Consider the following 144,179-nt stretch of genomic DNA (forward strand, 5'->3'; position numbering starts at 1 on the left):
TTACTAAAAACGTGTCTTTTCAGTGATTTACGAAGAAAAACGCTAAAACTGATGCAAACCAACCAATATGAAGAAATAGAATAACTTTACCAAAAAGATATATTTTGAGTGTTTTTCAACTTGTTACCTAGAAAAAATGCGAAAATGGATAGAAAGTACTCAATATTGGGAAACAAAAGAACATTACGAGAAACGTGTACAATGAGTGTTTTATAGTTTCATACGAACCACAAGGCAAAAAACGCAAAAAACTAGATATTACCAAAAAGTGTCTTTTCAGTGTTTTTGAGCGTGATATGGAACAAAGCACTAAAAAGCAGAACAATCATATTACATGGGAATAAAACCAACTTTTACGAAGAACTTGCCTTTAAGGGTTTTTTTTTTTAACTCCTTACATACCAAAACGCTAAAACGCATGGAAAAACACCTTTTTATGGAGAAACAGAGTAATATTACCAAAAAACATGTATTTTGAGTGTTTTTGATCATGTTATTTATAAAAACGCTTAATTACATGCAAAGAACCTTATGTTTGGGAATCGAAAGGACATCACGAGAAACTTGTATTATGAGTGTTTTTAAGTTCCTTAAGTGCTAAAAAAGTGAAAACCCACAAATAAAGCTCTTTATAGAAAAAAAAATAAATAAAATATTTTTTTTTTGTTATTCATCTTCATAGGTACTAGGATGCAAAAATTCTGGCAATATTCTTTGGGAATCGAAAACAAAATTACTGAAAACGTGTTTTTTCGGTGTTTTACGTAGAAAAACGTTAAAACGGATGCAAACCAACCAATATGAAGAAATAGAATAACATTACCAAAAAGGTATATTTTGAGTGTTTTTGAGCTTGTTACCTAGAAAAAACGCGAAAATGAATGCAAAGCACTCCCTGTTGGGAAAGAAAAGGACATTACGAGAAACGTCTATAATAAGTGTCTTTTTATATTCGGGCAAAAGAACTTGTGGTTCACAAGAACCACAAGGCAAAAAGCGCATAAAGTCGTGTATATAAAGAAGTTTCTTAGATACCAAAATACTGAAACTTATGAATAACAATCTTAATTCAGAACCAGAATAACATTACCAAATGCGTGTATTTTGGTGTTTTTTTTTTCACATTCTTAGCAAAACCTCAAATAGCATGCGAAACTAGCTTTCTGAGGAAAAAAAATGACATTACCAGAAGTGTCTTTTGAGTGTTTTTGAGCGTGTTAGGCAATAAAGCACTAAAAGCAGGGCAATCATATTACATTGGAATAAAACCAACTTTTACAAAGAACTTGCCTTGAAGTGTTTTTCAGCTTCTTACATACCAAATCGCTAAAACGGATGCAAAAAACTCCTGTACCTAGAGAAGTTTCATAGATACAAAAATGATGAAACTCATGAATAACACTTTTAATTGAGAAACAGAATTACCCTAAAAAATGTGTGTATTTTGAGTGTTTTTCACATTCTTAGTTACGAAAATCACAAATTACATGCGAAACTAGCTAGTTTCCTAGATATCAAAATGCCGAAACTCATGAATAACACTCTTAATTGAGAAACAGAAAAACCGTGTATTTTGAGTGCTTTTCACATTCTTATTTACCCAAAAATCCAAATTGATTGCGAAACCAGCTTTATGTGGTAAAAAAAAAAACGAAATTTTCAGAAAAGTGTCTATTGAGTGTTTTTGAGCGTGATAGGCAGTAAAGCACTAAAAAGAAGGGCAATCACATTACATGGGAATAAAACCAATGTTTACCAAGAACTTGCCTTTAAGTGTTTTTGAGCTCCTTATATACCAAAACGCTAAAACGCATGCAAACCACACTTTATGGAGAAACAGAATAATAACATTACAAAAAACATGTATTTTGAGTGTTTTTGATCATGTTACCAATAAAAACGCTTAAATACATGCTAAGAACCCTATTTATGGGAAACGAAAGGACATTACGAGAAACGTGTATTATGAGTATTTTTAAATTCATTAAGTACCAAAAAGCTAAAAGCCACAAATAACTCTCTATTGAGAAAAAAAAAATAAATAAATAAATAAAAAAATACTATATTTTTTTTTTCTTTCTTCACAGGTACCGAGGTGCCAAAATTCAAGCAATATTCATGAAATTTTCTGAAATAAAAACATTATCAAAAAATTTAATTTTAGATTTTTTTTTTTCTCGACTTATGTAACAAAACCATAAAGTGCATGCAAAGCCACCTATATGGGGAAATCAAACGTCTTTGCCAGAAAACTGTCTTATGAGTGTTTTTCAGCTTGTTAGGCACCAAAACGATAAATAACATGGAAGTCACTCTATATGGGAATCCAAAACAAAATTACTGAAAACGTGTCTTTTCGGTGTTTTCCGTAGAAAAACGCTAAAACGGATGCAAACCAACCAATATGAAAAAAAAAAATAGAATAACATTACAAAAAAAAACTATATTTTCAGTATTTTTGAGCTGGGTACCAACAAAAAAGGTGAAAATGGAGGCAAAGCACTCCCTATTGGGAAAAAAAAAAAGGACATTACGAGAAACGTGTATAATGAGTGTCTTATTATTTTCGAACAAAAGAACTTGTGGTTCACAAGAACCACAAGTCAAAAAGCGCAAAAAACTTGTGTATATAAAGAAGTTTCTTAGATACCAAAATGCTGAAACTCATGAATAACAATCTTAATTGAGAAAGAAAAATCTTACCAAAAGCGTGTATTTTCATTGTTTTTCACATTGTTAGCAAAATCCCAAAAAGCATGCGAAACTAGCTTTATGTGAGAAAAAAATGACATTACCAGAAGTGTCTTTTGAGTGTTATTGAGCGTGTTTGGTAATAAAGCACTAGAAAGCAGGGCAATCACATTACATGGGAATAAAACCAACTTTGACCAAGAACTTGCCATTATGTGTTTTTGAGCTCCTTACATACCAAAACGCTAAAACGCATGCAAAACACTCCTTTATGGAGAAGCAGAAAAAAACATTACAAAAAACATGTGTTTTAAGTGTTTTTGATCATGTTACCTATAAAAACGCTTAAATACATGCAAATAACCCTATCTTTGGGAAACGAAAGGACATTACGAAAAACGTGTATTATGACTGTTTTGAAGTTCTTTAAGTACAAAAACGTTAAAACCCACAAATAACACTCTTTAAAGAGAGAAAAAAAAAAAAAATTCTGCCAAAATTCAGGGAATTTATGTGGAAAAAAGAACATTATCAAAAAAGTTAATTATAGCTTTTTTTTCGGATTGTTATTTACCAAACCTTAAAGTGCATGCAAAGCCACCTATATGAGGAAATTAAACGACTTTACCAGAAACCTGTCTTTTCAGTGTTTTTCAGTATGTTAGGCACCAAACCGATAAATAATATGGAAGTCAGTTAATATGTGAATCCAAGACAAAATTACTGAAAACGTGTCTTTTCAGCGTTTTACGTAGAAAAAAACGCTAAAACGGATGCAAAGTAACGAACATGAAGAAATAGAATAACATTACCAAAACGTGTTTTGGGGCTTTTTACCTACACAAAAACGCGAAAATGGATGTAAAAGCACTCTATATTGGGAAGAAAAAAGGACATTTAGAGAAACGTGTATAATGATTGTTTTATAGTTTCACAAGATCCACAAGACAAAAAACGCAAAAACTCGTGTATATAGAGAAGTTTCTTACATACCAAAATGCTAAAACTCATGAATAACACTTTTAATTGAGAAACAGAACTACCTTACCAAATGTGTGTATTTTGAGTGTTTTTCACATTCTTAGTTAAGAAAATCCCAAATTACATTTATACATTATTTTGTTACATTATTTTGAGTGTTTTTGATCATGTTACCTATAAAAACGCTTAAATACATGCAAAGAACCCTATGTCTGTGAAACGAAAGGACATTACGAAAATCATGTATTATGATTGTTTTTAAGTTCCTTAAGTACCAAAAAACTAAAACCCACAAATAGAGAAAAAACAAATAACTAAAAAATTAGATTTTTTTTTTGTTATTCATCTAAATAGGTATGAAGATGCCAAAATTCAGGGAAATTATGTAAAAAACACATTATAAAAAATTTTTTTAGCTTTTTTCCGGAATTATGTACCAAACCCAGAAGTGCATGCAAAGCCACCTATATGATGAAATTACACGACTTTACCAGAAATCTGTCTTTTGAGTGTTTTTTCCAGCAATTACAACAATATTACTGAAAACGTGTCTTTTCAGTGATTTACGAAGAAAAACGGATGCAAGCCAACCAATATGAAGAAATACAATAACATTACCAAAAAGATATATTTCGAGTGTTTTTCAGCTTGTTACCTACAAAAAATGCGAAAATGGATGGAAAGCACTCTATATTGGGAAACAAAAGAACATTACGAAAAACGTGTATAATTAGTGTTTTATAGTTTCACACGAACCACAAGGCAAAAAACGCAAAAATTCGTGTATATAGAGAAGTTTCTTACATACCAAAATGCTGAAATGCATGAATAACACTTTTAATTGAGAAACAGAACTACCTTACCAAATATGTGTATTTTGAGTGTTTTTCACAATCTTAGTTACGAAAATCCCAAATTACATCCGAAACTACCTTTATGTGGAAAAAAAAATGACATTACCAAAAAAGTGTCTTTTTAGTGTTTTTGAGCATGATATGCAACAAAGCACTAAAAAGCAGAACAATCACATTACATGGGAATAAAACCACCTTTTACTAAGAACTTGCCTTTAAGTGTTTTTTAACTCCTTACATACCAAATCGCTAAAACGCATGCAAAACACCCTTTATGGAGAAACAGAATAACATTACCAAAAACATGTATTTTGAGTTTTTTTTATCATGTAACCTATAAAAACGCTTAAATGCATGTAAAGGACCCTATGTTTGTATAACAAAGGGACATTACGAAAATCGTGTATTATGAGTGTTTTTAAGTTCCTTAAGTACCAAAAAGCTAAAACCCACAAATAACACTCTTTGTAGAGAGAAAAAAAAACTTTATTATTTTTTTGTTATTCATCTTCATAGGTACCGAGATGGAAAAAATTCTGGCAAAATTCATGGAAATTTTGTAAAAAAATATTTATAAAAAAAATAATTTTAGCCTTTTCCCGGAGTTATGTACAAACCCTGAAGTGCACGCAAATCCACCTATATGGGGAAATTACACGACTTTACCAGAAACCTGTCTTTTGAGTGTTTTTCAGCAATTTCAACAATATTACTGAAAACGTGTCTTTTCAGTGATTTACTTAAAAAAACGCTAAAACGGATGTAAACCAACCAATAAGAAGAAATAAATTAACATTACCAAAAAGATATATTTTGATGTGTTTTTGAGCTTGTTACCTACAAAAAAAAAGCAAAAAATGGATGGAAAGCACTTTATATTGGCAAAAAAAAGGACATTACGAGAAACGAGTATGAGTGTTTTATAGTTTGACAAGAACCACAAGGTAAAAAACTAAAAAACTCGTGTACATAAAGAAGTTTCTTACATACCAAAAAGATGAAACTCATGAATAACACTTTTAATTTTCAAACAGAAATACCTTACCAAATGTGTGTATTAGAAAAGCTTCTTACCTACCAAAATGCTGAAACTCATGAATAACACTTTTAAATAAGAAATAGAAAAACCTTATTAATCCCTGTGTTTTGAGTTTTTTTCACATTCTTAGTTACCAAATTCCCAAATTCCATGCAAAACTAGCTTTATGTGGGAAATAAATGATATTACCAGAAAAGTGTCTTTTGAGTGTTTTGAGCGTGTTAGGCAATAAAGCACTAAAAAGCAGGGTAATAACATTATATGGGAATAAAAACAACTTTTACCAAGAACTTGCCTTTAAGTGTTTTTGAGCTCATTACATACCAAAACGCTAAAACGCATGCAAAACACCTTTTATGGAGAAACAGAATAAAATTACCAAAAACATATATTTTTGGGGTTTTGATCATGTTATCTATAAAAACGATTAAATACATATAAAGAACCTTATGTTTGCGAAACGAAAGGACATTACAAGAAATGTGTATTATAAGTGTTTTTAAGTTCCTTGAGTACCAAAAAGATAAAACCCACAAATAACACTCTTTATTTAGAAAAAAAGTAAGAAAATGAAAAAATAGAATTTTTTTTTTGTTATTCATCTTTATAGCTACTGAGATTCCAAAATTCTGGGAAAATTCAGGGCTATTATATGATAAAAGAAAATTATCAAAAAAGTTAATTTTAGCTTTTTTTTCGGATTGTTATATACCAAACCCTAAAGTGCATCCAAAGACTCCTATATGAGGAAATTAAACGACCTTACCAGAAATCTTTTTTTTTTTTTGTTTTTCAGCATGTTAGGCACCAAAACGGTAAATAATAAGGAACTCACCCTATATGAGAATCCAAAACAAAATTGCTGAAAACGTGTTTTTTCAGTGTTTTACGTAGAAAAACGCTGAAACGGATGCAAACCAACCAATATCATCAAATAGAAAAACATTACCAAAAAGGTATATTTTGAATGTTTTTGAGCTTGTTACCTAGAAAAAAACGGGAAAATTGATGCAAAGCACTCTACATAAGAAAACAAAAGGACTTTGCAAGAAAAGTGTATAATGACTTTTTTTATAGTTCAAACGAACCAAAAGGCAAAAAACACAAAAACTCGTGTATATGGAGAATGTTCCTAGATACCAAAATGCTGAAACTCATGAATAACACTCTTAACTGAGAAACAGAACAACCTTACTAAATGCGTATATTTTGCGTGCTTTTCACATTCTTAGTTATCAAAACCCGAAATTACATGCGAAACCACCTTTATGTGAGAAAAAATAACATTACCAGAAAAGTGTCTTTTAAGTGTTTTTGAGCGTGATAGGCAATAAAGCACTAAAAAGCACGGCAATGAAATTACATTAGAATAACACCAATTTATACCAAAAACTTGCCTTTAAGTGTTTTTGAGCCTCTTATATAACAAACCGCTAAAACATGCAAAACAAACTTTATGGAGAAACAGAATAACATTACCAAAAACATATATTTTGAGCGTTTTTTGATCATGTTATCTATAAAAACGCTAAAATACATGCAAAGAACATTATGTTTGGGAAACAAAAGGACATTACGAGAAGCGTGTATTATGAGTGTTTTTTTTAAGTTCTTTAAGTACCAAAAAGCTAAAACCCACAAATAACACTCTTTATTTAGAAAATGAAAAAAAAAAAAAAATGGGATTTTTTTTTTTTTTTGTTATTCATCTTCATAGTACCGAGATGCCAAAATACTGGGAAAATTCAGGGCAATCGTATGATAAAAGAATATTATAAAATAGTTAATTTCAGCTTTTTTTTTTTTTTGGACTGTTATGTACCAAACCCTAAAGTGCATGCATAGCCTCCTATATGAAGAAATTTAACGACCTTACCAGAAATCTGTGTTTTGAGTGATTTTTAGCATGTTAAGCACCAAAACGATAAATAATAAGGAACTCACCTCTATATGGGGATCCAAAACAAAGTTACTGAAAACGTGTCTTCTCAGTGTTTTACTTAGAAAAACGCTAAAACGGATGCAAAGCAACCAATATAAAGAAATAGAAAAACGTTACTAAAAAGTTATATTTTGAGTGTTTTTGAGCTTTTTACCTACAAAAAACACGAAAATTGATGCAAAGCACTCTATATTGAAAAACTAAAGGATATTGCAAGAAAAGTGTATAATGAGTGTTTTATAGTTTAAAAGAACCACAAGGCAAAAAACGCAAAATCTCGTGTATATGGAGAGGTTTCCTAGATACAAAAATGCTGAAACTCATGTATAACATTCATAATTTAGAAACAGAATAACCTTAATAAATGCGTGTATTTTGAGTGCTTTTCACATTCTTAGTTACCAAAACCCCAAATTGCATGCGAAAATAGATTTGTGGGAAAAAAAAAATGACTTTACCAGAAAAGTGTCTTTTGAGTGTTTTTGAGCGTGATAGGCAATAAAGCACTAAAAAGTAAAGCAATCACATTATATTGAAGGAAAACGAATTTTTACAAAGAACTTGCCTTTAAGTGTTTTTTGAGCTCCTTATATACCAAAACACTAAAACGCATGCAAAACACTCTTTATGGTGAACAAGAATAATATTACCAAAAAACAAATATTTTGGGTGTTTTTGATCATGTTACCAATGAAAACACTAAAATGCATGCAAAGAACTCTATTTTTAGGAAACGAAAGGAGATTACGAGAAACGTGTATTATGAGTGTTTTTAAGTTCATTAATTACCAAAAAAGCTAAAATCCACAAATAACACTCTTTATTGAGAAACAATAAATAAATAAAAAAATACGATATTTTTTTTCTTTCTTTTTCATTTTCACAGGTACCGAGATGCCAAAATTCGGGCAAAATTTAGAAAATTATGTGAAATAAGAACATTATCAAAAAAGTTAAGTTTAGTTTTTTTTCGGACTATTATGTACCAAACCATGTGCATGCAAAGCCACCTATATGGGGAAATTAAACGTCTTTGCCAGAAAACGGTCTTATGAGAGTTTTTCAGCATCTTAGGAACGAACACGATAAATAACATGGAAGTCAATCTATACGTAGAAAAATGCTAAAAAGGATGCAAACCAACCAATATGAAGGAATAGAATAACATTACCAAAAAGGTATATTTTGAGTGTTTTTGAAATTGTTACCTACAAAAAACGCGAAAATAGATGGAAAGCTCTCTATATTGGGAAGCAAAAGGATATTACGAGAAACGTGTATAATGAGTGTTTTATAATTTCACAAGAACTACAAGGCAAAAAACGCAAAAACTCGTGTATATAGAGAAGTTTCTTACATTCCAAAATGCTGAAACTCTGGAACAACACTTTTAATTGAGAAACAGAACAATCTTACTAAATGTGTGTATTTTGAGTGCTTTTCACATCCTTAGTTACCAAAACCCCAAATTGCATGCGAAACCAGCTTTATGTGGGAAAAAAATGACATTACCAGAAAAATGTCTTTTGAGTGTTTTTGAGCACGTTAGGCAATAAAGCACTAAGAAGCAGGGCAATCACATTACATTGAAATAAAACCAATTTTTAACAAGAACTTGCCTTTAAGTGTATTTGAACTCCTTATATACCAAAACACTAAAATGCATGCAAAATACACTTTAGGGTGAAACAGAATAACATTACCAAAAACATGTATTTTGAGTGTTTTTGATCATGTTACCAATAAAAACGCTTAAATACATGCAAAGAACCCTATTTTTGGGAAACGAAAGGACATTACGAGAAACGTGTATTATGTGTGTTTTTAAATTCATTAAGTACGAAAAAGCTAAAAGCCACAAATTACACTCTTTATTGAGAAAAAAAAAATAAATAAAAAATTCGATATTTTTTTTTCATTCTTATTTATCTTCACAGGTAAGGAGGTGCCAAAATTCGGGCAAAGTTCAGGAAATTATATAAAATAAGAACATTATCAAAAAAGTTACATTTAGCTTTTTTTTCGGACTGTTATGTTCCAAACCCCTAAATTGCATGCAAAGCCACCTATATGGGGAAATTGAACGTCTTTGCCAGAAAACTGACTTATGAGGGTTTTTCAGCATGTTAGGAACCAACACGATAAAATACAAGGAAGTCAATCTATAAGGGAATCCAAAAATAAATTACTGAAAACGCGTCTTTTCGGTGTTTTACGTTGAAAACGCTAGAACGGATGCAAACTAACCAAAATGAAGAAATACAATAACATTACCAAAAAGGTATATTTTGAGTGTTTTTGATATTGTTACCTACAAAAAACTCGAAAATGGATGGAAAGCACTCTATATTGGGAGGGAAAAGGCACCAAAAAGCATTTTAGGAACCAAAACGATAAATTATATGAAAGTCACTCTATATGGAAATCCAAAGCAATATTACTGGAAACGTGTCTTTTAAAAGATTTACGTAGAAAAATGCTAAAACAAATGGAAACCAACCAATATCAGAAAATAGAATAACATTACCAAAACATATATTTTGTGTGTTCTTAAGCTTGTTACATAAAAAAAAATGCGAAAATATATGCAAAGCACTCTATATAAGTAAAAAAAAAAGGGACATAACGAAAAACGTGTATAATGAGTGTTTTATAGTTTCACCAGAATCACAAGGCAAAAAACGCAAAAACTCGACTATATGGAGAAGTTTCTAAGATACCAAAATACTGAAACTCATGAATAACACTCTTAATCAAGAAACAGAACAACCTTACTAAATGCGTGTATTTTGAGTGTTATTTTACATTCTTAGTTACCAAAACCCCAAATTCCATGCGAAACTAGCTTTATGTGGGAAAAAAATGACATTACTAGAAAAGTGTCTTTCAGTGTTTTTGAGTGTGTTAGGCAATAACGCACTAAAAAGCAGGGCAATCACATTACATCTGAATAAAACCAACTTTTACGAATAATTTGCCTTTTAATTTTTTTGACACGCATTTAGTAAGTTTGCTCTGTTTCTCAATTAAGAGTGTTATTCATGAGTTTCAGCATTTACACGAGTTTTTACGTTTTTTGCCTTGTGGATTTTTTGAATTATAAAACATTCATTTTACATTTTTCTCGCAATGTTTTCTACGTAAAACACTGAGAAGACACGTTTTCAGTAATTTTCTTTTGGATTCCCACATAGAGTGAGTTCCTTATTATTTATCATTTTGGTGACTAACATGGTGAAAAACACAAAAAAGACAGATTTCTGGTAACGTCTTTAATTTCCTCATATGGGAGGCTTTGCATGTCTTTTCAGTGTTTTTGAGCGTGTTACGCAATAAAGCACTAAAAGCCAGGGCAATCACATTACATGGGAATAAAACCAAATTTTACCAAGAACTGGCCTTAAATGTTTTTGTGCTCCTTACATAACAAAACGCTAAAACGCATGCAAAATACATTTTATGGAGAAACAGAATAACATTACCAAATACATGTATTTTTAGTGTTTTTGATCATGTTATCTAAAAAAACGCTTAAATACATGCAAAGAACCTTATGTTTGGGAAACAAAAGAACATTACGAGAAACGTGTATTATGAGTGATTTTTAAGTTCCTTCAGTACCAAAAAAGGTAAAACCCACAAATAACACTCTTTAGGAAAAAATAAATAAATAAATAAAAAAAAAAATGAAATTTTGTTTTTTGTTTTTCATCTTCATAGGTACCGAATTGCCAAAATTCTGCCAAAATTCAGGGAATTTATGTGAAAAAAAGAACATTATCATGAAAGTTAATTATAGCTTTTTTTTCTGATTGTTATGTACCAAAACTTAAAGTGCATGCAAAGCCACCTATATAGAGAAGTTAAACAACTTTACCAGAAACCTGTCTTTTCAATGTGTTTCAGCATGTTAGGCACCAATACGATAAATAATATGAAAATCATTCAATATGTGAATCCAAAACAAAATTACTAAAAACGTGTCTTTTCAGTGTTTTACGTAGAAAAGCGCTAAAGCGGATCCAAACCATCCGATAAGAAGAAATAGAATAACATTACCAAATAGATATTTTTTGAGTGTTTTTGAACTTGTTACCTACAACAAATGCAAAAATGGATGTAAAGCACTCTATATTAGGAAACAAAAGGACATTACGAGAAACGTGTATAATGAGTGTTTTATAGTTTTAAAAGAACCACAAGGCAATAAACGTAAAAACTCATGTATATAGAGAAATTTTTACATACCAAAATGATGAAATGCATGAATAACACTTTTAAACAGAACAGAACTACCTTAGTACCTTAAACAGAACTACCTTACCAAATTGTGTATTTTAATTGTTTTTTCACATTCTTAGTTACAAAAATGCCAAATTACATGCGAAACTAGCTTCATTTGGGGAAAAAAATGACATTACCAGAAAAGTGTCTTTTGAGTGTTTTTGAGCGTGATATGCAACAAAGCACTGAAAAGCAGAACGATCACATTACATGAGAATAAAACCAATTTCTACGAAGAATTTGTCTTTAAGTGTTTTTTAACCCCTTATATACCAAACCGCTAAAATGCATGAAAAACAAACTTTATGGAGAAACAGAATAACATTACCAAAAACATGTATTTTGAGTGTTTTTGATCATGTTATCTATAAAAACGCTTAAGTACATGCAAAGAACATTATGTTTAGGAAACAAAAGGACATTACGAGAAACGTGTATTATGAATGTTTTTATAAGTTCCTTAAGTACCAAAAAGCTAAAACTCACAAATAACACTCTTTATTTAGAAAATAAAAAATAAAAAAATAAAATAAATAGGATTTTTTTTTTTTTTTGTTATTCATCTTCATAAGTACCGAGATGCCAAAATTATGGCAATTATGTGATTAAAGAATATTATCAAAAAAGTTAATTTCAGCTTTTTTTTTTCGGATTGTTATGTACCAAACCCTAAAGTGCATGCAAAGCCTCCAATATGAGAAAATTAAACGACCTTACAGAAATCTTTGTTTTGTGTGTTTTTCTTAGCATGTTAGGCACCAAAACGATAAAAAAATAAGGATCTCACTCTATATGGGAATCCAAAACAAAGTTACTAAAAACGTTTCTTCTCAATGTTTTACGTAGAAAAACGTTAAAACGGATGCAAACTAACCAATATCAAGAAATAAAAAAACGTTACCAAAAATGTATATTTTGAGTGTTTTTGAGCTTTTTACCTAGAAAAACGCGAAAATTGATGCAAAGTACTCTATATTGGGAAACAAAAGGACATTGCAAGAAAAGTGTATAATGAGACTTTTATAGTTCAAAAGAACCACAAAGCAAACAACGCAAAAACTCGTGTATATGGAGAGATTTCTTAGATACCAAAATGCTAAAACTCATGAATAACACTCTTAATTGAGAAACAGAACAACCTTACTAAATGCGTGTATTTTGAGTGCTTTTCACACTCTTAGTTACCAAAAACACCAAATTACATGCGAAAATGATTTTCTGGGGAAAAAAATGACTTTACCAGAAAAGTATATTTTGAATGTTTTTCAACGTGATAGATAATAAAGTACTCAAAAGCAGGACAATCACATTATATTGGAATAAAACCATTTTTTACCAAGCACTTGCCTTTAAGTGTTTTTGAGCTCCTTTTATACAAAACTGCTAAAACGCTTGCAAAACACACTTTATGGAGAAACAGAATAACATTACCAAAACCTTGTATTTTGAGTGTTTTTGATCACGTTATCTATAAAAACGCCTAAATACATTCAAAGAACCTTATGTTTGGGAAACGAAAGGACATTACGAGAAACGTGTATTATGAGAGTTTTTAATAACCTTAAGTACCAAAAAGGTAAATCCTTAAGTACCAAAAAGGTAAATCCCACTCTTTATTGAGAAAAATAAGTAAATAAATAAAAAATTAAAAAATAGGATTTTTTAATTTTTTTTATTTATCTTCATAGGTACCAAAATGCCAAAATTCTGGGAAAATTCAGTTCAGTATGATAAAAGAATATTACCAAAAAAGTTAATTTTAGCTTTTTTATATACTAAATCTTAAAGTTCATGCAAAGCCTTTTATATAAGGAAATTAAACCACCTTATCAGAAATCTCTCTTTTGAATATTGTTCAGCATGTTAGGCAGAAAAACAATAAATAATAAGGATCTAACTGTATATGGGAATTCAAAACAAAATTACTGGAAACGTGTTTTCTCAGTGTTTTACGTAGAAAAACGCTAACACGGATGCAAACAAACCAATATAAAGAAATAGAAAAACATTACCAAAAAGGTATATTTTGAGTGTTTTTGAGCTTTTTACCTATAAAAAACACGAAAATTGATGCAAAGCACTCTATAATGGGAAAGAAAAGGACATTGCATGAAAAGTGTATAATGAGTGTTTTATAGTTCAAAAGAACCATAAGGCAAAAAATGCAAAAGTTAGTGTATATGAAGAAGTTTCGTAGATACCAAAATGCTGAAACTCATGAACAACACTCTTAATTGAGAAACAGAACAATCTTACTAAATGTGTGTATTTTGAGTGCTTTTTTACATTCTTAGTTACCAAAACCCCAAATTGCATGCGAAACCAGCTTTATGTGGGAAAAAAATGACATTACCAGAAAAATGTCTTTTGAGTGTTTTTGAGCGTGTTAGGCAAAGAAGCACTGAAAAGCAGGGCAATCACATTACATTGGAATAAAATCAATTTTTAAAAAGAACTTGCCTTTAAGTGTTTTTGAGCTCCTTATAAACCAAAACACTAAAACGCATGCATTTATGGTGAAACAAAATAACATTACCAAAAACATGTATTTTCAGTGTTTTTGATCATGTAACCAATAAAAACGCTTAAATACATGCAAAGAACCCTATTTTTGATAAATGAAAGGATATTACGAGAAACGTGTATTATGAGTGTTTTTAAGTTCATTAAGTACGAAAAGCTGATAGCCACAAATTACACTCCTTATTGAGAAAAAAACAAATAAATAAATAAAAAAATACAATATTTTTTTTTCATTCTTATTCATCTTCACAGGTAAAGGGATGCCAAAATTCGGGCAAAGTTCAGAAATTATATGAAATAAGAACATTATCAAAAAAGTTAAATTTAGCTTCTTTTTTTTTCGGACTGTTATGTACCAAACCCATAAAGTGCATGCAAAGCCACCTATATGGGGGAATTAAACGTCTTTGCCAGAAAACTGTCTTATGAGTGTTTTTCAGCATGTTAGGAACCAACACGATAAAACCCAAGAAAGACAATCTATATGGGAATTCAAAACAAAATTACTGAAAACGTGTCTTTTCGGTGGTTTACGTAGAAAACGCTAAAACGGATGCAAACCAACCAAAATGAAGAAATAGAATAACATTACCAAAAAGGTATATTTTGAGTTTTTGAAATTGTTACCTACAAAAAACGGTAAAATGGATGGAAAGCACTCTATATTGGGAAGCAAGTGGACATTACGAGAAACGAGTATCATGAGTGTTTTATAGTTTCACAAGAACCACAAGGCAAAAACCGCAAAAACTCGTGTATACTCGTATAAAGAAGTTTCTTACATTCCAACATGCTGAAACTCATGAATAAGAATTTTAATTGAGAAACAGAACTATTTTACCAAATGTGAGTATTTTGAGTGTTTTTCACATTCTTAGTTACCAAAACCCCAAATTACATGCGAAACCAGCTTAATGTGGGAAAAAAAATGACATTACCAGAAAAATGTCTTTTGAGTGTTTTTGAGCGTGTTAGGCAATAAAGAACTTAAAAGCAGGGCAATCACATTACATTGGAATAAAACCAATTTTTAACAAGAACTTGCCTTTAAGTGTATTTGAGCTCCTTATATACCAAAACACTAAAATGCATGGAAAATACACTTTATGGTGAAACAGAATAACATTACCAAAAACATGTATTTTGAGTTTTTCTGATTATGTTACCAATAAAAACGCTTAAATACATGCAAAGAACCCTATTTTTGGGAAATGAAAGGACATTACGAGAAACGTGTATTATGAGTGTTTTTAAATTCATTAAGTACGAAAAAGCTAATAGCCACAAATTACACTGTTTATTGAGAAAAAAATAAATAAAAAAATACGATATTTTTTTTCATTCTTATTCATCTTCACAGGTAACGAGGTGCCAAAATTCGGGCAAAGTTCAGGAAATTATATGTATCAAAAAAGTTAAATTTAGCTGTCTTTTCGGACTGTTATGTACCAAACCCCTTAAGTGCATGCAAAGCCACCTATATGGGGAAATTAAACGTGTTTGCCAGAAAACTGTCTTATGACTGTTTTTTAGCATGTTAGGATCCAACACGATAAAACCCAAGAAAGTCAATCTATATGAGAATCCAAAAGAAAATTACTGAAAACGTGTCTTTTCGGTGTTTTACGTAAAAAATGCTAAAACGGATGGAAAACAACCAAAATGAAGAAATAGAATAACATTACCAAAAAGGTATATTTTGAGTGTTTTTTTAATTGTGTATTTTGAGTGTTTTTCACATTCTTAGTTACGAAATTGGCAAATTACATGCGAAACTACCTTTATATGGGAAAAAAAATGACATTACCAGAAAAATGTCTTTTCAGTGTTTTTGAGCGTGATATGCAACAAAGCACTAAAAAGCAGAACAATCACATCACTTGGGAATAAAACCATCTTTTACGAAGAACATGCCTTTAAGTGTTTCTTTTAACTCTTTACCTACCAAAACGCTAAAACGCATCCAAACACCCTTTATGGAGAAACAAAATAACATTACCAAAAATATGTATTTTGAGTGTTTTTGATCCTGTTACCTATAAAAACGCTTAAATACATGTAAAGAACCCTATGTTTGTATAAGAAAAGGACATTACGAAAATCGTGTATTATGAGTGTTTTTAAGTTCCTTAAGTACCAAAAAGCTAAAACTCACAAATAACACATTATAGAGAGAAAAAAAAATGTTATTTATCTTCATAGGTACCGAGATACCAAAATTCTGGAAAAATTCAGGGAAATTTTGTAAAAAAGATCATTATAAAAAAATAATTTCAGCATTTTTCCGGAGTTATGTACCAAACCCTGAAGTGCATGCAAAGCCACCTATATGGAGAATTTACTCAACTTTACCAGAAACCTGTCTTATGAGTGTTTTTTTTCAGCAATTTCAACAATATTACTGAAAACGTGTCTCTTCAGTGATTTACGAAGAAAAACGCTAAAACGGATGCAAACCATCCAATATGAAGGAATAGAATAACATTACCAAAAAGATATATTTTGAGTGTTTTTCAGCTTGTTACCTACAAAAAATGCGAAAATGGATGGAAAGCACTCTATATTGGGAAACAAAAAAACATTACGAGAAACGTGTATAATGAGTGTTTTATAGTTTCACACGAACCACAAGGCAAAAAACGCAAAAAACTCGTGTATATACTCGTAGAGTTTTTTACATACCAAAATGCTGAAATGCATGAATAACACTTTTAATTGAGAAACAGAACTACCTTACCAAATGTGTGTTTTTTGAGTGTTTTTCACATTCTTAGTTACGAAAATCCTAAATTACATGCAAAACTAGCTTTATGTGGGGAAAAAAAATGATATTACCAGAAAAGTGTCTTTTGAGTGTTTTTGAGCGTGATATGCAACAAAGCACTAAACAGCAGAACAATCACATTACATGGGAATAAAACCAACTTTTACGAAGAACTTGCCTTTAAGTGTTTTTTAACTCCTTACATACCAAAACGCTAGAACGCATGCAAAACACCCTTTATGGAGAAACAGAATAACATTACCAAAAACATGTATTTTGAGTGTTTTTGATCATGTTATTGATAAAAACGCTTAAATACATGCAAAGAACCTTAGGTATGGGAAACGAAAGGACATTAAGAGAAACGTTTATTATGAGTGTTTTTATGTTCCTTAAGTACCAAAAAAGCTAAAACCCACAAATAACACTCTTTATAGAGAAAAAAAAAAAATAATATAAATTATATATTTTTTTTTTTTGTTATTCATCTTCATAGGTACTAAGTTGCCAAAATTCTGGCAATATTCTTTGGGAATCGAAAACAAAATTACTGAAAACGTGTCTTTTCGGTGTTTTACGTAGAAAAACGCTAAAACGGATGCAAACCAACCAATATGAAGAAATAGAATAACATTGCCAAAAAGGTATATATTAAGTGTTTTTGAGCTTGTTACCTACAAAAAACGCGAAAATGGATGCAAACCACTCCTTATTGGGAGAGAAAAGGACATAACAAGAAACGAGTATAATGAGTGTCTTATTATTTTTGGGCAAAAGAACTTTTGGTTCATAAGAACCACAACGCAAAAAACGCAAAAATTCGTGTATATAAAGAAGTTTCTTAGATACCAAAATGCTGAAACTCATGAATAACAATCTTAATTTGGAAACAGAACAACATTACCAAATGCGTGTATTTTGAGTGTTTTTTTTCACATTCTTAGTTAGCAAAACCCCAAATAGCATGCGAAAGTAGCTTTATGTGGGAAAAAAATGACATTACCAGAAGTGTCTTTTGAGTGTTTTTTGATCGTGTTAGGCAATAAAGCACTAAAAAGCAAGGCAATCATATTACATTGGAATAAAACCAACTTTTATCAAGAACTTGCCTTGAAGTGTTTTTCAGCTCCTTACATACCAAATCGCTAAAACGCATGCAAAACACTCCTTTATGCAGAAGCAGAATAACATTACCAAAAACAAGTGTTTTTGAGTGTTTTTTTTTTATCATATTACCTATAAAAACGCTTAAATACATGCAAAGATCCCCATATTTGGGAAACGAAAGGACATTACGAGAAATGCGTATTATGAATGTTTTGAAGTTCTTTAAGTACCAAAACGTTAAAACCTACAAATAACACTCTTTATAGAGAAAAAAAATAAATAAAATAATAGCATTTTTATTTTTTTTGTTATTGATGTTCATAGGTACCAAGACGCCAAAATTTTTCCAAAATTCAGGGAAATTATGTGGAAAAATTATGTGGAAAAAGTTACTTTTACCTTTTTTTCGGAGTTATGTACCAAACCATAAAGTGTATCCAAAGCCGCTTATTTGGGAAAATTTAACGACTTTACAAGAAAAGAAAACTATCATTTTTGAGTGTTTTTCCGCATGTTAGGCTCCAAAACGATAGATAATATGAAAGTCACTCTCTATGGAAATCCAAAACAAAATTACTGAAAACGTGTCTTTTAAAAGATTTACGTACAAAAAATGCTAAAACGGATGCAAACCAACCAATATGAAAAAAAATAGAATAACATTACCAGAAAAGTATATTTTGTGTGTTTTTGAGCTTGTTACATAAAAAAAAGAACTTGCCTTTTAGTGTTTTTGACACGCATTTAGTAAGGTTGTTCTGTTTCTTAATTAAGAGTGTTATTCATGAGTTTCAGCATTTTGGTGTCTAGGAAAATTCTTCATATACACGAGTTTTTGCGTTTTTTGCCTTGTGTTTTTTTTGAACTATAAAACATTCATTATACACTTTTCTTGCAATGTCCCTTTGTTTCCCAATATAGGGTGCTTTGTATCAATTTTTGCGTTTTTTGTAGGTAACAAGCTCAAAAACACTCAAAATATACATTTCTGGTAATGTTTTTCTGCTTCTTGATATTGGTTGGTTTGCATCAGTTTTAGCGTTTTTCTACGTAAAACACTGGAAAGACATGTTTTCAGTAATTTTCTTTTGGATTCCCACATATATTGAGTTCCTTATTATTTATCGTTTTGATGCCTAACATGCTGAAAAACACTCAAAAGACAGATTTCTTGTAAGGTCTTTAATTTCCTCATATGCGAGGCCTTGCATGTCTTTTGAGTGTTTTTGAACGTGTTGTGCAATAAAGCACTACATGAGAAAAAAGCCAAATTTTACCAAGAACTTGCCATTAAGTGTTTTTTGAGCTCCTTACATACCAAAACGCTAAAACGCATGCAAAATACATTTGATGGAGAAACAGAATAATATTACCAAATCCATGTATTTTGAGTGTTTTTGATCATGTTATCTATAAAAACGCTTAAATACATGCAAAGAACCTTATGTTTGTGAAACAAAAGGACATTACGAGAAACGTGTATTATGAGTGTTTTTTAAGTTCCTTCAGTACCTAAAAGCTAAAAAGCACAAATAACACTCTTTATTTAGAAAAAAAATAATAATAAACAAAAAATAAAAAAATAGGATTTTTTTTTGTTATTTATCTTTATAGGTACCGAGATGCCAAAATTCTGCCAAAATTCAGGGAATTTATTTGGAAAAAAGAACATTAACAAAAAAGTTAATTATAGCTTTTTTTTCGTATTCTTTTGTACCAAACCCTAAAGTGCTTGCAAAGCCACCTATACTCGTATAAAGAAGTTAAACGACTTTACCAGAAACCTGTCTTTTCAGTGTTTTTTAGCATGTTAGGCACCAAAACGATAAATGATATGGAAGTCAGTCAATATGTGAATCCAAAAGAAAATTACTGAAAACGTGTCTTTTCAGTGTTTTACGTAGAAAAACGTTAAAGCGGATGCAAACCAACCTATATGAAGAAATAGAATAACATTACCAAAAAGATATATTTGAGTGTTTTTGAGCTTGTTACCTACAAAAAAATGCAAAAATGGATGTAAAGCACTCTATATTAGGAAGCAAAAAGACATTACGAGAAACGTGTATAATAAGTGTTTTATAGTTTTAAAAGAACCACAAGGCAATAAACGCAAAAACTCGTGTATATAGAGAAATTTCTTACATAGAAAAAAAAGATGAAATGCTTGAATAACACTTTTAATCGATAAACATAACTACCTTACCAAATTGTGTATTTTGAGTGTTTTTCACATTTTTAGTTACGAAAATGCCAAATTACATACAAAACTACCTTCATGTGGGAAAAAAAATGACTACCAAAAAAGTGTCTTTTTAGTGTTTTTGAGCGTGATATGCAACAAAGCACTAAAAAGCACAACAATCACATTACATGGGAATAAAACCAACTTTTACGAAGTACTTGCCTTTAAGTGTTTTTTAACTCCTTACATACCAAATCGCTAAAACGCATGCAAAACACCCTTAATAGAGAAACAATAACATTACGAAAAACATGTATTTTGAGTGTTTTTGATCATGTAACCTATAAAAACGCTTAAATACATGTAAAGAACCCTATGTTTGTATAACAAAAGGACATTACGAAAATCGTGTATTATGAGTGTGTTTTTATGTTCCTTAAGTACCAAAAAGCTAAAACCCACAAATAACACTCTCTATGGAGAGATTTTTTTTTTTGTTATTTATCTTCATAGGTACCGAGATGCCAAAATTCTGGCAAAATTCATGGAAATTTTATAAAAAAAAAAAATCATCATAAAAAAATAATTTTAGATTTTTTCGGAGTTATGTACAAACCTTAAAGTGCAGGAAAATTCTCCTATATGGGGAAATTATACGACTTTACCAGAAACCTGTCTTTTGAGTGTTTTTCAGTAATTTCAAAAATATTACTGAAAACGTGTCTTTCAGTGATTTACGAAGAAAAACGCTAAAACGGATGTAAACCAAATAATATGAAGAAATAGAATAACATTACCAAAAAGATATATTTTGATGTGTTTTTGAGCTTGTTACCTACAAAAAATGCAAAAATGGATGGAAAGCACTTTATATTGGCAAAGAAAAGGACATTACGAGAAACGTGTATGAGTGTTTTATAGTTTGAGAAGAACCACAAGGTAAAAAACTAAAAAACTCGTGTATATAAAGAAGTTTCTGACATACCAAAAAGTTGGAACTCATGAATAACACTTTTAATTTTGAAACAGAAATACCTTACCAAATGTGTGGATTAGAAAAGTTTTTACATACCAAAATGCTGAAAATCATGAATAACACTTTTAATTAAGAAATAGAACAACCTTACCAAATGCCCAAATTCCATGCAAAACTAGCGTTATGTGGGAAAACAAATGATATTACCAGAAAAATGTCTTTTGAGGGTTTTTGAGCGTGTTAGGCAATAAATCACTAAAAAGCAAGGCAATCACATTACATTGGAATAAAAACAACTTTTACTAAAAACTTGCCTTTAAGTGTTTTTGAGCTCATTACATACCAAAACGCTAAAATGCATGCAAAACACCTTTTATGGAGAAACAAAATAAGATTACCAAAAACATATATTTTGAGTGTTTTTGATCATGTTATCTATAAAAACGATCAAATACATGCAAAGAACCTTATGTTTGCGAAACGAAAGGACACTACGAGAAATGTGTATTATAGGTGTTTTTAATTTCCTTAAGTACCAAAAAGCTAAAACCCACAAATAAGACTCTTTATTTAGAAGAAAAAAAAAAGTAAAAAAATGAAAAAATAGGATTTTTTTTTTTTTTTGTTATTCATCTTCATATGTACCGAGATGCCAAAATTCTGGGAAAATTCAGGACTATTATATGATAAAAGAAAATTATCAAAAAAGTTAGTTTTAGCTTTTTTCGGACAATTATGTACTAAACCCTAAAGTGCATCCAAAGACTCCTATATGAGGAAATTAAACGATCTTAACAGAAATCTGTTTTTTGAGTGTTTTTCAGCATGTTAGACACGAAAACGATAAATAATAAGGAACTCACTCTATATGAGAATCCAAAACAAAATTGCTGAAAACATGTTTTTTATGTGTTTTACGTAGAAAAAACGCTAAAACGGATGCAAACCAACCAATATCAAGAAATAGAAACTCATTACCAAAAAGGTATATTTTGAGTGTTTTTGAGCTTGTTACCTACAATAAACACGAAAATTGATGCAAAGCATCAATCTATATTAGAAAACAAAAGGACTTTGCAAGAAAAGTATATAATAAGTTTTTTTTTATAGTTCAAAAGAACCAAAAGGCAAAAAACACAAAAACTCGTGTATATGGAGAAGGTTCCTAGATACCAAAATGCTGAAACTCATGAATAACACTCTTAATTGAGAAACAGAACAACCTTACTAAATGTGTGTATTTTGAGTGCTTTTCACATTCTTAGTTACGAAAACCCCAAATTGCATGCTAAACAACCTTTATGTGAGAAAAAAATGACATTACCAGAAAAGTGTCTTAAGTGTTTCTGAGCGTGATAGGCAATAAAGCACTAAAAAGCAGGGCAATCATATTACATTGGAATAACACCAATTTATAGCAAGTGTTTTTGAGCTCCTTATATACCAAACCCCTAAAACGCATGCAAAACAAACTTTATGGAGAAACAGAGCAACATTACCAAAAAAATTGTATTTTGAATGTTTTTGATCATGTTATCTATAAAAACGCTTAAATACATGCAAAGAACATTATGTTTGGGAAACAAAAGGACATTACGAGAAACTTCTATTATGAGTGTTTTTTTTATTTCCTTAAGTACCAAAAAGCTAAAATCCACAAATAAAACTCTTTATTTAGAAAATAAAAAATAAAAAAATAAAAAATTGGAATATTTAATTTTTTTTTTTTTGTTATTCATATTCATAGGTACCGAGATGCCAAAATTCTGGCAATAAAAGAATATTATCAAAAAAGTTAATTTCAGCTTTTTTTTTTCGGACTGTTATGTACAAAACCCTAAAGTGCATGCAGAGCCTCCTATAATAGGAAATTAAACGACCTTACCAGATATCTGTGTTTTGAGTGTTTTATTATACCTTTATATACCAAAACACTAAAACGCATGCAAAACACTCTTTATGGTTAAACAGAATAACATTACCAAAAAACATGTATTTTGAGTGTTTTTGATCATGTTACCAATAAAAACGCTTAAATACATGCAAAGAACACTTTTTTTGGGAAATGAAAGGAGATTACGAGAAACGTGTATTATGAGTGTTTTTAAGTTCATTAATTACCAAAAAGGTAAAAGCCCCAAATAACACTCTTTATTGAGAAACAATAAATAAATAAAAAATACAATATTTTTTTTTCTTTCGAATTCATATTCACAGGTACCGAAATGCCAAATTTTGGGCAAAATTCAGGAAATTATGTGAAATAAGATCATTACCAAAAAAGTTATATTTAGTTTTTTTTCGGACTGTTATGTACCAAACCCCTAAAGTGCACGCAAAGCCACCTGCATGGGGAAATTAAACGTCTTTGCCAGAAAACGGTCTTATGAGTGTTTTTCAGCATGTTAGGAACCAACACGATAAATAACATGGAAGTCAATCTATATGGGAATCCAAAACAAAATTACTAAAAACGTGTCTTTTCGGTGTTTTACGTAGAAAAAACGCTAAAACGGATGCAAACCAACCAATATGACGAAATAAAATGACATTACCAAAAAGGTATATTTTGAGTGTTTTTGAAATTGTTACCTACAAAAAACGCGAAAATGGATGGAAAGCACTCTATATTGGGAAGCAAAAGTACATTACGAGAAACGTGTATAATGAGTGTTTTATAGTTTCACAAGAACTACAAGGCAAAAAACGCAAAAACTCTTGTATATAGAGAAGTTTCTTACATTCCAAAATGCTGAAAATCTGGAAAAAAACTCTTAATTGAGAAACGGAACAATCTTACTAAATGTGTGTAATTTGCGTGCTTTTCACATTCTTGGTTACCGAAACCCCAAATTGCATGCGAAACCAGCTTTATGTGAGAAAAAAATGACATTACCAGAAAAATGTCTTTTGAGTGTTTTTCAGCGTGTTAGGCAATAAAGCACTAAAAAGCAGGGGAATAACATTACATTGGAATAAAACCAATTTTTAACAAGAACTTGCCTTTAAGTGTATTTGAGCTCCTTATATACCAAAACACTAAAATGCATGGAAAATACACTTTATGGTGAAACAGAATAACATTACCAAAAACATGTATTTTGAGTGTTTTTGATCATGTTACCAATAAGAACGCTTAAATACATGCAAAAAACGCAATTTTTGGGAAATGAAAGGAGATTACGAGAAACGTGTATTATGAGTGTTTTTAAGTTCATTAAGTACAAAAAAGCTAATAGCCACAAATTACACTCTTTATTGAGAAAAAAAAAATATATTTTTTTTTTCATTCTTATTCATCTTCACAGGTGAAGAGGTGCCAAAATTCGGGCAAAGTTCAGGAAATTATATGAAATAAGAACATTATCAAAAAAGTGAAATTTAGGTTTTTTTTCAGACTCTTATATACCAAACCCTTAAAGTGCATGCAAAGCCACCTATATGGGAAAATTAAACGTCTTTGCCAAAAAATTGTCTTATGAGTGTTTTTCAGCATGTTAGGAACCAACACGATAAAACCCAAGAAAGTCAATCTATATCGTAATCCAAAATAAAATTACTGAAAACGTGTCTTTTCGGTGTTTTACGTAGAAAACGCTAAAACGGATGCAAACCAATCAAAATGAAGAAATAGAATAACATTACCAAAAAGGTATAGTTTGAGTTTTTGAAATTGTTACCTACAAAAAACGCGAAAATGGATGGAAAGCACTCTATATTGGGAAGCAAATGGTCATTACGAGAAACGAGTATAATGAGTGTTTTATAGTTTCATAAGAACCACAAGGCAAAAACCGCAAAAACTTGTGTATATAAAGAAGTTTCTTACAAAATGCTAAAACTCATGAATTAGACTTTTAATTGAGAAACAGAAGTATCTTACCAAATGTGAGTATTTTCAGTGTTTTTCACATTCTTAGTTACGAAAATCCAAAATTACAAGCGAAACTAGTTTTATGTGGGAAAAAATGACATTACCAGGAAAGTGTCTTTTGAGTGTTTTAGAGCGTGATATGCAACAAAGCACTAAAAAGCAGAACAATCACATTACATGGGAATAAAACCAACTTTTACCAAAAACATGCCTTTAAGTGTTTTTAACTCCTTACATAAGAAAACGATAAAACGCATGCAAAACACCCTTTATGGAGAAACAAAATAACATTACTAAAAATATGAATTTAAGTGTTTTTGATGATGTTACCTATAAAAACGCTTAAATACATGTAAAGAACCCTATGTTTGTGAAATGAATGGATATTACGAAAATTATGTATTATGAGAGTTTTTAGGTTCCTTAAGTACCAAAAAGCTAAAACACTCAAATAACACTCTTTATAGAGAAAAAAAAAAAAAAAAAAAAAAAAATAATATATATATATATATATATATATATATATATATATATATATATATATATATATATATATATATATATATATATATATATATATATATATATATATATATATATATATATATATATATATATATATATATATATATATATATATATATATATATATATATATATATATATATATATATATATATATAAAAAAACAAGTAATTTTTTTTTTTTTGTTATTCATCTTCATAGGTACCAAGATGCTAGAATTCTGGCAAAATTTAGGGAAATTTCGTAAAGAAAAAAATTAACAAAAAAAAATGATTTTAGCTTTTTTCCGCAGTTATGTAACAAACCCTGAAGTGCATGCAAAGCCACCTGTATGGGAAAATTACACGACTTTACCATAAACCTGTACAGAAGCATTTTCAACAGTATTACTGAAAACGAGTCTTTTCGGAGATTTACAAAGAAAAACGCTAAAACGGATGCAAACCAACCAATATGAAGAAGTAGAATAACATTACCAAAAATATATATTTTGAGTGTTTTTAAGCGTGTTACCTACAAAGAATGCAAAAATGGATGGAAAGTACTCTATATTAGGAAACAAAAGAACATTACGAGAAATGAGAAAAAATGAGTGTTTAATAGTTTCACAAGATCCACAAGGCAATAAACGCAAAAACTCGTTTATATAGAGAAGTTTCTTACATACCAAAATGATGAAATGCATGAATAACACTTTTAATCGAGAAACAGAACTACCTTACCAAATTGTGTATTTTGAGTATTTTTCACATTCTTAGTTACGAAATTGCCAAATTACATGCGAAACTACCTTTATGTGGGGAAAAAAATGACATTACCAGAAAAATGTCTTTTGAGTGTTTTTGAACGTGATATACAAAAAAAGCACTAAAAAGCAAAAACAATCACGTCACTTGGGAATAAAACCAACTTTTACGAAGAACTTGCCTTTAAGTGTTTTTTAGCTCCTTACATACCAAAACGCTAAAACGCATGTAAAACACCCTTTATGGACAAACAGAATAACATTACCAAAAATATGTATTTTGAGTGTTTTTATCATGTTACCTATAAAAACGCTTAAATACATGTAAAGAACCCTATGTTTGTATAAGAAAAGGACATTACGAAAATCGTTTAATATGAATGTTTTTAAGTTCCTTAAGTACCAAAAAGCTAAAAGTCACAAATAACACTTTATAAAGAGAAAAAAAATTTTGTTATTCATCTTCATAGGTACTGAGATACAAAAATTCTGGAAAAATTCAGGGAAATTTTGTAAAAAAAATCATTATAAAAAAAATAATTTTACCTTTATGCTTTAGCTTTATGTACCAAACCCTGAAGTGCATGCAAAGCCACCTATATGGAGAAATTACTCGACTTTACCAGATACCTGTCTTATGAGTGTTTTTTTTAGCAATTTCAACAATATTACTGAAAACGTGTCTTTTCAGTGATTTACGTAGAAAACGCTAAAACGGATGTAAACCAACCAATATGAAGAAATAGAATAACATTACCAAAAAGATATATTTTGATGTGTTTTTCAGCTTGTTACCTACAAAAAATGTAAAAATGGATGGAAAGCACTTTATATTGGCAAAGAAAAGGACATTACGAGAAATGTGTATGAGTGTTTTGTATTTTGAGAAGAACCACAAGGTAAAAAACTCAAAACTCGTGTACATAAAGAAGTTTCTGACACACCAAAAAGTTGAAACTCATGAATAACACTTTTAAATTTGAAACAGAAATACTTTAGCAAATGTGTGTATTAGAAAAGTTTCTTACATATCAAAATACTGAAAATCATGAATAACACTTTTAATTAAGAAATAGAACAACCTTACTGAATGCCTGTGTTTTGAGTTTTTTTCACATTCTTAGTTACCAAAACCCCAAATTCCATGCAAAACTAGCTTTATGTGGGAAAACAAAATGATATTACCAGAAAAGTGTCTTTTGAGTGTTTTTGAGCGTGTTAGGCAATAAAGCACTAAAAAGCAAGACATTACACATTATCACATTACATGGGAATAAAAACAACTTTTACCAAGAACTTGCCTTTAAGTGTTTTTGAGCTCATTACATACCAATACGCTAAAACGCATGCAAAACACCTTTTATGGAGAAACAAAATAAGATTACAAAAAATATATATTTTGAGTGTTTTTGATCATGTTATCTATAAAAACGCTCAAATACATGCAAAGAACCTTATGTTTGCAAAACGAAAGGACACTACGAGAAATGTGTATTATAAGTGTTTTTAAGTTCCTTAAGTACCAAAAAGCTAAAACCCACAAATAAGACTATTTAGAAAAAAAAGTAGGAAAATGAAAAAAATAGGATTTTTTTTTTTTTTTTTTTGTTATTCATCTTCATATGTACCGAGATGCCAAAATTCTGGGAAAATTCAGGACTATTATATGATAAAAGAAAATGATCAAAAAAGTTAATTTTAGTTTTTTTTTTCGGACTGTTATATACCAAACCCTAAATTGCATGCAAAGCCTCCCATATGAGGAAATTAAACGACCTTAAAAGAAATCTGTGTTTTGAGTGTTTTTTTCAGAATGTTAGGCACCATAACGATAAATAAATAAGGCACTCACTCTATATGGGAATTCAAAACAAAATTACTAAAAAACGTGTCTTCTCAGTGTTTTACGTAGAAAAACGGTAAAACGGATGCAAACCAACCAATATATAAAAAAATAGAAAAACATTATCAAAAAGGTATATTTTGAGTTTTTCTGAGATTGTTACCTACAAATAACATGAAAATTAATGCAAAGCACTCTATATTAGGAAATAAAAGGACATTGCAAGAAAAGTGTATAATGAGTGTTTTATAGTTCAAAAGAACCAAAAGGCAAAAAACGCAAAAACATGTGGATATGGAAAAGTTTCCTAGATACCAAAATGCTGAAACTCATGAATAACATTCCTAATTGAGAAACAGAACAACCTTACTAAATGCGTGTATTTTGAGAGCTTTTCACATTCTTAGTTACCAAAACCCCAAATTGCATGCGAAACCAGCTTTATGTGAGAAAAAAATGTCATTACCAGAATAATGTATTTTGAGTGTTTTTGAGCCTGATAGGCAATAAAGCACTAAAAAGCAGGGCAATCATATTACATTTGAATAAAACCAATTTTTATGAAGATCATGCCTTTAAGTGTTTTTGAGCTCCTTATATACTAAACCGCTAAAATGCATGTAAAAAAAACTTTATGGAGAAACAGAATAAAATTACCAAAAACATGTATTTTGAGTGTTTTTGATCGTGTTATCTATAAAAACGCTTAAATACATGCAAAGAACCTTATGTTTGGGAAAGAAAAGGACATTACGAGAAACGTATGTTATGAGTGTTTTTAAGTTTGTTAAGTACCAAAAACCTAAAATCCACTCTTTATTTAGAAAAATGAATAAATAAAAAAAATATAAAAAAAGGATTTTTTTTTTTTATTCATCTTCATAGGTACCGAAATGCCAAAAATTCTGGGAAAATTCAAGGCAATTATATGATAAGAGAATATTATCAAAAAAGTTGATTTTAGCTTTTTTTTTGGATTGTTATGTACCAAACCCTAAACTGCCTCTTATATAAGGAAATTAAACGACCTTACCAGAAATCTGTCTTTTTGAGTGTTTTTCAGCATGTTAGTCACCAAAATTATAAATAATAAGGAACTCACTTTATATGGGACTGCAAAACAAAATTACTGAAAACGTGTCTTCCCAGTGTTTTACGTAGAAAAACGCTAAAATAAATGCAAACCAACCAATATCAAGAAATATAAAAAACATTACCAAAAAGGTATATTTTGATTGTTTTTGAGCTAAAATTGATGCAATGCACTCTATATTGGGAAACAAAGGGACATTGCAAGAAAAGTGTATTATAGTTCAAAAGAACAACAAGGCAAAAAACGGAAAAAACTCGTGTATATGGAGAAGTTTCTTAGATACCAAAATGCTGAAACTCATGAATAACACATGAGAAACAGAACAACCTTACCAAATTCGTGTATTTTGAGTGTTTTTCATATTCTTAGTTACCAAAAACCCAAATTTCTTGCGAAACCAGATTTATGTGCGAAAACATGACATTTCCAGAAAAATGTCTTTTGAGTGTTTTTGAGCGTGATAGCCAATAAAGCACTAAAAAGTAGGGCAATCACTTTTCATTGGAATAAAACCAATTTTTTACCAAGAACTTGCCTTTAAATGTTTTTGAGCTCCTTATATACCAAACCGCTAAAATGTATGCAAAACAAACTTCATGGAGAAACAGAATAACATTACCAAAAACATGTAATTTGGGTGTTTTTTATCATGTTATCTATAAAAACGATTAAATACATGCAAAGAACATTATGTTTGGGAAACAAAAGGACATTACGAGAAACGTGTATTATGAGTGTTTTTTTTTAAAGTTCCTTAAGTACCAAAAAGCTAAAACCCACAAATAACACTCTTTATTTACAAAAAAAAAAGAAAATAGGAATTTTTTTTCATCTTCATAGGTACCGAGATGCCAAATTTCTGGGAAAATTCAGGAAAGTTATATGAACAAAAGAATATTATCAAAAAAAGTTAATTTTAGCTTTTTTTTCGGACTGTTATGTACCAAATCCTAAAGTGCATGCAAAGTCTCCTATATGAGGAAATTGAACGACCTTACCAGAAATCTGACTTTTGGGTGTTTTTCAGCATGTTAGGCACTAAAACGATAAATAATAAGGAACTCACTCTATATGGGAATCCAAAACAAAATTACTGAAAATGTATCTTCTCAGTGTTTTACATAGAAAATCGCAAAAACTCGTGTATATGAAGAAGTTTCTACCAAAATGCTAAAACTCATGAATAACAATCTTAATTGAGAAACAGAACAACCTTAGTAAATGCGTGTAGTTTGAGTGTTTTCATATTCCTAGTTAGCAATACCCAAAATAGCATGCAAAATTAGCTTTATGAGGGAAAAAATAAAATGACCAGAAGAATCTTTTAATTGTTTTTGAGCGTGTTAGGCAATGAAGTACTAAAAAGCAGGGCAATCACATTACATGGGAATAAAACCAACTCTTACCAAGAACTTGCCAATATGTGTTTTTGAGCTCCTTACATACCAAACTGCTAAAACGCATGGAAAACAAACTTTATGGAAAAAAATAAAATAACATTACCAAAAACATGTTTTTTGAGTGTTTTTGATAATGTTATCTATAAAAACGCTTAAATACATGCAAAGAAACTTATGTTTGGGAAACGTAAGGATATTACGAGAAACGTGTATTACGAGTGTTTTTAAGTTCCTTAACTACCAAAAAGCTAAAATACACAAATAACATAATAATATATATATATATATATATATATATATATATATATATATATATATATATATATATATATATATATATATATATATATATATATATATATATATATATATATATATATATATATATATATATATTAAAAAAATGTGTTGAGTGTTTTTCAGCTTACGTACTAAAACGGTAAAACGCATGGAAAACACTGTTTGTGGAGAAAAAAAATACCAACAATGTGTATTTTGAGTTATCAGCGTAATAAGTAGTAAAACACCAAAATGCATGCAGAGCGCCTATATGAAGTAACGAAACGACATTTCCAAAAACGTGTCATTTAGGTGTTTTTATTTTTTTTTTTAGGGTATTAGGCTCCAAAACGTTAAAAAAAAAACATGGAAAATACCCTATATAGGAAAATGAAACAACATCAACAAAATCGTGTACTTTGTGTGCTTTTGAGCTTCTTACGTAACAAAACGATAACTAAACTAAACAAAAACTTGTGTTTGAGTGTTTTTGAGCTTGTTAGATAAGTAATCGCCAAAATGCATGCAAAGTTTCAGATATGGAGAAAAGAAAAGATATTAACGCTCTTTTTCAGCTTCTTATGTAACGAAACGCTAAAACACGTAAATACAATTCTATATGAAGAAACAGAACATCATTACGAAAAACGTGTATTATGGGTGCTTTTCTCCATGTTAGGGACCAAAACGCCAAAATACATATAAAGCATCCTATATGAAGAAACAGAACGACATGATCACAAACATGTATCATGAATATTTTTGAGTTTGTGAGTTATCAAAACGCCAAAGTACATGCAAAGCACCCTATAGAAAAAGAAAAAAAAATATTACCAAAAACATATCTTTTGAGTGTTTTTCAGCTTCGTACGTACCGAAACTCTAAAAGGGATTGAAAACGCACTTTACTGAGAAAAAGAACATTAAAAAAAAAACGTGTGTTTTAAGTGTTTTTAAGTTAGGTACCAAAACGACAGAATGCATGTAGAATACCTTGTCTGGAGTAAGTAAAAGATAGTACCTGCAACGTGCCATTTAGAAATTTTCAAGCAAATTAGGCAACAAAAAGCTAAAAAGCATGGAAATAGCTCTATATGAGAAAAGAAAACAACATTGTCAAAAACTTTTCTTTTTAGTGTTTTTGAAAGTACAAAATACTAAAATGTGAGCAAAGAAACATTTATGGGAAATTTTAGCAAAAAATTCTTATCCCAGTCTTTTAACTTGTTAGGTACCCTTATTGCCCCATAAACCCCATATTGCATGCAAAGGACCCTATTTGAGGAAACGAAACGATATTAATAGAAACGTGTATTATGAGTGTTTTTATTTATTTTTTTTGTATGTAATAAAACACTAAAACACGTGAATATTACTCTATATGAGGGAAAAAAAAAACTAACAAAAACATTAGGAAAACATCACCAGAAACTTGTCATTTAGGTGTTTTGAGCATATTAGGCAGCAAAACGCTTAAAAAGCAAGGAAACATCCTATATAAGAAAACGAGATATCCTTGACAAAATCGAGTGTTTTTGAGCTTCTTACGTAACAAAACGATAAAAGATGTCCGAAACAATATTAGCAAAAACGTATGTTCTGAAATTTTTTTAGCTTGTCAGGTAACAAAACGCCAAAATGTATGCAAATTACCCTATATAGGTAAATGAAACGATATTAACATAAAGGTGTATTATGTCTTTTTCAGCTTCATAGATACCAAAAGTCTAAAACACGTAAATAATACTATATTTGCAGAAACAAAACAACATTACCAAAAGCGTACTTTATGAGTTTTTTCCCCATGATAGGTACCAAAACGCCTAAAAGCATAGTGAACACCATACATAAAGAAACAGACCAACATTACGAAAAACTTGTATGCTGAGTATTTTTGAGCTTGTTAGATACAAAAACACCAAAGTGCATGCAAGACAACCTATATAGGAAAAGCAATCAATATTAACAAAAACTTGTCTTTTGAGTGTTTTTCAGTTTCTTACGTACTAAAACTCTAAAACGCATGAAAAACACCCTTTATTACTATAAACGTGTTTTTTGAGAGTTTTCACGATCATTAGCTACCAAAACGCCAAAATGCAGACAGCACACTATTTGATGTAAAGAAATTATATTACCGGAAACGTGTCATTTCAGTGTTTTGAGCATAATAGAAACCAATCCCAACAAAAAAATATAAACATATATAATATCGAAAACGTGTCTTTTGAATGTTTTTGAGCTTCTTACGCACTAAATTTCTAAAAAGCGTGCAAAACATCCTTTATGGTGAAATAGAACATTACCAAAAATGTGTGTTTTGAATCTTTTTGAACTTGTTGGGTACGAAAACGCCAAAATGCACACAAATTAACGGACATTGACAAACTAAAAGTTATTAAGAAAAAATATTATTATAAGTGTTTTTTGACTTCTTATGTACGAAAACACTAAAACACGTGAATATCACTCTATATGGAGAAAAAAGCATTAACCAAAAAAATGGGTGTTTTCCTCATGTTAGGTACGACAATCTACACAGAATACCATATATGAAAAACAGAAAAAACATTACCAAAAACGTATATTATAAGTGTTTTTGAGCTTCTTAGGTAATAAAATACTGAAACACGTGATTAGTACATATATTAAGGCGTTTTGGTTTCTAAAAAGCTGGAAAACGCTTAAATCATACGTTTTTGGTAATGTCTCCCGATAAAGGCTAGTTATCGTTTTAGCATTTTGGAACGTAAGAAACTGAAAAACACTCAAAAGACACCATTTTGATAATGTTGTTTTGATTTCTATATAGAGTGTCTTCCATGCTCTTTAGAGTTTTGGTGCTAACGTTGAAAAGCACCGAAATAATATGAAATGGATGAATTTTTGCGTGTTGGTACGTAATAAGCTTAAAAACATTCAAAATACACGTTTTTGGCAATAATATTTTGTTTCTCCATGAAGTTTCTTTTCCCTGCATTTTAGTGTTTTGGTACGTAAACAGCTGAAAACATTCAAAAGACACGTTTTGTTTTTCCCGTATAGCTTACTTTGCATACACTTTGGCGTTTTCGAAAACACTACTAATACATGTTTTTGTACCCTATATATATATATATATATATATATATATATATATATATATATATATATATATATATATATATATATATATATATATATATATATATATATATATATATATATATATATATGTATATATATATATAAAGGAAACGCGATTTCTAGAAAAGTGCCTTTTGAATGTTTATTGGCGTGCTAGGCACCAAAACGCTAAAAAGCATGGAAAGCACCCTATAAAGGAAAACAAAACAACTTTACCATAAACGTGTGTTTTCATTATTTTTGACTTTCTTACATACCGAAACGCTAAATCGTATAAAAAAAAAAAAAACATGGAGAAATAATATAAAAAAACAAATATTTCGAGTGTTTCTGAGTTAAGTAAACGTTAAGTTAAGAAAACGCCAAAATGCATATATAATATCTTAAATCGGAAAATGAAAAGACGTTATTAAAATGTGTACTATTTTTTATTTATTTATTTTTTTTACTTATTAGATACGAAGTCGCTAAAATGCATGAATAACACTCTATATGAAATAACATTACCAAAAACGTAAATTTTCAGTGTTTTCACATTGTTATGAATCAAAACGCCATAATGCATGTAAAGCCCCCTATTTGGGGAAAGGAAACGAGATTTCAGAAACGTATCTAAAATGTGTTCTTCAGCGTGTTAGGCACAAAAATGCTAAAAAGCATACAAATCACCTGATATGGGAATACAAAACAACATTAAGAAAACGTTTCTTTTGAGTGTCCTACGTACCAAAACGATAAAAAAAAAAAAAATAAAAAAAACAGAAAACATCCTTTATGGAGAAACAGAATAACATTACCAAAACCAAATATTTTGAGTGTTTTGTAAGATTGTTACGTAAAAAACGCCTAAATGAATTGAAAATACCCTATATGGGAAAATTGAAGTCATTACGAGAAACGTGTATTATGAGTGTTTTTGACCATCTTAGTATCAAAAGGGTAAAACGCATGAATAACACCCTATATGGAGAAATAAATATATGAAACGACATTAAAAACGCATGAAAATACCCTATATAGAGAAACAGAATACATTTACCAAAAACGTGTATTTTGAGTGTCTTTGAGCGTATTATGTACAAAATCGCCTATCATCAAACAAAACACCCCGCATATGGAAATGAAAGGACATTACGAGAAACGTTTGTTATGTTATTTTTTTTTTATTACTTTCTTAAGTACCAAATCAGTAAAAAGCTTCAATAGTCCTCTGAAGAAATAAAACAGCCTTACCAAAAACGTGTATTTTTTTACATTGATAATTACGAAAACGCCAACATGCATGTAAAGCAACCTATATGAAGAAACGAAACGAAATAACTAGAAACTTGTCTTTTCTTATTTTTTTGTGCGTGTTAGGCACCAAATCAGTAAGAAGCAACGAAATCACCCTATAGGGGAATACAAAACAACTTTACTAAAACGTGTCTTTTGAGTGTTTTTTTTTTAGGTTCTTACGAACTAAAATGTCAAAATACATGCAAACACCCTGTTAGGTACCAAAGCACCAAAAAGACCCTATATGAGGAAATGAAAGGACATAACAAAAAACGTGTATTATGAATTTTTTTTTTCTAGCTTCTTAGGTACCAAAACGCTAAAATAAATGAGTAGCACACTGTATGGAGAAAGAGAAACAAATTACCAAAATCGTGTAATTTGAATGTTTTTCACATTGTCAGGTAGCAAAACACCATAATGCTTGCTCGCTATACGAGAAAATTTAACAATAATGTAAGAAATGTGTTTTTATGTGTTTTTTACATAAATGCTAAATAGCATAGAAAGCACCTTATATAGAAATGCAAAATAATAAGCATGTCTTTTAAGTGTTTTAAACTTTTTACGTACCAAAACGCTAAAACACGTGCAACAAACACGAATAATCTTACCAAATAGAAAAACCTTATCTAAAACGTGTATTTTGAGTCTTTTTGAGTCTGTTACGTACATCATATTAAAAATGCATGTAAAGCACCCTGTATGGGGAAACGATGGAACATTACGAGAAACGTGCATTGTCAGTGTTTTGAGTCTCTTAGGTACCAAACACTAAACCGCTTGAATGAAAATTAAATATATCCTATATTTCTTAATAGAGAAACAGAACATCACGAAAAACGTGTTTTTATTTATTTATTTATTTTTTTTTACCTTGTTATGTACCAAAACGTCAAAATACATACAAAGCATCCTATATGGGGAAATGGAAAGACATTAGGAGAAAAAAGTTTTATGAGTGTTTTTGAGCTTCCTAAGTACCAAAACGCTAAAACGCATGAATAGCACCTTATATAGAGAAAAAGAACAACATTACCTGAAACCTTTATTTTGAGCGTTTCTCATATTATGTAGCAAAACATCATAATGCATGCAGATCTCTATATGAAGAAGCAAAACTATATTACAGGAAACTTGAGTGTTAGGAATCAAAATGCTAAAAAGCATTGAAAGCACCCTATTTGGCAATATAAAATAACATTACCAAGAAAGTATCTTTAGAGTGTTTTTGACCTTCTTACGTGCGAAATCGCTGAAACGCATGCAAAACAACCTTTATGGAGAAACAGAATAACATTAACAAAAACTTGTATTTTGATTGTTTTTGTGCTTGTTAAGTACAAAAATGCCAAATTACACGCAAAGCATCCTACATGGAGAAAACAAAGGACATTACGAGAAAGATGAATTATGAGAGATTTTGAGCTTTTTAGGTACCAAGACTCAAAAACACATGATTAGCACTTTATATGGAAAAACAACTCTACCGAAAACTTTTACTTAAACTCTTTTTTATATTGTTAAGTACCAAAAGACAAAATGCATTGGAAGTCCCCTTTATCGGGAAACGAAACTACATTATCATCAACGTGCCTTTTGAGTGTTTTTCAACGTGATAGACACCAGAACGCTAAAAAACATGGAAAGCACTCTATAAAGGAATACAAAACAACATTACTAAAAACGTATTTTATAGGTTCTTATGTACAGAAACCCATGCAAAACAACCTTTATGGAGAAGCGAAATAAATATTTCGTTGATAAATTACATTCAAGAAAGTTAGGGAACATCCCTTACAGAAGAAAAAGATCGCAGAAGAATCATCCTAAATGGATGACTGAGGTTAAAACACTACATTGGGCGAAGGAGAAGTATATATGAGATTAAAGACATGGGAAGTGGTTTTAAGGCCATAATATAATTAATTAGAGATTAGTAAAATTGTGAGCGAGTATTTTTTAATTGTCTTTGCCCAGGAAAACATGCAGGATTTGCCGAATATTGAGAAGATATTTAGAGTAGAAGAGGATGAGAAGCTGACAGATATTACCATAACTAAAAGAGATAGTGGAACAGGAGATAGATAAGTTGAAAAGTTCAAGTCACCAGGACCAGATGAAATATATTCCACAGTGTTTAAGGAAAGGAAAAAGGTTATAAGTAATCTGTTAGTTTCTGTCCTTAGGAAATCACTTTAGTCATGTGAGGTATCGGTAATTCGGAGGCAGGCGAATATAGTACCTACCTTTAAGAAAGGAGATAAAACTTTAACGTCTAACCTGTCAACTTAACTTCTGTTGAATGTAAAATAATGGAGTCAATAATAGCAGATTCTTCTTGCAGATTTACTTATTTCTTATGTTCTTATGTTCTTATTACCAAAAGCGTGTATTTTCAGTGTTTTTCGGCTATTACGTGAAAAAAATGCCAAAATGCATGCAAAGCACCCTATATGAAGAAAAAGAGCGACATTACGAGAAACGTGCATTATGAGTGTATTTGAGATTCTTAGGTACCAAAACGCTGAAAGTCATGAATAACACTCTTAATTGAGATACAGAACAACCTTACCAAATGCGTGTATTTTGAGTGTTTTTTACATTCTTAGTTACCAAAACCCCAAATTGCATGCGAAACTAGCTTTATGTGGAAAAAAAAAAAAGACATTACCAGAAGAGTGTCTTTTCAGTGTTTTTGAGCGTCTTAGGCAATAAAGCACTATAAAGCAGGGCAATCACATTACATGGAAATAAAACCAAATTTTACCAAGAACTTGCCTTTAAGTGTTTTTCAGCTCCTTACATATTGAAACGCTAAAACGCATGCAAAACACCCTTTATGGAGAAACAGAAAAGCATTACAAAAAACATGTATTTTGAGTGTTTTTGATCATGTTACCTATAAAAACGCTTAGATACATGGAAAGAACTCTGTATTTGGGAAACGAAAGGACATTATGAGATCCGTGCATTATGAGTGTTTTTAAGTTCCTTAAGTACCAAAAAGCTAAAACCCACAAATAACACTCTTTATAGAGAAAAAAATAAATAAATAAAAAAATAGCAATTTTTTTTTTTTTTTGTTATTCATCTTCATAGGTGCCAAGATGCCAAAATTCAGGCAAAATTCAGGGAAATTATTTGGAAAAAAGAACATTATCAAAAAAGTTAATTCTAGATTTTTTTCGGACTGTTATGTACCAAACACTAAAGTGCATGCAAGGCCACATATATATGGAAATTAAACAACTTTACAAGAAACCTGTCTTTTGAGTGTTTTTTTAGCATGTTAGGCACCAAAACGATAAATACCATTAAAGTAACTCAATCCAAAACAAAATTACTGAAAACATGTCTTCTCAGTGTTTTACGTAGAAAAAAACTAAAACGGATGCAAACCAACCATTACGAAGAAATAGAAAAACATCCCCAAAAACGTATATTTTGAGTGTTTTTGAACTTGTTACCTAACAAAAAACGCGAAAATGCATGCAAAGCACTCTATATTCGGAAACAAAAGGACATTACGAGAAACGTGTATAATGAGTGTTTTATAGTTTCACAAGATCCACAAGGCAAAAAACACAAAAACTCGTATATATGGAGAAGTTTCTTAGATACCAAAATGCTGAAACTCATGAATAAAACTCTTAATAGAAAAACAAAACAACCTTACTAAATGCGTGTATTTTGAGTGTTATTTCACATTCTTAGTTCCATGTGAATATAGCTTTATGTGGGAAAAAAACGACATTACCAGAAAAGTGTCTTTTGAGTGTTTATGAGAGTGTTAGGCAATAAAGCACTAAAAAGTAGGGCAATCACATTACATGGAATAAAACCAACGTTTACCAAGAACTTGCCTTTAAGTGTTTTTCAGCTCCTTATATGCGCTAAAACTAATGCAAAACACACTTTATATAGAAACAAAATAACATAACCAACAACAGGTATTTTCAATGTTTTTTAATCATGTGATGTATAAAAAACCCTTAAATACATGCAAAGAACCTTATGTTTGGGAAAGGAAAGGATATTACAAGAAACGTGTATTATGAGTGTTTTCCAGTTCCTTAAGAAACAAAAAGCTAAAACCCACAAGTAACACTCTTTATTCAGAAAAAAAAAAAAAATAAATAAATAGAAAAACAGGAATTTTTTATTTTTTTATTCATCTTCATAGGTACCGAGATGCCAAATTCTGGCAAAATTCAGGGCAGTTATGTGATAAAAGATCATTATCAAAAAAGTTACTTTTAGCTTTTTTACGGACTGTTATTTACCAAACCCTAAAGTGCATGCAAAGCCACCTATATGAGGAAATTAAACGACTTGACCAGAAATCTGTCTTTTGAGTGATTTTCAGCTTGTTAGGTATCAAAACGATAAATAATATGGAAGTCACTCTATATGAGAATCCAAAACAAAATACTGAAAACGTGTCTTTTCTGTGTTTTAGGTAGAAAAACGCTAAAACGGATGCAAACCAACAAATATGAAGAAATAGAATATTACCGAAATGGTATATTTTGAGTGTTTTTAATCTTGTTACCTACAAAAAAACGCTAAAAAGGATGCAAAGCACTATATATTGGGAAACAAAAGGACATTACGAGAAACGTGAATAATAAGTGTTTTATAGTTTCACAAGAACCACAAGGCAAAAAACGCAAAAACTCGTGTATATGAAGAAGTTTCTTAGTTACCAAAATGCTGGTACTCATGAATAACACTCTTAAATGAGAAACATAACAACCTTACGAAATGCGTGTATTTTGAGTGTTTTTCACTTTCTTTTTTACCAAAACCCCAAATTGCATGTAAAACTAGCTTTATGTTGGTAAGAAATGACATTATAAGAAAAGTGACTTTGAGTGTTTTTGAGCGTGTTAGGCAATAAAGCACTAAAAGCAGGGCAATAACATTACATGTGAATGAAACCAACTTTTACCAAGAACTTGCCTTTATGTTTTTTTTTGAGCTCCTTACATACCAAAACGCTAAAACGAATGCAAAACACCCTTTATGGAAAATTAGAATAAAATTACCAAAAACATGTATTTTGAGTTTTTTTGATCATGCTACCTATAAAAACGCGAAAATACATGCAAAAAACCCTATGTTTGGGAAACGAAAGGACATTACGAGAAACGTTCCTTAAGAACCAAAAAACTAAAACCCACAAATAACACTCTTTATAAAGAAAAAATAAATAAATATATAAAAAAAACGGCAATTTTTTTTTTTTTTTGCTATTCATCTTCATAGGTACCGAGATGCCAAAATTCTGGGAAAATTCTGTGCAATTATGGGATAAAAAATATTATCAAAAAAGTTAATTTTAGCTTTTTTTTCGGAATGTTATGTACCAAACTCTTAAGTGAATGCAAAGCCACCTACATGAGGAAATTAAACGACTTTACGAGAAACCTTACTTTTGAGTGTTTTTCAGTATTTTAGGCACCAAAACGATAATAACATGAAAGTCACTCAATATGGGAATCCAAAACAAAATTAGTGAAAACGTGTCTTTTCAGTGTTTTACGTAGAAAAACGCTAAAAAAGATGCAAACCAATCAATATGAAGAAATAGAATAACATGGGAATAAAACCAATGTTTACCAAGAACTTGCCTTTAAGTGTTTTTGAGCTCCTTATATACCAAAACGCTCAAACGCGTGCAAAACACACTTTATGGAGAAACAGAATAACATTACCAAAAACATGTATTATGAGTGTTTTTGATCATGTTACCAATAAAAACGCTTAAATACATGCTAAGAACCCTATTTGTGGGAAACGAAAGGACATTACGAGAAACGTGTATTATGAGTATTTTTAAATTCATTAAGTACCAAAAAGCTAAAAAAAAAAAAAGCCATAAATAACTCTCTATTGAGAAAAAAAAAATAAATAAATAAAAAAAATACGATATTTTTTTTTCTTTCTTATTCATCTTCACAGGTATCGAGGTGCCAAAATTTAAGCAAAATTAATGAAATTTTCTGAAATAAGAACAATATCAAAAAAATTAATTTTAACTTTTTTTTTTCTCGACTGTTATGTAGCAAACCCTAAAGTGCATGCAAAACCACCTATATGGGGAAATCAAACGTCTTTGCCAGAAAACTGTCTTATGAGTGTTTTTCAGCATGTTAGGCACCAAAACGATAAAACAAAGGAAGTCAGTCTATATGGGAATCAAAAAGAAAATTGCTGAAAACGTGTCATTTCGGTGTTTTACGTAGAAAAACGCTAAAAGGGATGCAAACCAACCAATATGAAAAAAAAATAGAATAACATTACCAAAAAGCTATATTTTGAGTGTTTTTGAGCTTGTTACCTACAAGAAAGGTGAAAATGGATGCAAAGCACTCCCTATTGGTAAACAAAAGGACATTACGAGAAACGTGTATAATGAGTGTCTTATTATTTTCGTGCAAAAGAACTTGTGGTTCACAAGAACCACAAGGCAAAAAGCGCAAAAACTCGTGTATATAAAGAAGTTTCTTAGATACCAAAATGCTGAAACTCATGAATAACAAGCTTAATTAAGAACAGAACAATCTTACCGTGTATTTTCAGTGTTTTTCACATTCTTAGCAAAATCCCAAATAGCATGCGAAACTAGCTTTATGTGGGAAAAAAATGACGTTACCAGAAGTGTCTTTTGAGTGTTTTTGAGCGTGTTTGGCACTAGAAAGCACTAGAAAGCAGGGCAATCACATTACATGGGAATAAAACCAACTTTGACCAAGAACTTGCCATTATGTTTTTGAGCTCCTTACATACCAAAACGCTAAAACGCATGCAAAACACTCCTTTATGGAGAAGCAGAAAAAAACATTACAAAAAACATGTGTTTTAAGTGTTTTTGATCATGTTACCTATAAAATCGATTAAATACATGCAAAGAACCCTATCTTTGGGAAACGAAAGGACATTACGAAAAACGTGTATTATGACTGTTTTGAAGTTCTTTAAGTACCAAAACGTTAAAACCCACAAATAACACTCTTTAAAGAAAAAAAAAAATAAAAAATAAAAAAAAATTCTGCCAAAATTCAGGGAATTTATGTGGAAAAAAGAACATTATCAAAAAAATTAATTATAGGTTTTTTTTCGGATTGTTATTTACTAAATCCTAAAGTGCATCCAAAGCCACCTATATGAGGAAAATAAACGAATTTACCAGAAACCTGTCTTTTCAGTGTTTTTCAGCATGTTAGGCACCAAACTGATAAATAATATGGAAGTCAGTCAATATGTGAATCCAAAACAAAATTACTGAAAACGTGTCTTTTCAGCGTTTTACTTAGAAAAAACGCTAAAACGGATGCAAAGCAACGAATATGAAGAAATAGAATAACATTACCAAAACGTGTTTTTGAGATTTTTACCTACAAAAAAACGCAAAAATGGATGTAAAAGCACTCTATATTGGGAAGAAAAAAGGACATTTAGAGAAACGTGTATAATGATTGTTTTATAGTTTCACAAGAACCACAAGACAAAAAACGCAAAAAGTGTCTTACATACCAAAATGCTAAAACTCATGAATAACACTTTTAATTGAGAAACAGAACTACCTTACCAAATGTGTGTATTTTGAGTGTTTTTCACATTCTTAGCTACGAAAATCCCAAATTACATTTATACATTACTTTGCTACAATATTTTGAGTGTTTTTGATTATGTTACCTACAAGAAAAACGCTTAAATACATGCAAAGAACCCTATGTCTGTGAAACGAAAGGACATTACGAAAATCGTGTATTATGATTGTTTTAAAGTTCCTTAAGTACCAAAAAACTAAAACCCACAAATAGAGAAAAAATAAATAACTAAAAAAATATAATTTTTTTTTTTTTGTTATTCATCTACATAGGTATGAAGAAGCCAAAATTCAGGCAAAATTCAGGGAAATTATGTAAAAAACACATTATAAAAATTTTTTTTTAGCTTTTTTCCGGAATTATGTACCAAACCCAGAAGTGCATGCAAAGCCACCTATATGGGGAAATTACACGACTTTACCAGAAATCTGTCTTTTGAGTGTTTTTTTCACCAATTTCAACAGTATTACTGAAAACGTGTCCTTTCAGTGATTTACGAAGAAAAAACGCTAAAACAGATGCAAGCCAACCAATATGAAGAAATAGAATAACATTACCAAAAAGATGTATTTTGAGTGTTTTTCAGCTTGTTACCTACAAAAAATGCGAAAATGGATGGAAAGCACTCTATATTAGGAAACAAAAGAACATTACGAGAAACGTGTATAATGAGTGTTTTATAGTTTTAAAAGAACCACGAGGCAATAAACGCAAAAACTCGTGTATATAGAGAAATTTCTTACATACCAAAATGAATAAATGCATGAATAACACTTTTAATCGATAAACAGAACTACCTTACTAATTTGTGTATTTTGAGTGTTTTTCACATTCTTAGTTACGAAAATGCCAAATTACATGAAAAACTAGCATCATTTGGGAAAAAAAATGACATTAGCAGAAAAGTGTCTTTTGAGTGTTTTTCAGCGTGATATCCAACAAAGCACTAAAAAGCAGAACTATCATATTACATGGGAATAAAACCAACTTTTACGAAGAATTTGCCTTTAAGTGTTTTTTAACCCCTTATATACCAAACCTTTAAAACGCATGGAAAACAAACTTTATGGAAAAACTGAATAACATTAACAAAAACATGTATTTTGAGTGTTTTTGATCATGTTATCTATAAAAACGCTTAAGTATATGCAAAGAACATTATGTTTGGGAAACAAAAGGACATTACTAGAAACATGTATTATGAGTGTTTTTTTTTTATTTCATTAAGTACCAAAAAGCTAAAACCCACAAATAACACTCTTCATTTAGAAAATAAAAAAAAATAAAAAAATAAAATAAATATGATTTTTTTTTTTTTTGTTATTCATCTTCATAGGTACCGAGATGGCAAAATTCTGGGAAAATTCAGGGCAATTATGTAATAAAAGAATATTATCAAAAAAGTTAATTTTAGCTCTTTATTCGGACTGTTATGTACCAAACCCTAAAGTGCATGCAAAGCCTCCAATATGAGGAAATGAAACGACCTTACCAGAAATCTGTGTTTTGAGTGTTTTTTAGCATGTTAGTCACCAAAACGATCAATAATAAGCAACTCACTCTATATGGGAATCCAAAACAAAGTTACTGAAAACGTGTCTTCTCAGTGTTTTACGTAGAAAAACGTTAAAACGGATGGAAACCAACCAATATCAAGAAATAGAAAAACGTTACCAAAAAGGTATATTTTGAGTGTTTTTGGGCTTTTTACCTATAAAAAACCCGAAAATACATGCAAAGCACTCTATATTGGGAAACAAAAGGACCTTGCAAGAAAAGTGTATAATGATTGTTTTATAGTTCAAAGCAAAAAACGCAAAAACTCGTGTATATGGAGAGATTTCCTAGATACCAAAATGCTGAAACTCATGAATAACACTCTTAATTGAGAAACAAAACAACCTTGCGTGTATTTTGAGTGCTTTTCACATTCTTAGTTACAAAAACCCCAAATTGCATTTGAAACCACCTTTATCTGAGAGAAAAAATGACATTACCAGAAAAGTGTCTTTTAAGTGTTTTTGAACGTGATAGGCAATAAAGCACTAAAAAGCAGCGCAATCATATTACATTGGAATAACACCAATTTATACCAAAAACTTGCCTTTAAGTGTTTTTGAGCTCCTTATATACAAAACTGCTAAAACGCATGGAAAACACACTTTATGGAAAAACAGAATAACATTACCAAAACATGTATTTTCAGTGTTTTTGGTCATGTTATCTATAAAAACGCTTAAATACATGCAAACAACATTATGTTTGGGAAACAAAAGTATATTACGAGAAACGTGTATTATGAGTGTTTTTTTAAAGTTCCTTAAGTACCAAAAAGCTAAAACCCACAAATAACACTATTTATTTAGAATTTTTTTTTTTTTTTTTTTTTTGTTATTCATCTTCATAGGTACCGAGATACCAAAATTCTGGGAAAATTCAGGGCAATCATATGATAAAACAATATTATCAAAAAAGTTAATTTCAGCTTTTTTATTTCGGACCCAACCCTAAAGTGCATGCAAAACCTCCTATATGAGGAAATTAACCAGAAATCTGTGTTTTGAGTGTTTTTTAGCATGTTAGTCACCAAAACGATAAATAATAAGGAAATCACTCTATATGGGAATCCAAAACAAAGTTATTGAAAAATTGTCTTCTCAGTGTTTTACGTAGAAAAACGTTAAAACGGATGCAAGGCAACGAATATCAAGAAATAGAAAGACGTTACTAAAAACGTATATTATGAATGTTTTTGAGCTTGGTACCTATAAAAAACACGAAAATTGATGCAAAGCACTCTATATTGGGAAACAAAAGAACATTGCAAGAAAAAGTGTATAATGAGTGTTTTACAGTTCAAAAGAACCACAAGGCAAAAAACGCAAAATCTTGTGTACGAGTATATGGAGAGGTTTCCTAGATACCAAAATGCTAAAACACATGTATAACACTATTAATTGAGAAACAGAACAACCTTACTAAATGCGTGTATTTTGAGTGCTTTTAACATTCTTAGTTACCAAAACCCCAAATTGCATGCAAAAATATATTTGTTGGGAGAAAAAAATTACTTTACCAGAAAAGTGTCTTTTGAGTGTTTTTGAGCGTGATAGGCAATAAAACACTAAAAAGGAGGGCAATCACATTATATCGGAGTAAAACGAATTTTTACCAAGAACTTGCCTTTAAGTGTTTTTGAGCTCCTTATATACCAAAACACTAACACGCATGCAAAATACACTTAATGGTGAAACAGAAGAACATTACCAGAAACATGTATTTTGAGTGTTTTTGATCATGTTACCAATAAAACCGCTTAAATACATGCAAAGAACCCTATTTTTTGGGAAAAGAAAGGACATTACGAAAAACGTGTATTATGAGTGTTTTTAAGTTCCTTAATTACCAAAAAAAGCTAAAACCCACAAATATCACTTTATAGAGAAAAAAAAATAAAATTTTCTTTTTTTTGTTTTGTTATTCATCTTCATAGGTACTAAGATGCAAAAATTCTGGGAATATTCTTTGGGAATCGAAAACAAAATTACAGAAAACGTGTCTTTTCGGTGTTTTACGTAGAAAAACGCTAAAACAGATGAAAACCAACCAATATGAAGAAATAGAATAACATTACCAAAAAGGTATATATTTTGAGTGTTATTAAGTTTGTTACCTACAAAAAACGCGAAAATGGATGCAAAGCACTCCCTACTGGGAAAGATAATGACATTACGAGAAACATGTATAATGAGTGTCTTATTATTTTCGGGCAAAAGAACTTGTGGTTCACAGGAACCACAAGGCAAAAAACGCAAAAACTAGTGTATATAAAGAAATTTCTTAGATACCAATATGCTGAAACTCATGAATAACAATCTTAATTGAGAAACAGAACAACATTACCAAATGCGTGTATTTTGAGTGTTTTTTTTTCACATTATTCGCAAAACCCTAAAAAGCATGCGAAACTAGTTTTATGTGGGAAAAAAATGGCATTACCAGAAGTATCTTTTCAGTGTTTTTTAGCGTGTTAGGCAATAAAGCACTAAAAGCAGGGCAATCATATTACATTGGAATAAAACCAACTTTCACCAAGAACTTGCCTTGAAGTGTTTTTCAGCTCCTTACATACTAAATCGCTAAAACGCATGCAAAACACTCCTTTATGGAGAAGCAGAATAACATTACCAAAAACAAGTGTTTTGAGTGTTTTTTTATCATGTTACCTATAAAAACGAATGTTTTTTAAGTTCCTTAAATACCAAAACGTTAAAACCTACAAATAACACTCTTAATAGAGAAAAATAAATAAATAAAAAAATAGCTTTTTTATTTTTTTTGTTATTGATGTTCATAGGTACCAAGATGCCAAAATTCTGGCAAAATTCAAGGAAATTATGTGGAAAAAACATTATCAAAAAAGTTAATTTTACCTTTTTTTCGGAGTTATGTTCCAAACCATAAAGTGTATGCAAAAGCCACCTATCTGATAAAATTTAACGACTTTACAAGAAACCTGTCTTTTGAGTCTTTTTCTTCATGTTAGGCACCAAAACGATAAATGGAAATCCAAAACAAAATTACTGAAAACGTGTCTTTTGAAACATTTACGTAGAAAAACGCTAAAACCGACCAATATGAAGAAATAGAATAACTTTAGCAAAAAAGTATATTTTGTGTGTTTTTGAGCTTGTTACATAAAAAAAACGCGAAAATGGATGCAAAGCACTCTATATAAGGAAAAAAAAAAAAAAAAAGGACATAACGAGAAACGTGTATAATGAGTGTTTTGTAGTTTCACCAGAATCACAAGGCAAAAAACGCAAAAACTCGACTATGGAGAAGTTTCTAAGATACCAAAATACTGAAACTCATGAATAACACTCTTAATCAAGAAACAGAAGAACCTTACTAAATGCGTGTATTTTAAGTATTTTTTTTTTACATTTTTAGTTACGAAAATCCCAAATTACATGCGAAACTACCTTTTTGTGTAAAAAAAAAAAATGACATTACCAAAAAAGTGTCTTTTTAGTGTTTTTGAGCGTGATATGCAACAAACCACTAAAAAGCAGAACAATCACATTACATGGGAATAAAACCAACTTTTACGAAGAATTTGCCTTTAAGTGTTTTTTAAATCCTTACATACTAAATCGCTTTATGGAGAAACAGAATAACATTACCAAAAACATGTATTTTGAGTTTTTTTTATCATGTAACTTATAAAAACGATTAAATACATGTAAAGGACCCTATGTTTGTATAACAAAAGGACATTACGAAAATCGTGTATTATGAGTGTTTTTAAGTTCCTTAAGTACCAAAAAGCTAAAACCCACAAATAACACTCTTTATAGAGAGAAAAAAAAAACTTTTATTTTTTGTTATTCATCTTCATAGGTACCGAGATGCCAAAATTCTGGCAAAATTTAGGGAAATTTTGTAAAAAAAATCTTTATAAAAAAAATAATTTTAGCCTTTTTCCGGAGTTATGTACAAACCCTGAAGTGCATGCAAATCCACCTATATGGGGAAATTACACGACTTTACCAGAAACCTATCTTTTGAGTGTTTTTCAGCAATTTGAACAATATTACTGAAAACGTGTCTTTTCAGTGATTTACTTAAAAAAACGCTAAAACGGATGTAAACCAACCAATAAGAAGAAATAGAATAACATTACCAAAAAGATATATTTTGATGCGTTTTTGAGCTTGTTACCTACAAAAAAAGCAAAAAATGGATGGATAGCACTTTATATTGGCAAAGAAAAGGACATTACGAGAAACGTGTATGAGTGTTTTATAGTTTGACAAGAACCACAAGGTAAAAAACTAAAAAACTCGTGTATATAAAGAAGTTTCTTACATACCAAAAAGATGAAACTCATGAATAACACTTTTAATTTTGAAACAGAAATACCTTACCAAATGTGTGTATTAGAAAAGCTTCCTACCTACCAAAATGCTGAAACTCATGAATTAATTAAGAAATAGAAAAACCTTATTAATGCCTGTGTTTTGAGTTTTTTTCACATTCTTAGTTACCAAATTCCCAAATTCCATGCAAAACTAGCTTTATGTGGGAAGTAAATGATATTACCAGAAATGTGTCTTTTGAGTGTTTTGAGCGTGTTAGGCAATAAAGCACTAAAAAGCAGGGTAATAACATTACATGGGAAAAAAAAAAAAACTTTTACCAAGAACTTGCCTTTAAGTGTTTTTTAGCTCATTACATACCAAAACGCTAAAACGCATGCAAAACACCTTTTATGGAGAAACAGAATAAAATTACCAAAAACATATTTTTTGGGTTTTGATCATGTTATCTATAAAAACGCTTAAATACATATAAAGAAGCTTATGTTTGCGAAACGAAAGGACATTACGAGAAATGTGTATTATAAGTGTTTTTAAGTTCCTTAAGTACCAAAAAGATAAAACCCACAAATAACACTCTTTATTTAGAAAAAAAAGTAAGAAAGTAAAAAAATAGGATTTTTTTTTTTTGTTATTCATCTTCATAGGTTCCGAAATTCTAAAAATTCTGGGAAAATTCAGGGCTATTATATGATAAAAGAAAATTATCAAAAAAAGTTAATTTTAGCTTTTTTTTCGGATTGTTATATACCAAACCCTAAAGTGCATCCAAAGACTCCTATATGAGGAAATTAAACGACCTTACCAGAAATCTGTTTTTTGAGTGTTTTTCAGCATGTTAGGCACCAAAACGATAAATAATAAGGAACTCACCCTATATGAGAATCCAAAACAAAATTGCTGAAAACGTGTCTTTTCAGTGTTTTACGTAGAAAAACGCTGAAACGGATGCAAACCAACCAATATCAACAAATAGAAAAACATTACCAAAAAGGTATATTTTGAGTGTTTTTGTGCTTGTTTTCTACAAAAAAACGGGAAAATTGATACAAAGCACTTTACATAAGAAAACAAAAGGACTTTGCAAGAAAAGTGTATAATGAGTTTTTTATAGTTCAAACGAACAAAAAGGCAAAAAACACAAAAACTCGTGTATATGGAGAATGTTCCTAGATACCAAAATGCTGAAACTTATGAATAACACTCTTAACTGAGAAACAAAACAACCTTACTAAATGCGTGTGTTTTGCGTGCTTTTCACATTCTTAGTTATCAAAACCCCAAATTACATGCAAAACCACCTTTATATGAGAAAAAAATGACATTATCAGAAAAGTGTCTTTTAAGTGTTTTTGAGCGTGATAGGCAATAAAGCACTAAAAAGCACGGCAATGAAATTACATTAGAATAACACCAATTTATATAAAAAACTTGCCTTTAAGTGTTTTTGAGCTCCTTATATAACAAACTGCTAAAACGCATGCAAAACAAACTTTATGGAGAAACAATAACATTACCAAAAACATATATTTTGAGCGTTTTTTTATCATGTCATCTATAAAAACGCTTAAATACATGCAAAGAACATTATATTTGGGAAACAAAAGGACATTACGAGAAACGTGTATTATGAGTGTTTTTTTAAGTTTATTTAGAAAAAAAAAAAAAATAATATATATATATATATATATATATATATATATATATATATATATATATATATATATATATATATATATATATATATATATATATATATATATATATATATATATATATATATATATATATATATATATATATATATATATATATATATATATATATATATATATATATATATATATATATATATATATATATATATATATATATATATATATATATATATATATATATATATATATATATATATATATAAAAAATTGGATTTTTTTTTTTTGTTATTCATATTCATAGTACCGAGATGATAAAAGAATATTATAAAAAAAGTTAACTTCAGCTTTTTTTTTTCGAACTGTTATGTACCAAACCCTAAAGTGCATGCAAAGCCTCTTATATGAAGAAATTTAACAACCTTACCTGTGTTTTGAGTGTTTTTTAGCATGTTAAGCACCAAAACGATAAATGATAAGGAACTAACCTCTATATGGGGATCCAAAACAAAGTTACTGAAAACGTCTTCTCAGTATTTTACGTAGAAAAACGCTAAAACGGATGCAAGGCAACCAATATAAAGAAATAGAAAAACTTTACTAAAAAGGTATATTTTGAGTGTTTTTGAGCTTATTACCTACAAAAAAACGCGAAAATTGATGCAAAGCACTCTATATTGAAAAACAAAAGGACATTGCAAGAAAAGTGTATAATGAGTGTTTTATAGTTTAAAAGGCAAAAAACGCAAATCTCGTGTATATGGAGAGGTTTCCTGATACAAAAATGCTGAAACTCATGTATACCATTTCTAATTTAGAAACAGAACAACCTTAATAAATGCGTGTATTTTGAGTGCTTTTCACATTCTTAGTTACCAAAACCCCAAATTGCATGCGAAAATGAATTTGTGGAAATAAAAAAGACTTTACCAGAAAAGTGTCTTTTGAGTGTTTTTGAGCGTGATAGGCAATAAAACACTAAAAAGGAAGGCAATCACATTACATTGGAGGAAAACGAATTTTTACCAAGAACTTGCCTTTACGTGTTTTTTGAGCTCCTTATATACCAAAACACAAAAACGCAAGCAAAACACTCTTTATGGTGAAACACAATAACATTACCAAAAACATATATTTTGAGTGATTTTGATCATGTTACCAATGAAAACGCTAAAATGAATGCAAAGAACTCTATTTTTAGGAAACGAAAGGAAATTACGAGAAACATGTATTATGAGTGTTTTTAAGTTCATTAATTACAAAAGGCAAATTAATTTCAAGGCAAAAAATGCAAATCTCGTGTATATGGAGAGGTTTCCTAGATACAAAAATGCTGAAACTCATGTATAACATTCCTAATTTAGAAACAGAACAACCTTAATAAATGCGTGTATTTTGAGTGCTTTTCACATTCTTAGTTACCAAAACCCCAAATTGCATGCGAAAATAGATTTGTGGGAAAAAAAAAAAGACTACCAGAAAATTGTCTTTTGAGTGTTTTTGAGCGTGATAGGCAATAAAGCACTAAAAAGGAAGGCAATCACATTACATTGGAGGAAAACGAATTTTTACCAAGAACTTGCCTTTAAGAGTTTTTTGAGCTCCTTATATACCAAATTACTAAAACGCATGCAAAACACTCTTTATGGTGAAACAGAATAATATTACCAAAAACATATATTTTGAGTGTTTTTGATCATGTTACCAATGAAAACGCTAAAATACATGCAAAGAACTCTATTTTTAGGAAACGAAAGGAGATTACGAGAAACGTGTATTATGAGTGTTTTTAAGTTCATTAATTACAAAAAAGCTAAAAGCCACAAATAACACTCTTTATTGAGAAACAATAAATAAATAAAAAAAATACAATATTTTTTTTCTTTCTTATTTATCTTCACAGGTACCGAGATGCTAAAATTCGGGCAAAATTCAGGAAATTATGTGAAATAAGAACATTATCAAAAAAGTTAAATTTACTTTTTTTTTTCGGACTATTATGTACCAAACCCCTAAAGTGCATGCAAAGCCACCTATATGGGGAAATTAAACGTCTTTGCCAGAAAACGGTCTTATGAGAGTTTTTCAGCATCTTAGGAACCAACACGATAAATAACATGGAAGTCAATCTATATGGGAATCCAAAACAATATTACTAAAAACGTGTTTTTTCGGTGTTTTACGTAGAAAAATGCTAAAACGGATGCAAACCAACCAATATGAAGGAATAGAATAACATTACCAATTACCATTTGACAATAACAATTACCATTTGTATTTTGAGTGTTTTTGAAATTGTTACCTACAAAAAACGCGAAAATAGATGGAGAGCTCTCTATATTGGGAAGCAAAAGGACATTACGAGAAACGTGTATAATGAGTGTTTTATAGTTTCACAAGAACTACAAGGCAAAAAAACGCAAAAACTCTTGTATATAGAGAAGTTTCTTACATTCCAAAATGCTGAAACTCTGGAACAACACTTTTAATTGAGAAACAGAACAATCTTACTAAATGCGTGTATTTTGAGTGCTTTTCACATCCTTAGTTACCAGAACCCCAAATTGCATGCGAAACCAGCTTTATGTGGGAAAAAAATGACATTACCAGAAAAATGTCTTTTGAGTGTTTTTGAGCGTATTAGGCAATAAAGCACTAAAAAGGAGAGCAATCACATTACATTGAAATAAAACCAATTTTTAACAAGAACATGCCTTTAAGTGTATTTGAGCTCCTTATATACCAAAACACTAAAATGCATGCAAAATACACTTAAGGGTAAACAGAATAACATTACCAAAAACATGTATTTTGAGTGTTTTTGATCATGTTACCAATAAAAACGCTTAAATACATGCAAAGAACCCTATTTTTTGGAAACGAAAGGACATTACGAGAAACGTGTATTATGAGTGTTTTTAAGTTCATTAAGTACGAAAAAGCTAAAAGCCACAAATTACACTCTTTATTGAGTAAAAAAAAAAAATAAATAAATAAAAAATACGATATTTTTTTCATTCTTATTTATCTTTACAGGTAAGGAGGTGCCAAAATTCGGGCAAAGTTCAGGAAATTATATAAAATAAGAACATTATAAAAAAAGTTACATTTAGCTTTTATTTCGGACTGTTATATACCAAACCACTAAATTGCATGCAAAGCCACCTATATGGGGAAATTGAACGTCTTTGCCAGAAAACTGACTTATGAGAGTTTTTCAGCATGTTAGGAACCAACACGATAAAACACAAGGAAGTCAATCTATATGGGAATCCAAAAATAAATTACTGAAAACGCGTCTTTTCGGTGTTTACATAGAAAACGCAAAAAAAACGGATGCAAACCAACCAAAATGAAGAAATAGAAAAACATTACCAAAAAGGTATATTTTGAATGTTTTTGATATTGTTACCTACAAAAAACGCGAAAATGGATGGAAAGCACTCTATATTGGGAGGCAAAAGGCACCAAAAAGCATTTTAGGCACCAAAATGATAAATAATATGAAAGTCACTCTATATGGAAATCCAAAGCAATATTACTGGAAACGTGTCTTTTAAAAGATTTACGTAGAAAAACGCTAAAACAGATGCAAACCAACCAATATGATGAAATAGAATAACATCACCAAAACATATATTTTGTGTGTTCTTAAGCTTGTTACATAAAAAAAATGCGAAAATATATGCAAAGCACTCTATATAAGTAAAAAAAAAAAAAAAGGACATAACGAGAAACGTTTATAGTGAGTGTTTTATAGTTTCACCAGAATCACAAGGAAAAAACGCAAAAACTCGACTATATGGAGAAGTTTCTAAGATACCAAAATACTGAAACTCATGAATAACACTCTTAATCAAGAAACAGAACAACCTTACTAAATGCGTGTATTTTCAGTGTTATTTTACATTCTTAGTTACCAAAACCCCAAATTCCATGCGAAACTAGCTTTATGTAGGAAAAAAATGATATTATCAGAAAAGTGTCTTTGAGTGTTTTTGAGCGTGTTAGGCAATAAAGCACTTAAAAGCACGGCAATCACATTACATGGGAATAAAACCAACTTTTACGAAGAACTTGCCTTTTAGTGTTTTTGACACGCATTTAGTAAGGTTGCTTTGTTTCTCAATTAAGAGTATTATTCAAGACTTTAAGCATATACACGAGTTTTTGCGTTTTTTGCCTTGTGGTTTTTTTTTTTTAACTATAAAACATTCATTATACACTTTTCTCGCAATGTCCCTTTTTTTCCTAATATAGAGTGCTTTGTATCAATTTTCGAGTTTTTTTTTTGTAGGAAACAAGCACAAAAACACTCAAAATATACATTTTTGGTAATGTTATTCTGCTTCTTGATATTGGTTGGTTTGTATCAGTTTTAGCGTTTTTCTACGTAAAACACTGAGAAGACACGTTTTCAGTAATTTTCTTTTGGATTCCCACATAGAGTGAGTTCCTTATTTTTTATCGTTTTGGTGCCTAATATGCTTTAAAACACTGAAAAGACATATTTCTTGTTAGGTCTTTAATTTCCTCATATGGGAGGCTTTGCATGTCTTTTAAGTGTTTGTGAGCGTGTTACGCAATAAAGCCCTAAATGCCAGGGCAATCACATTACATGGGAATAAAACCAAATTTTACCAAGAACTTACCTTTAAGTGTTTTTGAGCTCCTTATGTACCAAAACGCTAAAACGCATGCAAAATACATTTTATGGAGAAAAAGAATAACATTACAAAATACATGTATTTTGAGTGTTTTTGATCATGTTATGTATAAAAACGCTTAAATAAATGTAAAGAACCTTATTTTTGGGAAACAAAAGAACATTACGAGAAACGTGTATTATGAGTGATTTTTAATTTCCTTCAGTACCAAAAAGCTAAAACCCACAAATAACACTCTTTAGAAAAATAAATAAATAAAAAAAATGGGATTTTTTTTTTTATTCATTTTCATAGGTACCGAGATGCTAAATTTCTCCCAAAATTCACGGAATTTATGTGGAAAAAAGAATATTATCATAGAAGTTAATTATAGCTTTTATTTCGGATTATTATGTACCAAACCCTAAAATGCATGCAAAGACACCTATATAAAGAAGTTAAAGGACTTTACATGAAACCTATCTTTTCAGTGTTTTTCAGCATGTTAGGCAAAAAAAGGATAAATAATATGGAAGTCAGTCAATATGTGAATCCAAAAGAAAATTACTGAAAACGTGTCTTTTCAGTGTTTTACGTAGAAAAACGCTAAAGCAGATACAAACCATCCTATATGAAGAAATAGAATAACATTACCAAAAATATATATTATGAATGTTTTTGAGCTTGTTACCTACAAAAAATGCAAAAAATCGATGTAAAGCACTCTATATTAGGAAACAAAAGGACATTACGAGAAACGTGAATAATGAGTGTTTTATAGTTTTAAAAAGAATCACAAGGCAATAAACGCAAAAACTCGCGTATAGAGAGAAATTTTTTACATACCAAAATGAATAAATGCATGAATAACACTTTTAATCGATTAACAGAACTACCTTACCAAATTGAGTATTTTGAGTGTTTTTCACATTCTTAGTTACGAAAATGCCAAATTGCATGCGAAACTACCATCATTTGGGAAAAAAAAATGACATTACCAGAAAAGTGTCTTTTGAGTGTTTTTTCAGCGTGATATGCAACAAAGCACTAAAAAGCAGAATGATCACATTACATGGGAATAAAAACAACTTTTACGAAGAATTTGCCTTTAAGTGTTTTTTAACCCCTTATATACCAAACCGCTAAAACGCATGCAAAACAAACTTTATGGAGAAACAGAATAACATTACCAAAAACATGTATTTTCAGTGTTTTTTAATAATGTTATCTATAAAAACGCTAAAGTACATGCAAAGAACATTATGTTTGGGAAGCAAAAGGACATTACAAGAAACATGTATTATGAGTGTTTTTTTAAGTTCCTTAAGTACCAAAAAGCTAAAACCCACAAAAAACACTCTTTTTTTAGAAAATAAAAAAAAATAAAAATAAATAAAATTAGGATTTTATTTATTTTATTTTTTGTAATTCATATTCATAGGTACGGAGATGCCAAAATTCTGGGAAAATTCAGGGCAATTATGTGATGAAAGAATATTATCAAAAAAGTTAATTTCAGCTTTTTTTTTCGAACTGTTATGTACCAAACTCTAAAGTGCATCCAAAGCCTCCTATATGAGGAAATTAAACGACTTTAAAAGAAATCTGTCTTTTGAGTGTTTTTCAGAATTTTAGGCACCAAAACGATAAATAAATAACTCACTTTATATAGGAATCACTTTTATATGGGAAAAAAATCTACTAAAAACGTGTCTTCTCAGTGTTTTACGTAGAAAAACGCTAAAACGGATGCAAACTAACCAATATAAAAAAATAAAAAAACATTACCAAAAAGGTATATTTTGAGTGTTTTTGAGCTTATTACCTACAAAAAAACGCAAAAAATTGATGCAAAGCACTCTATATTAGGAAATAAATGGACATTGCAAGAAAAGTATATAATGAATGTTTTATAGTTCAAAACAACCAAAACGCAAAAAACGCAAAAACTTCCGGATATGGAGAAGTTTCTTAGATACCAAAATGCTTAAACTCATGAATAACATTCCTAATTGAGAAACAGAACAACCTTACTAAATGCGTGTATTTTGAGAGCTTTTCACATTCTTAGTTACCAAAACCCCAAATTGCATGCGAAACCAGCTTTATATGAGAAAAAAATGAAATTACGAGAAAAATGTCTTTTGAGTGTTTTTGAGCCTGATAGGCAATAAAGCACTAAAAATCAGGGCAATCACATTACATTTTAATAAAACCAATTTTTATCAAGAATTTGCCTTTAAGTGTTTTTGAGCTCCTTATATACTAAACCGCTAAAACGCATGCAAAACAAACTTTATGGAGAACCAGAATAACATTACCAAAAAGATGTATTTTGAGTGTTTTTGATAATGTTATCTATAAAAACGCTTAAATACATGCAAAGAACCTTATGTTTGGGAAACGTAAGGACATTACGAGAAACGTGTATTATGAGTGTTTTTAAGTTCCTTAACTACCAAAAAGCTAAAACCCACAAATAACATTCGTTATTTAGAAAAAAAAAAAATAAATAAATAAATGAAAGGTTTTTCTTTTCTTTTTTTGTTATTCACCTTCATAGGTACCGAGATGCCAAAATTCCGGGAAAAATTAGGGCAAAAAAAAGTTGATATTAGCTTTTTTTCGGACTGTTATGTACCAAACACTAAAGTGCACTCAAAGCCTCCCATATGAGGAAATTAAACGACGTTACCAGAAATCTGTGTTTTGAGTGTTTTTCAGCATGTTAGGCACCAAAACGATAAATAATATGGAACTCACTCTGTATGGCAAACCAAAAAAAAAATACTGGAAACGAGTCTTCTCAGTGTTTTACGTAGAAAAAAACTAAAACGGATGGAAACCAACAAATATCAAGAAGTAGAAAAACATTACCAAAAAACGTATATTCTGAGTGTTTTCGAGGTTGTTACCTAAAAAAAAAAACGCGAAAATTGATACAAAGCACTCTATATTGGAAAACAAAGGGACATTGCGAGAAAAGTGTATAATGAATGTTTTATAGTTTAAAAGAACCACAAGGCAAAAAACGCAAAAACTAGTGTATATGGAGAACTTTCCTAGATACCAAAATTCTGAAACTCCTGAGTAACACTCTTAATTCAGAAACAAAACAACTTTACTAAATGCGTGTATTTTGAGTGCTTTTCACATTCTTAGTTACCAAAATCCCAAATTGCATGCGAAACCAGCTTTATGTGGGAAAAAAAATGACATTACCAGAAAAGTGTCTTTTGAGTGTTTTTGAGCTTGATAGGCAATAAAGCACTAAAAAGCATGGGAATCACTTTACATGGCAATAAAATCAATTTTTACCAAGAACTTGCCTTTAAGTGTTTTGAGCTCCTTATATACCAAAACGCTAAAACGCATGCAAAACACACTTTATGGAGAAAGAGAATAGCATTACCAAAAACATATATTTTGAGTGTTTTTGATCATGTTACCAATAAAACGCTTAAATACATGCAAAGAACCCTATTTTTAGGAAATTAAAGGACATTGCGAGAAACGTGTATTACGTGTCTTTTTAAGATCATTATTTATTAAAAAGCTAAAAGTCACAAATAACACTCTTTATTGACAAAACAAAAAATAAAAAAATAAAAAAATACGATATTTTTTTCTTTCTTTTTCATCTTCACAGGTACCGAGATGCCAAAATTTGGGCAAAATTCAGGAAATTATGTGAAATAAGAACATTATCAAAAAAGCTAAATTTAGCTTCTTTTTTTTTCGTACTGTTATGTACCAATCCCTAAAGTGCATGCAAAGCCACCTATATGGGGAAATTAAACGTCTTTGCCAGAAAACTGTGCTATGAGTGTTTTTGAACTTGTTAGGCACCATAACGGTAAATAACATGCAAGTCACTCTATATGGGAATCTAAAACAAAATTACTGAAAACGTGTCTTTTCGGTGTTTTACGTAGAAAAACGCTAAAACGGATGCAAACCAACCAATAGGAAGAAATAAAATAACATTACCAAAAAGGTACATTTTGAGTGTTTTTGACCTTGTTACCTAGAAAAAATGGATGCAAAGCATTCCCTATTGAGAAACAAAAGGACATTACGAGAAACGTGTATAATGAGTGTTTTATTATTTTTGAGCAAAAGAACTTGTGGTTCACAAGAACCACAAGGCAAAAAACGCAAAAACTCGTGTATATAAAGAAGTTTCTTGGATACCAAAATGCTTAAACTCTTGAATAACAATATTAATTGAGAAACAGAACAACCTTTTTGAGTGTTTTTAACATTCATAGTTAGAAAAACCCGAAAGAGCACGCGAAACTAAGTTGGAAAAAAAATGACATTAGTAGAAGTGTCTTTTGAGTGTTTTTGAGCGTGTTAGACAATAAATCACAAAAAAAAAAAAAACAGGGCAATCACATTTACCAAGAACTTGCCTTGAAGTGTTTTTGACCTCCTTACAAACCAAAACGCTAAAACGCATGCAAAAAAACTCCTTTATGGAGATGCAGAATAACATTACTAAAAACATGTGTTTTAAGTGTTTTTCATCATGTTACTTACAAAAACGCTTAAATACATGCAAAGAACCCTATGTTTGGGAAACGAAAGGACATTACGAGAAACGTGTATTAGAACCGTTTTTATGTTCCTTAAGTACCAAAACTTTAAAACCCACGAATAACACTCTTTATAGAGAAAAAAAATAAATAAATAAAAATAGCTTTTTTTTATATTGATTTTCATTGGTACCAAGATGCCAATATTCTGCCAAAATTCAGGGAATTTATCTGGAAAAAAGAACATTATCAAAAAAAGTAAATTATAGCTCTTTTTCGGATTTTTTATGTACCAAACTCTAAAGTGCATGCCACCTATATAAGGAAGCTAAACGACTTTACCAGAAACCTGTCTTTTCAGTGTGTTTCAGCATGTTAGGCACCAAAACGAAAACTAATATGGAAGTCAGTCAATATGTGAATCCAAAACAAAATTACTGAAGACGTGTCTTTTCAGTGTTTTACGTAGAAAAACGCTAAAACGGATGCAAACCAACAAATATGAAGAAATAGAATAACATTACCAAAAAGTGTTTTTGAGCTTTTTACCTACAAAAAACGCGCAAATATTTGGAAACACTCTATATTGGGAAGCAATAGGACATTTAGAGAAACGTATATAATGATTGTTTTATAGTTTCACAAGAACCACAAGACAAAAAACGCAAAAACTCGTGTATATAGAGAAGTTTCTTATATACCAAAACGCTAAAACTCATGAATAACACTTTTAATTGAGAAACAGAACTACCTTACCAAATGTGTGTATTTTGAGTGTTTTTCACATTCTTAGTTACGAAAATCCCAAATAACATGTGAAACTAGCTTTATGTGGGAAAAAAATGACATTATCTGAAAAGTTTCTTTTGAGTGTTTTTCAGCGTGATATGTAACAAAGCACTAAAAAGCAGAATAATCATATTAAATAGGAATAAAACCAACTTTTACGAAGAACTTGCCTTTAAGTGTTTTTAACTCCTTACATACCAAAACGCTAAAACGCATGCAAAACACCCTTTTATGGAGAAACAGAATAACATTACCAAAACATGTATTTTTTGTTTTTGATCATGTTTCCTATAAAAACGCTTAAATACATGCAAAGAACCCTATGTCTGTGAAACGAAAGGACATTACGAAAATCGTGTATTATGATTATTTTTAAGTTCCTTAAGTACCAAAAAACTAAAACCCACAAATAGAGAAAAAAATAAATAACAAAAAAAAATAGATTTTTTTTTATTCATCTACATAGGTATGAAGATGCCAAAATTCAGGCAAAAATTCAGCGAAATTATGTAAAAAAAAACATTATAAAAAAAAATTTAACTTTTTTCCGGAATTATGTACCAAACCCAGAAGTGCATGCAAAGCCACTTATATGGGGAAATTACACGACTCTACCAGAAATCTGTCTTTTGAGTGTTTTTCAGCAATTTCAACAATATTACTGAAAACGTGTCTTTTCAGTGATTTACGAAGAAAAACGCTAAAACGGATGCAAACAAACCAATATGAAGAAATAGAATAACATTACCAAAAAGATATATTTTGAGAGTTTTTCAGCTTGTTACCTACAAAAAATGCGAAAATGGATGGAAAGCACTCTATATTGGGAAACAAAAGAACATTAAGAGAAACTTCTATAATGAGTGTTTTATAATTTCACAGGAATCACAAGGCAAAAAACGCAAAAACTCGTGTATATAGAGAAGTTTCTTACATACCAAAATGCTGAAATGCATGAATAACACTTTTAATTGAAAGACAGGACTACCTTACCAAATGTGTGTATTTTGAGTGTTTTTCACATTCTTAGTTACGAAAATCCCAAATTACATGCGAAACTTGCTTTATGTATGAAAAAAAAAAATGAACAATCACATTACATGGGAATAAAACCAAATTTTACGAAGAAGTTGGCTTTAAGTGTTTTTTTTTAACTCCTTACATACCAAAACGCTAAAACGCATGCAAAACAACCTTTATGGAGAAACATTACCAAAAACATGTATTTTGAGTGTTTTTGATCATGTTATTTATAAAAACGATTAAATACATGCAAAGAACCTTATGTTTGGGAAACGAAAGGACATTACAAGAAACGTGTATTATGAGTGTTTTTAAGTTCCTTAAGTACCAAAAAAGCTAAAACTCACAATTAACACTCTTTATAGAGAAAAAATCAAATTTTTTTTTTTTTTTTATTCATCTTCATAGGTAGTAAGATGCCAAAATTCTGGCAATATTCTTTGGGAATCGAAAACAAAATGACTGAAAACGTGTCTTTTCGTTGTTTTACGTAGAAAAACGCTAAAACGGATGCAAACCAACCAATATGAAGAAATAGAATAACATTACCAAATAGGTATATTTTGAATGTTTTTGAGCTTGTTACCTACAAAAAACGCGAAAATGGATGCAAAGCACTCCCTATTGGGAAAGAAAAGGGCATTACGAAAAACGTGTATAATGAGTGTCTTATTATTTTCCGGGAAAAGAACTTGTGGTTCACAAGAACCACAAGGCAAAAAACGCAAAAACTCGTGTATATAAAGAAGTTTCTTAGATACCAAAATGCTGAAACTCATGAATAACAATCTTAATTGAGAAACAGAACAACATTACCAAATGCGTGTATTTTGAGTGTTTTTTTCACATTCTTAGTTAGCAAAACCCTAAATAGCATGCGAAACTAGCTTTATGTGTGAAAAAAAAACTGACATTACCAGAAGTGTCTTTTGAGTGTTTTTGAACGTGTTAGGCAATAAAGCACTAAAAAGCAGGGCAATCTTATTACATTGGAATAAAACCAACTTTTACCAAGAACTTGCCTTGAAGTGTTTTTCAGCTCCTTACATAACAAATCGCTAAAACGCATGCTTTTGCTCCTTTATGCTTTATGCTCCTTTATGGAGAAGCAGAATAACATTACCATAAAACAAGTGTTTTTGAGTGTTTTTTATCATGTTACCTATAAAAACACTTAAATACATGCAAAGATCCCTATATTTGGGAAACGAAAGGACATTACGAGAAATGTGTATTATGAATGTTTTTAAGTTCCTTAAGTACCAAAACGTTAAAACCTACAAATAACACTCTTTTTAGAGAAAAAAAAATAGCATTTTTATTTTTTTGTTATTGATGTTCATAGGTACCAAGATGCCAAAATTCTGCCAAAATTCAGGGAAATTATGTGGAAAAAAGAACATTATCGAAAAAGATAATTTTACCTTTTTTCGTTATGTACCAAACCATAAAGTGTATGGAAAGCCACCTATTTGGGAAAATTTAACGACTTTACAAGAAACCTGTCTTTTGAGTGTTAGGTACCAAAACGATAGATAATATGATAGTCACTCTATATGAAAATCCAATACAAAATTACTGAAAACTTGTATTTTAAAAGATTTACGTACAAACACGCTAAAACGGATGCAAACCAACCAATATGAAAAAAAAAATAGAATAATATTACCAGAAAAGTGTATTTTGTGTTTTTGATCTTGTTACATAAAAAAAAAAAAGTATGGTAAGCATCGCATATTAGGAAAAAAAAAGGACATAACGAAAAACGTGTATAATGATTGTTTTATAGTTTCACCAGAATCACAAGGCAAAAAACGCAAAAACTCGTATGTGTGGAGAAGTTTCCAAGATACCGAAATGCTGAAACTCATGAATAACTTTCTTAATCAAGAAACAGAGCAACCTTACTGAATGCATGTATTTTGAGTGTTTTTTTACATTCTTAGTTACCAGAATCCCAAATTCCATGCGAAACTAGCTTTATATGGGAAAATGACATTACCAGAAAAGTGCCTTTGATTGTTTTTGAGACTGTTAGGCAATAAAGCACTAAAAAGCAGAGCAATCATATTACATGGGAATAAAACCAACTTTTACGAAGAACTTGCCTTTTAGTGTTTTTGACACGCATTTAGTAAGGTTGTTCTGTTTCTCAATTAAGAGTGTTATTCATGAGTTTCAGCATTTTGGTATGTAGGAAACTTCTCCATATACACGAGTTTTTTCGTTTTTTGCCTTGTGTTTTTTTGAACTATAAAACATTTATTATACACTTTTCTCGCAATGTCCCTTTGTTTCCCAATATAGAGTTGTTTGTATCAATTTTTTGCATTTTTTTTTTTTTTGTAGGTAACAAGCTCAAAAACACTCAAAATATACATTTTTGGTAATGTTTTTCTGCTTCTTGATATTGGTTGGTCTGCATCAATTTTAACGTTTTTCCACGTAAAACACTGAGAAGACACATGTTCAGTAATTTTTTTTTGGATTCCCACATAGAGTGAGTTCCTTATTATTTATCTTTTTGGTGCCTAACAAGCTCAAAAAACACTCAAAAGACAGATTTCTGGTAAGGTCTTTAATTTCCTCACATGGGAGGCTTTGCATGTTTTTTTAGTGTTTTTTTGAGCGTGTTATGAAAATAAAGCACTAAAAGCCAGGGCAATCACATTACATGAGAATAAAACCAAATTTTACCAAGAACATGCCTTTAAGTGTTTTTAAGCTCCTTATATACCAAAACGCTAAAACGCATGCAAAATACATTTTATGGAGAAACAGAAAAACATTACCAAATACATGTATTTTCAGTGTTTTGATCATGTTATTTATAAAAACGCTTAAATACATGCAAAGAACCTTATATTTGGGAAACGAAAGGACATTACGAGAAACATGTATTATGAGTGTTTTTTTAAGTTCCTTTAGTACCAAAAAGCTAAAACCCACAAATAACACTCTTTATTTAAAAAATGAATAATAAAAAAATAAAATAAATATGATTTTTTTTTTTTTTTGTTATTCATTTTCATAGGTACCGAGATGCCAAAATTCTGGGAAAATTTAGGGCAATTATGTGATAAAAGAATATTATCAAAAAAGTTAATTTCAGCTTTTTTTGTTCGGACATGTACCAAACCCTAAAGTGCATGCAAAGCCTTCATTATGAGGAAATTAAACGATCTTACCAGAAATCTGTGTTTTGTGTGTTTTTTAGCATGTTAGGCACCGAGACGATAAATAATAAGGAACTCACTCTAAATGGGAATCCAAAACAAAGTTACAGAAAACGTTTCTTCTCAGTGTTTTACGAAGAAAAACGTTAAAACGGATGCAAACCAACCAATATCAAGAAATAGTAAAACGTTTCCAAAATGATATATTTTGAGTGTTTTTTATCTTTTTACCAACAAAAACGCGAAAATTGATGCAAAGCACTCTATATTGGGAAACAAGAGGACATTGCAAGAAAAGTGTATAATGAGTGTTTTATAGTTCAAAAGAACCACAAAGTTAAGTGTGTTAAGTGCTTTTCACATTCTTAGTTACCAAAAACCCCAAATTACATGCAAAAATAGCTTTGTGGGGAAAAAAAAAAAAGAATTTACCAGAAAAGTGTCTTTTGAGTGTTTTTCAGCGTGATAGGTAATAAACCACTCAAAAGCAGGGCAATCACATTACATTTGAAAAAAATCATTTTTTACCAAGAACTTGCCGTAAGTGTTTTTGAGCTTCTTATATACAAAACTGCTAAAACGCATGCAAAACACACTTTATGGAGAAACAGAATAACATTACCAAAACCTAGTATTTTGAGTGTTTTTGATCATGTTATCTATAAAAACGCTTAAATACATGCAAAGAACCTTTTGTTTAGGAAACGAAAGGACATTACAAGAAACGCGTATTATGAGTGTTTTTAAGTACCAAAAAGGTAAATCCCATAAATAACACTATTTATTGAGAAAAAATAAATAAGTAAATAAAAAAAAAAAAAATAGGATTTTTTTTTATATTTATCTTGATAGGTACCGAGATGCCAAAATTCTGGTAAAAATTCAGCGCAATTATATGATAAAAGAATATTATCAAAAAAGTTAATTTTAGCTTTTTTTGGGGGACTGTAATGTACCAAACACTAAAGTGCATACAAAGAAAGAAATTAAACGATCTTATCAGAAATCTCTCTTTTGAGCGTTCTTCAGCATGTTAGGCACCAAAACAATAAATAATAAGGAACTCACTCTACATGGGAATTCAAAAAAAAATTACTGAAAACGTGTCTTCTCAGTGTTTTACGTAGAAAAACGCTAAAACGGATGCAAACAAACTAATATAAAGAAATAGAAAAACATTACCAAAAAGATATATTTTTAGTGTTTTTGAGCATGTTACCTATAAAAAAAACACGAAAATTGATGCAAAGCACTCTATAATGGTAAATAAAAAGACATTCCAAGAAAACTGTATAATGAGTGTTTAATAGTTCAAAAGTACCACAAGGCAAAAAATGCAAAAACTAGTGTATATGAAGAAGTTTCCTAGATACCAAAATGCTGAAACTCATGAACAACACTCTTAATTGAGAAAGAGAACAATCTTAGTTACCAAAACCCCAAATTCCATGCGAAACCAGCTTTATGTGGGAAAAAAAATAACATTACCAGAAAAATGTCTGTTGAGTGTTTTTGAGCGTGTTAGGTAATAAAGCACTAAAAAGCAGGGCAGTGACATTACATTGGAATAAAACCAATTTTTAATAAGAACTTGCTTATAAGTGTTTTTGAGCTCCTTATATACCAAAACACTAAAACGCATGCAAAATACACAATATTGTGAAACAGAATAACATTACCAAATACATGTTTTTTTGAGTGTTTTTGATCATGTTACCAATAAAAACGCTTAAGTACATGCAAACAACCCTATTTTTTTGGGAAACGAAAGGACATTACGAGAAAAGTGTATTATGAGTGTTTTTAAGTTCATTAAGTACGAAAAAGCTAAAAGCCACAAATTACACTCTTTATTGAGAAAAAATAAATAAAGAAATAAAAAAAACCGATATTTTTTTTTTCATTCTTATTAATATTCACAGGTAACGAGGTGCCAAAATTCGGTCAAAGTTCAGGAAATTATATGATATAAGAACATTATCAAAAAAGTTAAATTTCGCTTTTTTTTCGGACTGTTATGTACCAAACCCCTAAAGTGCATGCAAGGCCACCTATATGGAAAAATTAAACCTCTTTGCTAAAAAACTGTCTTATGAGTGTTTTTCAGCATGTTAGGAACCAACACGATAAAACCCAAGGAAGTCAATCTATATGGGAATCCAACACACAATTACTGAAAACTTGTCTTTTCGGAGTTTTACGTACAATAACGCTAAAACGGATGCAATCCAACCAAAATGAAGAAATAGAATAACATTACCAAAAAGGTATATTTTGAGTGTTTTTGAAATTGTTATCTACAAAAAACGCGAAAATGGATGGAAAGCACTCTATATTGAGAAGCAAAAGGACATTACAAGAAACGTGTATAATGAGTGTTTTATAGTTTCACAAGATCCACAAGGCAAAAAACGCAAAAACTCGTGTACATAAAGAAGTTTCTTACATTCCAAAATGCTGAAACTCATGAATAAGACTTTTAATTGAGAAACAGAACTATCTTACCAAATGTGAGTATTTTGAGTGTTTTTCACATTCTTAGTTACGAAAATCCGAAATTACAAGTGAAATTAGTTTTATGTGGGAAAAAAATGACATTACCAGAAAAGTGTCTTGTGAGTGTTTTAGAGCGTGATATACAACAAAGCACTAAAAAGCAGAACAATCACATTACGTGGGAATAAAACCAACTTTTACCAAAAATACGCCTTTAAGTGCTTTTAACTACTTATATAACAAAACGCTAAAACGCATGCAAAACACCCTTTATGGAAAAACAAAATAGCATTACCAAAAGCATGAATTTTTAGTGTTTTTGATCTGGTTACCTATAAAAACGCTAAAATACATGCAAAGAATCCTATGTTTGTGAAACGAAGGGATATTTCGAAAATTATGTATTATGAGTGTTTTTAGGTTCCTTAAGTACAAAATAAGCTAAAACACACAAATAACACTCTTTATAGAGAAAAAATAAATAAATAAATGAATACAAAATATTTTTTTTTTTTTGTTATTCATCTTCATAGGTACCGAGATGCCAAAATTATGGCAAAATTCAGAGAAATTAGGTAAAGAAAAAAAAAATAATAATTTTAGCTTTTTTCCGGAGTTGTGTACCAAACCCTAAGGTGCATGCAAAGCCACCTATATGGGAAAATTACACAATTTTATCAGAAATCTGTACCAGAATTAATTTCAAAGAAATTACTGAAAACGAGTCTTTTCAGAGATTTACGAAGAAAAACATTAAAACAGATGCAAACCAAGCAATGTGAAGAAATAGAATAACATTACCAAAAAGATATATTTTAAGTGTTTTTATGCTTGTTACCTACAAAAAATGCAAAAAAGAATGGAAAACACTCTATATTAGGAAACAAAAGAACATTACGAGAAACGTGTATAATTAGTGTTTTATAGTTTAACAAGAACCACAAGGCAATAAACGCAAAAACTTGTGTATATAGAGAAGTTTCTTACATACAAAAATTATGAAATGCATGAAAAACACTTTTAATCGAGAAACAGAACTACCCTACCAAATTGTGTATTTTGAGTGTTTTTTACATTTATAGTTACGAAATTGCCAAATTACATGCGAAACTAGCTTTATGTGGGAAAAAAATGACATTACCAGAAAAATGTATTTTGAGTGTTTTTGAGCGTGACGCAACAAAGCACTAAAAAGCAGAACAATCACATTACTTGGGAATAAAACCAACTTTTACGAAGAACTTGCCTTTAAGTGTTTTTTAACTCCTTACATACCAAAACGCTAAAACGCATGTAAAAACACCCTTTATGGAGAAACAGAATAACATTACCAAAAATATGTATTTTGAGTGTTTTTGATCATGTTACCTATAAAAACGCTTAAATACATGTAAAGAACCACATGTTTGTATAAGAAAAGGACATTACAAAAATCATGTATTATGAGTGTTTTTAAATTCCTTAAGTACCAAAAAGCTAAAACTCACAAATAATACTTTATAGAGAAAAAAAATTGTTATTCATCTTCATAGGTACCGAGATACCAAATTCTGGAAAAATGCAGGGAAATTTTGTGAAAAATAAAATCATTATGAAAAAAATAATCTTAGCTTTTTTCCGGAGTTATGTTCCAAACCCTGAAATGCATGCAAAGCCACCTATATGGAGAAATTACTCGAATTTACCAGAAACCTGTCTTTTGAGTGTTTTTTTCATCAATTTCAACAATATTACTGAAAACGTGTCTTTTCATTGATTTATGTAGAAAAACGCTAAACGGATGCAAAACAACCAATATGAAGAAATAGAACATCATTACCAAAAAGATATATTTTTCTGTGTTTTTGAGCTTGTTACCAACAAAATATTTCGAAAATGGATGAAACGCACTCTATATTAGGAAAGAAAAAGGCATTACAAGAAATGTGTATAATGAGTGTTTTATAGTTTTACAAGAACCACAAGGCAAAAAACTCAAAAACTCGTGTACATAAAGAAGTTTCTTACATAGCAAAATGCTGAAACTCATGAATAACACTTTTAATTGAGAAACAGAACTACCTTACTAAATGTGTGTATTAGAGAAGTTTCTTACATACCAAAATACTGAAGCTCATGAATAACACTTTTAATTAAAAAAAATGTCTGTATTTTGAGTGTTTTTCACATTTTTAGTTACCAAAACCCCAAATTCCATGCGGGAAAAAAAAATATTACCAGAAAATATCTTTCGAGTGTTTTTGAGTGTTAGGCAATAAACCACTAAAAACCAGGGCAATCACATTACATGGGAATAAAACCAACTTTTACCAAAAACTTGCTTATAGGTGTTTTTCAGCTCATTACATACCAAAACGCTAAAATGCATGCAAAACACCTTTTATGGACAAAAAGAATAACATTACCAAAAACATGTATTTAAATACATGCAAAGAACCTTATGTTTGGGAAACAAGAGGACATTACGAGAAATATATATTATGAGTGTTTTTAAGTTCCTTAAGTATTAAAAAGCTAAAACCCACAAATAACTCTCTTTATTTAGAAAAACTAAATAAATAAAAAAAAAAAAATAGGATTTATTTATTTTTTTGTTAATCATCTTCATAGATACCGAGATGCCAAAATTCTGGGGAAATTCCGGACTATTATATGATAACAGAAAATCATCAAAAAAGTTATTTTTTTTTTTTTTTTCCGGACTGGTATATACCAAACCCTAAAGTGCATGCAAAGCCTCCTATATGAGGAAATTAAACGACCTTAAAAGAAATCTGTCTTTTGAGTGTTTTTCAGAATGTTAGGCACCAAAAAAGATAAATAAATAAGGAACTCACTTTATATGGGAATCCAAAACAAAATTACTGAAAACGTGTCTTCCCAGTGTTTTACGTAGAAAAACGCTAAAATAGATGCAAACCAACCAATATCAAGAAATAGAAAAAACATTACCAAGAAGATATATTTTGAGTGTTTTTGAGCTTGTTACCTACAAAAAAATGCTAAAATTGATACAAAGCACTCTATATTGGGAAACAGAAGGACATTGCGAGAAAAGTGTATAATGAGTGTATTATAGTTCAAAAGAACAACAAGGCAAAAAACACAAAAACACGTGTATATGGAAAAGTTTCCTAGATACCAAAATGATGAAACTCATGAATAACACTCTTGAGAAACAGAACAACCTTACCAAATTCGTGTGTTTTGAGTGTTTTTCATATTCTTAGTTACTAAAAACGCAAATTTCATGCGAAACCAGATTTATATGGGAAAACATGACATTTCTAGAAAAATGTCCTTTGAATGTTTTTGAGCGTGATAGGCAATATAGCACTAAAAAGGGGAATCACTTTTCTTTGGAATAAAACCAATTTTTACCAAGAACTTGCCTTTAAATGTTTTTGAGCTCTTTATATACAAAACCGCTAAAACACATGCAAAACAAACTTTATGGAGAAACAGAATAACATTACCAAAAACATGTAATTTGGGTGTTTTTTATCATGTTATCTCTAAAAAACGCTTAAATACATGGAAATAACATTATGTTTAGGAAACACAATGACATTACGAAAAACGTGGATTATGAATGTTTTTTTTTAAGTTCCCTAAGTACCAAAAAGCTAAAACCCAAAAATAACACTTTTTATTTAGAAAAAAATAAGATTTTTTTATTTTTATCTTCATAGGTACCGAGATGCCAAAATTCTGGGAAAATTCAGGAAAATTTTATGAACCAAAGAATATTATTAAAAAAGTTAATTTTAGTTTTTTTTTTCGGAATGTTATGTACCAAACCCTAAAGTGCATGCAAAGCCTCCTATATGAGGAAATGAAACGACCTTACCAGAAATCTGTGTTTTGAGTTTTTTTTAGCATGTTAGTCACCAAAACGATAAATAATAAGCAACTCACTCTATATGGGAATCCAAAACAAAGTTACTGAAAACGTGTCTTCTCAGTGTTTTACGTAGAAAAACGTTAAAACGGATGGAAACCAACCAATATGAAGAAATAGAAAAACGTTACCAAAAAGGTATATTTTGAGTGTTTTTGAGCTTTTTACCTATAAAAAAACGCGAAAATAGATGCAAAGCACTCTATATTGGGAAACAAAAGGACATTGCAAGAAAAGAGTATAATGATTGTTTAATATTTCAAAGCAAAAAACGCAAAAACTCGTGCATATAGAGAGATTTCCTAGATACCAAAATGCTGAAACTCATGAATAACACTCTTAATTGAGAAACAGAACAACCTTACTAAATGCGTGTATTTTGAGTGCTTTTCACATTCTTAGTTAACAAAACCCCAAATTGCATGTGAAACCACCTTTATCTGAGAGAAAAAATGACATTACCAGAAAAGTGTCTTTTAAGTGTTTTTGAACGTGATAGGCAATAAAGCACTTAAAAGCAGCGCAATCATATTACATTAGGATAACACCAATTTATACCAAAAACTTGCCTTTAAGTGTTTTTGAGCTCCTTATATACAAAACTGCTAAAACGCAAGGAAAACACACTTTATGGAAAAAACAGAATAACATTACTAAAAACATGTATTTTCAGTGTTTTTGGTCATGTTATCTATAAAAACGCTTAAATACATGCAAACAACATTATGTTTGGGAAACAAAAGTACATTACGAGAAACGTGTATTATGAGTGTTTTTTTTTAAGTTCCTTAAGTACCAAAAAGCTAAAACCCAGAAATAACACTATTTAGAAAAAAAAAAAAAAAATAGGATTTTTTTTCTTTTTTTTTTTTTTTTTTGTTGTTCATCTCCATAGGTACCGAGATACCAAAATTCTGGGAAAATTCAGGGCAATCATATGATAGATAAAACAATATTATCAAAAAAGTTCATTTCAGCTTTTTTTTTCGGAATAGGAATTTTTTTTTTATTCATCTTCATAGGTACCGAGATACCAAAATTCTGGGAAAATTCAGGGCAACCATATGATAAAACAATATTATCAAAAAAGTTATTTTCAGCTTTTTTTTTTTTCGGACCCAACCCTAAAAGTGCATGCAAAGCCTCCTATATAAGGAAATTAAACGACCTTACCAGAAATCTGTGTTTTGAGTGTTTTTAGCATGTTAGTCACCAAAACGATAAATAATAAGGAAATCCCTCTATATGGGAATCGAAAACAAAGTTACTGAAAACGTGTCTTCTCAGTGTTTTACGTAGAAAAACGCTAAAACGGATGCAAAGCAACGAATATCAAGAAATAGAAAGACGTTACTAAAAACGTATATTTTGAATGTTTTTGAGCTTGGTACCTATAAAAAACGCGAAAATTGATCCAAAGCACTCTATATTGGGAAACAAAAGCACATTGCAAGAAAAAGTGTATAATGAGTGTTTTATAGTTGAAAAGAACCACAAGGCAAAAAACGCAAAATCTTGTGTATATGGAGAGGTTTCCTAGATACCAAAATGCTAAAACTCATGTATAACACTATTAATTGAGAAACAGAACAACCTTACTAAATGCGTGTATTTTGAGTGCTTTTAACATTCTTAGTTACCAAAACCCCAAATTGCATGCAAAAATAGATTTCTTGGGAAAAAAAAATTACTTTACCAGAAAAGTGTCTTTTGAGTGTTTTTGAGCGTGATAGGCAATAAAACACTAAAAAGGAGGGCAATCACATTATATCGGAGTAAAACGAATTTTTATCAAAAACTTGCCTTTAAGTGTTTTTGAGCTCCTTATATACCAAAACACGCATGCAAAATACACTTAATGGTGAAACAGAAGAACATTACCAAAAACATGTATTTTGAGTGTTTTTGATCATGTTACCAATAAAACCGCTTAAATACATGCAAAGAACCCTATTTTTTGGGAAAAGAAAGGACATTACGAAAAACGTGTATTATGAGTGTTTTTAAGTTCCTTAATTACCAAAAAAGCTAAAACCCACAAATATCACTTTATGGAGAAAATTTTTTTTTTCTTTTTTTGTTTTGCTATTCATCTTCATAGGTACTAAGATGCCAAAATTCTGGGAATATTCTTTGGGAATCGAAAACAAAATTACTGAAAACGTGTCTTTTCGGTGTTTTACGGAGAAAAACGCTAAAACAGATGAAAACCAACCAATATGAAGAAATAGAATAACATTACCAAAAAGGTATATTTTGAGTGTTTTTGAGCTTGTTACCTACATTAAACGCGAAAATGGATGCAAAGCACTCCCTATTGGGAAAGATAAGGACATTACGAGAAACATGTATAATTGAGTGTCTTATTATTTTCGGCCAAAAGAACTTGTGGTTCACAGGAACCACAAGGCAAAAAACGCAAAAACTCGTGTATATAAAGAAGTTTCTTAGATACCAATATGCTGAAACTCATGAATAACAATCTTAATTGAGAAACAGAACAACATTACCAAATGCGTGTATTTTGAGTGTTTTTTTCACATTCTTCGCAAAACCCTAAAAAGCATGCGAAACTAGTTTTATGTGTGAAAAAAATGGCATTACCAGAAGTATCTTTTCAGTATTTTTGAGCGTGTTAGGCAATAAAGCACTAAAAGCAGGGCAATCATATTATATTGGAATAAAACTAACTTTCACCAAGAACTTGCCTTGAAGTGTTTTTCAGCTCCTTACATACGAAATCGCTAAAACGCATGCAAAACACTCCTTTATGGAGAAGCAGAATAACATTACCAAAAACAAGTGTTTTGAGTGTTTTTTTTATCATGTTACCTATAAAAACGCTTAAATACATGCAAAGATCCCCATATTTGGGAAACGAAAGGACATTACGAGAAATGTGTATTATGAATGTTTTTAAGTTCATTAAATACCAAAACGTAAAAATCTACAAATAACACTCTTAAGAGAGAAAAAAAAATAAATAAAAAAATAGCATTTATATATTTTTTGTTATTGATGTTCGTAGGTACCAAGATGCCAAAATTCTGGCAAAATTCAATGAAATTATGTGGAAAAAACATTATCAAAAAAGTTAATTTTACCTTTTTTTTCGGAGTTATGTTCCAAACCATAAAGTGTAAGCAAAAGCCACCTATCTGATAAAATTTAACGTCTTTACAAAAAACCTGTCTTTTGAATGTTTTTCTGCATATTAGGCACCAAAACGATAGTCACTCTATATGGAAATCCAAAACAAAATTACTGAAAACGTGTCTTTTAAAAGATTTACGTAAAAAAACGCTAAAACGGATGCAAACCAACCAATATGAAGAAATAGAATAACATTAGGAAAAAAGTATATTTTGTGTGTTTTTGAGCTTGTTACATAAAAAAAAAATGCGAAAATGGATGCAAAGCACTCTATATAACGAAAAAAAAAGGACATAACGAGAAACGTGTATAGTGAGTGTTTTGTAGTTTCACCAGAATCACAAGGCAAAAAACGCAAACACTCGACTATGGAGAAGTTTCTAAGATACCAAAATACTGAAACTCATGAATAACACTCTTAATCAAAAAACAGAAGAACCTTACTAAATGCGTGTATTTTGAGTGTTTTTTTTACATTATTAGTTACCAAAACCCCAAATTCCATGCGAATATAGCTTTAAGTGGGAAAAAAATTACCCTGAGGCATTTGGGAAGAGTAAGAGAAAATTCCAAATTTATGGATGGGGATGATAGGTGGAAATAGGTAGGCATATTTCATACAAGTACTGCCACTTGTAGGCCTGATGCCTTCCTGCAGATTTACTTATTTCTTATGTTCTTATGTTCTTATTACCAAAAGCGTGTATTTTCAGTGTTTTTCAGCTATTACGTGAAAAAAAATGCCAAAATGCACGTAAAGCACCCTATATGATATTACGAGAAACGTGCATTATGAGTGTTTTTGAGATTCTTAAGTACCAAAACGCTGAAACTCATGAATAACACTCTTAATTGAGATGCAGAACAACCTTAACAAATGTGTGTATTTTGAGTGTTTTTCACATTCTTAGTTACCAAAACCCCAAATTGCATGCGAAACTAGCTTTATGTGGAAAAAAAAAAAAGACATTACCAGAAGAGTGTGTTTTGAGTGTTTTTGAGCGTGTTAGGCAATAAAGCACTAAAAAGCAGGGCAATCACATTACATGGGAATAAAACCAAATTTTACCAAGAACTTGCCTTTAAGTGTTTTTGAGTTCCTTACATTTTGAAACGCTATAATGCATGCAAAACACCCTTTATTGAGAAACAGAAAAACATTACCAAAAATTTGTATTTTGAGTGTTTTTGATCATGTTACCTATAAAAACGCTTAAATACATGCAAAGAACCCTATATCTGGGAAACGAAAGGACATTATGAGAAACGTGTATTATGAGTGTATTTAAGTTCCTTAAGTACCAAAAACCTAAAACCCACAAATAACACTCTTTATAGAGAAAAAAAAATAAATAAATAAAAAATAGCATTTTTTTTTTTTTTGTTATTCATCTTCATAGGTACCAAGATGCCAAAAATCTAGCAAAATTCAGGGAAATTATGTGGAAAAAAAGAACATTATCAAAAAAGTTAATTTTAGATTTTTTTCGGACTGTTATGCACCAAACCCTAAAGTGCATGCAAAGCCACCTACTTTCCAAGAAGCGTGTATTGTGAGTGTTTTTGAGATTCCTCGGTACCAACACATGAGAACACATAAATAGCACTCAATGTCGAAAAAAAAAAAAAAACAGAAAACTACCAAAAATGTGTATTTTAGTGTATTTCACATTTATAAATAACAAAACGCAAAAATGCATGCCGATCACCCTATATGTAAAAAAGAAATAACATTTACATAAAGGTGTGTTTTGAGTATTTATTATCGTTTTAGGAAGAGAAACGTACAAAATCGTCAAAATGGATGCAAACTACTTAATAAGGGATACGAAAAGACACTACGAGAAACGTTTATTATGAGTTTCTGAACTTCTCAATTATGAAAACGCTTAAAACGCATGAATAGTACTCTATATCAAGAAACAGAGAGAGAAAAAAAAACGTGTAATTTGAGTGTATTTCACATTCTTAGATGCCATATCGTGAAAATACATATAATTTACCCTAATGGCGAAACAAAAAGTGATTAAGAAAATCGCGCATTATGAGTGTTTTTGAGTTTCTTAGGTACAAAAACGTTAAAACACATGAATCTAGTTTCGCACAAAAAACATGGAAAAAAACTCTATAAAGGAAAACGAAACAATATTACCAAAATCGTGTCTTTTTTTGGATTTACGTAATAAAACGCTGAAACCCATGCAAAAAAAAAAAAATAAATAAAATAAAATAAAATAAAAATAAATAAATAAATAAATAAGTAAAGTAAATAAATAAATAAAAATAAATACTGAGAAACAGTATACCTTTACCAAAAACCGTGTATTTTAAGAGTATTTGAGTTTGTTACATAGAAAAAAAAGCTACATTACCAAAAACATATCTCTAAAGTGTTTAGGAGCTTCTTACGTCCAAAAATAATAACATCACCGAAAAATGAATTGAAACTTCATTTTCAGAAACATGTCTTTTGAATGTCTTTTGGAGCAGGTTCGGCACAAAAGCACAAAAAGGATGAAAAACACTCTATAGCTATATATATATTACCTAGACACGTTGTCTTTTTTAAATAGAAGCAGAAAAACATTACCAAAAATGTATATTTTGAGTGTTTTTGAGCTTGTTACCTACAAAAAAAAAACGCAAAAATTAATACAAAGCACTCTATATTAGGAAACAAAGGGACATTGCAAGAAAAGTGTATAATTAATGTTTTATAGTTCAAAAAAACCTCAAGGCAAAAAACGCAAAAACTCGTGTATATGGAGAAGTTTTCTAGATACCAAAATGCAGAAACTCTTAATTCAGAAACAGAACAACCTTACTAAATGCGTGTCAAAAACACTAAAAGGCAAGTTCTTTGTAAAAGTTTGTTTTATTCGCATGTAATATGATTGCCCTGCTTTTTAGTGCTTTATTCCCTAACACGCTCAAAAACACTCAGACACTTTTCTGGTAATGTCATATTTTTCCCACATAAAGCTAGTTTCGCATGGAATTTGGGGTTTTGGTAACTAAGAATGTAAAAAAACACTCAAAATACACACATTTAGTGAGGTTGTTCTGTTTTTTGATTAAGATTGTTATTCATGAGTTTCAGAATTTTGGTATATTAGAAACTTCTCCATACAGTCGAGTTTTTGCGTTTTTTGCCTTGTGATTCTGGTGAAACTATAAAACACTCATTATATACGCTTCTCGTTATGTCCTTTTTTTTCTTTATATAGAGTGCTTTGGATCCATTTTCGCGTTTTTTTTTTTCATGTAACAAGCTCAAAAACACACAAAATTTACTTTTTTGGTAATGTTATTCTATTTATTTATATTAGTTGGTTTGCATCTGTTTTAGCGTTTTTCTACGTAAATCTTTTAAAAGACATGTTTCCAGTAATTTTGTTTTGGATTTCCATATAGAGTGACTTTCATATTATTTATCGTTTTGGTGCCTAACATGCTTTTTGGTGCCTTTTGCTTCCCAATAGAGAGTGCTTTCCATTCATTTTCGCGTTTTTTGTAGGTAACAATTTCAAAAACACAAAAAAATATACCATTTTGGTAATGTTATTTTATTTCTTCATTTTGGATGTTTTGCATCCATTTTAGCGTTTTCAACGTAATTTTGTTTTGGATTCTCATATAGATTGACTTCCTTGGGTTTTATCGTGTTGGTACCTAACATGCTGAAAAACACTCATAAGAGAGTTTTCTGGCAAAGACGTTTAATTTCCCCATATAGGTGGCTTTGCATGCACTTTATGGGTTTGGTACATAACAGTCCGAAAAAAAAGCTAAATTTAGCTTTTTTGATAATGTCCTTATTTCATATAATTTCCTGAAATTTTCCCGAATTTTGGCACCTCGTTACCTGTGAAGATGAATAAGAATGAAAAAAAAATATTGTATTTTTTTTTTCTCAATAAAGAGTGTAATTTGTGGCTTTTAGCTTTTTCGTACTTAATGAATTTAAAAGCAGTCATAATACACGTTTCTCGTCATGTCCTTTCATTTCCCAAAAATGGGGTTCTTTGCATGTATTTAAGCGTTTTTATTGGTAACATGATCAAAAACACTCAAAAAACATGTTTTTTGGTAATTTTATTCTGTTTCACCATAAAGTGTATTTTGCATGCATTTTAGTGTTTTGGTATATAACGAGCTCAAATACACTTAAAGGCAAGTTCTTGTTAAAAACTGGTTTTATTCCAATGTAATGTGTTTGCCCTGCTTTTTAGTGCTTTATTGCCTAACACGCTCAAAAACACTCAAAAAACATTTTTCTGGTAATGTCATTTTTTTCCCCACTTAAAGCTTGTTTCGCATGTAATTTGGGGTTTTGGTAACTAAGGATGTGAAAAGCACTTAAAATACACGCATTAAGTAAGATGGTTCTGTTTCTCAATTAAGAGTGTTGTTCCAGAGTTTCAGCATTTTGGAATGTAAGAAACTTCTCTATATACACAAGTTTTTGTGTTTTTTGCCTTGTAGTTCTTGTGAAACTATAAAACACTCATTATACACGTTCCGTGTAATGTCCTTTTGCTTCCCAATATAAAGTGCTTTCCATCCATTTTCGTGTTTTTTGTAGGTAACAATTTCAAAAATGCTAAAAATATACCTTTTTGGTAATGTTATTTCATTTCCTCATATTGGTTGGTTTGCATCCGTTTTCGCGTTTTTCTACGTAAAACACCGAAAAGACACGTTTTTAGTAATTTTGTTTTGAATTCCCATATAGATTGACTTTAATGTTATTTATCGGGTTGGTTCCTAACATGCTGAAAAACACTCATAAGACCGTTTTCTGGCAAAGACGTTTAATTTCCCCATATATGTGGCTTTGCATGCACTTTAGGGGTTTGGTACATAGCAGTCCGATAAAAGCTAAATTTAACTTTTTGGATAATGTTCTTATTTCACATAATTTCCTGAATTTTGCCCGAATTTTGGCATGTCGGTACCTGTGAAGATGAATAAGAAAGAAAAAAAATACTGTATTTTTTTCATTTATTTATTACTTCTCAATAAAGAGTGTTATTTGTGGCTTTTAGCTTTTTGGTAATTAATGAACTTAAAAACACTCATAATACACGTTTCTCGTAATGTCCTTTCGTTTCCCAAAAATAGTGTTCTTTGCATGTATTTAAGCGTTTTTATTGGTAACATGATCAAAAAACACTCAAAATACATGTTTTTGTTAATGTTATTCTGTTTCACCATAAATAGTGTTTTCAATGCGTTTTAGTGTTTTGGTATATAAGGAGCTCAAAAACACTTAAAGGCAAGTTCTTGGTAAAAATTCGTTTTCCTCCAATGTAATGTGATATCCCTCTTTTTTAGTGCTTTATTGCCTATCACGCTCAAAAACACTCAAAAGACACTTTTCTGGTAAAGTCATTTTTTTTATCCCACAAGTCTATTATTGCATGCAATATGGGGTTTTGGTAACTAAGAATGTGAAAAGCACTCAAAATACACGCATTTAGTAAGGTTTTTCTGTTTCTCATTTAGGAGTGTTATACATGAGTTTTAGCATTTTTGTATCTAGGAAACCTCTCCATATACACGAGATTTTGCGTTTTTTGCCTTGTGGTTCTTTTGAACTATAAAACACTCATTATACACTTTTCTTGCAATGTCCTTTTTTTTCCCAATATAGGGTGCTTTACATCAATTTTCGCGTTTTTTTTTGTAGGTAACAAGCTGAAAAACACTTAAAATATATCTTTTTAGTAACGTTTTTCTATTTCTTGATATTGGTTGCTTTGCATCCGTTTTAGCGATTTTCTACGTAAAACACTGAGAAGACACGTTTTCAGTAACTTTGTTTTGGATTCCCATATAGAGTGAGTTCCATATTATTTATTGTTTTGGTGCCTAACATGCTAAAAAACACTCAAAACACAGATTTCTAGTAAGGTCGTTTAATATGGATTTGCATGCTTTGCATGCACTTTAGGGTTTGGTACATAACAATCCGAAAAAAAACTGAAATTAACTTTTTTGATAATATATTTTTATCATATGATTGCCCTGAATTTTCCCAGAATTTTGGCATCTCGGTACCTATGAATATGAATAACAAAAAAAAAAGATCCTATTTTTTTAATTTTTTTAATTTTTTATTTTCTAAATAAAGAGTGTTATTTGTGGGTTTTAGCTTTTTGGTACTTGAAGGAACTTAAAAAAACACTCTTAATACACGTTTCTCGTAATGTCCTTTTGTTTCCCAAACATAATGTTCTTTCCATGTATTTAAGCTTTTTTATAGATAACATGATCAAAAACACTCAAAATACATGTTTTTGGTAATGTTATTCTGTTTCTTCATAAAGTTTGTTTTGCATGCGTTTTAGCGGTTTGGTATTTAAGCAGCTTAAAAACACTTAAAGGCAAGTTTTTGGTATAAATTGGTGTTATTCCAATGTAATATGATTGCCCTGCTTTTTAATACTTTGCATTTTGGATACCAAAATTGCCTATCACCCCGAAAAACACTTAAAAGACACTTTTCTGGTAATGTAATTTTTTTCTCACATAAAGGTTATTTCACATGCAATTTGGGGTTTTGGTAACTAAGAATGTGAAAAGCACTCAAAATACACGCATTTAGTAAGGTTGTTCTGTTTCTCAGTTAAGAGTGTTATTCATGAGTTTCAGCATTTTGGTATCTAGGAACCTGCTCCATATACACGAGTTTTTGTGTTTTTTGCCTTTTGGTTCTTTTGAACTATAAAAAAAACTCATAATACACATTTGCCAAAAACGTGTATTTTGAATGTTTTTCAGCTTATTTCGTACCAATACGCAAAAATTCATCCATTTCACCCTTTATAAGGTAAAGAGTCGACATTCCCAGAAAAAAATGCTCTAAAGAGCATGGAAGACACTCTATATAAAAATCAAAACAACATTATCAAAATGGTGTCTTTTGAGTGTTTTTGAGCTTCTTACATTGCAAAATGCTAAAACGCGTGCACAATAGCCTTTATCGGGAGACATTACCAAAAACGTATGATTTAAGCGTTTTCCAGCTTTTTAGAAACAAAAACGCCTAAATGGATCTGCTAATCACGTGTTTCATTATTTTAAGAAGCTCAAAAACACTTATAATATACGTTTTTGGTAATGTTGTTCTGTTTTTTATATATGGTATTCTGTATAGATTGTTGTACCTAACATGAGGAAAAAACCCATTTGTTTGGTTAATTTGTGTGCATTTTGGCGTTTTCGTACCCAACAAGCTCAAAAACACTCAAAACACACATTTTTGGTAATGTTCTATTTCACCATAAATGATGTTTTGCACGCTTTTTAGAAATTCGGTACGTAAGAGGCTCAAAACATTCAAAAGACACGTTTTCGATATTTTTTTTTTTTTTTTCCTATATAGAGTTCTCCATGTTTTTTTTTTTTTTTGTGGGGTTGGTTTCTAATATGGTCAAAACATTCAAATGACACGTTTCCGGTAATATAATTTCTTTACATCAAATAGTGTGCTGTCTGCATTTTGGCATTATGGTAGATAATGATCGGGAAAACTCTCAAAACACGAGTTTATAGTAATGTCCTCTTTCTCCATAAAGGGTGTTTTTCATGCGTTTTAGAGTTTTAATACGTAAGAAAATGAAAAACACTCAAAAGACAAGTTTTTGTTAATATTGATTGCTTTTCCTATACAGTTCTCTTGCATGCACTTTGGTGTTTTTGTATCTAACAAGCTCAAAAATACTCAGCATACAAGTTTTTCGTAATGTTGGTCTGTTTTTTTTTTTTTTTATGTATTGTGTTCACTATGCTTTTAGGCGTTTTTGGTATCTATCATGGGGAAAAAAACTTATAAAGTACGCTTTTGGTAATGCTGTTTTCTTTCTGCAAATATAGTATTATTCACGTGTTTTAGACTTTTGGTATCTATGAAGCTGAAAAAGACATAATACATCTTCATGTTAATATCGTTTCTTTTACCTATATAGGGTAATTTGCATACATTTTGGAGTTTTGTTACCTAACAAGCTAAAAAAAAATCTCAGAACATACGTTTTTGCTAATATTGTTTTGGACGCCTTTTATCGTTTTGGTACGTAAAAAGCTCAAAAAACGCTCGATTTTGTTAATGTTATCTTGTTTTCCCATATAGGGTGTTTTCCTTGCCTTTTTAGCGTTTTGCTGCCTAATACGCTCAAAACACCTAAATGACAAGTTTCTGGTGGTTTTCCTACTGGTTTTGTTAATGTTTGTTTTTTTTATTTCTTTCTCTAATATAGAGTAATATTCACGTGTTTTAGCGTTTTGGTACATAAAAAAAATAAAAATAAAAACACTCATAATACACGTTTCTGTTAATATCGTTTCGTTTCCTTAAATAGGGTTCTTTGCATGCAATATGGGGTCTAGTACCTAACAAGTTAAAAGACACTGAAATAAGATTTTTTTGCTAAAGTTTCCCATAAATGTTTCTTTGCTCACATTTTAGCGTTTTGTACGCTCAAAAACACTAAAAAGAAACGTTTTTGACAATATTATTCTGTTTCTCCATGAAGTTTCTTTCCTATGCATTATAGTGTTTTGGTACGTAAAAAGCTGAAAGCACTCAAAAGACACGTTTTTGTTTGTTTCTCCAGTATAGCTTACTTTCCATGCACTTTGGCGTTTTCGAAAACACTACTAATACATGTTTTTGTACCCTAAATGAGGAAAGGAAACGCGATTTCCAGAAAAGTGCCTTTTGAATGTTTATTGGCGTGCTAGGCACCAAAACGCTAAAAAGCATGGAAAGCACCCTATAAAGGAAAACAAAACAACTTAACCAAAAACGTCTGTTTTCAGTGTTTTTGAGTTTCTTACCTACCGAAACGCTAAAAGGCATGAAAAAAAAAAAACATGGAGAAATAATATTATCAAAAACAAATATTTAAAAAAGCATGGAAAGCACCCTATAAAGGAAAACAAAACAACTTTACCATAAACGTGTGTTTTCATTATTTTTTTACTTTCTTACGTACCGAAACGCTAAATCGCATGAAAAAAAAAAAACGGAGAAATAATATAAAAAAACAAATATTTCGAGTGTTTTTGAGTTAGTTAAGTAGAAAAACGCCAAAATGCATATATAGTATCTTAAATAGGAAAATGAAAAGACGTTACTAAAATGTGTACTATTGGTGTTCTTCATCGTGTTAGGCACAAAAATGCTAAAAAGCATATAAATCACCTGATATGGGAATACAAAACAACATAACGAAAACGTTTCTTTTGAGTGTCCTACGTACAAAAACGATAAAAAAAAAAAAAACAGAAAACATCCTTTATGGAGAAACAGAATAACATTACCAAAAACAAGTATTTTTAATGTTTTATAAGATTGTTACGTAAAAAAACGCCTAAATGAATCGAAAATACCCTATATAGGAAAAATGAAAAGAAATTACGAGAAACGTGTATTATGAGTGTTTTCGACCTTCTTAGTATCAAAAGGGTAAAACGCATGAATAACGCTCTATATGGAGAAAAAGAACAATATTGCCAAAAAAAAAAAGGTGCATTTTGAGTGTTATGACATTGTTAGTTACCAAAAAGCCAAAATGCATGCAAAGACCCATATATAGATATATGAAACGGCATTAAAAACGCATGAAAATACCCTATATTTAGAAACAGAATACATTTACCCAAAACGTGTATTTTGAGTGTTTTTGAGCTTGTTATGTACAAAATCGCCTATCATCAAACAAAACACCCTGCATATGGAAATGAAAGGACATTACGAGAAACGTTTGTTATGTTTTATTTTTTTTTATTATTACTCTCTTAAGTACCAAATCAGTAAAAAGCTTCAATAGTGCTCTGAAGAAAAAGAACAAACTTACCAAAAACGTGTATTTTTTTACATTGATAATTACCAAAATGCCAACATGCATGTAAAGCAACCTATATGAAGAACTGAAACGAAATCATTAGAAACTTGTCTTTTGTTATTTTTTGAGCGTGTTCGGCACCAAATCAGTAAGAAGCAACGAAATAACCCTATAGGGGAATACAAAACTACTAAAACGTCTCTTTAGAGTGTTTTTTTAGGTTCTTACGAACTAAAATGTGAAAATACACTCCTTTATGGAGAAGCAGAATAACATTAACAAAAGTAAGTGTTTTTGAGTGTTTTTTTTTTATCATGTTACCTGTAAAAAACGCTTAAATACATGTAAAGATCCCTATATTTGGGAAACGAAAGGACATTACGAGAAATGTGTATTATGAATGATTTTAAGTTCCTTAAGTACCAAAACGTTAAAACCTACAAATAACACTCTTTATAGAGAAAAAAATAAATAAATAAAAAAATAGCATTTTTTTTTTTTGTTATTGATGTTCATAGGTACCAATATGCGAAAATTCTGCAAAAATTCAGGGAAATTATGTAGAAAAAAGAACATTATCGAAAAAGTTAATTTTACCTTTTTTTTTGGAGTTATGTACCAAACCATAAAGTGTATGCAAAGCCACCTATTTGGGAAAATTTAACGACTTTACAAGAAACCTGTCTTTTGAGTGTTTTTCCGCATGTTAGCCACCAAAACGATAGCTAATATGAAAGTCACTCTACATGGAAATCCAAAACAAAATTACGGAAAACGTGTCTTTTAAAAGATTTACGTAGAAAAATGCTAAAACGGATGCAAACCAACCAATACGAAAAAATAGAATAACATTACCAGAAAAGTATATTTTGTGTGTTTTTGAGCTTGTTACATGAAAAAAAAAACCGCAAAAATGGATGCAAAGCACTGTATATTAGGAAAAAAAAAGGACATAACGAGAAACGTGTATATTGAGTGTTTTATAGTTTCACCAGAATCACAAGACAAAAAACGCAAAAACTCGTCTCAGTGGAGAAGTTTCTAAGATACCAAAATGCTGAAACTCATGAATAACACTCTTAATCAAGAAACAGAGCAACCTTACTAAATGCATGTATTTTAAGTGTTTTTTACATTCTTAGTTACCAAAACACCAAATTCCATGCGAAACTAGCTTTATAAAGGAAAAAAATGACATTACCAGAAAAGTGTCTTTGAGTGTTTTTGAGCGTGTTAGGCAATAAAGCAGGGCAATCATATTACATGGGAATAAAACCATCTTTTACGAAGAACTTGCCTTTTTTTGTTTTTGACACGCAATCAGTAAGGTTGTTCTGTTTCTCAATTAAGAGTGTTATTCATGAGTTGCAGCATTTTGGTATCTAGGAAACTTCTCCATACTCGTATACACGAGTTTTTGCGTTTTTTGCCTTGTGGTTTTTTTGAACTATAAAACATTCATTATACACTTTTCTCGCAATGTCCCTTTCTTTCCCAATATAGAGTGCTTTGTATCAATTTTTGCGTTTCTTTGTAGGTAACAAGCTCAAAAACACTCAATATATACATTTTTGGTAATGTTTTTCTGCTTCTTGATATTGGTTGGTTTGCATCAGTTTTAGCGTTTTTCTACGTAAAAAACTGAGAAGACAGGTTTTCAGTAATTTTCTTTTGGATTCCCACATAGAGTGAGTTCCTTATTATTTATCGTTTTGGTGCCTAACATGATGAAAAACACTCAAAAGACAGATTTCTGGTAATGTCTTCAATTTCCTCATATGCGAGGCCTTGCATGTCTTTTGAGTGTTTTTGAACGTGTTACGCAATAAAGCACTAAAAGGAAGGGCAATCACATTACATGGGAATAAAACCAAATTTTACCAAGAACTTACCTTTAAATGTTTTTGAGCTCCTTACATACCAAAACGCTAAAACGCATGCAAAATATATTTTATAGAGAAACAGAATAATATTACCAAATACATGTACTTTGAGTGTTTATGATCATGTTATCTATAAAAACGCTTAAATACATGCAAAGAAACTTATGTTTGGGAAACGAAAGGACATTACGAGAAACGTGTATTATGAGTGTTTTTTTTAAGTTCCTTCAGTACCTAAAAACTAAAACCCACAAATAACACTCTTTATTTACAAAAAAAAAAAATAATAATAATAAACAAAAAAATTTAAAAATAGGATTTTTTTTTTGTTATTCATCTTTATAGGTACCGAGATGCCAAAATTCTGCTAAAATTCAGGGAATTTATGTGGAAAAAAGAACATTACCAAAAAAGTTAATTATAGCTTTTTTTTCTGATTGTTATGTACCAAACCCTAAAGTGCATGCAAAGCCACCTATATAGGGAAGTTAAACGACTTTACCAGAAACCTGTCTTTTCAGTGTTTTTCAGCATGTTAGGCACCAAAACGATAAATAATATGGAAGTTAATTACTGAAAACTGAAAATTACTGAAAACGTGTCTTTTCAGTGTTTTACGTAGAAAAACGCTAAAGCGGATGCAAACCAACCTATATGAAGAAATAGAATAACATTACCAAAAAGATATATTTTGAGTATTTTGGAGCTTTTTACCTACAAAAAAATGCAAAAATGAATGTAAAGCACTCTGTATTAGGAAACAAAAGGACATTACGAGAAACGTGTATAATGAGTCTTTTATAGTTTTAAAAGAACCACAAGGCAATAAACGCAAAAACTCGTGTATATAGAGAAATTTCTTACATAGAAAAAAAAAAGATGAAATGCAAGAATAACACTTATAATCGATAAACAGAACTACCTTACCAAATTGTGTATTTTGAGTGTTTTTCACATTCTTAGTTACGAAAATGCCAAATTACATGCGAAACTACCTTCATGTGGGACAAAAAAATGACTACCAAAAAAGTGTCTTTTTAGTGTTTTTGAGCGTGATATGCAACAAAGCACTAAAAAGCAGAACAATCACATTACATGGGAATAAAACCAACTTTTACGAAGAACTTGCCTTTAAGTGTTTTTTAACTCTTTACATACCAAATCGCTAAAAACGCATGCAAAACACCCTTTATGGAGAAACAGAATAACATTACGAAAAACGTATTTTGAGTGTTTTTGATCATGTAACCTATAAAAACGCTTAAATACATGTAAAAAACCCTATGTTTGTATAACAAAAGGACATTACGAAAATCGTGTATTATGAGTGTTTTTAAGTTCCTTAAGTACCAAAAAGCTAAAATCCACAAATAACACTCTTTATAGAGAAATTTATTTTTTTTGTTATTCATCTTAATAGGTACCGATATGCCAAAATTCTAGCAAAATTCATGGAAATTTTATAAAAAAAAAATCATCATAAAAAAATAATTTTAGCTTTTTTTCCGGAGTTATGTAAAAACCTTGAAGTGCAGGAAAATCCTCCTATATGGGGAAATTATACGACTTTACCAGAAACCTGTCTTTTGAGTGTTTTTCAGTAATTTCAAAAATATTACTGAAAACGTGTCTTTCAGTGATTTACGAAGAAAAACGCTAAAACGGATGTAAACCAACCTATATGAAGAAATAGAATAACATTACCAAAAAGATATATTTTGATGTGTTTTTGAGCTTGTTACCTACAAAAAATGCAAAAATGGATGGAAAGCACTTTATATTGGCAAAGAAAAGGACATTACGAGAAACGTGTATGAGTGTTTTATAGTTTGAGAAGAACCACAAGGTAAAAAACTCAAAACTCGCGTACATAAAGAAGTTTCTGACATACCAAAAAGTTGAAACTCATGAATAACACTTTTAAATTTGAAACAGAAATACTTTAGCAAATGTGTGTATTAGAAAAGTTTCTTACATATCAAAATGCTGAAAATCATGAATAACACCTTTAATTAAGAAATAGAACAACCTTACTAAATGCCTGTGTTTTGATTTTTCTTTTCACATTCTTAGTTACCAAACCCCCAAATTCCATGCAAAACTAGCTTTATGTGGGAAAACAAATGATATTACCAGAAAAGTGTTTTTTTAAGTGTTTTTGAGCGTGTTAGGCAATAAAGCACTAAAAAGCAAGGCAATCACATTACATGGGAATAAAAACAACTTTTACCAAGAACTTGCCTTTAAGTGTTTTTGAGCTCATTACATACCAATACGCTAAAACGCATGCAAAACACCTTTTATGGAGAAACAAAATAAGATTACCAAAAACATATTTTGAGTGTTTTTGATCATGTTATCTATAAAAACGCTCAAATACATGCAAAGAACCTTATGTTTGCGAAACGAAAGGACACTACGAGAAATGTGTATTATAAGTGTTTTTAAGTTCCTTAAGTACCAAAAAGCTAAAACGCACAAATAAAACTCTTTATTTAGAAAAAAAAGTAAGAAAATGAAAAAATAGGATTTTTTTTTTGTTATTCATCTCCATATGTACCGAGATGCCAAAATTCTGGGAAAATTCAGGACTATTATATGATAAAAGAAAATTATCAAAAAAGTTATTTTTAGCTTTTTTTTCGGACTATTATATACCAAACCCTAAATTGCATGCAAAGCCTCCTATATGAGGAAATTAAACGATCTTAAGAGAAATCTGTGTTTTGAGTGTTTTTATCAGAATGTTAGGCACCAAAACGATAAATAAATAAGGAACTCACTCTATATGGGAATTCAAAACAAAATTACTGAAAACGTGTCTTCTCAGTGTTTTACGTAGAAAAACGGTAAAACGGATGCAAACCAACCAATATAAAAAAAAAGAAAAACATTACCAAAAAGGTATATTTTGAGTTTTTCTGAGCTTGTTACCTACAAATAACATGAACATTGATGCAAAGCACTCTATATTAGGAAATAAAAGCACATTGGAAGAAAAGTGTATAATGAGTGTTTTATAGTTCAAAAGAACCAAAAGGCAAAAAACTCAAAAACATGTGGATATGGAGAAGTTTCCTAGATACCAAAATGCTGAAACTCATGAATAGCTTTCCTAATTGAGAAACAGAACAACCTTACTAAATGCGTGTATTTTGAGAGCTTTTCACATTCTTAGTTACCAAAACCCCAAATTGCATGCGAAACCAGCTTTATGTGAGAAAAAAATGACATTACCAGAATAATGTCTTTTGAGTGTTTTTGAGCCTGATAGGCAATAAAGCACTAAAAAGCAGAGCACTCACATTACATTTGAATAAAACCAATTTTTATCAAGAACATGACTTTAAGTGTTTTTTGAGCTCCTTATATACTAAACCGCTAAAACGCATGTAAAACAAACTTTATGGAGATAGAGAATAAAATTACCAAAAACATGTATTTTGAGTGTTTTTGATCGTGTTATCTATAAAAACGCTTAAATACATGCAAAGAACCTTATGTTTGGGAAAGAATAGGACATTACGAGAAACGTATATTATGAGTGTTTTTAAGTTTGTTAAGTACCAAAAACGTAAAACCCACTCTTTATTTAGAAAAAATAAAGAAATAAAAAAATGAAAAAATACGAATTTTTTTTTTTGTTATTCATCTTCATAGGTACCGAAATGCCAAAATTCTGGGAAAATTCAAGACAATTATATGATAAGAGAAAATTATCAAAAAAGTTGATCATAGCTTTTTTTTCGGACTGTTATGTAGCAAACCCTAAACTGCATTCAAAGCCTCTTATATAAAAAAAATTAAACGACCTTACCAGAAATCTGTCTTTTGAGTCTTTTTCAGCATGTTAGTCACCAAAATAATAAATAATAAGGAACTCACTTTATATGGGAATGCAAAACAAAATTACTGAAAACGTGTCTTTCCAGTGTTTTACGTAGAAAAACGCTAAAATGAATGCAAACCAACCAATATCAAGAAATAGAAAAAACATTACCAAAAAGGTATATTTTGATTGTTTTTGAGCTTGTTACCTACAAAAAAAAAACGCTAAAATTGATACAATGCACTCTATATTGGGAAACAAAGGGACATTGCAAGAAAAGTGTATAATGAGTGTATTATAGTTCAAAAGAACAACAAGGGAAAAAACGCAAAAACTAGTGTATATGGAAAAGTTTCTTAGATACCAAAATGCTGAAACTCATGAATAACACATGAGAAACAGAACAACCTTACCAAATTCGTGTATTTTGAGTGTTTTTCATATTCTTAGTTACCAAAAACCCAAATTTCATGCGAAACCATATTTATGTGCGAAAACATGACATTTCCAGAAAAATGTCTTTTGAATATTTTTGAGCGTGATAGGCAATAAAGCACTAAAAAAGTAGGGCAATCACTTTTCATTGGAATAAAACCAATTTTTTACCAAGAACTTGCCTTTAAATGTTTTTGAGCTCCTTATATACCAAACCGCTAAAACGTATACAAAACAAACTTTATGGAGAAACAGAATAACATTACCAAAAACATGTAATTTGGGTGTTTTTTATCATGTTATCTATAAAAACGCTTAAATACATGCAAAGAACATTATGTTTGGGAAACAAAAGGACATTACGAGAAACGTGTATTATGAGTGTTTTTTTAAGTTCCTTAAGTACCAAAAAGCTAAAACCCACAAATAACACTCTTTATTTAGAAAAAAAAAATAGGAATTTTTTTTTCATCTTCATAGGTACCGAGGTGCCAAAATTCTGGGAAAATTCAGGAAAGTTATATGAAAAAAAGAATATTATCAAAAAAGTTAATTTTAGCTTTTTTTTCGGACTGTTATGTACCAAACCCTAAAGTGCATGCAATGTCTCCTATATGAGGAAATTGAACGACCTTACCAGAAATCTGTCTTTTGAGTGTTTTTCAGCATGTTAGGCACTAAAACGATAAATAATAAGGAACTCACTCTATATGGGAATCCAAAACAAAATTACTGAAATTGTATCTTCTCAGTGTTTTACATAGAAAAACGCAAAAACTCGTGTATATAAAGAAGAATTGAGAAACAGAACAACCTTAGTAAATGCGTGTATTTTGAGTGTTTTTCATATTCCTAGTTAGCAATACCCAAAATAGCATGCAAAATTAGCTTTATGAGGGAAAAAAATGAAATGATCAGAAGTGTCTTTTAATTGTTTTTGAGCGTGTTAGGCAATGAAATACTAAAAAGCAGGGCAATCACATTACATGGGAATAAAACCAACTCTTACCAAGAACTTGCCAATATGTGTTTTTGAGCTCCTTACATACCAAACCGCTAAAACGCATGGAAAACAAACTTTATGGAGAAATAAAATAACATTACCAAAAACATGTATTTTAAGTGTTTTTGATAATGTTATCTATAAAAACGCTTAAATACATGCAAAGAAACTTATGTTTGGGAAACGTAAGGACATTACGAGAAACATGTATTATGAGTGTTTTTCAGTTCCTTAACTACGAAAAAGCTAAAATCCACAAATAACATAATATATATATATATATATATATATATATATATATATATATATATATATATATATATATATATATATATATATATATATATATATATATATATATATATATATATATATATATATATATATATATATATATATATATATATATATATATATATATATATATATATATATATATATATATATATATATATATATATATATATATATATATATATATATATATATATATATATATATATATATTAAAAAAATGTGTCGAGTGTTTTTCAGCTTACGTACTAAAACGGTAAAACGCATGGAAAACACTGTTTGTGGAGAAAAAAAAAATAGCAACAATGTGTATTTTGAGTTATCAGCGTAATAAGTAGTAAAACGCCAAAATGTATGCAGAGCGCCTATATGAAGTAACGAAACGACATTTCTAAAAACGTGTCATTTAGGTGTTTTTTTTTTTTTAGGGTATTAGGCACCAAAACGTAAAAAAAAAAAAAAACATGGAAAATACCCTATATAGGAAAATGAAACAACTTCAACAAAATCGAGTACTTTGTGTGCTTTTGAGCTTCTTACGTAACAAAACGATAACTAAACTAAACAAAAACTTGTGTTTGAGTGTTTTTGAGCTTGTTAGATAAGTAATCGCCAAAATGCATGTAAAGTTTCAGATATGGAGAAAAGAAAAGATATTAACGCTGTTTTTCAGCTTCTTATGTAACGAAACGCTAAAACACGTAAATAGCATTCTATATGAAGAAACAGATCATCATTACGAAAAACGTGTATTATGGGTGCTTTTCCCCATGTTAGGGACCAAAACGCCAAAATACATATAAAGCATCCTATATGAAGAAACAGAACGACATAATCACAAACATGTATTATGAATATTTTTGAGTTTGTGAGTTATCAAAACGCCAAAGTACATGCAAAGCACCCTATAGAAGAAGAAAAAAAAATATTACCAAAAACATATCTTTTGAGTGTTTTTCAGCTTCGTACGTACGGAAACTCTAAAAGGGATTAAAAACGCACTTTACTGAGAAATAAAACATAAAAAAAAAACGTGTGTTTTAGGTGTTTTTAAGTTAGGTACCAAAACGACAGAATGCATGTAGAATACCTTGTCTGGAGTAACTAAAAGATAGTACCTGCAACGTGCCATTTGGAAATTTTCGAGCAAATTAGGCAACAAAAAACTAAAAAGCATGGAAATAGCTCTATATGAGAAAAGAAAACAACATTGTCAAAAACGTTTCTTTTTAGTGTTTTTGAGAGTACAAAACACTAAAATGTGAGCAAAGAAATATTTATGGGAATTTTTAGCAAAAAATTCTTATCTCCGTCTTTTAACTTGTTAGGTACCCATATTGCCCCATAAACCCCATATTGCATGCAAAGGACCCTATTTGAGGAAACGAAACGATATTAACAGAAACGTGTATTATGAGTGTTTTTATTTATTTATTTATTTTTTATGTACCAAAACACTAAAACACGTGAATATTATTCTATATGAGGGGAAAAAAAAACATTAACAAAACCAGTAGCAAAACATCACCAGAAACTTGTCATTTAGGTGTTTTGAGCATATTAGGCAGCAAAACGCTTAAAAAGCAAGGAAAACACCCTATATGGGAAAACGAGATAACCTTAACAAAATCGAGTGTTTTTGAGCTTCTTACGTAACAAAACGATAAAAGATGTCCGAAACAATATTAGCAAAAACGTATATTCTGAAATTTTTTTAGCTTGTTAGGTAACAAAACGCCAAAATGTATGCAAATTACCCTATATAGGTAAATGAAACGATATTAACATAAAGGTGTATTATGTGTTTTTCAGCTTCATAGATTCCAAAAGTCTAAAACACGTAAATAATAATATATTTGCAGAAAGAAAACAACATTACCAAAAGCATACTTTATGAGTTTTTTCCCCATGATAGGTACCAAAACGCCTAAAAGCATAGTGAACACCATACATAAAGAAACAGACCAACATTACGAAAAACTTGTATGCTGAGTGTTTTTTGAGCTTGTTAGATACAAAAACACCAACGTGCATGCAAGACAACCTGTATAGGAAAAAGCAATCAATATTAACAAAAACTTGTCCTTTGAGTGTTTTTCAGTTTCTTACGTACTAAAACTCTAAAACGCATGAAAAACACCCTTTATGGAGAAAGACGACATTACTATAAACGTGTTTTTTGAGAGTTTTCCCGATCATTAGCTACCAAAACGCCAAAATGCAGACAGCACACTATTTGATGTAAAGAAATTATATTACCGGAAACGTGTCATTTCAGTGTTTTGAGCATAATAGAAACCAACCCCAACAAAAAAAATATATATACATATATAATATCGAATACGTGTCTTTTTTAATGTTTTTGAGCTTCTTACGTACCAAATTTCTAAAAAGCGTGCAAAAATATCCTTTATGGTGATATAGAACATTACCAAAAATGTGTGTTTTGAGTCTTTTTGAGCTTGTTGGATACGAAAACGCCAAAATGCACACAAATTAACGGACATTGACAAACTAAAAGTTATTAAGAAAAAAATATTATTATGAGTGTTTTTTAACTTCTTATGTACGAAAACACTAAAACGCGTGAATATCACTTTATATGGAGAAAAAAACATTAACCAAAAAAATGGGTGTTTTCCTCATGTTAGATACGACAATCTACACAGAATACCATATATGAAAAACAGAAAAATATTACCAAAAACGTATATTATAAGTGTTTTTGAGCTTCTTAGGTAATAAAATACTGAAACACGTGATTAGTACATATATTAAGGCGTTTTGGTTTCTAAAAAGCTGGAAATCGCTTAAATCATACGTTTTTGGTAATGTCTCCCGATAAAGGCTATTTATCGTTTCAGCATTTTGGAACGTAAGAAGCTCAAAAACACTCAAGAGACACCATTTTGATAATGCTGTTTTGATTTCTATATAGAGTGTCTTCCATGCTCTTTAGAGTTTTGGTGCTAACGTTGAAAAGCACCGAAATAAAATGAAATGGATGAATTTTTGCGTGTTGGTACGTAATAAGCTTAAAAACATTCAAAAAATTTTTGGCAATAATATTTTGTTTCTCTATGAAGTTTCTTTTCCCTGCATTTTAGTGTTTTGGTACGTAAACAGCTGAAAACATTCAAAAGACACGTTTTGTTTCTCCCGTATAGCTTACTTTGCATGCACTTTGGCGTTTTCGAAAACACTACTAATACATGTTTTTGTACCCTATATGAGGAAAGGAAACGCGATTTCCAGAAAAGTGCCTTTGGAATGTTTATTACCGTGCTAGGCACCAAAACGCTAAAAAGCATGTATTTTGAGTTTTTGATCATATTTCCAATAAAAATGCTTAAATGACATTAACAAAAAAATGTCTTTTAAGTGTTTTTCAGCGTGATATGTAACAAAGCACTAAAAAGCAGAAAAATCACATAACTTGGGTATAAAACCAATCTTTAAGAAGAACTTGCCTTTAAGTGTTTTTTTTTTTTTTAACTCCTTACATACCAAAACGCAAAAACGCTTGTAAAACACTCTTTATAGAGAAACAGAATAACATTACCAAAAATATGTATTTTGATTTTGATTGATTTTGAGGTTTTTGGTAACTAAGAATGTGAAAAGCACTCATAATACACGCATTTAGTAAGGTTATTCTGTTTCTCAATTAAGAGTGTTATTCATGAGTTTCAGCATTTTGGTATCTAAGAAATCTCTCCATATACACGAGTTTTTGCGTTGTTTGCTTTGTGGTTCTTTTGAACTATAAAACTCTCATTATACACTTTTCTTGCAATATCCTTTTGTTTCCCAATATAGAGTACTTTGCATCAATTTTTCGCGTTTTTGTAGGTCAAAAAACACTCAAAATATACATTTTTGGTAACGTTTTTCTATTTCTTGATACTGGTTAGTTTGCATCCGTTTTAACGTTTTTCTACGTAAAGCACTGAGAAGACACGTTTTTAGTAACTTTGTTTTGGATTCCCATATAGAGTGAGATCCTTATTAATTATCGTTTTGCCCTGCTTTTTAGTGCTTTATTGCCTAACACGCTCAAAAACACTCAAACACACTTTTTTGGTAATGTCATTTTTTTCCCACATAAAACTAGTTTCGCATGGAATTTGGGGTTTTGGTAACTAAGAATGCAAAAAAACACTCAAAATACACGCATTTAGTAAAGTTGTTCTGTTTCTTGATTAAAAATATTATTCATGAGTTTCAATATTTTGGTATCTTAGAAACTTCTCCATACAGTCGAGTTTTTGCGTTTTTTGACTTGTGATTCTGGTGAACTATAAAACACTCATTATACACGTTTCTCATTATGTCCTTTTTTTTTCCTTATATAGAGTGCTTTGCATCCATTTTCGAGTTTCTTTTATGTAACAAGCTCAAAAACACACAAAATATACTTTTTTTGGTAATGTTATTGTATTCCTTCATATTGGTTGGTTTGCCTCCGTTTTAGCGTTTTTCTACGTAAATCTTTTAAAAGACACGTTTCCAGTAATTTTGTTTTGGATTTCCATATAGAGTGACTTTCATATTGTTTATCGTTTTGGTGCCTAATATGCTTTTTGGTGCCTTTTGCTTCCCAATATAGAGTGCTTTCCATCCATTTTCGCGTTTTTTGTAGGTAACAATTTCCAAAACACTCAAAATATAACTTTTTGGTAATGTTATTCTATTTCTTAATTGTTTGTTAGTTTGCATCCGTTTTAGCGTTTTGTACGTAAAACACCGAAAAGACACGTTTTCAGTAATTTTGTTTTAGATTCTCATATAGATTGACTTCCTTGGGTTTTATCATGTTGGTTCCTAACATGCTGAAAAACACTCATAAGACAGTTTTCTGGCAAATACGTTTAATTTCAACATATAAGTGGCTTTGCATGCACTTTAGGGGTTTGGTACATAACAATCCGAAAAAAAAAGGTAAATTTAACTTTTTTTATAATGTTCTTATTTCATATAATTTCCTGAACTTTGCCCGAATTTTGGCACCTCGTTCCCTGTGAAGATGAATAAGAATGAAAAAAAAAATCGTATTTTTTATTTATTGATTTTTTTTTTCTCAATAAAGAGTGTAATTTGTGGCTTTTAGCTTTCTCGTACTTAATGAACTTAAAAAAACACTCATAATACACGTTTCTCGTAATGTCCTTTCATTTCCCAAAAATACGGTTCTTTGCATATATTTAAGCGTTTTTATTGGTAACATGATCATAATCACTCAAAATACATGTTTTTGGTAATGTTATTCTGTTTCACCATCAAGTGTATTTTGCATGCATTTTAGTGTTTTGGTATAAAAGCAGCTCAAATACACTTAAAGGCAAGTTCTTGTTAAAAATTGGTTTTATTCCAATGTAATGTGATTGCCCTGCTTTTTAGTGCTTTATTGCCTAACACGCTCAAAAACACTCAAAAGACACTTTTCTGGTAACATCATTTTTTTCCCACATAAAGCTAATTTTACATGGAATTTGGGGTTTTGGTAACTAAGAATGTGAAAAAAAACTCAAAACACAGGCATTTAGTAAGGTTGTTCTATTTCTTAATTAAAAGTGTTATTCATGAGTTTCAGCATTTTGGTATGTAAGAAACTTTTTCTAATATACACATTTGGTAAGGTATTTCTGTTTCAAAATTAAAAGTGTTATTGATGAGTTTCAGCTTTTTGGTATGTAAGAAACTTCTTTATGTACACGAGTTTTTGAGTATTTTACCTTGTGGTTCTTGTCAATCTATAAAACACTCATACACGTTTCTCGTAATGTCCTCTTCTTTGCCAATATAGAGTGCTTTCCATCCATTTTTGCTTTTTTTGTAGGTAAGAAGCTCAAAAACACATCAAAATATATCTTTTTGGTAATGTTATTCTATTTCTTCATATTGGTTGGTTTGCATCCGTTTTAACGTTTTTCTACGTAAATCACTGAAAAGCCACGTTTTAAATAATATTGTTTAGATTGCTGAAAAACACTCAAAAGACAGGTTTCTGGTAAAGTCGTGTAATTTCCCCATATAGGTGGATTTGCATGCACTTCAGAGTTTGTACATAACTCCGGAAAAAAGCTAAAATTATTTTTTTTATAAAGATTTTTTTTTACAAAATATCTATGAATTTTGCCAGAATTTTAGCATCTCAGTACCTATGAAGATGAATAACAATTTTTTTTTTCTCTATAAAAAGTTATTTGTGGGTTTTAGCTTTTTGGTACTTAAGGAACTTAAAAACACTCATAATACACGATTTTCGTAATGTCCTTTCATTTTCCAAATATAGGGTTCTTTGCATGTATTTAGGCATTTTTATAGGTAACATGATCAAAAACACTCAAAATACATTTTTCTGGTAATGTTATTCTGTTTCTCCATAAAGGGTGTTTTGCAAGCGTTTTAGCGTTTTGGTATGTAAGAAGCTCAAAAACACGTAAAAGCAGGTTCTTGGTAAAAGTTGGTTTTATTCCCATATAATGTGATTGCCCTCCTTTTTAGTGCTTTAGTGCCTATCACGCTCAAAAACACTCAAAAGACACTTTTTTTGTTCTTCTGTATTCTTAATTAAGAGTGTTATTTCTGAGTTTCAGCATTTTGGTATCTAAGAAACTTCTCCATATACACCGAGTTTTGCGATTTTTGCCTTGTGGCTGTTGTGAAACTATAAAACACTCATTATACACGTTTCTCGTAATGTCCTTTTGTATCCCAATATAGAGTGCTTTCCATCCATTTTCGTGTTTTTTGAAGGTAAGAAGCTCAAAAACACTCAAAATATACCTTTTTGGTAATGTTATTCTATTTCTCCATATTCGTTGGTTTGCATCCGATTTAGCGTTTATCTACGTAAAACACTAAAAAGATACTTTTTTAGTAATTTTGTGATGGATTCCCACATTTAGTGACTTCCATATTATTTATCGTTTTTATGCCTAACATGCTGAAAAAAAAAACACAAAAGACAGGTTTCTGGTAAGGTCGTTTAATTTCCCCATATAGGTGGCTTTGCATGCACTTTAGGGTTTGGTACATAACAATCCGAAAAAAAAGCTAAAATTAACTCTTTTTCATAATGTTCTTTTTTTACACAATTTCCCTGAATTTTTGGCAGAATTTTAGCATCTCGGTACCTATGAAGATGAATAAAAAAAATCCTATTTTTCTATTTATTTATTTATTTATTTTTTCTCTATAAAGAGTGTTATTTGTGGGTTTTAGCTTTTTGGTACTTAAAGAACTAAAAAACACTCATAATACACGTTTTTCGAAATGTCCTTTCGTTTCCCAAACATAAGATTCTTTGCATGTATTTAAGCGTTTTTATAGATAACATGATTAAAAACACTCAAAATACATGTTTTTGGTAATGTTATTCTGTTTCTAAATAAAGGGTGTTTTGCATGTGTTTTAGCGTTTTGGCATATAAGGAGCTCAAAAACACTTAGAAAAAACACTTGGTAAAAGTAGATTTTATTCCCATGTAATGTGATTGCCCTGCTTTTTAGTGCTTTATTGCCTATCATGCTAAAAAAAAAAAAAAAACACTTAAAAGACACTTTTCTGTTAATGTCATTTTTTTTCCCACATAAAACTTCTTTCACATAAAATTTGGGGTTTTGGTAACTAAGAATGTGAAAAACACTCAAAATACACGCATTTGGTAAGGTTGTTCTGTTTCTCAATTGATAGTGTTATTCAGGAGTTTCACCATTTTGGTATCTAAGAAACTTTTCCATATATACGAGTTTTTCCGTTTTTTGTCTTGTGATTCTTGTGGTAAGGTCTCTTATTTCGTCATATGCGAGGCCTTGCATGTCTTTTGAGTGTTTTTGACCGTGTTACGCAATAAAGCACTACAAGGAAGGGCAATCACATTACATGGGAATATAACCAAATTTAACCAAGAACTTGCTTTTAAGTGTTTTTGAGCTCCTTACATACCAAAACGCTAAAACGCCTGTAAAATACATTTTATGGAGAAACAGAATAATATTACCAAATACATGTATTTTGAGTGTTTTTGATCATATTATCTATAAAAACACTTAAATACATGCAAAGAACCTTATGTTTGGGAAACGAAAGGACATTACGAGAAACGTGTATTATGAGTGTTTTTTTTAAGTTCCTTCAATGCCTAAAAGCTAAAAACCACAAATAACACTCTTTATTTAGAAAAAAAAATAATAATAAACAAAAAAAATAAAAAAATGGGATTTTTTTTTTTTACTCATCCTTATAGGTACCGAGATGCGAAAATTCTGCCAAAATTCAGGGTATTTATGTGGAAAGAAGAACATTACCAAAAAAAATAATTACAGCTTTTTTTTCGGATTGTTAAATACCAAACCCTAAAGTGCATGCAAAGACACATATATAGGGAAGTTAAACGACTTTATCAGAAACCTGTCTTTTCAGTGTTTTTCAGCATGTTAGGCACCAACACGATAAATAATATGGAAGTCAGTCAATATGTGAATCCAAAACAAAATTACTGAAAACGTGTCTTTTCAGTGTTTTACGTAGAAAAACACTAAAGCGGATGCAAACCAACCTATATGAAGAAATAGAATAACATTACTAAAAAAGATATATTTTGAGTATTTTTGAGCTTGTTACCTACAAAAAATGCAAAAATGGATGTAAAGCACTCTATATTAGGAAAGAAAAGGACTTTACGAGAAACGTGTATAATGAGTGTTTTATAGGTTTAAAACAACCACAAGGCAATAAACACAAAAACTCGTGTATATAGAGAAATTTCTTACAAACCGAAATAATGAAATGCATGAATAACACTTTTAATCAATAAACAGAACTACCTTACCACATTGTGTATTTTGAGTGTTTTTCACATTCTTAGTTACGAAAATGCCAAATTACATGCGAAACTACCTTCATGTGGGAAAAAGATAAATGACATTTCCAAAAAAGTGTATTTTTAGTGTTTTTGAGCGTGATATGCAACAATGCCCTAAAAAGCAGAACAATCACATTACATGGGAATAAAACCAACTTTTACGAAGAACTTGCCTTTAAGTGTTTTTTAACTCCTTACATACCAAATCTCTAAAACGTATGGAAAACACCCTTTATGGAGAAACAGAATAACATTACCAAAAACATGTATTTTGAGTGTTTTTGATCATGTAACCTATAAAAACGTTTAAATACATGTAAAGGAACCTATGTTTGTATAACAAAAGGACATTACGAAAATCGTGTATTATGAGTGTTTTTAAGTTACTTAAGTACCAAAAAGCTAAAACCCACAAATAACACTCTTTATAAAGAGAATTTTTTTTTTTTGTTATTCATCTTCATAGTTACCGAGATGCCAAAATTCTGGCAAAATTCATGGAAATTTTGTAAAAAAAAAAAAAAAAAAATTTATCTTTTTTCCGGAGTTATGTACAAACCCTGAAGTGTATGCAAATCCACCTATATGGGGAAATTACACGACTTTACCAGAAACCTGTCTTTTGATCGTTTTTCAGCAATATCAACAATATTACTGAAAACGTGTCTTTTCAGTGATTTACGTAGAAAAACGCTAAAACGGATGTAAACCAACCAATATGAAGAAATAGAATAACATTACCAAAAAGATATATTTTGATGTGTTTTTGAGCTTGATACCTACAAAAATAAAAAAAATGGATGGAAAGCACTTTATATTGGCAAAGAAAAGGACATTACGAGAAACGTGTATGAGTGTTTTATAGTTTGACAAGAACCAGAAGGAAAAAAAAACTCAAAAACTCCTGTACCTAAAGAAGTTTCTTACATACCAAAAAGATGAAACTCATGAATAACACTTTTAATTTTGAAACAGAAATACCTTACCAAATGTGTGTATTAGAAAAGTTTCTTACATACCAAAATGCTGGAACTCATCAATAATATTTTTAATTTAGAAATAGAAAAACCTTACACTATGCCTGTGTTTTGAGTTTTTTTTTCACATTCTTAGTTACCAAAACCCCAAATTTCATGCAAAACTAGCTTTATGTAAGAAAAAAAAATGATATTACAAGAAAAGTGTTTTTTGAGTGTTTTTGAGCGTGTTAGGCAAAAAAGCACTAAAAAACAGGGTAATAACATTACATGGGAATAAAAACAACTTTTACCAAGAACTTGCCTTTAAGTGTTTTTGAGCTCATTACATACCAAAACGCTAAAACGCATGCAAAACACCTTTTATGGAGAAACAAAATAAAATTACCAAAAACATATATTTTGAGGGTTTAGATCATGTTATCTATAAAAATGCTTAAATACATACAAAGAACCTTATGTTTGCGAAACGAAATGACATTACGAGAAATGTGTATTATAAGTGTTTTTAAGTTCCTTAAGTACCAAAAAGTTAAAACCCACAAATAACACTCTTTATTTAAAAAAAAAAATAAGAAAATAAAAAAATAGGATTTTTTTATTTTTTTATTCATCTTCATAGGTACTGAGATTCCAAAATTCTGGGCTATTATATGATAAAAAAAATTATCAAAAAAGTTAATTTTAGCTTTTTTTTCGGACTGTTATATACCAAACCCTAAAGTGCATCCAAGGACTTCTATATGAGGAAAATAAACGACCTTACCAGAAATCTGTTTTTTGAGTGTTTTTCAGAATGTTAGGCACCAAAACGATAAATAATAAGGAACTAACTCTATATGAGAATCCAAAACAAAATTGCTGAAAACGTGTCTTTTCAGTGTTTTACGTAGAAAAACGCTGAAACGGATGCAAACCAACCAATATCAAGAAATAGAAAAACATTACCAAAAAGGTATATTTTGAGTGTTTTTGAGCATGTTACCTACAAAAAAACGGGAAAATTGATGCAAAGCACTCTATATAAGAAAATAAAAGGACTTTGTAAGAAAAGTGTATAATGAGTTGTTTATAGGTCAAACGAACCAAAAGGCTAAAAACACAAAAACTCGTGTATATGGAGAATGTTCCTAGATACCAAAATGCTAAAACTCATGAATAACACTCTTAATTAAGAAACAGAACAACCTTACTAAATGCGTGTATTTTGCGAGCTTTTCACATCCTTAGTTATCAAAACCCCAAATTGCATGCGAAACCACCTTTATGTGAGGAAAAAAATGACATTACCAGAAAAGTGTCTTTTAAGTGTTTTTCAGCGTGATAGGCAATAAAGCACTAAAAAGCACGGCAATCATATTACATTGGAATAACACCAATTTATACCAAAAAACTTGCCTTTAAGTGTTTTTGAGCTCTTTATACTCGTATAACAAACCGCTAAAACGCACGCAAAACAAACTTCATGGAGAAACAGAATAACATTACCAAAAACATATATTTTGAGCGTTTTTTGATCATGTTATCTATAAAAACGTTTAAATACATGCAAAGAACATTATGTTTGGGAAACGAAAGGACTTTACGAGAAACGTGTATTATGAGTGTTTTTTAAGTTCCTTCAGTACCAAAAAGCTAAAACACACAAATAACTTTCTTTATTTAGAAAATAAAAAAAATAAAAAATTATAAAAAATAGGAATTTTTTTTTTTGTTATTCATCTTCATAGTACCGAGATGCCGAAATTCTGGGAAAATTATGGGCAATCGTATGATAAAAAAATATTATCAAAAAATTTAATTTCAGCTTTTTTTTTTCAAACTGTTATGTACCAAACCCTAAAGTGCATGCACACCCTCCTATATGAAGAAATTTAACGACCTTACCAGAAATCTGTGTTTTGAGTGTTTTTTAGCATGTTAAGCACCAAAACGATAAATAATAAGGAACTCACCTCTATATGGGGATCCAAAACAAAGTTACTGAAAACGTGTCTTCTCAGTGTTTTACGTAGAAAAACGCTAAAACGGATGCAAAGCAACCAATATAAAGAAATAGAAAAACGTTACTAAAAAGGTATATTTTGAGTGTTTTTGAGCTTATGACCTACAAAAAACGCGAAAATTGATGCAAAGCACTCTATATTGGTAAACAAAAGGACATTGCAAGAAAAGTGAATAATGATTGTTTTTTTAGTTTAAAAGAACCACAAGGCAAAAAACGCAAAATCTCGTGTATATGGAGAGGTTTCCTAGATACAAAAATGCTAAAACTCATGTATAACACTCCTAATTGAGAAACAGATCAACCTTAAACGCGTGTATTTTGAGTGCTTTACACATTCTAAGTTACCAAAACCCCAAATTGCATGGGAAAATAGATTTGTGGGAAAAAAAATGACTTTACCAGAAAAATGTCTTTTAAGTGTTTTTTGAGCGTGATAGGCAATAAAGCACTAAAAAGTAGGGCAATCACATTACATTGGAGGAAAACAAATTTTTACCAAGAACTTGCCTTTAAGTGTTTTTGAGCTCCTTATATACCAAAACATTAAAACGCCGGCAAAACACTCTTTATGGTGAAACAGAATAATATTAGCAAAAACATATATTTTGAGTGTATTTGATTATGTTACCAATGAAAACGTTTAAATACATGCAAAGAACACTATTTTGGGAAACGAAAGGATATTACGAGAAACGTGTATTATGAGTGTTATTAACTTCATTAATTACCAAAAAGCTAAAAGCCACAAATAACACTCTTTATTGAGAAACAATAAATAAATAAAAAAAAATACGATATTTTTTTTCTTTCTTATTCATCTTCACACCAAAATTCGGGCAAAATTCAGGAAATTATGTGAAATAAGAACATTATCAAAAAAGTTAAATTTAGCTTTTTTTTCGGACTATTATGTACAAAACCCCTAAAATGCATGCAAAGCCACATATATGGGGAAATTAAACGTTTTTGCCAGAAAACGGTCTTATGAGTGTTTTACAGCATCTTAGGAACCAACACGATAAATAACATGGAAGTCAATCTATATGGGAATCCAAAACAATATTACTAAAAACGTGTGTTTTCGGTGTTTTACGTAGAAAAACGTTAAAACGGATGCAAACCAACCAATATGAAGGAATAAAATAACATTACCAAAAAGGTATATTTTGAGTGTTTTTGAAATTGTTACCTACAAAAAACGCAAAAATAGATGGAAAGCTATCTATATTGGGAAGCAAAAGGACATTACGAGAAACGTGTATAATGTGTGTTTTATAATTTCACAAGAACTATAAGGGAAAAAACGCAAAAACTCGTGTATATAGAGAAGTTTCTTACATTCCAAAATGCTGAAACTCTGGAACAACACTTTTAATTGAGAAACATAACAATCTTACTAAATGCGTGTATTTTGAGTGCTTTTCACATCCTTAGTTACCAAAACCCCAAATTGCATGCGAAACCAGCTTTATGTGGGAAAAAATGACATTTCTAGAAAAATGTCTTTTGAGTGTTTTTGAGCGTGTTAGGCAATAAAGCACTAAAAAGCAGGGCAATCACATTACATTGATATAAAACCAATTTTTAACAAGAACTTGCCTTTAAGTGTATTTGAGCTCCTTATATACCAAAACACTAAAATGCATGCAAAAATACACTTGATGGTGAAACAGAATAACATTACCAAAAACATGTATTTTGAGTGTTTTTGATCATGTTACCAATAAAAACGCTTTAACACATGCAAAGAACCCTATTTTTTGGGAAAAAAAAGGGCATTACGAGAAACGTGTATTATGAGTGTTTTTAAGTTCATTAAGTACGAAAAAAGCTAAAAGCTACAAATTACACTCTTTATTGAGAAAAAATAAATAAATAAATAAAAAAATACGATATTTTTTTTTCATTCTTATTCATATTCACAGGTAAGGAGGTGCCAAAATTCGGGCAAAGTTCAGGAAATTATATAAAATAAGAACATTATCAAAAAAGTTACATTTAGCTTTTTTTTTGGACTCTTATGTATCAAATCCCTAAATTGCATGCAAAGCCACCTATATGGGGAAATTAAACGTCTTTGCCAGAAAACTCTTATGAGGGTTTTTCTGCATATTAGGAACAAACACGATAAAACCCAAGGAAGTCAATCTATATTGGAATCCAAAACAAAATTACTGAAAACGTGTCTTTTTAGTGTTTTACGTAGAAAACGCTAAAATGGATGCAAACCAACCAAAATGAAGAAATAGAATAACATTACCAAAAATGTATATTTTGAGTGTTTTTGAAATTTTTACCTACAAAAAACACGAAAATGGATGGAAAGCACTCTATATTGGGAGGGAAAAGGGCACCAAAAAGCATGTTAGGCACCAAAACGATAAATAATATGAAAGTCACTCTATATGGAAATCCAAAACAAAATTAATGGAAACGTGTCTTTTAAAAGATTTACGTAGAAAAACGCTAAAACGGATGAAAACCAACCAATATGAAGAAATAGAATAACATTACCAGAAAAATATATTTTGTGTTTTCTTGAGCTTGTTACATAAAAAAAACGCGAAAATATATGCAAAGCACTCTATACGAGTATAAGGAAAAAAAAAGGACATAACGAGAAACGTGTATAATGAGTATTTTGTAGTTTCACCAGAATCACTAGGCAAAAAACGCAAAAACTCGACTATATGGAGAAGTTTCTAAAATACCAAAATACTGAAACTCATGAATAACACTCGTAATCAAGAAACAGAACAACCTTACTAAATGCGTGTATTTTAAGTGTTTTTTTTACATTCTTAGTTACCAAAACCCCAAATTCCATGCGAAACTAGCTTTATGTGGGAAAAAATGACATTACCAGGAAAGTGTCTTTGAGTGCTGAAAAACACTCAAAAAACAGATTTCTGTTAAGGTCGTTTAATTTCCTCTTTGGATGCACTTTAGGGTTTGGTAAATAACAGTCCGAAAAAAAAAACTAAAATTAACGTTTTTGATAATTTTCTTTTATCATATAATAGCCCTGACTTTTCCCAGAATTTTGGCATCTCGGTACCTATGAACATGAATAACAAAAAAAAAAATAAATAAATCCTATTTTTTTTTCTTACTTTTTTTTCTAAATAAAAAGTGTTATTTGTGTGTTTTAGCTTTTTGGTATTTAAGGAACTTAAAAACACCTATAATACACATTTCTCGTAGTGTCCTTTTGTTTCGCAAACATAAGGTTCTTTGCATGTATTTAAGCGTTTTTATAGATAACATGATCAAAAACACTCAAAATATATGTTTTTGGTAATTTTATTCTGTTTCTCCATAAAATGTGTTTTGCATCCGTTTTAGGGTTTTTCTACGTAAAACACAGAAAAAACACGTTTTCAGCAATTTTGTTTTGGATTCACATATAGAGTGAGTTCCTTATTATTTATCGTTTTGGTGCTATTTATCGTTTTTTATGCTGAAAAACACTCAAAAAACAGATTTCTGTTAAGGTCGTTTAATTTCCTCTTTGGATGCACTTTAGGGTTTGGTACATAACAGTCCGAAAAAAAAAAAATAAAATTAACGTTTTTGATAATTTTCTTTTATCATATAATAGCCCTGACTTTTCCCAGAATTTTGGCATCTCGGTACCTATGAACATGAATAACAAAAAAAAAAAATAAATAAATAAATCCTATTTTTTTTTCTTACTTTTTTTCTAAATAAAAAGTGTTATTTGTGTGTTTTAGCTTTTTGGTATTTAAGGAACTTAAAAACACCTATAATACACATTTCTCGTAGTGTCCTTTTGTTTCGCAAACATAAGGTTCTTTGCATGTATTTAAGCGTTTTTATAGATAACATGATCAAAAACACTCAAAATATATGTTTTTGGTAATTTTATTCTGTTTCTCCATAAAAAGTGTTTTGCATGCGTTTTAGCGTTTTGGTGTGTAATGAGCTCAAAAAAACTTAAAGGCAAGATCTTGGTAAAAGTTGTTTTTGTTCCCATGAAATGTGATTGCCCTGATTTTTAGTGCTTTATTGCCTAACACGCTCAAAAACACTCAAAAGACACTTTTCTAGTAATATTATTTGTTTTCCCACATAAAGCTAGTTTTGCATGGAATTTGGGGTTTTGGTAACTAAGAATGTGAAAAAAAAACTCAAAACACAGATGTTTAGTCTATTTCGTAATTAAAATTGTTATTCATGAGTTTCAGCATTTTGGTATGTAAGAAACTTTTCTAATACACACATTTCATAAGGTATTTCTGTTTCAAAATTAAAAGTGTTATTCATGAGTTTCAGCTTTTTGGTATGTAAGAAACTTCTTTATGTACACGAGTTTTTGAGTTTTTTACCTTGTGGTTCTTGTCAAACTATAAAACACTCATACACGTTTCTCGTAATGTCCTTTTCTTTGCCAATATAAAGTTCTTTCCATCCATTTTTGCATTTTTTGTAGGTAACAAGCTCATAAACACATCAAAATATATTTTTTTGGTAATGTTATTCTATTTCTTCATATTGGTTGGTTTACATCCGTTTTAGCGTTTTTTTACGTAAATCACTGAAAAGACACGTTTTCAGTAATATTGTTGAAATTGCTGAAAAACACTCAAAAGACAGGTTTCTGGCAAAGTCGTGTAATTTCCCCATATAGGTTGATTTGCATGCACTTCAAGGTTAGTACATAACTCCGGAAAAAAGATAAAAAAAAAATTTTTATAATGATTTTTTTTCTTTTATAAAATTTACATGAATTTTGCCAGAATTTTGGCATCTCGGTACCTATGAAGATGAATAACAAAAAAAAAGTTTTTTTCTCTATATAAAGAATGTTATCTGTGGGTTTTAGTTTTTTTGGTACTTAAGGAACTTAAAAACACTCATAATACACGATTTTCGTAATATCCTTTTGTTTTACAAACATAGGGTTCTTTACATGTATTTAAGCGTTTTTATAGGTTATATGATCAAAAACACTCAAAATAAATGTTTTTGGTAATGTTATTCTGTTTCTCCATAAAGAGTGTTTTGCATGCGTTTTAGCGGTTCTGTATGTAAGGAGTTAAAAAACACTTAAAGGCAGATTCTTCGTAAAAGTTGGTTTTTTTCCCATGTAATGTGATTGTTCTGCTTTTTAGTGCTTTGTTGCATATCACGCTCAAAAACACAAAAAATACACTTTTTTGGTAATGTCATTTTTTTTCCCCTACATCAAGGCAGTTTTGCATGTAATTTTGCATTTTCGTAACAAACTTCAAGGTTTGTACATAACTCCGGAAAAAAGATAAAATTATTTTTATTTAAATGATTTTTTTTTATAAAATTTCCATGAATTTTCCCAGAATTTTGGCATCTCGGTAGCTATGAAGATGAATAACAAAAAAAAACATTTTTTTTCTCTATATAAAGAATGTTATCTGTGGGTTTTAGCTTTTTGGTACTTAAGGAACTTAAAAACACTCATAATACACGATTTTCGTAATGTCCTTTTGTTTTACAAACATAGGGTTCTTTACATGTATTTAAGCGTTTTTATAGGATACATGATCAAAAACACAAAAAATACATGTTTTTGGTAATGTTATTCTGTTTCTCCATAAAGAGTGTTTTGCATGCGTTTTAGCAATTCTGTATGTAAGGAGTTAAAAAACACTTAAAGGCAAATTCTTCGTAAAAGTTGGTTTTATTCCCTTGTAATGAGATTGTTCTGCTTTTTAGTGCTTTGTTGCATATCACGCTCAAAAACACTAAAAAGACACTTTTTTGGTAATGTCATTTTTTTTTCTCACATGAAGGTAGTTTCGCATGTAATTTGGCATTTTCGTAACTAAGAATGTGAAAAACACTCAAAATACACAATTTGGTAAGGTAGTCCTGTTTATCAATTAAAAGTGTTATTCATGCATTTCATCATTTTGGTATGTAAGAAATTTCTCTATATACAGGAGTTTTTGCGTTTATTGCCTTGTGGTTCTTTTAAAACTATAAAACACTCATTATACACGTTTCTCGTAATGTCCTTTTGTTTCCTAATATAGAGTGCTTTACATCCATTTTTGCATTTTTTTGTAGGTAACAAGCTCAAAAATACTCAAAATATATCTTTTTGGTAATGTTATTCTATTTCTTCATAAAGGTTGGTTTGCATCCACTTTTGCGTTTTTCTACGTAAAACACTGAAAAGACACGTTTTCAGTAATTTTCTTTTGGATTCACATATTGACTGACTTCCATATTATTTATCGTTTTAGTGCCTAACATGCTGAAAAAACACTGAAAAGACAGGTTTCTGGTAAAGTCGTTTAACTTCCCTATATAGGTGGCTTTGCATGCACTTTAGGGTTTGGTACATAACAATCCGAAAAAAAAGCTATAAATAACTCTTTTGGTAATGTTCTTTTTTCCACATAAATTCACTGAAATTTGGCAGAATTTTGGCATCTCGGTACCTATAAGGATAAATAACAAAAAAAAAAAAAAATAAATAAATAAATAAATAAAAAATCCAATTTTTTAAATTTTTTGTTAATTATTTTTTTTCTAAATAAAGATTGTTATTTGTGGGTTTTAGCTTTTAGGTACTGAAAGAACTTGAAAAACACTCATAATACACGTTTCTCGTAATGTCCTTTCGTTTCCCAAACATAAAGTTCTTTGCATGTATTTAAGCGTTTTTATAGATATCATGATCAAAAACACTCAAAATACATGTATTTGGTAATATTATTCTGTTTCTCCATAAAATGTATTTTGCATGCATTTTAGCGTTTTGGTATGTAAGGAGCTCAAAAACACTTAAAGGCAAGTTCTTGGTAAAATTTGGTTTTATTCCCATGTAATGTGATTGCCTTTCCTTTTAGTGCTTTATTGCGTAACACGTTCAAAAACACTCAAAAGACATGCAAGGCCTTGCATATGAGGAAATTAAAGAACTTACCAGAAATGTGTCTTTTGAGTGTTTTTCAGCATGTTAGGCACCAAAACGATAAATAATAAAGAACTCACTCTATGTGGGAATCCAAAAGAAAATTGCTGAAAAACTGATGGAAACCAACCAATATCAAGAAGCAGAAAAACATTACCAAAAATGTATATTTCGTGTTTTTAAACTTGTTACCTCCAAAAAAAAAAAAAAACGCAAAAATTGATAGAAAGCACTCTATATTGGGAAACAAAGGGACATTGCAAGAAAAGTGTATAATGAATGTTTTATAGTTCAAAAAAACCACAAGGCAAAAAACGCAAAAACTCGTGTATATGGAGAAGTTTTCTAGATACCAAAATGCAGAAACTCGTGAATAACACTCTTAATTGAGAAACAGAACAACCTTACTAAATGCGTGTCAAAAACACGAAAAGGCAAGTTCTTCGTAAAAGTTGGTTTTATTCCCATGGAATATGATTGCGCTGCTTTTTAGTGCTTTATTTCCTAACACGCTCAAAAACACTCAAAGACACTTTTCTGGTAATGTCATATTTTTCTCACATAAAGCTAGTTTCGCATGGAATTTGGCGTTTTGGTAACTAAGAATGTAAAAAAAACACTCAAAATACACGCATTTAGTGAGGTTGTTCTGTTTCTTAATTAAGAGTGTTATTCATGAGTTTCAGAATTTTGGTATCTTAGAAACTTCTCCATATAGTCGAGTTTTTGCGTTTTTTGGCTTGTGATTCTGGTGAAACTATAAAACACTCATTATATACGCTTCTCGTTATGTCCTTTTTTTTCCTTATATAGAGTGCTTTGCATCCATTTTCGCGTTTTTTTTTTATGTAACAAGCTCAAAAACACACAAAATATACTTTTTTGGTAATGTTATTCTATTTATTTATATTAGTTGGTTTGCATCTGTTTTAGCGTTTTTCTACGTAAATCTTTTAAAAGACACGTTTCCAGTAATTTTGTTTTGGATTTCCATATAGAGTGACTTTCATATTATTTATCGTTTTAGTGCCTAACATGCTTTTTGGTGCCTTTTGCTTCCCAATATAGAGTGCTTTCCATCCATTTTCGCGTTTTTTGTAGGTAACAATTTCAAAAATACAAAAAAATATACGATTTTGGTAATGTTATTCTATTTCTTCATTTTGGTTGTTTTGCATCCATTTTAGCGTTTTCTACGTAAAACACCGAAAAGACACGTTTTTAGTAATTTTGTTTTGGATTCCCATATAGATTTCTCCATATAGGGGGCTTTGCATACACTTTAGGGGTTTGGTACATAACAGTCTGAAAAAAAAGCTAAATTTAACTTTTTTGATAAAGTCCTTATTTCATATAATTTCCTGAAATTTTCCCGAATTTTGGCACCTCGTTACCTGTGAAGATGAATAAGAATGAAAAAAAAAATATTGTATTTTTTTTTTCAATAAAGAGTGTAATTTGTGGCTTTTAGATTTTTCTTACTTAATATACGTTTCTCGTCATGTCCTTTCATTTCCCAAAAATGGGGTTCTTTGCATGTATTTAAGCGTTTTTATTGGTAACATGATCAAAAACATACAAAATACATGTTTTTGGTAATGTTATTCTGTTTCACCATAAAGTGTATTTTGCATGCATTTTAGTGTTTTGGTATATAAAACGAGCTCAAATACACTTAAAGGCAAGTTCTTGTTAAAAATTGGTTTTATTCCAATGTAATGTGATTGCCCTGCTTTTTAGTGCTTTATTGCCTAACACGCTCAAAAACACTCAAAAAACATTTTTCTGGTAATGTCATTTTTTTTCCCACATAAAGCTGGTTTCGCATGTAATTTGGGGTTTTGGTAACTAAAGATGTGAAAAGCACTCAAAATACACGCATTAAGTAAGATGGTTCTGTTTCTCAATTAAGAGTGTTGTTCTAGAGTTTCAGCATTTTGGAATGTAAGAAACTTCTCTATATACACAAGTTTTTGCGTTTTTTGCCTAGTAGTTCTTGTGAAACTATAAAACACTCATTATACACGTTCCTCGTAATGTCCTTTTGCTTCCCAATATAGAGTGCTTTCCATTCATTTTCGTGTTTTTTGTAGGTAACAATTTCAAAAATGCTCAAAATATACCTTTTTGGTAATGTTATTTCATTTCTTCATATTGGTTTTAGCGTTTTTCTACGTAAAACACCGAAAAGACACGTTTTTAGTAATTTTGTTTTGGATTCCCATATAGATTGACTTCCATGTTATTTATCGTGTTGGTTCCTAACATGCTGAAAAACACTCATAAGACCGTTTTCTGGCAAAGACGTTTAATTTCCCCATATATGTGGCTTTGCATGCACTTTAGGGGTTTGGTACATAGCAGTCCGATAAAAGCTAAATTTAACTTTTTGGATAATGTTCTTATTTCACATAATTTCCTGAATTTTGCCCGAATTTTGGCATGTCGGTACCTGTGAAGATGAATAAGAAAGAAAAAAAATATTGTATTTTTTTTATTTATTTATTGTTTCTCAATAAAGAGTGTTATTTGTGGCTTTTAGCTTTTTCGTAATTAATGAACTTAAAAACACTCATAATACACGTTTCTCGTAATCTCCTTTCGTTTCCCAAAAATAAGGAGCTCAAAAACACTTAAAGGCAAGTTCTTGGTAAAAATTCCTTTTCCTCCAATGTAATGTGATATCCCTCTTTTTTAGTGCTTTATTGCCTATCACGCTCAAAAACACTCAACAGACACTTTTCCGGTAAAGTCATTTTTTTTTTCCCACAAGTCTATTTTTGCATGCAATTTGGGATTTTGGTAACTAAGAATGTGAAAAGCACTCAAAATACACGCATTTATTAAGGTTTTTCTGTTTCTCAATTAGGAGTGTTATACATGAGTTTTAGCATTTTTGTATCTAGGAAACCTCTCCATATACACGAGATTTTGCGTTTTTTGCCTTGTGGTTCTTTTGAACTATAAAACACTCATTATACACTTTTCTTGCAATGTCCTTTTGTTTCCCAATATAGGGTGCTTTACATCAATTTTCGCGTTTTTTTTTTGTAGGTAACAAGCTGAAAAACACTCAAAATATATCTTTTTAGTAACGTTTTTCTATTTCTTGATATTGGTTGCTTTGCATCCGTTTTAGCGATTTTCTACGTAAAACACTGAGAAGACACGTTTTCAGTAACTTTGTTTTGGATTCCCATATAGAGTGAGTTCCATATTATTTATCGTTTTGGTGCCTAACATGCTAAAAAACACTCAAAACACAGATTTCTGGTAAGGTCGTTTAATTTCCTCATATAGGAGGCTTTGCATGCACTTTAGGGTTTGGTACATAACAATCCGAAAAAAAGCTGAAATTAACTTTTTTGATAATATTTTTTTATCATATGATTGCCCTGAATTTTCCCAGAATTTTGGCATCTCGGTACCTATGAATATGAATAACAAAAAAAATAAATAAATAAATAAAAATTCCTATTTTTTAAATTTTTTTATTTTATTTTCTAAATAAAGAGTGTTATTTGTGGGTTTTAGCTTTTTGGTACTTAAGGAACTTAAAAAACACTCATAATACACGTTTCTCGTAATGTCCTTTTGTTTCCCAAACATAATGTTCTTTCCATGTATTTAAGCGTTTTTATAGATAACATGATCAAAAACACTCAAAATACATGTTTTTGGTAATGTTATTCTGTTTCTGCATAAAGTTTGTTTTGCATGCTTTTTAGCGGTTTGGTATTTAAGCAGCTCAAAAACACTTAAAGGCAAGTTTTTGGTATAAATTGGTGTTATTCCAATGTAATATGATTGCCCTGCTTTTTAGTATTTTGCATTTTGGATACCAAAATTGCCTATCACGCCGAAAAAAAACTTAAAAGACACTTTTCTTGTAATGTCATTTTTTTCTCACATAAAGGTTATTTCGCATGCAATTTGGGGTTGTGGTAACTAAGAATGTGAAAAGCACTCAAAATACACGCATTTAGTAAGGTTGTTCTGTTTCTCAGTTAAGAGTGTTTTTCATGAGTTTCAGCATTTTGGTATCTAGGAACCTTCTCCATATACACGAGTTTTTGTGTTTTTTGCCTTTTGGTTATTTTGAACTATAAAAAAACTCATAATACACATTTGCCAAAAACGTGTATTTTGAATGTTTTTCAGCTTATTTCGTACCAATACGCAAAAATTCATTCATTTCACCCTTTATAAGGTAAAGAGACGACATTCCCCAAAAAAATGTTAATTCGGGGCTTTTCAGCGTTAGCCACCAAAACTCTAAATAGCATGGAAGACACTCTATATAAAAATCAAAACAACATTATCAAAATGGTGTCTTTTGAGTGTTTTTGAGCTTCTTACATTCCAAAATGCTAAAACGCGTGCACAATAGCCTTTATCGGGAGACATTACCAAAAACGTATGATTTTAGCGTTTTCCAGCTTTTTAGAAACCAAAACGCCTAAATGAATGTGCTAATCACGTGTTTCAGTATTATATTACCTAAGAAGTTCAAAAACACTTATAATATACGTTTTTGGTAATGTTGTTCTGTTTTTTATATATGGTATTCTGTATAGATTGTTGTACCTAACATGAGGAAAAAACCCATTTGTTTGGTTAATTTGTGTGCATTTTGGCGTTTTCGTACCCAACAAGCTCAAAAGCACTCAAAACACACATTTTTGGTAATGTTCTATTTCACCATAAAGGATGTTTTGCACGCTTTTTAGAAATTCGGTACGTAAGAGGCTCAAAACATTCAAAAGACACGTTTTCGATGTTTTATTTATTTTTTTTTTTCCTATATAGAGTTCTCCATGTTTTTTTTTTTTTTTGTGGGGTTGGTTTCTAATATGGTCAAAACACTCAAATGACACGTTTCCGGTAATATAATTTCTTTACATCAAATAGTGTGCTGTCTGCATTTTGGCGTTTTGGTAGCTAATGATCGGGAAAACTCTCAAAACACGAGTTTATAGTAATGTTGTCCTCTTTCTCCATAAAGGGTGTTTTTCATGCGTTTTAGAGTTTTAGTACGTAAGAAACTGAAAAACACTCAAAAGACAAGTTTTTGTTAATATTGATTGCTTTTCCTATACAGGTTCTCTTGCATGCACTTTGGTGTTCTTGTATCTAACAAGCTCAAAAACACTCAGCATACAAGTTTTTCGTAATGTTGGTCTGTTTTTTTTTTTTTTTATGTATTGTGTTCACTATGCTTTTAGGCGTTTTGGTACCTATCATGGGGGAAAAAAACTTATAAAGTACGCTTTTGGTAATGTTGTTTTCTTTCTGCAAATATAGTATTATTCACGTGTTTTAGACTTTTGGTATCTATGAAGCTGAAAAAGACATAATACACCTTTATGTTAATATCGTTTCTTTTACCTATATAGGGTAATTTGCATACATTTTGGAGTTTTGTTACCTAACAAGCTAAAAAAAAATCTCAGAACATACGTTTTTGCCAATATTGTTTTGGACACCTTTTATCGTTTTGGTACGGAAAAAGCTCAAAAACGCTCGATTTTGTTAATGTTATCTTGTTTTCCCATATAGCATGTTTTCCTTGCTTTTTGCTGGCTAATACGCTGAAAACACCTAAATGACAAGTTTCTGGTGGTTTTCCTACTGGTTTTGTTAATGTTTGTTTTTTTTATTTCTCTCTCTAATATAGAGTAATATTCACGTGTTTTAGCGTTTTGGTACTTAAAAAAAATAAAAATAAAAACACTCATAATACACGTTTCTGTTAATATCGTTTCGTTTCCTTAAATAGGGTTCTTTGCATGCAATATGGGGTCTAGTACCTAACAAGTTAAAAGACACTGAAATAAGATTTTTTTGCTAAAGTTTCCCATAAATGTTTCTTTGCTCACATTTTAGCGTTTTGTACGCTCAAAAACACTAAAAAGAAACGTTTTTGACAATATTATTCTGTTTCTCCATGAATTTTCTTTTCTATGCATTATAGTGTTTTGGTACGTAAAAAGCTGAAAACACTCAAAAGACACGTTTTTGTTTGTTTCTCCAGTATAGCTTACTTTCCATGCACTTTGGCGTTTTCGAAAACACTACTAATACATGTTTTTATACCCTAAATGAGGAAAGGAAACGCGATTTCCAGAAAAAGTGCCTTTTGAATGTTTATTGGCGTGCTAGGCACCAAAACGCTAAAAAGCATGGAAAGCACCCTATAAAGGAAAACAAAACAACCAAAAACGTCTGTTTTCAGTGTTTTTGAGTTTCTTACCTACCGAAACGCTAAAAGGCATGAAAAAAAAAAAAACACGGAGAAATAATATTATCAAAAACAAATATTTAAAAAAGCATGGAAAGTACCATATAAAGGAAAACAAAACAACTTTACCATAAACGTGTGTTTTCATTATTTTTTACTTTCTTACGTACCGAAACGCTAAATCGCATGAAAAAAAAAAAAAACGGAGAAATAATATCAAAAACAAATATTTCGAGTGCTTTTGAGTTAGTTAAGTAGAAAAACGCCAAAATGCATATATAGTATCTTAAATAGGAAAATGAAAAGACGTTACTAAAATGTGTACTATTGGTGTTTTTTTTTTTAACTTATTAGGTACGATGTCGCTAAAATGCATGAATAACACTCTATATGAAATAACATTACCAAAAACGTATATTTTCAGTGTTATCACATTGTTATGAATGAAAACGCCATAATGCATGTAAAGCCCCCTATTTGAGGAAAGGAAACGTGTCGAAAATGTGTTCTTCAGCGTGTTAGGCACAAAAATGCTAAAAAGCATACAAATTACCTGATATGGGAATACAAAACAACATCAAGAAAACGTTTCTTTTGAGTGTCCTACGTACCAAAACGATAAAAAAAAAAAAAAAACAGAAAACATCCTTTATGGAGAAACAGAATAACATTACCAAAAACAAGTATTTTTAATGTTTTATAAGATTGTTACGTAAAAAAACGCCTAAATGAATCGAAAATACCCTATATAGGAAAAATGAAAAGACATTACGAGAAACGTGTATTATGAGTGTTTTCGACCTTCTTAGTATCAAAAGGGTAAAACGCATGAATAACGCTCTATATGGAGAAAAAAAAACAATATTGCCAAAAAAAAAAATACGTGCATTTTGAGTGTTATGACATTGTTAGTTACCAAAAAGCCAAAATGCATGCAAAGACCCATATATAGATATATGAAACGACATTAAAAACGCATGAAAATACCCTATATGGAGAAACAGAATACATTTACCCAAAACGTGTATTTTGAGTGTTTTTGAGCTTGTTATGTACAAAATCGCCTATCATCAAACAAAACACCTTGCATATGGAAATGAAAGGACATTACGAGAAACGTTTGTTATGTTTTTTTTTTTTTATTATTACTCTCTTAAGTACTAAATCAGTAAAAAGCTTCAATAGTGCTCTGAAGAAAAAGAACAAACTTACCAAAAACGTGTATTTTTTTACATTGATAATTACCAAAATGCCAACATGCATGTAAAGCAACCTATATGAAGAAATGAAACGAAATCATTAGAAACTTGTCTTTTGTTATTTTTTTAGCGTGTTCGGCACCAAATCAGTAACAAGCAACGAAATCACCCTATAGGGGAATACAAAACTACTAAAACGTCTCTTTAGAGTGTTTTTTTTAGGTTCTTACGAACTAAAATGTCAAAATACACTCCTTTATGGAGAAGCAGAATAACATTAACAAAAGTAAGTGTTTTTGAGTGTTTTTTTTTTTATCATGTTACCTGTAAAAAACGCTTAAATACATGCAAAGATCCCTATATTTGGGAAACGAAAGGACATTACGAGAAATGTATATTATGAATGATTTTAAGTTCCTTAAGTACCAAAACGTTAAAACCTACAAATAACACTCTATATAAAGAAAAAAAAAATAAATAAAAAAATAGCATTTTTTTTTTTGTTATTGATGTTCATAGGTACCAATATGCCAAAATTCTGCAAAAATTCAGGGAAATTATGTGGAAAAAAGAACATTATCGAAAAAGTTAATTTTACCTTTTTTTTCGGAGTTATGTACCAAACCATAAAGTGTATGCAAACCCACCTATTTGGGAAAATTTTACGACTTTACAAGAAACCTGTCTTTTGAGTGTTTTTCCGCATGTTAGGCACCAAAACGATAGCTAATATGAAAGTCACTCTATATGGAAATCCAAAACAAAATTACTGAAAACGTGTCTTTTAAAAGATTTACGTAGGAAAATGCTAAAACGGATGCAAACCAACCAATATGAAAAAATAGAATAACATTACCAGAAAAGTATATTTTGTGTGTTTTTGAGCTTGTTACATGAAAAAAAAACCGCAAAAATGGATGCAAAGCACTGTATATTAGGAAAAAAAAAGGACATAACGAGAAACGTGTATAATGAGTGTTTTGTAGTTTCACCAGAATCACAAGCCAAAAAACGCAAAAACTCGTCTGTGTGGAGAAGTTTCTAAGATACCAAAATGCTGAAACTCATGAATAACACTCTTAATAAAAAAACAGAGCAACCTTACTAAATGCATGTATTTTAAGTGTTTTTTTTACATTCTTAGTTACCAAAACCCCAAATTCCATGCGAAACTAGCTTTATGTGGGGAAAAAATGACATTACCAGAAAAGTGTCTTTGAGTGTTTTTGAGCGTGTTAAGCAATAAAGCAGGGCAATCATATTACATGGGAATAAAACCAACTTTTTCGAAGAACTTGCCTTTTTTTGTGTTTTTGACACGCATTCAGTAAGGTTGTTCTGTTTCTCAATTAAGAGTGTTATTCATGAGTTGCAGCATTTTGGTATCTAGGAAACTTCTCCATATACACGAGTTTTTGCGTTTTTTGCCTTGTGTTTTTTTTGAATTATAAAACATTCATTATACACTTTTCTCGCAATGTCCCTTTGTTTCCGAATATAGAGTGCTTTGTATCAATTTTTGCGTTTCTTTCTAGGTAACAAGCTCAAAAACACTCAATATATACATTTTTGGTAATGTTTTTCTGCTTCTTGATATTGGTTGGTTTGCATCAGTTTTAGCGTTTTTCTACGTAAAACGTAATTTTCTTTTGGATTCCCACATAGAGTGAGTTTCTTATTATTTATCGTTTTGGTGCCTAACATGATGAAAAACACTCAAAAGACAGATTTCTGGTAATGTCTTCAATTTCCTCATATGCGAGGCCTTGCATGTCTTTTGAGTGTTTTTGAACGTGTTACGCAATAAAGCACTAAAAGGAAGGGGAATCACATTACATGGGAATAAAACCAAATTTTACCAAGAACTTGCCTTTAAATGTTTTTGAGCTCCTTACATACCAAAACGCTAAAACGCATGCAAAATACATTTTATAGAGAAACAGAATAATATTACCAACTACAAGTATTTTGAGTGTTTTTGATCATGTTATCTATAAAAACGCTTAAATACATGCAAAGAACCTTATGTTTGGGAAACGAAAGGACATTACGAGAAACGTGTATTATGAGTGTTTTTTTTAAGTTCCTTCAGTACCTAAAAGCTAAAACCCACAAATAACACTCTTTATTTACAAAAAAAAAATATAATAATAATAATAAAAAAAATTAAAAAATAAGATTTTTTTTTTTTTGTTATTCATCCTTATAGGTACCGAGATGCCAAAATTCTGCTAAAATTCAGGGAATTTATGTGGAAAAAAGAACATTACCAAAAAAGTTAATTATAGCTTTATTTTCGGATTGTTATGTACCAAACCCTAAAGTGCCTGCAAAGCCACCTATAAAGGGAAGTTAAACGACTTTACCAGAAACCTGTCTTTTCAGTGTTTTTCAGGATGTTAGGTGACAAAACGATAAATAATATGGAAGTTAATTACTGAAAACTGAAAATTACTGAAAACGTGTCTTTTCAGTGTTTTACGTAGAAAAACGCTAAAGCAGATGCAAACCAACCTATATGAAGAAATAGAATAACATTACCAAAAAGATATATTTTGAGTGTTTTCGAGCTTTTTACCTACAAAAAAATGCAAAAATGAATGTAAAGCACTCTATATTAGGAAACAAAAGGACATTACGAGAAACGTGTATAATGAGTGTTTTATAGTTTTAAAAGAACCACAAGGCAATAAACGCAAAAACTCGTGTATATAGAGAAATTTCTTACATAGAAAAAAAAAAGATGAAATGCAAGAATAACACTTTTAATCGATAAACAGAACTACCTTACCAAATTGTGTATTTGGAGTGTTTTTCACATTGTTAGTTACGAAAATGCCAAATTACATGCGAAACTACCTTCATGTGGGAAAAAAAAAAGACTACCAAAAAAGTGTCTTTTTAGTGTTTTTGAGCGTGATATGCAACAAAGCACTAAAAAGGAGAACAATCACATTACATGGGAATAAAACCAACTTTTACGAAGAACTTGCCTTTAAGTGTTTTTTAACTCCTTACATACCAAATCGCTAAAACGCATGCAAAACACCCTTTATGGAGAAACAGAATAACATTACGAAAAACATGTATTTTGAGTGTTTTTGATCATGTAACCTATAAAAACGCTTAAATACATATAAAGAACCCTATGTTTGTATAACAAAAGGACATTACGAAAATCGTGTATTATGAGTGTTTTTAAGTTCCTTAAGTACCAAAAAGCTAAAACCCACAAATAACATTCTTTATAGAGATTTTTTTTTTGTTATTCATCTTCATAGGTACCGAGATGCCAAAATTCTGGCAAAATTCATGGAAATTTTATAAAAAAAATAATCATCATAAAAAAATAATTTTATCTTTTTTCCGGAGTTATGTACAAACCTTGAAGTGCAGGAAAATCCTCCTATATGGGGAAATTACACGACTTTACCAGAAACCTGTCTTTTGAGTGTTTTCAGCAATTTCAAAAATATTACTGAAAACGTGTCTTTCAGTGATTTACGAAGAAAAACGCTAAAACGGATGTAAACCAACCAATATGAAGAAATAGAATAACATCACCAAAAAGATATATTTTGATGTGTTTTTGAGCTTGTTACCTACAAAAAATGCAAAAATGGATGGAAAGCACTTTATATTGGCAAAGAAAAGGACATTACGAGAAACGTGTATGAGTGTTTTATAGTTTGAGAAGAACCACAATTTGAAAAACTCAAAACTCGTGTACATAAAGAAGTTTCTGACATACCAAAAAGTTGAAACTCATGAATAACACTTTTAAATTTGAAACAGAAATACTTTAGCAAATGTGTGTATGAGGAAAGTTTCTTACATATCAAAATGCTGAAAATCATGAATAACACTTTTAATTAAGAAATAGAACAACCTTACTAAATGCCTGTGTTTTGAGTTTTTTTCACATTCTTAGTTACCAAAACCCCAAATTCCTTGCAAAACTAGCTTTATGTGGGAAAACAAATGATATTACCAGAAAAGTGTCTTTTGAGTGTTTTTGAGCGTGTTAGGCAATAAAGCACTAAAAAGCAGGGCAATCACATTACATGGGAATAAAAACAACTTTTACCAAGAACTTGCTTTTAAGTGTTTTTGAGCTCATTACATACCAATACGCTAAAAAGCATGCAAAACACCTTTTATGGAGAAACAAAATAAGATTACCAAAAACATATATTTTGAGTGTTTTTGATCATGTTATCTATAAAAACGCTCAAATACATGCAAAGAACCTTATGTTTGCGAAACGAAAGGACACTACGAGAAATGTGTATTATAAGTGTTTTTAAGTTCCTTAAGTACCAAAAAGCTAAAACGCACAAATAAGACTCTTTATTTAGAAAAAAAAGTGAGAAAATGAAAAAATAGGATTTTTTTCTGTTATTCATCATCATATGTACCGAGATGCCAAAATTCTTAGAAAATTCAGGACTATTATATGATAAAAAAAAAAAATTATCAAAAAAGTTAATTTTAGCTTTTTTTCGGACTGTTATATACCAAACCCTAAATTGCATGCAAAGCCTCCTATATGAGGAAATTAAACGACCTTAAGAGAAATCTGTGTTTTGAGTGTTTTTTTCAGAATGTTAGGCACCAAAACGATAAATAAATAGGGAACTCACTCTATATGGGAATTCAAAACAAAATTACTGAAAACGTGTCTTCTCAGTGTTTTACGTAGAAAAACAGTAAAACGGATGCAAACCAACCAATATAAAAAAAAATAGAAAAAAAATTACAAAAAAGGTATATTTTGAGTTTTTCTGAGCTTGTTACCTACAAATAACATGAAAATTGATGCAAAGCACTCTATATTAGGAAATAAAAGGACATTGCAAGAAAAGTGTATAATGAGCGTTTTATAGTTCAAAAGAACCAAAAGGCAAAAAACGCAAAAACATGTGGATATGGAGAAGTTTCCTAGATACCAAAATGCTGAAACTCATGAATAACATTCCTAATTGAGAAAGAGAACAACCTTACTAAATGCGTGTATTTTGAGAGCTTTTCACATTCTTAGTTACCAAAACCCCAAATTGCATGCGAAACCAGCTTTATGTGAGAAAAAAATGACATTACCAGAATAATGTCTTTTGAGTGTTTTTGAGCCTGATAGGCAATAAAGCACTAAAAAGCAGGGCAATCACATTACATTTGAATATAACCAATTTTTATCAAGAACATGCCTTTAAGTGTTTTTGAGCTCCTTATATACTAAACCGCTAAAACGCATGTAAAACAAACTTTATGGAGAAACAGAATAAAATTACCAAAAACATGTATTTTGAGTGTTTTTGATCGTGTTATCTATAAAAACGCTTAAATACATGCAAAGAACCTTATGTTTGGGAAAGAAAAGGACATTACGAGAAACGTATATTATGAGTGTTTTTTAAGTTTGTTAAGTACCAAAAACCTAAAACCCACTCTTTATTTAGAAAAATAAATAAATAAAAAAATATAAAAAATAGGAATTTTTTTTTTTGTTATTCATCTTCATAGGTACCGAAATGCCAAAATTCTGGGAAAATTCAAGGCAATTATATGATAAGAGAAAATGATCAAAAAAGTTGATTTTAGCTTTTTTTTTCCGGACTGTTATGTACCAAACCCTAAACTGCATTCAAAGCCTCTTATATAAGGACATTAAACGACCTTACCAGAAATCTGTCTTTTGAGTGTTTTTCAGCATGTTAGTCACCAAAATGATAAATAATAAGGAACTCACTTTATATGGGAATGCAAAACTAAATTACTGAAAACGTGTCTTTCCAGTGTTTTACGTAGAAAAGCGCTAAAATAAATGCAAACCAACCAATATCAAGAAATAGAAAAAAAAAAACATTACCAAAAAGGTATATTTTGATTGTTTTTGAGCTTGTTACCTACAAAAAAAACGCTAAAATTGATACAATGCACTCTATATTGGGAAACAAAGGGACATTCCAAGAAAAGTGTATAATGAGTGTATTATAGTTCAAAAGAACAGCAAGGCAAAAAACGCAAAAACTCGTGTATATTAGTTTCTTAGATACCAAAATGCTGAAACTCATGAATAACACATGAGAAACAGAACAACCTTACCAAATTCGTGTATTTTGAGTGTTTTTCATATTCTTAGTTAGCAAAAACCCAAATTTCATGCGAAACCAGATTTATGTGCGAAAACATGACATTTCCAGAAAAATGTCATTTGAGTGTTTTTGAGCGTGAGAGGCAATAAAGCACTAAAAAGTAGGGCAATCACTTTTCATTGGAATAAAACCAATTTTTTACCAAGAACTTGCCTTTAAATGTTTTTGAGCTCCTTATATACCAAACCACTAAAACGTATGCAAAACAAACTTTATGGAGAAACAGAATAACATTACCAAACACATGTAATTTGGGTGTCTTTTTTATCATGTTATCTATAAAAACGCTTAAATACATGCAAAGAACATTATGTTTTAAGTTGCTTAACTACCAAAAAGCTAAAGTCCACAAATAACATAATAATATATATATATATATATATATATATATATATATATATATATATATATATATATATATATATATATATATATATATATATATATATATATATATATATATATATATATATATATATATATATATATATATATATATATATATATATATATATATATATATATATATATATATATATATATATATATATATATATATATATATATATATATATATACATATATTAAAAAAATGTGTCGAGTGTTTTTCAGCATACGTACTAAAACGGTAAAACGCATGGAAAACACTGTTTGTGGAGAAAAAAATAAAATACCAGCAATGTGTATTTTGTTATCAGGGTAATAAGTAGTAAAACGCCAAAATGCATGCAGAGCGCCTATATGAAGTAACGAAACGACATTTCTAAAAACGTGTCATTTAGGTGTTTTTTTTGTTTTTTTTTAGGGTATTAGGCACCAAAACGTTAAAAAAAAACATGGAAAATACCCTATATAGGAAAATGAAACAACTTCAACAAAATCGAGTTTTTTGTGTGCTTTTGAGCTTTTTACGTAACAAAACAATAACTAAACTAAACAAAAACTTGTGTTTGAGTGTTTTTGAGCTTGTTAGATAAGTAATCGCCAAAATGCATGCAAAGTTTCAGATATGGAGAAAAGAAAAGATATTAACGCTGTTTTTCAGCTTCTTATGTAACGAAACGCTAAAACACGTAAATAGCATTCTATATGAAGAAACAGATCATCATTACGAAAAACGTGTATTATGGGTGCTTTTCCCCATGTTAGGGACCAAAACGCCAAAATACATATAAAGCATCCTATATGAAGAAACAGAACGTCATGATCACAAACATGTATCATGAATATTTTTGAGTTTGTGAGTTATCAAAACGCCAAAGTACATGCAAAGCACCCTATAGAAGAAGAAAAAAAAAATATTACCAAAAACATATCTTTTGAGTGTTTTTCAGCTTCGTACGTACCGAAACTCTAAAAGGGATTGAAAACGCACTTTACTGAGGAATAGAACATTAAAAAAAAAAAAAAACGTGTGTTTTAAGTGTTTTTAAGTTAGGTATCAAAACGACAGAATGCATGTAGAATACCTTGTCTGGAGTAACTAAAAGATAGTACCTGCAACGTGCCATTTGGAAATTTTCGAGCAAATTAGGCAACAAAAAGCTAAAAAGCATGGAAATAGCTCTATATGAGAAAAGAAAACAACATTGTCAAAAACGTTTCTTTTTGGTGTTTTTGAGAGTACAACACACTAAAATGTGAGCAAAGAAACATTTATGGGAAATTTTAGGAAAAAATTCTTATCTCAGTTTTTTAACTTGTTAGGTACCCATATTGCCCCATAAACCCCATATTGCATGCAAAGGACCCTATTTGAGGAAACGAAACGATATTAACAGAAACGTGTATTATGAGTGTTTTTATTTATTTATTTTTTTTTTTATGTACCAAAACACTAAAACACGTGAATATTATGCTATATGAGGGAAAAAAAATATTAACAAAACCAGTAGCAAAACATCACCAGAAATTTGTCATTTAGGTGTTTTGAGCATATTAGGCAACAAAACGCTTAAAAAGCAAGGAAAACACCCTATATGGGAAAATGAGATAACCTTAACAAAATCGATTGTTTTTGAGTTTCTTACGTAACAAAACGATAAAAGATATCCGAAACAATATTAGCAAAAACGTATGTTCTGAATTTTTTTTAGCTTGTTAGGTAACAAAACGCCAAAACGCATGCAAATTACCCTATATAGGTAAATTAAACGATATTAACATAAAGGTGTATTATGTCTTTTTCAGCTTCATAGATACCAAAAGTCTAAAACACGTAAATAATATTTGCAGAAACAAAACAACATTACCAAAAGCGTACTTTATGAGTTTTTTCCCCATGATAGGTACCAAAACGCCTAAAAGCATAGTGAACACCATACATAAAGAAACAGACCAACATTACGAAAAACTTGTATGCTGAGTGTTTTTGAGCTTGTTAGATACAAAAACACCAAAGTGCATGCAAGACAACCTGTATAGGAAAAGCAATCAATATTAACAAAAACTTGTCTTTTGAGTGTTTTTCAGTTTCTTACGTACTAAAACTCTAAAACGCATGAAAAACACCCTTTATGGAGAAAGACGACATTACTATAAACGTGTTTTTTGAGAGTTTTCCCGATCATTAGCTACCAAAACGCCAAAATGCAGACAGCACACTATTTGATGTAAAGAAATTATATTACCGGAAACGTGTCATTTCAGTGTTTTGAGCATAATAGAAACCAACCCCAACAAAAAAAAATATATACTTATATAATATCGAAAAAGTGTCTTTTGAATGTTTTTGAGCTTCTTACGTACCAAATTTCTAAAAAGCGTGCAAAACATCCTTTATGGTGAAATAGAACATTGCCAAAAATGTGTGTTTTGAGTCTTTTTGAGCTTGTTGGGTACGAAAACGCCAAAATGCACACAAATTAACGGACATTGACAAACTAAAAGTTATTAAGAAAAAATATTATTATGAGTGTTTTTAACTTATGTACGAAAACACTAAAACGCGTGAATATCACTCTATATGGAGAAAAAAGCATTAACCAAAAAAATGTGTGTTTTCCTCATGTTAGCTACGACAATCTACACAGAATACCATATATGAAAACAGAAAAACATTACCAAAAACGTATATTATAAGTGTTTTTGAGCTTCTTAGGTAATAAAATACTGAAACACGTGATTAGTACATATATTAAGGCGTTTTGGTTTCTAAAAAGCTGGAAAACGCTTAAATCATACGTTTTTGGTAATGTCTCCCGATAAAGGCTATTTATCGTTTTAGCATTTTGGAACGTAAGAAGCTCAAAAACACTCAAAAGACACCATTTTGATAATGTTGTTTTGATTTCTAAATAGAGTGTCTTCCATGCTCTTTAGAGTTTTGGTGCTAACGTTGAAAAGCACCGAAATAAAATGAAATGGATGAATTTTTGCGTGTTGGTACGTAATAAGCTTTAAAACATTCAAAATACACGTTTTTGGCAATAATATTTTGTTTCTCCATGAAGTTTCTTTTCCCTGCATTTTAGTGTTGTGGTACGTAAACAGCTGAAAACATTCAAAAGACACGTTTTGTTTCTCCCGTATAGCTTACTTTGCATGCACTTTGGCGTTTTCAAAAAAACTACTAATACATGTTTTTGTACCCTATATGAGGAAAGGAAACGCGATTTCCAGAAAAGTGCCTTTGGAATGTTTATTGGCGTGCTAGGCACCAAAACGCTAAAAAGCATGTATTTTGAGTGTTTTTGATCATATTTCCAATAAAAACGCTTAAATGACATTACCAGAAAAATGTCTTTTAAGTGTTTTTGAGCGTGATATGTAACAAAGCACTAAAAAGCAGAAAAATCACATAACTTGGGTATAAAACCAATCTTTACGAAGAACTTGCCTTTAAGTGTTTTTTTTTTTACTCCTTACATACCAAAACGCAAAAACGCATGTAAAACACCCTTTATGGAGAAAGAGAATAACATTACCAAAAATATGTATTTTGATTTTGATTGATTTTGAGGTTTTTGGTAACTAAGAATGTGAAAAGCACTCAAAATACACGCATTTAGTAAGGCTATTCTGTTTCTCAATTAAGAGTGTTATTCATGAGTTTCAGCATTTTGGTATCTAAGAAATCTCTCCATATACACGAGTTTTTGCGTTGTTTGCTTTGTGGTTGTTTTGAACTATAAAACTCTCATTATACACTTTTCTTGCAATGTCCATTTGTTTCCCAATATAGAGTACTTTGGATCAATTTTCGCGTTTTTGTAGGTAAAAAGCTCAAAAACACTCAAAATATACATTTTTGGTAACGTTTTTCTATTTCTTGATATTGGTTAGTTTGCATCCGTTTTAACGTTTTTCTACGTAAAACACTGAGAAGACACGTTTTTAGTAACTTTGTTTTGGATTCCAATATAGAGTGAGATCCTTATTATTTAGCGTTTTGCCCTGCTTTTTAGTGCTTTATTGCCTAACACGCATAATTGGCACCAAAACACTAAAAAGAAAAAAAAACTTTGAAAGCACGTTATATGGGGAAAGCAAAACATTATGAAAAATAATTCTTTTGAGTGTTTTTTTTATTTTTATTTTGAACCGCTAAAACACATGCAAACACCATTTAGGGAAAAACAGAGTAACATTATCAAAACAAGTATTGTTAGTGTCTTTGAGTTTGTTTTGTACAAAAACGACAAGATATATACAAAATACCGTATATGAAAAACGAAAGGACTTTACCAGGGATTTGTATTATGAGTGTTTTTTTTTTTTAGCTTCTTAGGTAGCAAACCACTAAATCGCATAAATAGCACTCTATATAGAAAACTAGAAAAAAAAAATTGGAAAAAAACGTATTTTTGAGCTTGTTACCTAGAAAAAGGAAATAATGCATGCAAACTACCCTTTATGGGACAACAACAAAAAAAAAAAATTACCAGAAACGTATATAATGTGTATACGATAAACAGCATGAATAGCACTCTACATGGAGAAAAAGAACATTACGAAAAACGTGTATTTTGAGTGTTTTTGACAATTTTTAGGTACCAAAACGCCAAAATGCTTCCAATGTCTCCTATAGAGAAAAACAAAACGACATTACCAGAACCGTGTCTTTTGAGTGTTTCTGACACTAACACTAAAGCGCTAAATAGAATGGAAATCACCCTATATGTGAATACAAAAAAAAAAAAAAAAACATTGTGAAAAACGTCTTTTGAGTGTTTTGAACTTCATACTTACCAAAACGCTGAAGCGCTTGCAAAACACTCTTTATGGAGAAACAGAATAACATTACCAGTAACAACTATTTTCGAGTGTTTTTGAACTCCTTACGTAGAAAAACGCCAAAAAAGCATGAGTAGTACCCTATATTGGGAAACGAAATGACATTATGAGAAATATGTATTATGACTGATTTTGAGTTTTTTTTCTTTTTTGATACCAAACGCGAAAACTCGTTAATATCACTTTATACGTAGAAACAACAACGTTCCCAAACGTGTAATTTGAGCGTTTTTTTCACATTGATAGGTACACACTCATATTGTTAGTCTCTTTCATGGGGAAACTAAACGGCAAACAAGAAAATTATCTTTTGAAATTTTTTTCTACAGGTTACACACACAGATGCTAAAAAGCATGGAAAGCACCCTATCTATATAGGAATACAAAATTAAGATTACCAAAAACGTTTGTTTTCAGTGTTTTCCATCTTATGGAAACGCTAAAACGCATATAAAAACACCCTTTATGGACAAAAAAGAATAACCTTACCAAAAAGAAGTACTTTGAGTGTTTTTGAGTTTATTACACAGAAAAACGCAAAAAAGCATTCAAAGTACCCTATATAGGGGAAACGAAAAGACTTTACGAAAAACGTGTGTGTTTTAAAGCTTCTTCGTTATCAAAACTCTAAAGCACATTAAAAGCAGTCTATATGGTGAAAAAAATAATATGAATGGCACTCTATTTTGAGAAACAGGACAACAATACCAAGAAAAAAAAAAAAACTTATTTTGAGTGATGTTCACATTAATAAGCACCAAAACGCCGAAATTCATGCAAAGGCCCCATATATAGTGAAACGTGTAATTCCAGTGTATTTCACATTGTTAGGGGCTAAAACCACAAAATTCCTCCAAAGCGCCAATTATGGGGAAATTAAACGACTTTTTAACAAACTTGTCTTTTGATTACGAGCGTGTTAAGCACCAAAAACACAAAAATCATATTAAGCAGCCTACTCGTATGTGAAAAAGACAACATTACCAAAACGTGTATGTTGAGTGTTTTTCAGATAATTCCGTACACAAACACTGAAAAACAAAATATTAAAAACACCCTTCATGGAGAAGCACAATAACATTTGTAAAAACAAGTATTTTACGAGTTTTTGAGTATATTATGTCCAAAAACGCCAAAATGCTAAGAAAGAATCTTATAGAGTACTAAATAAAGAAACGTACTTGTTAGTACAAAAAGTTTAAGCGCATGAATAGCAAAATATGTAGAAACAGATCAACATTACCAAAAAACGTGTATTTTTTCATGTAATTTATATTGTTGGGTACTAAAACTTCAGAAAGCCTGCGACGTTACCAGAAACGAGTCTTTGGAGATTTTTTTTTTTTTTTGCGTGTTTGGCACCAAAACGCTAAAAAGCATGGAAATCAATCTTTATCAGACAAAAAAAAAAAAAAACTAAAAACGTGTCATATCAAGTGTTTTGAATTTCTTATGTACGAAAAAAATAAAACATATGGAAAACACCCTTCATGGAGAAACGTAGCATTACAAAGAAAGGAGTGATTTTGAGTGTTTCTTCAGCTTGTTACGTAGAAAAATCCCAAAATGCATACAAAATACTTTATGGGGAGAAAAAGAAAGACATTACGAGAAACGTGCATTATGGGTGTTTTTTTTGGTTCTTAGTTATCAAAACGCGAAAACGCGTTAATATCACTCTTTTAGGAGAAACAGAAGACATTAATAAAAACGTGTATTTTGAGTGTTTTCACTTTGTTATATATTAAAACGCCAAAATGCCTGCAAAGCTTTTGATAGGAGAAAATGAAACGACCTTACAAGAAACGCGTCTTTTGAGTGTTTTTGAGCATGTTAGGCACCAAAGTGCTAAAAAGCATAGAAGTCACCCTATCTCGAAATACAAAACAACATTACGAAAAACGTTTCTATTGAGTGCTTTAGAAATCCTTACGTTTCCAAATGCTAAAAAAAATATATATGTTATTTAGAAACAAAATAATATTACTAAAGTCAAGATTTTTTGATGTTTTCAGCTTGTTACGAAGAAAAATGCCAAAAAAAAAAACATGGAAACTACCTTTAATGCGGAAAAGACGTTATATGAATCGTGTATTATGAGTGTTATTTTTTTGTTTTGTTTTTATAGGTAAAATAAACGCTAAAACATATGAATATATATGGAGAGAAGAACAACATTACAAAAAACGTACAATTGCAGGTTTTTTTTTTTCTATAGTAAGGTACAAAAATGCCAAAATGCATGCAATGCACCTTCTGTGGGAAAAGAAAACGAGATTCTTAGAAACGTGTTTTGAGTGTTTATGAGCGTGCTAGGCACCAAAACGCTAAAAAGTATTGGAAGAACCTTATATAGGAATAGAAAACAGCATTACCAAAAACGTGTCTTTAGAGTGTTTTTTTTTTTCAGCTGCTTATTTTTATATATATATATATATATATATATATATATATATATATATATATATATATATATATATATATATATATATATATATATATATATATATATATATATATATAGGAAGGACACTGGCCAAGGGCAATAAAAATCTAATAAAAAAAATGCCCACTGAAATGCCAGTCCCATAAAAGGGTCAAAGCAGTGGTCAAAAATTGATGAATAAGTGTCTTGAAACCTCCCTCTTGAAGGAATTCAAGTCATAGGAAGGTGGAAATACAGAAGCAGGCAGGGAGTTCCAGAGTTTACCAGAGAAAGGGATGAAGGATTGAGAATACTGGTTAACTCTTGCGTTAGAGAGGTGGACAGAATAGGGGTGAGAGAAAGAAGAAAGTCTTGTGCAGCGAGGCCGTGGAAGGAGGGGAGGCATGCAGTTAGCAAGAACAGAAGAGCAGTTAGCATGAAAATAGCGGTAGAAGACAGCCAAATATGCAACATTGCGGCGGTGAGAGAGAGGCTGAAGATAGTCAGTTAGTGGAGAGGAGTTGATGAGACGAAAAGCTTTTGATTCCACCCTGTCTAGAAGAGCAGTATGAGTGAAATCCCCCCCAGACATGTGAAGCATACTCCATACATGGACGGATAAGGCCCTTGTACAGAGTTAGCAGCTGGGGGGGGTGAGAAAATCTGGCGGAGACGTCTCAGAACACCTAACTTCATAGAAGCTGTTTTAGCTAGAGATGAGATATGAAGTTTCCAGTTCAGATTATAAGTAAAGCACAGACCGAGGATGTTCAGTGTAGAAGAGGGGGACAGTTGAGTGTCACTGAAGAAGAGACGATAGTTGTCTGGAAGGTTGTGTCAAGTTGATAGATGGAGGAATTGAGTTTTGGAGGTATTGAACAATACCAAGTTTGCTCTGACCCAATCAGAAATTTTAGAAAGATCAGAAGTCAAGCGTTCTGTGGCTTCCCCTGCGTGACATGTTTACCTCCTGAAGGGTTGGACGTCTATGAAAAGACGTGGAAAAGTGCAGGGTGGTATCATCAGCGTAGGAGTGGATAGGACAAGAAGTTTGGTTTAGAAGATCATTAATGAATAATAAGAAGAGAGTGGGTGACAGGACAGAACCCTGAGGAACACCACTGTTAATAGATTTAGGAGAAGAACAGTGACCGTCTACCACAGCAGCAATAGAACGGTCAGAAAGGAAACTTGAGATGAAGTTACAGAGAGAAGGATAGAAACCGTAGGAGGGTAGTTTGGAAATCAAAGCTTTGTGCCAGACTCTATCAAAAGCTTTTGATATATCCAAGGCAACACCAAAAGTTTCACCAAAATCTCTAAAAGAGGATGACCAAGACTCAGTAAGGAAAGCCAGAAGGTCACCAGTAGAGCGGCCTTGACGGAACCCATACTGGCGATCAGATAGAAGGTCGTGAAGTGATAGATGTTTAAGAATCTTCCTGTTGAGGATAGATTCAAAAACTTTAGATAGGCAGGAAATTAAAGCAATAGGACGGTAGTTTGAGGGATTAGAACGGCCACCCTTTTTAGGAACAGGTTGAATGTAGGCAAACTTTCAGCAAGAAGGAAAGGTAGATGTTGACAGACAGAGCTGAAAGAGTTTGACTAGGCAAGGTGCAAGCACGGAGGCACAGTTTCGGGGAACAATAGGAGGGACCCCATCTGGTCCATAAGCCTTCCGAGGGTTTTGGCCAGCGAGGGCATGAAAAAAACATTATTGCGAAGAATTTTAATAGGTGGCATGAAGTAGTCAAAGGGTGGAGGAGAGGGGGGATCAAGCCCAGAATCGTCCAAGGTAGAGTTTTTAGCAAAGGTTTGAGCAAAGAGTTCAGCTTTAGAAATAGATGTGATAGCAGTGGTGCCATCTGGTTGAAATAGAGGAGGGAAAGAAGAAGAAGCAAAGCTATTGGAGATATTTTTGGCTAGATGCCAGAAATCACGAGGGGAGTTAGATCTTGAAAGGTTTTGACATTTTCTGTTAATGAAGGAGTTTTTGGCTAGTTGGAGAACAGACTTGTCATGGTTCCAGGCAGAAATATAAAGTGTATGAGATTCTGGTGATGGAAGGCTTAAGTACCTTTTGTGGGCCACCTCTCTATCATGTATAGCACGAGAACAAGCTGTGTTAAACCAAGGTTTAGAAGGTTTAGGACGAGAAAAAGAGTGAGGAATGTATGCCTCCATGCCAGACACTATCACCTCTGTTATGCGCTCAGCACACAAAGACGGGTCTCTGACACGGAAGCAGTAGTTATTCCAAGGAAAATCAGCAAAATACCTCCTCATGTCCCCACAACTAGCAGAGGCAAAACGCCAGAGGCACCTTCGCTTAGGGGGATCCTGAGGAGGGATTGGAGTGATAGGACAAGATAAAGATATGAGATTGTGATTGGAGGAGCCCAACGGAGAAGAAAGGGTGACAGCATAAGCAGAAGGATTAGAGGTCAGAAAAAGGTCAAGAATGTTGGGCGTATCTCGAAGTCGGTCAGGAATACGAGTAGGGTGTTGCACCAATTGCTCTAGGTCATGGAGGATAGCAAAGTTGTAGGCTAGTTCACCAGGATGGTCAGTGAAGGGAGAGGAAAGCCAAAGCTGGTGGTGAACATTGAAGTCTTCAAGAATGGAGATCTCTGCAAAAGGGAAGAGGGTCAGAATGTGCTCCACTTTGGAAGTTAAGTAGTCAAAGAATTTCTTATAGTCAGAGGAGTTAGGTGAGAGGTATACAGCACAGATAAATTTAGTATGAGAGTGACTCTGTAGTCGTAGCCAGATGGTAGAAAACTCGGAAGATTCAAGAGCGTGGGCACGAGAGCAGGTTAAGTCATTGCGCACATAAACGCAGCATCCAGCTTTGGATCGAAAATGAGGATAGAGAAAGTAGGAGGGAACAGAAAAGGGGCTACTGTCATTTGCCTCAGACACCTGAGTTTCAGTGAGGAAAAGAAGATGAGGTTTAGAAGAGGAGAGGTGGTCTTCTACAGATTGAAAATTAGATCTTAGACCGCGAATGTTGCAGAAGTTAATGAAGAAAAAGTTGAGGGGGGTGTCAAGACACTTAGGGTCGTCGACAGAAAGGCAGTCCGACCTGGGGACATTTATGGTCCCCTCCCCAGATGGGGACTCCGAGGCTGGTGTAGGAGTCGCCATGATGATTTTAAAATTTTTGAGTGAAGGGTGTGTGTGTTATTAGGTGCTTGTAGTTTTGTGTGGAGGAAGAGAGTTGTCTTTAGAGGGCAGGCTGTGACTGCCCCCTTGTGTTGTGAAACACAAAGGGAAACGTTCAGTGAGATAACAGGTGGGTTTAATGATAAGTTCACAGCACCCCCTGAACAGTGCTTTAGACCTCACTGGGAGTAATTATCGTTTCGGCAGGTGTCTACTGCTTCCTCCTCTGGCTTTCATTATATAATAGCACACTCCTAAAAAAGAATTGATCAAATTAGCAATGTATGTCATAAAAAAACACATTTAACATTCTCTTATTTCAAAATTGCATCAAAGAAAATGTATGTTTAAAAATTGGAGAGAGAGAGAGAGAGAGAGAGAGAGAGAGAGAGAGAGAGAGAGAGAGAGAGAGAGAGAGAGAGAGAGAGAGAGAGCCTCTGTCTCTCTCTCTCACTCTTATAAATGATATCTAGGTATGAATGTATGTAAGAATGAATGAAGATTTTAGAAGGTGGTAATATAAGCGAAAATAAGAAAAGAGGAGTAATTTTTTATCCTGGCCACGAGAAATTTGCTAGCAGTCATGTGTGGCCAGGGTAGGCTTCGGTCGTCATCAGGTTTGATCAAGATAGGTTTTGCCAGGGTAGGTTTGGTCGTCGTCGTCAGGATTGTCCAGGGTAAGTTTGGTTTGTCATGAAGTTCGTCCACGGTAGGTTTGGTCAGCAGGTGTGGCCAGGAGAGATTTGGACTCCGTTTAGTCAATATCAGGTTTGGCCAGGGGAGATTTGCCCTCCTTTAAGTCAATATCAGGTGTGGCCAGAGGAGATTTGGCCTCCGTTTAGCCATTATCAGGTTTGGCCAGGGAAGATTTGGCCTTTTACTCATCATCAGGTTCAGCCAGGGGATATTTGGCCTTCATTTAATCAATATCAGGTGTGGCCAGGGGAGATTTAGCCTCCGTTAAGTCAATATCAGGTGTGGCCACGGGAGATTTGGCCTTTTAGTCATCATCAGGTTTAGCCAGGGGAGATTTGGCCTTTTAGTCATCATCAGGTTTGGTCAGGTGAGATTTGGCCTTCATTTAATCAATATCAGGTGTGGCCAGGGGAGATTTGGCCTCCGTTAAGTCAATATCAGGTGTGGCCAGGGGAGATGTGGCCTCCTTTAAGTCAATATCAGGTTTGGTCAAGGGAGATTTGGCCTCCGTTTAGTCAACATCATGTTTGGCCAGTGGATATTTGGCCTACGTTAAGTCAATATCAGGTTTGGCCAGGGGAGATTTGGCCTCCGATAAGTCAATATCAGGTTTGGCCAGGGGAGACTTGGCCTCAGTTAAGTAATCATCAGGTGTGGCCAGGGGAGATTTGGCCTCCGTTTAGTCATCATCAGGTTTGGCCAGGGGAGATTTGGCCTCCGTTTAGTCAATATCAGGTTTTGGCCAGGGGAGATCTGGCCTAAGTTTAGTCAATATCAGGTTTTGGCCAGGGGAGATTTGGCCCAAGTTTAGTCAATAACAGGTTTGGCCAGGGGAGATTTGGCCTTTTTGCCATCATCAGTTATGGCCAGGGGAGATTTGGCCTTTTAGTCATCATCAGGTTTTGCCAGGGGAGATTTGGCCTCCATTTATTCAATATCAGGTGTGGCCAGGGGAGATTTGGCCTCCGTTAATTCATCATCAGGTTTGGCCAGGGGAGATTTGTCCTCCGTTTAGTCAATATCAGATTTGGCCAGGGGAGATCTGGCCTTTTTGTCATCATCCGGTATGGCCAGGGGAGATTTGGCCTTTTAATCATCATCAGGTTTGGCCAGGGGAGATCTGGCCCTCCGTTAAGTCATCATCAGTTTTGGCCAGGGTAGATTTGGCCGCCTTTTAGTCAATATCAGTTGTAGCCAGGGGAGATTTGGCCTCTTTTTAGTCAATATCAGGTTGGCCAGAGTAGATTTGGCCTTTTAGTCATCATCAGGTTTGGCCAGGGGAGATCTGGCCTCCGTTAAGTCATCATCAGGTTTGGCCAGGGAAGATTTGGCCTCCGTTTAGTCAATATCAGGTTTTGGCCAGGGGAGATCTGGCCTAAGTTTATTCAATATCAGGTTTTGGCCAGGGGAGATTTGGCCCAAGTTTAGTCAATAACAGGTTTGGCCAGAGGAGATTTGGCCTTTTTGTCATCATCAGTTATGGCCAGGGGAGATTTGGCCTTTTAGTCATCATCAGGTTTGGCCAGGAGAGATTTGGCCTAAGTTTAGCCAATATCAGGTGTGGCCAGGAGAGATTTGGCCTCCGTTAAGTCATCATCAGGTTTGGCCAGGGGAGATTTGGCCTCAGTTTAGTCAATATCAGGTTTGGCCAGGGGAGATTTGGCCTCTGTTAAGTCATTATCAATGTTTAGTCGCCATCAAGTTGGTGGCTTGGCAGGCAGGGTGCTCCAACACGGGAGCGTCGCCCTGCCCCTGTGGTGCTTTGCTCTTCTTGGCGCGCCAGAGGCGGACCTGCTTCCGGGCGGCCTCTGCTTTGCACTGGGCCACCCGCTTCTGCACCTCGGTGAGTTTCTAGGTCTTGCTGTAGTCAAATCGTTCTCCGTAAAGTACCATTTTTAATCTTGATTGTTTTATTTAATGATCGAAAAAACAACTGAAATGGCAAAGTGTGAAAAAAATTAAGAAAGAGAATGAAATGATAGTGAAGAGAATAAAAGATAAGGGAAAGTATAAACACAGCAAGATATCAAAATTAAAAGCACTAAACGAACACAACCAAAAAAAACAATGTCAATCAAATCAAACAATAATACGAAAGACTCAAAAAAAAAAAAAAAAAAACACTTACGTGAACTGTAAAAACAATCACAAATCTTAAGTATAAGGATCTCAAGAAGACACTTAAAGAAACACAGCCCCTCAGAAAACATCCCGCTGTGTGTTGAGGGAAGGAAACGGAGAGGAGGGAGTAAACAGCGTCAAGTCCCGATGAGATGAGAACACGCTTGGTAAAAAGGAAACAAATCACAAATAGGCTTCCGGCGTCTTTGGGTCTCGTCCTCCTTCGATCACCCGCCATCAAGCGCCTTCCTCAATCGGATTTTGAATTTCTGGCGCGACCTTTGAATCCTTAGGGGAGGAAATAAGTGTGCCGCATCAAGATCAAGAGCAGAGACAATACAGGGCAAGGGTGTGTGGCAAGGTAGAGGCCAAGAACACTCCCAGTCACGTCAACAGAGTGAGAGAGAGAGAGAGAGAGAGAGAGAGAGAGAGAGAGAGAGAGAGAGAGAGAGAGAGAGAGAGAGAGAGAGAGAGAGAGAGAGAGAGAGAGAGAGAGAGAGAGAGAGAGAGAGAGAAAGGCAGGGAAAAAGAATATAGAAGAAGAAAAAGAAGGAAAAAAGGAGAAAAATGAAGAAGAAAGGAAGATGGAAGGAAGGGTGAAAATGGAGTATGAGAGTAAAGTAAAGAAAAGAAAGATAATGAAGAGAAGAATGGAAGAAAAGCAAAAGGGAGGAAGAGAAGGAAGGGAGAAGAGAAGTAGGCGGATATATTAGGAAATAAGACAGAACTGGAAAAAAAGAAAGGAATAAAGGAACGAAAGAAAGGAGAAAGGAGAATTAGAATGTAAGGAAATAAATGGAACAAAAAAAATAAAGAAAATTAAAAAAAGAAAACGGAGGAAAAGAAAGAAGAAAAAATGAGGAGAGACGGAAGGAAAGAAGAGAGGAAAATACATTAGAAAATAAAAAAAAACGAATGCAAAATAATAAGAAATCAATAAACGAAAGGAGAAAAGGAGAGAAAGAATACAAGAAAAAAAAAGAACTTAGGAAAAGAGAAAACGAGAAAAGGAGAAAGAATGAGGACGAGTTACTAAGCATATGAAAAGAAAACGGGACCAAGGGAAAGATAAATAAAAGGCATACTTAAACAAACAGGTGTACTTATTGCCACATCGGCCGTCTCCGACTCCTCAAACATACGAACCTTGCCATAGATAAAACTGAAGAGAGAAACAAAAACAAAAACAAAAACAAAAATAAACATAGAAAAAACTAAGAAAACAACCTCGCCAAGTGCATAGAGCGAAGAGTAGGAAATGAGAGCATTTTTTAAATATAGGTAACGCTCCCCAGGTGTGTCTACGTTTACCTATGTATTAATTAGCAGTGTCTGGCATAGGGTAGGTAGACATGATAGCTGGATAGATAGGTAGATAGACAGATAGATAGATAGACTGACTGACTGACTGATGGATAGATAGATAAATAGATGAATTGATAGATAGATAGATAGATATATAGATAGATAAACATAACTGAGGATTTTATTTGCTTTTCACTTCTCTTTATTCGTTTCCTCTTGTTCTTCTTTAGTTATTATCTCATTTTCCTCCTCCTCCTCCTCCTCCTCCTCCTTCCAGAAACGTGTCTGTTTAGTATTTATGAATGTGTTAGGAACCAAAACGCTAAAAATCTTAGAGATCACACTATATGGGAATACAAAACATTACAAAAAACGTGCCTTTTGAGTATTTTGAGCTTTTTCCGAACAAAAACGCTAGAACGTATAAAAACACCCTTTATGGAGAAATATGATAATATTACCATAAAGAAGTATACTGAGTGTTTTTGAGTTTACTTAGAAGACGACAAAATGTATGGAAAATACCCTATATGGGGGAAACGAAAGTCTAATTGTTTTTCGACTTCTTAGTTATCAAAACGCTAAAACGCCTGCAAAACAATCTTAATGGAGAAACAAATTAACATTACTGAAAATAAGTATTTTTGATGTTTTTGAGCTTCTTAAGTAGAAAACTCCAAAATGTTTGCAAAGTTCCTTATAAAGGGAAACGAAAAGACATTGCTAGAAACGTGTATCATGAGTGTTTTTGACCTTCTTAGGTACTAGAATGGTAAAATACATGAATAGTTCTCTGTATGGAGAAAAATAGCAAAAATATCAAAACATGTATCTTGAGTGTTTTTCACTTTCTTAGATACCAAAACGACAAAATGCATGCAAAGCACCCAATATGAAGAAAGAAAAAGAGATTTCCATAAACTTGTCTTTTTAGTGTTTATGAGCGTGCTAGGCACCAAAAGTATAAAAATCATGGAAAGCACCTTATATGTGGAAAAAAAAGAAATATTACGAAAATAAATTAATTACAAAAATATATTATTACGGAAAACGTGTTTTTGAGATACTTTCGTACCACAATGCTAAAACGTATGCAGAAGTCCCTATTTTAAGAAACAAAATAACTTTACCAAAAAGAAGTATTTCGAGAGTTTTGAGCTTGTTACGTAGAATAACGCCAATAGAAAAGTATCCTATAAGAGAAAATGTAAAAAGAAAAAAAATCATAAGGAATAACGTACATTACGAGTGTTTTTGAGCTTCTTAGGTACCAAAATGCTAAAACGCATAATTATAAAAAACACATTAAAGAACATGTTAGTTTAGAGTTTTTCATATTATTTGCTAACAAAACGCCAAAATTAATGAAAAACCTCCTATATGGGGAAACGAACGTATCTTTTGAGAGTTTTTAAGCGTGTTCGGCACGAAAACAGTATAAAGCATGGAAGTCACCCTATATGGGAATACAAAACGACATTACGAAAAACGTGTCTTTTGAGTGTTTTTGAACTTCATATGTACCAAAACACTAGTACGCATGCAAAACCCCTTTTAGGGATAAGCAGAATAATATTACCAAAAACAAGTAATTTGACTGTTTTCAGCTAATTACGAACAAAAATGCCAAAATGCATGCAAAGTAATTGCAAGTATATTGGGAAAGGAAAGGACATTATGATAAACGTGTATTATGAATGTTTTTGAGCTTCTTATGTACCAAAAGAAGGAAACGGTTTAACAGGACTCTTTATGGAGAAACAGAACATTACCAAAAACACGTATTTTGCTTGTTTTTCATATTGTTAGTTACCAATATGCCAAAATGCATGCAAAACAATTTATATAAGGAAAGGAAATGACATTACAAGAAACGTATCTTTTGAATGATTTTGTGCATGTTAGGCAACCAAACCATGAAAAGCAAACTATATGGGATAGAGAAAAAACGTTACCAAAAACATGTCTTATGAGAATTTTTCAGTTTGTTTTGTAGCAAAACGATAAAATGCATGCAAAACAACTTAAAACGAAAAACAGAATAACATTACCAAAAATAAGTATTTTGAGTGTATTCAACCTTGTTACACAAACGTCAAAATGCTCGAAAAGTACCCTACATGGGGAAAGCAAAGGACATTACGAGAGAAGTGAATTATAAGTGTTTTTGATTTCCTTACATACAAAAACGCTAAAATACATGAAAACCTCTCTATATGGAGAAATAGAACAATATTACCACAAACGTATATTTTAACATTATTATGTACCAAAACGACAAAATGAATGCAAAGAAACCTATATGGGGAAAAGATACAAAATTGCCAGAAATTTGTCTTTTCTTTGTTTATGAAGGTTTTAAACACCAAATTGCTAAAAAACAATAAATAAATAAATAAATAAATAAATAAACATTAAAATCACCCTAAGTGGGAATACAAAACACCATTAGGAAAATGTTTTTTTGTGTGTGTTTTTATCTTCTTACGTACGAAAATGCTAAAACACATGCAAAGACACGTTTTATTGAGAAACAATAACATTACCAAAAACAACTATTTTAAGTATTTTGAGCTTGTTATATATAAAAAAAAACGACAAAATGCATGAAAAATACACGATATGGGAAAACGAAAGGACATTACGATGGAAGTTTATTACAAGTGTTTTTTTTGTTTTTTTGCGGTAAAAAATCGAAAAATATCGCTTGAATAGCACTCTATATGTAAAAAAAAGGAAAAAAATTTACGAAAAACGTGTATTTTAAATGTATTTCACATTCCATAACATAACATAACATAAAGCACCCCATACGGGGAAAGGAAACGAGATTTGAAGAAACGTGTCATTTGCGTGTTTATAAGCGTGCTAAGCAACAAAACACTAAAAAGCATAGAAAGCACCCTATATGGAGAAAGAAAATATCATTTCCAAATGTATCTCTGAACGTTTTTGAGCGACACGCTTTATGGAGAAAGATAAAAACAAATATTTTATGTGTTTTTGAGCTTATTACGTAGAAAAACACCATGAAGCAGGCAAAGTACCCTTTATGAAGTAACGAGAAGACATAAATGTGTATTAGGTTTTTTTTTTTTTTTTAGCTTTTTTTAGATACGAAAACGCGAAAGCGCATTAATTAATACCAATCTTTATTGAGAAACAGAATATTACCAAAAAACGTGTATTTTGAGTGTATTTTTCATATTTATGTATTAAAACATCAAAATGTACTCAAAACACTACATATGGGAAAAGGAAACGAGATTTCAACAAACATGTCTTTTGAGAGTTTATGAGCGTGCTAGACATGAAAACGCTAACCATGTAAAGCATTCTATATGCAAGAACAAAATTGTTATAAGCAAAAACGTCTCTTTTCAGTGTGTTTTTTTTTAAACTGCTAACAAACCAAAACGCTAAAACGCATAAAAAAAAAAAAAAACATCCTTATGAATGAACATAACATTATTAAAAACAAATATTTGCAATGTTTTTGAGATTGTTGCGTAGGAAAACACCAAAATGTAATGAAAGTACCCAATATGAGGAAACGAAAAGACATTAAGAGAAACGTGTATTTAGAATGTTTTTTTTTTAGCTTCTTAGATACCAAACGTTAAAACGCATGAATAGCACTCTACTTAGAAAAAAAAAAAAAGTGTTGAGTGTTATTCACAGACACCAAACTCCATTCAAAGCATTTCAAATGGGAAAAGAAAACGAGATATCCAGAAACGTGTTTTTTTTTTTTCTTTAGTGTTTATGATAATGTTAAGCACCAAAACCAAAACGTATTTAAAAAATAAATAGATAAATAACAAAAACGTGTCTTTTGAGTGTTTTTGAGTTTCTTACGTACCAAAATGGTAAAATGTATGCAAATTACTTTTTTTATGGTGAAATAATAACATAACAAAATAACATTAGCAAAAACAAGTATTTTAACGTTTTTTCGTAGCAAAATGACAAAATGCATGGAAAAGTAACCTATATGTGGAAACGAAAAGACATTACAAGTGACGTGCATTATGAGTGTTTTCGAGCTTAATAGGTACTAAAAAGCGAAAACGCATCACTGTATATGGAGAAGTAGGACAACATAACCAAAAACATGTATTTCCAGCGTATTTCACTGTTAATTGTCATAATGCCAAAATGAATGAAAAGAACCCTATTAGGGGAAAGGAAACAAAACTCGTATTTTAAGATGTTTATAAGCCTGCTTGGCACCAAAACGCTAAAAAAAAAAAAAATCCTGTATAGCACCCTGCATGAAAAATCAAAATGATATTACGAAAAACTTCTTTTTTCAGTGTTTTTTATCTACTTACGTACCAAAACGATAAAAACGCATGCAAGAAAGCTTTATGGAAAAAAAAAAAACTCCAAAAACAAGTAATTTCTGTGTTTTTAAGCTTATTACGTAGAAAAATGCCAAAATGTATGCAAAGTACCATATATGAGGAAAGGAGAAGACATTACGAGAAACGTGTATTATTAGTATTGTTAAGTTACTTATGTACAAAAATGACAAAACGTGTTAATAGCACACTTTCTGGAGTAAAAGTAAAAAATAACAAAACTTTGTACTTTGTTTTTTTCTTCATATTGTTAAGTATCAAAATGCCAAAATGTATGGAAAAACTCGTCCAAAAACGCAAAAAAAATTAGAAATTTCCCTATTTGGGGAAACGAAAGGACATTATGAAAAACATGTATTATGAGAGTTTTTGAGATTCTTAGTTACCAAATGGTAAAATGCATGAATTGCACTCCTTAACGAGAAACAGAACAATACTGCCAAAAACGTGATTTTTGGGTGTTTTTTCACATTATTAGGTACCAAAACGCCAAATCCATGGAAAGGCCCTTTTATGTGGAAGCGGAACGACATTATAAGAAACGCGTCTTGTGACTGTTTTTGAGGGTGTTATGCACCAAAAAGCTTAAAAGCATGGAAATTATCATAAAGAAGAATACAAAACAACATTAAGAAAAAGGTGTTTAGAGTGTTTTTGAGCCTCTTTCGTACCAAAGCGCATAAACGCATGCAAAACACCCATTGTACAGAAACAGAATATCAACAAAACCAAGTATTTTGAGTATATCTGACCTTCTTACGTAGGAAAATGCGAAAAAGCTTGGAAAGTACCATATATGGAGAAACGAA

Source organism: Scylla paramamosain, chromosome 10 (genome assembly GCF_035594125.1).
Source record: "Scylla paramamosain isolate STU-SP2022 chromosome 10, ASM3559412v1, whole genome shotgun sequence".
Taxonomy (NCBI): domain Eukaryota; kingdom Metazoa; phylum Arthropoda; class Malacostraca; order Decapoda; family Portunidae; genus Scylla; species Scylla paramamosain.